Source organism: Ictidomys tridecemlineatus, chromosome 4 (genome assembly GCF_052094955.1).
Source record: "Ictidomys tridecemlineatus isolate mIctTri1 chromosome 4, mIctTri1.hap1, whole genome shotgun sequence".
In the NCBI taxonomy this organism is placed as follows: Eukaryota; Metazoa; Chordata; class Mammalia; order Rodentia; family Sciuridae; genus Ictidomys; species Ictidomys tridecemlineatus.
The window spans coordinates 32,440,847-32,585,025 of NC_135480.1; the positions used below are offsets into that span (position 1 = coordinate 32,440,847).

The following is a 144,179-nucleotide window of genomic DNA, read 5'->3' on the forward strand; positions in this document are numbered from 1 at the left end:
CGACTAACACACACAAGGCTAGACAGACTTGGAGTCAAAAACTTTTCCCAAGCTCTAATACTGTTCTCTCTTCCATATTTCCACCTAGTTCATTCCCTCCCACCCTTCAGGTATTTGCTCGGATGTCACCTTTGCTGTGATACCTCCTGTCCACCCCATTGAAAGTAGAAATCTACCCCTGTTCCCATAGCTCCTTCTCTCTTTCCTCATTTGCTTTTCTCCATGATACTTCTCACCTAACAAATTATGCATATGTTGTATTTATTTCTTATTGTCTGTCTTTTCCATTCCCCGCTCAAAGTCAACCTTCCTGAGAGCAGGCTTTTTTGTCTGTTTTGTTCACTATTGTAATCTTGACTATTAGGTCAGTGCCTACGCACTTAGTATTATTGAATGAAAGAATGATTGACAAGCTACATACTTTAAGAAAGTTACTTAATTTCTCTAAACCTCAGTTCTTTCATCTGTAAAAAGGGCACAACAGTCTCATCACAGGGTAAGTAAGAGGCTTAAATAAGATAATGTCTGTAAATCACTTAGCACAGTGCCTGGCACACAGTTAATCAATAGTTAACTACATGACTGCTTTGGTAAAGTGACAGGAACACCTCTGAGGCTTAATCTATCTCCTGGTATAAGGTTTAGGTTATGGGAGCAGAGTTCTGCAGTGTTCATTTGGTGGTGATGCCATTTTTAAGCCAAATGTTTAATAACTCAATTTCAGGGTCACAGAAGAAATCTGAATGTCAGAATGGTCATGTCAAATGTTATCTATATTGTAATTATCACAAGACTGGACTCAAATGAGAAGCTGTCCCATAATGTGTTTATTAAATTGAGGGAAAATATTGGTTTGCACAGAATTACCATGGACCTTTGGTCTCAGGAAAGGAGGGCTCCCGTGTTCTCTGACTTTGTATCAGTCTTCACCATTATGGCTGCTCATGGGATCCATTTAGGGAAAATGAGGTACACACTTTGAGGAGCCCAATTTTGGAGCCATGGAAGTTTGACACCTTTGACATTCCTCCCGCTGGGGGATGGGGTTTAGTGGCTGCCTCTTAAGTCAAGGCAGGCTTGTGACTGTGTGTCCAGCAGAGTTTGGCTGATGTGATGCTGTGACCTCTGAAGCTATGTGTGGGTTCTGGTGGCAAGTCCCAGGGAACCAGGTCTGGAAGCCATCTTTGTGAAGGCATGGACATGTGGGTGAAGCCTTAGGAATCTCACTTAGACCCCCCGAGACCAGCCCATCCACGGCTGAGTACCACCAAGTGACCACGCCCATGCCACCCGAAACACCGCCCTGCCCGGGTTCTGACCCGCCCTCCCAGGAGTGCAGGGGAATGGCTGCTGTCTCCAGGCCTCCCACGCTGGGGTGGTTTCCCATGCAGCAGTCGACAGCAGGCACCTGGGAAAGCCAGGCCACCCGGGTACTCGGGTACTCGCAGAAGGCCTCATCGGAATCACCCCGGGACACAAGGCACACACAGAGAGAACCTAATCCTTTTCTTCTTTGTCCTCAAGAATATCTTGGTTGGAGCTGATTTTCTGAGTTGTTTGAACTTGTATCCTCCAAGTTCTGCCGTCAGAAAGAGCTCAATTCCCTGACACAGGTCTCTGGGGAGAGTCTTCTTCTCTCTTCTTCCTCCATCAGTTGCTTCCCTTCTTGGTCATCCCTCTCCCCCCCAAACTGAGTCCTACTTGCAAAGCTCCCTAAAATATAGGAAGAGGGTTTATTTAAAAGCCTGTCAAAATTCATCAACGACACCAACAAAACGACGAGAAGAAACACAGCATCCAGAGACGTGAGTTCAAGACCAGGGCTGAACCCCATGTCCTCTCTGTGCCTCGATGTCTCCAACCATAAACTGAGAGGGTTGACCTCTGACCCGGAAGGAATCTCCCAGCATTAGTGCCTCGAATTTTCAAAGGCATGGAGGATCTATGGGAAGGCAACATGCTCATTGGCTGGATCCCAGCTCCACGGGGGAGGGGAACTGTGTTTAACTTTTTATAGGTATGTTCCAGTATCTGAAAAAAATAGCATTACTTTAAAAATAATAACAATCAGGATAAGGCAGTTCTGGGAGAAGAGTATAACCGAGAGCGAGAAAAATAACAACAGTAATTGATGGTATAGGAACCACGATCCTGTGTACTATGGAGTGTCCTGTGTCGGTAGTCACAGGAAACTTTCATAGTGTACTTTTCTAGACTCTGCTGTATGTGCAGTCTCTTATCAATTCACACAACAGTCCTGAGTAGGTACTTTGTGCTTTTTAGAAGAGTACTGAGGCTTAAAGAGTTTGTGTAAGAGACCCAAAGATACAGAGATAGCAAGCATTAGACCTGGAATTGGAAGCCAGCTAGTTTAAATAGAAAGTTCCTGCTCTAGATCATAACTATCCTTCCAACCTAAAACCTGTAGCTCCTGGTTACGATTGTGGATCAAAGAGAGCAGAAGAAGCTCAAGCTAAGGCCTCGCTCTGTCTCCTGAGCAGCTAGTCTCCTGAAATTCAGCACTGCCCCTTAATTAGCCATGCTCCTAGGCCTCAGGTGACTTCTCCTCAACACCTCTGGCCCCATGGACGGGCCCTTAGTTCCCTCCTATTCCCCACACAGGGCCAACTGTACTGGCCCCTCCCAAGGCAGCAGGAGGCTCAGTTCAGCCCGTGGGTTTGTGTCAGGGGAGCCATCATTTGAGATGGCACCTGGAAAGGCCCTCCAGAAGGAGCCACTCCCACTCCCTGACAGTCTTGTCATTAGGAAAAGTATTTAAGTAGCTCAGGGGTAGAGCGCCTGCCTTGCACATGTGAGGCACAGGGTTCCATCCTCAGCACCACACCAAAAAGAGAAATAAATAAAGATATTATGTCTATCTACAACTAAAAAAAAATTAAAAGTATTTGAGTTATGCTTGGAAAAAGAATTTTCAGGACTAATGAAAGGAGACTGCTATGATACAGGGCTCTGTGACCTAGAAGCCAGGACACCTTGGTCCCTTCCTAGCTCTGACACAGATTTCCCATGTGGATCTGAGCACGCCACTTCACCCACTGGGCTCAGGGACCTCAAGTGTCTCTCCTTGCTCTGAGATGTTCCTTCATGGCTCATGATTCGATTCCAAATATCCCCATAACCAACTTGAAGCACTGACTCAATTTGTATCACAGAGAGCATGCAGAAAGCTCTGGCCCTTTGACTAGACTTTTTTTCAATTAACAATTCAGTTAAGAAAAACCAGGCAAAGCCTGTGTTTTTATGGCAGCCAAGATCTTTTCCCTAAATATTCTTTTCTGTCAAAAAGTTGTTCAGCCAAAAGAGCACCAAGGTATCATTTTGTTCATCTTGTCAACCCTGGAGGGCTCCTGGGAGGAAGGAGAGTTTGGGGTTTGGTGAGTCATTAGCTACTGATGCACACAGCTCTCTCACTCTACTTCACCCCACCCCATTTGCTTCCTGTGTTAAAGCTTTGCTGTTGTTGTTGTTGCTGTGATCAAAGCACCTGACACAACAGCTTATAAGAGGAAAAATTTACCTTGGCTCATGGTTTCAGAGCCAGTCCATGGTGGGTGGACACCATTGCTCTAGGCCTGAGATGAAGTAAAACATCATGAAGGAAGGACATGGTAGAGGAAAGCATCTCAGCTCATCACAGCCAGGAAGAAGAGAGAGAGAGAAGAGGGCCCCCTGGACATGACAGAGTCCCCAAGGGCATGCTCCTAGTGACCAACTTCCTCCAACCATGCTGTACCTGCCTATAGCTTTCACCACCTCCCAATAGTCATTTCAGATTATGAATCCACCAAATGGATTAATCCACTGAGCTGCCAGAGCCCTCATGATCCAATCTCTTGCCAAAACCCCATCTCTAGCATTGCCACATTGGGGACTAAGTGTTTAATACATGGGCTTTTGGAGGATATTCCAGATCCAAACCATAATACTCCCCGTGCCTTCTTTTTCTTCATTCATATCTTTACAGGAACTTATTGTTGCTTCCAAATGAGACAAATGGGATGCTACTTGACTGGATCAAAACCATGCTTTAAACTGTTGTTTATAAACAAGCTATTGTTTTAGTATCACGCCTAAAACAATACTAGCCAAGGTTCCGGCAATCCCCCACCAGCCAGAACCTGGCAGCCAAGCTCCTTCCCTTCCTCAGCAATTAGTCCTCACCCAAATTAAGGCGGCCCTTGAGCCTTTGTCTCTGTATGCCAATGGCTTGTTTCTAAGGAACTTTCAAACTGGTTTTTCCTTCCTTTATTCTCTATCTGGGTACTTACCTGTTTGTTTCCTAAAAATGATCTTGGTGTTTTGAGGGGGGAGTTCAGGGCACACTTTGCCCCGCTAAGACTTTCAACAGTTTCCTCTAGAGCCTAATCCCAAGGTCTTGTTCTTTTTTATTTCCTTCTCCTGCCTGGGCTAGACACAGGGAGGGAAGTAAGGCCTTCTGTTCCCTAATAACCTCAGATAGAGCTGTGGCCCCACAACCAGCATGGTGATCCACCAGGCAAGACTTGGAGTGATCTCAGGGGTGCATTCAGTTCTGATGAAGAAAGACCCCCACCGAGAGTGAACTTCCTGTCTGTAGGAGATTCCATTCTTGTTCCCAAATTGTGGCTGCCCTTCTCTATGGTACTTCCCCACCCAGCTGACATGAGGTGTGGCTTTACGGCTTGATTTGGTCAAAGGTATGCAAATGGTGGTGACATAGGTCACATCCAAATGGAAGTCGAAAGAGTCATTGTGCAGTTCTGTTATTAATCTCTTCCCTGCCAGGAAGGCTGCATGACCCTTGTAGCAGCCTGGATCCCAGAGAGAAGATTCATGGAGCAGAGATGCTACTTGCCTGCTGTTGAAATGTGATGTCAGCAAGGAAGAGGTCTTTTTTGTCATGAACTACGAGATGGTAGGGCTGTCAGTTACTGCAGACAGACCTAGGAAAAGTGGACACGCCATTCTAAAGGGTGAAAACAATGCTGTTCTGGAAAGTCTGGAACCCTCCTCCATGTATGGTACAGACATGTGACTCTTCACAGCTTCCCAAAGTCTTCCTAGTTGACAACTACCTCATTTGACCCTAATCACAACCTGGTAAGGTATACTGGACAGATATTCTTTTTTAGGGGGTGAGGGGATACTGGGATTTAATTCAGGGGCACTCAACCACCAAGCCACATCTCCAGCCCTATTCTGTATTTTATTTAGAGTCAGGGTCTCACTGAGTTGCTTAGCTCCTCACTTTTGCTGAGGCTGGCTTTGAACTCATGATCCTCCTGCCTCAGCCTCCCAAATTGCTGGGATTATAAGCGTGCACCACCATGCCTGGCTGGACAGGTATTCTTAACCCCATTTATACAGTAGGGATGTGAGAACTAAATGATTAAGGCACTTTCCCAAGGTGAGACAGCTCTTCAGTAGGACAACCAAACTGGTAGCCAGGCCTTACGCTTCTCAGACCATTTTTGCTCCACTGAGTGACCAATGCTGATGCTATATGAGGGGAAATTGGAGTACGGCCTGGGGCCTCCCATGTTCAAGTGTTCCCGAAGTCATAGGATGCATCTTCTCTGTCCAACAAGATCAGGCAGAACTTTCTGCTTGGTTGTTCCCATTCCACTGAGTCAGGTACATTTTGTATACCACACGCAAAGTAAATGTGTGAAGGTTTTAAGTCAGCTCTTTTTTTTTTTTTTAAAGAGAGAGAGAGAAAGAGAGTTTTTTAATATTTATTTTTTAGTTTTCGGCAGACACAACATCTTTGTTTGTATGTGGTGCTGAGGATCGAACCCGGGCTGCACGCATGCCAGGCGAGTGCGCTACCGCTTGAGCCACATCCCCAGCCCTAAGTTAGCTCTTAAGGAAGGGCAATTTCATTTTGAAACATCTTATCTGAAAAATAAATTGATCAGGAACTATTCAGATATTTACTTAGAATAAATAAGCATGCATTTTGTAAAATTTAGACACACACAAATGAGACTTGTGCTAGGAGGTCTCTGACAAAACTTTTGACCAATCTGTTCTTGTCCTAGTGCAACCAGTCAGAAATCAGCAATGCCCTAAATGGTTCTTCAGATGATGCTACTCAATATTTGAAAACATGAATGATCCATGGTTAGTGACTAAAGATAACATGATAAGTAACATGTTTGTTTAATTCATACGTTTATGTTAATAGAATTATTCTTGTTTTTATAATTACTATAAAATAATTAATGGTTAATTAACTTTCAAATCCTACACTCGGTAAAGAAGCTTCAAACCAGGTTATGTGAAAAGACAAAGGCAGGTGATATAAAAAGGCATATATGATATGCCTCATGGAGACTTGGGCTTCCCAAGGGACTTGCCAAGTTCTGAGCCTTAGACTCCACAGTCCTCCAAAAGGAATGAGTCCACTTAAAACTTGGGCATCTCCAATCCAGTATTGCTCTCTGTAGCAATTGACTGTCAGTTTAAATGTCCAGGCTAGAGCTATTTCTGGACCAGTCTGATTAATGTGCATATTTACCAGGTGGTTATTATAGACTCAGTGGTAAACTAGATGCTTGGAGATTTATAAATGAGAAGTAGTGCGGTAATTTTATCAGTAGCCTCCATCACTTAGAATTCAGGCTTGGTTCCTTACATTTGTGCTTTTGTCTCTCTTTGGTTTGTTTTGTGGTGCTAGGGATTGAACCCAGGGCCTTACGCCTGCTAGCCAAGTGCTCAGTGCAGCTACCTCTCCAGCCCCTCCCTTTAAAGGTCTGACTCAAAATGAGTTCAATTTAGATGGAACAAGATAAGAATGAAAGAGAGAGCAGTCAACAACAGCAATAAAAAAGTTGTTGAGACATAAATCTTTGGATTTGTGCCATCACTCAATAAAATAATCAAGGAAGTCTTGCAAAGAAATCCATTTCTCTTTTCTTAACTGACTTGGGTAATATTTGCAATAGGGTCTGCTCAGAACCCATACTGGGATATTTCTTCAGAGCAACTTTAACACATGTACCTGCAAATAAAGCCATATTCCCATTTTCATCAATACATTTAAAATAAGTCATAATTTCATATGCCATTAAGTAGACTAACTCATATCTTATTCAGACCAAAGAGAAGAAAAGGAGGAGGAGGAGGAAGAAGAAGAGTGTTTTCAAGCAATATATATGATGACATAATACTTTGTAAAATTAATTGCTTAATTTTCCCTAGTATTTTCTGTTCTGTTCCTTCCCTACATAAGCAGACAGATCATGTGACATTTATTTTTTTTCCTTAACATAATAGTGTTCCATACAGTAAGAAAAAAGAGCCTAATGTCTTGGCTTTGCTGTTTCAAAAGTCAAAGCTTTTAATTGTCAAAAGTCTATGGATTTGACCATACATCCCTAGTGGGCTATAACCCAAAGGCAAAAAGAACTAAAGGTAAAAAAGTAAGAAAGAAACACTTTAAAATGTTTCCTATCATAATATCATTGGCAGAAAAGCTGATACTCTAACACTGGTATTCTAATAGGTATTATGAAATAAAACAAATGAGTAATTATATTGGGGTCCTTAGGGACTAGGTTGTTTTTTTTTTTTTTTTGGCACAAAGGAGAAAAAGATATAAGATTGACACAATTAAGTATAAGCCATATAGTCTTGAATTTGAAATGATGTTTCTATATGTGCACATGTGGTATTTTATCTTTATCTCCACCTTTGTCCACCAAAACAAAATCAACCCAATACCAACTCTCACCCCTGGAACCAAGGTTGTGGTTTGGAATCACCACTTCCTAATGAAAAGAACCTGTAAAGAAATGATGCATCCAGGTTTCCAGGTGCAAGAGAGGCCTAGAAACACTTTATCCAGCCCAACCAGGAAGAAGCTATTGCAGATTACGCAGGTTCCATCTGAAAGACTCAAGAGACTGATTTAAAAGCAAAGATGGACCAATATGAAGTTCCAAAAAACAACAGCAATGTAGTTCAGCACTTCAGGTATATTTAAATGCATGAGTTTATAATGATATTTTTTTTAAAAAAAAGAAAGAAAACTATCTTTTGAGAATGTTAGATAATTATTTTGAAAATCGTTTTAAAGAAAAAGGTAGAATCAAATATTTCTGCATTTTTTTTATTCAAACTGCACCTCTGCATAAAGGAATAGGTGAGGAGGAGGAGTTTCCTTGTATTGAATTATTTTAGCTAGTAATCAAAAAGGAATCATAGAATTAGAAAACTGCCACTTTACATGCTCCAACAGAGACATGGATATAGGCAGTCATCACCAGTGGCTGCTGCCTTCCCAGAAACATGGACTTCTGGGAACAGTACCCCCCCCTCAGGAGCCCAGCCACCACCGCTGTGAAGCAGGCCTGCCAATCTAGTCCCACCTCTGTATCCAACTGCCCATGTATGAGTGGAATAGAGGAGCACGTTAAACCCACACCACAGAGCTGCAAGTAGCAAAATCCAGACTGGAAAACTCCAAATGATCTTCAATTTTCTTAAAAATAGTAATAATAATAATGAAAGAGAGAGCAAGACATTTCCAAGTGCTGGAGGTGTAGCTACGTAGAAAACACATTTTTATCATATATGAGGCCCTGCACCCCAGCCCCCAAAGGATATTTTCAATGGACTGAATGATGTGTCCTCAAAACTCACACATGGAAATCCTAATTGGCAGTGCCAATGTATTTGGAGACAAGAGTTTTAGGGGGTAATTAAGGTTAAATGGGGTCATATGGGTGGGGCCCCAACCAATAGAATTGGTGGCTTTGTAAGATGAGGAAGAGAGAGCTCTCTCTCTCCATGTGCACTTACCTAGAAAAGGCCATGTGAGGACCTAGAGAGAAGGTGGCCATCTGGGAGCCCAGAAAAGAGCCCTCAGCAGAAATTAAATTATGAGGCCCTTACCTTGAACTTTTCGGCCTCTATGACTGGGAGAAAGTAAATTTTTGTAGTTTAAGTCACCCAGTCTGTGATATTATTTCACATAGTATCTGAAATTTGATTCAAAAACATTAGATGGGCCAGGAGCAGCAGTGCACACCTGTAATCCCAGTAATTTGGGAGGCTGAGGAAGGAGGATCAGGAGTTCAAAGCTAGCCGCAGCAATTTAGCAAGGCCCTAAGCAACTCACTGAGACCCTGTCTCTAAACAGAATACAAAAAAAGGTTGGGGATGTGGCTAAGTGGTAAGTGCCCCTGAGTTCAATCCCCTGGTACCAAAAAAGAAAATGAAATGTAGGCTAGGAGTAATGATGCAGGCCTGTAAACCCAACTTCTCAGGGTCTAGGTCAGCAAGAATTCCCACAGGTCACTGAGCTGCAGAGGGTGAGGGAGAGCCCAGGAGCTGCATGGAGATCATACAGAACCTCAAACAGCTCCCCAAGCTTCCCACAGCCCCAGTGTGGAGCAGAGATGCCTGAGAGTCAAGCCAGCAGGGCCCTTGAGGTCAAATGAGAAGTATACAGAAGTGATAAATGCACCCAGGGCCATCGCTGAAAGCCTGGAGGAGACGGAAACCTCGTAGCAGATGCTAGAGGTGCTGCACGGTGATGACTGAGGACAGAGGCCCCCACCTCCAACCCTGGGTCACCTCCTGCATCCCTGTCCAAATAAAAAACCAACTCCTGCCTTGAAGGGAAAGCTCGGAATTGACTGTGATTCTGATTCTGCTGAGTGGAGCCACAGCTCAAAGTATCAAAAAGGAAAGAGAGAAAATAAGTTCACTTACGGCTTTGTTTGATATGCATCTGCATGCACCTGAGTTTAACTTTGTGCTCTTTCTCTCCTTCTTTTCTAAGAGGACATGTGCGGACCCATCCTAGCATTCTATGACACATGATTTTCATGACAATGAAGAGTCTTCTGAGGAATAAAGGAGACCCAGTATGAAAATGAGGGAGAGGGCTGTTTTATCCTTTGCCAAGTTATGAGGGCTAGGTGGCATATGTTTAAAGTGCTAGCTATGAAAAAAGATACAAAGGTCATAGGTGATACAATTTTTAGGTCAAAATAGTAATGGTGGCCAACCTGAGTGACTTATACATGCCATGGACCACATATGAATTTCTCATGTCAATTAATTATTACTGTATCCGCCCCACAGACAGGTGCAGTGGCATTCAGGAATGGAAGTAGCTATTTGAGAACCACATGCTTTGTACTGAGTGGACACTGGGTGGGGATACAAGCAGCCTGGCTACAGGACGTAGGTTCCTGGCCACTTTATTTGAGGACCTCTGACACCCAAGTGTGGCAAACATGCCCGGCTGTCTCTAGTTCACTCCGGGCCTCCCCTCTGCGAGGGTAGATCCACAAGAACTTGCTCCCATTCACTGACTGTAGCGAGGAAGACCCCTGGCTTCAGAAACCTGCCCTGGATAAGTTCCAGATGAATCCTGAGTTTTGCTTTTACAAAAAAAAAAAAAAATGTTTGTGTCACAAGTACAAGTGCCGGTGACTATTGCAGAAAGCAGAAGGAGGCTCCCTAGGATGTGAGGGGCCAACCAGGGTCACTCTACCTTCCTGGCTTTACTCAGGGTTGAGAGTGAAAAAGCAAATTATGCTCGGCTAATGGACTATTTCAGTCCCCGAAGAGTCTCTGCATGAGAAAGTGGGTCAAAGTTAATTCCTTTTAGATCAAGTGGGAGAAGGAAGCACAGAACACCTGGTTGGGGTCGGGGGAGTCTTTGCTCTATAATTTAACATTCCCAGTGAGTATGAATAATGTGATAACAGGAGTGAATAAAATTAATTAATGGCCCCATTTTCGTTACTAATAAAAGAATATTACATATATAAAGTCTGATGATGGATCTTCCCCTGGGGGAGTCCAGGCTACTGGGCCTGAGGCCCAAGTATAAATTTGTACTGTTTGTCTTGCTGCTACCAAGCACAACTGTTCTTACCTGCTGCTGGGCACCGGGGATGGGACCTGACCGGCTTTTGGGTTATTGTTGGACATAAAGTGGTCTGGCTCTGCGTCAAAACAAATTTGGCCCTTTAAAGCCTCTGAGGGTTGGGGCGAGTCCTAGAAACAGTGGCAAGACCATAATAGGTCCTTTATCCACGTTTCTGTACTCAAATGACATTGAGCTTGGCGTTGAGCAGGCTGACCTCAGGAGTGCCGGCTCAGAGGCAGCCACGCAGCAGAGAGCCTGAGCTATAAATGGCTGCTGTGCAGCTGTGAGGGGAGCTATTTTGGGATCCCAGGGGGTCTCATTGGCACTTCAGGTTCGGAGGCTTCCGAGTGGAGGAGGAACTTTTAGGGAGAGAGAGACCAGACACAAGCCTCCTTCCTACCCAACCCCATCCCCCTCCGGCTTCAAAGACTTCACTCCCACAGGATCCTTGAGTCTTGGGGGAATGGAGGAGAAAAACAAAGAGAGAAAAGGGAGCAAGTTGTTTCCCAGCCCAGAGTGTTGAGGGAAGTTACTTCCTCAGCTACATTCTAGATAAGACTGTGCTGACCTTTTGCAGGCCGGCCAGGAAGTGCCAAAGCCTGGGGCTCTTGTTGGCTTTTACATCCACTTCAGTGGCTTTCAAACCGGAAGAAACCTGGGAGCTGAGGTGAGGTGAGAGGGTGTGGGATGTGTCCTCCCAGCTGAGCTTAGCTCACGCTGAGGAACACAGGGGCTGAGTCCTGCCTTGGGTCAGGTACCAAGTGCATGAGGTGGTACGACCTAAGAGTCCCTGAAGAGCAGTTCTTCTTTCCCTCGCCTTCTACCTAACCTGAAATTCCCTCATTGCTCATGTTAGGCTGTGCAGATTTATGTTCTCCTCTCTCATTAGCCCATGCTGAATGGATAAGATTAATGTCCGCCATCGAAAGGAGCAGCTGACGTGACTTAAGCCTGTATGCTTCAGAGTTACAGAGTTAGCTAGGAAGGAGTGCTGCATTGTTACCTCCCAGCGGTGTGGCCTTTGGTAAGTCTCTTCAACTCCATGAGACTCAGGCCCTCACTCATAAAACAGGAATAACTATCATATTTGCTTCATGGAATTATTGTAAGAGTTAAATGTGGCTAAATTCTTGGCCCAATGCATGTCACATGGTCAGTGTTCCACAAAAGTAATCTATTTTTTTTTTTTTTGCTGGGGGAGGGGTGTTACTGGGGATTGAACTCAGGGGCACTCAACCATTCAGCCACACCCCCAGCCCTATTTTGTATTTCATTTAGAGACAGGGTCTCACTGAGTCAGCCTCCCAAGCTGCTGGGATTACAGGTGTGTGCCACTGTACCCCGCAAGGTAATCTATTTTCGTAATGAATATATGACATCCATTCTTACTAATGAATGAGGAAAGAGAAGTGATGACGGGAAATCTTGAGTTTGGGGTCTGCAAAAGGTCCCGAGTTCCAACCGACTTTGTCACTGTACAGACTGACTATGTAAAACCTAACCCCAAGGTGACGGTATTTGGAGGCAGGGCCTTTGAGGTGATTAGGTCATAAGGATTGGAGCCCTCATGAACAGGATTAGTGTCCTTCCTTGTACCTTCTGCCATCTGAGGACTCAGAGAAGATGGCCATCTATGAACCAGGAAGCAGGCTTCTGCAGAACTAGGAGAAATATTTCTCTGTTATTATAAGCTGCCCCGTCTCTGGTAGTTTGTTACACCACCCCCAAAGGGACTAAAATACTCCACAAGCCAAGAAAAAGAGAAGGAGAGAGAAGACAGACAGAAGGGTCCAAGGATATAGCCAAGCTCTCCTTTCTAAGTAAGCATCAGGCTGACCCTGTTGGTTGAGCTATGAGAAACTCCTGGCACCGATGGCCCAGAAAGGCAGGCATTTAAGAAATAAAGACACCTCCCACCTGTGCCCAAGCTATCACTTCTGAACAAACATGTTGGCTGCACAGAAGAATAGCAATGAGGCTACAAGGGGCTACAGAAACAGAGGCCATATCCTCTCTTTCCTCCTATGAGGAAATGAAGTCTCCCTGTATGATCTTACCCAAGGTCATACTGTCAGGAACATTAGAGCCAAAACAAAGAGCCAAGTCTCTTGGTCCACTCAGTCCAAAACTATAAACTATTGCTATAAACCCACACAATAGACTGTATTTTTACAAAATGTCTTAAGTTTAGCCAGGTAGCATTTTGTTGTTGTTCTTTGATACTCCCCAATTGAAAGATATGAAATGAAGGATTTGACTTCTCATGGGGAAGTCCATAGTTTGTACATGTAGCACATGATTGCTTAGGTTTTATTACTTCCTAAAAAAAAGAATATCTTGTAGGTGGGAAGAGAACATGTGCTCAGGATAACTAAATATATACAAGAAGCAGCAGATGCAGAAATTCCCTCACAGAAATTCCACATTTTTCCCCTCAAAAATGAATTCTCTCATTAAGTAAACACTTTGAATTATTACCATGCACTAGGAAAGCAATAGGGATATTATCAGTGAATAAAAAACAAAAATTCTTCCTTTTTGGAGCATATGTTCTAAAAAAGGAGATGCACAGAAAATGATAAGCCCCACAACAAGCAAATTTTATAACTGATTAGAGGGTGTTCTATGCAAGAGAGAAATATAGAATGAGGTAAGGGCAATTGGAGTGTCAAAAGTTGGGGATGCAACTTGAGTGAGGTGATGAAGGTAGGACTCAGGGAAAAGGAGACAATGGAATAGAATGAACATGCAATTTATTATCCAAGTTGAAAAATATTTGAGAATACCAGGGAGAAGCTATTTGTAATGACACTGAGATACGGGTCAAGCTGGAACTGCCCTGAGAAAACAAGGACATATGGTCACCCTACATATAAGTAAAGACTTGAAACAAGTAAAGAATCAATCCAGAAGATACCTAAGAGAGGAGTGGTTCAAGCAGAGGAATAACAAGTTCCAAGGCCTTGTGGTCAGAGCATACCTAGCAAGGCAGAGAGGAATGGTAAGGGCTTCCAGTGGCTTCAGGAGAGTAAGCCAGGGGGGAATGGTAGAAAGGGAGGTCAGAGAGGCACTGGGAACCCCGGATTATGTAGGCCAGGTAAGGGATGCAGCTTTTCTCTGGGAGAAATAAGGAGCCATTGTTGGGTCTTGAGCCAAGAAGTAATATGATTTGGCTTATGTTTTACCAAGAGTCACCTTGACTGCTGTGTTGGAAATAGACAGCGGGGTTGGTGAGCAGGAAATCAAGGACACCAGTTAGGAGGGAGCAATGGAAGTGGCGCAAAGACAGATTCTGGATATATTCTCAAAATGGAACCAATAGGATTTGTTGTTGCTGTTGTTGAACTGCACGTGGAGTGTGTTTGATGAGCATCAGAAGGCAGGTTGGGTTTGATGTCAAGGCCATATGGAGTGGTTAGGTCACAGGAGTGGATTGAAAGAAGCAGGTGGGCAAAAAAGTAAGAGTGCCGCCGTCTGGCTGGGCACAAAATAATGACTCTGGAGTTAGGCCTGAGTAAGTAGGAGGGTAGAGGTATCCTCCTACTTGAGGGGAGACTGCAGTGGGGCAGGGAGAGAGGGCAGTGGTTGTCAGCACCTGGGGAATTTGAAGTTCCTTATGATCTAGAACTGCCAAGCAGGCCGCTGGACAGGCAGGTCGGGAGTTCAGAGGAGAGACTCAGGCTGAAGATTCCCAGCTGGGAATCAGTAGCCAGGAGAAAGATGAGACTCCCCAGTTCATCCCAAAGCAACAACAAAAACCCTTGTGCTGATCGAATTTGTGTTTCTGGCCAAAATAAATAAAATAAACCAGAACGCTCATCCTCCAAGTCCCACACCTTAATTTTTCATGGAGTCTTTTCTAATTACTAGAGTCCCTAGGGAACCCTCTTAATTCATATAATTGTCTGCCTCACTGATTCATTAATAACTCTCTATTGAGTAAATTCTGTGTACATGGCTCAGTGCTATGGGTTCTGGGGGATATGAAAGGAGAACATTTGATTCCTACCCTCAAAAAGTCAGTGCCTGGGCTGGGGATGTGGCTCAAGCGGTAGCGCGCTCTCCTGGCATGCATGCGGCCCGGGTTCGATCCTCAGCACCACATACCAACAAAGATGTTGTGTCTGCCAACCAAAAAAAAAATAAATATTAAGAAAAATTCTCTCTCTCTCCCCTCTGTCTCCTCTCTCACTCTCTCTTAAAAAAAAAAAAAAAAAAAAAAAAAAAAAAAAAAAACAGAACAAAAAAACCTCTGCATGGCCTCTTTCTCTTTATAAAAAAAAAAAAAAAAAAAAAAAGTCAGTGCCCACCTGAGCAAACAACAAACGTGCCCAATGGCAGGTCCTCCCAGGTGTTGGCGTCAGCGGCAGGGAGGAGCCCTGCCTCTGAAGTTGGGTCTTCAATAAGAAAGGCAATTTCTGGGAACATGTTTTTGGAATATCGGAGTGGATGCTCTCCTAAAAGTCACCTGGTTCTAAAAATATGGGTTTTTATGGATCTAGAGAAACTGAGTTTTTCTTCAGAAGAGGAACAGTGGGGTGGGGCGGGATTGGAAATGGCAGCACAGGTAGAAAAATGTCACATGAGGGCAAAGTCTGCAGGGGAGAAGCGGAGTGGGAGAAGACTGGCCACAGATAAGGTCAAGGGCAGATATTTCAAGTGAGTTGAATGCAAAGGAGCATCAGAAGGCAGGTTGGGTTTGATGTCAAGGTGATATGGAGTGGTTAGGTCACAGGAGTGGATTGAAAGAAGCAGGTGGGCAAAAAAGTAAGAGTGCCGCCGTCTGGCTGGGCACAAAATCACGAGCCACTCACACCTTGTAGATTCAAACAGCAATTCTTTATTCCCGAACTGTCACCGGCACTCTACATGCATGTTCTGGGGCAAATCCACACTTCCACTGGGCTCTGCATCCCAAAATACTCTCTGAATCCCGGGAGAACTCAACGGGAACTCAAGGAGCGGGCGGGCGCCTGAGGCAGCAGGATACACCCTATTCCCAGCAGGGTCCACCTTAAACCTGGAACCGCCCTAAACCCAAGGATCGGGATACTCCCTATTCCCAGCAGGATACACCCTAAACCTGGACCCACCTTAATCCAGCAGGATCCTCCCTAAACCCGGATCCACCCTGGTCCTTGAGCAGGGTCACCTTTCTCAAACATACATGCAATGTCACTGCAAATGACCTGGGTCCAAGGCAAGCCCATTTCCACAATGGAGAGTCCTTCCTCTAAGCAACATGGGGTAGGCTGACAAGGAAATTGCCATGCGTCATTCCTCCTTAGCTATGGCTCTCAGCATAAGAGTGAAGCCCTCATCAGTTAGCTGGGCACAAGGTCATGAAGGTGTGACCCAAAGAAGTGGTTAGAAATGAAGAATAATTATAGAATGAAGAGACTTTTCAAAGAAAGGACAGTGGTGACATGAGAGGCCAGGAATCAAGAAAGGGACGCCAAAATGTCATGTCTTGGCAGGGGGGAGCAGTGGAACCACTCACTGAAGTGGGCATGGAGTGGCTAGAGTCAGCCAGTTGCAATACTGGAATGTCTAAGGGTAGGAGAAGGTCAAGGTCCAATATGGAGAAGCAGAGTTGGCTATGGGAGCCATGTTGAAGCCCAAGACAATGGGCTTTGTGTTTTAGTGACCTTCGAATATCTGCATATCTCCCCAGCTAGATGCTTGGCAAACTTCTTTCTTACGTTCTGTCAGTTTATTGGGAAGCAGAAGCATGTGGTGGTTACATACATAGGGCCTGGTATCAGACTACCACCATGAGAGTCCTGGTTCTGCCCAGCACCAGCTGTAATTCTGTGACACTTGGTGGCTCTAAGCCTCAGTTTCTTCAACTGTAAAATGGGGAGTACTTGCATCATAGGAGTCATGAGGATTGAAACAGATAATAATTTGGCACTTGAAAATAATTCGGTCATGTTGCCATTACTTCACATGGTCAAATATCTCAATAAATATTTGTGGACAGCAGTGAAACAGGAGCCCATGGAGCCACTATTTAAAACCATACCATCTCCTAAATTAACTTGCCAGAAGGAAGATCAGTAGAAAGAATGAACGCTTATTTAGCACATGCCATACACAGACAGTCTGCTAAGTGCTCAGTTTATTCTCAACAGAAACCCTTACAAGGTCATTATGACCTGTATTTTATCGACCTGGAAACAGGGGCTAAGAAAAGTTACTGAGCTTGCATAAAGTCAACTGGTTAATGAGTATGTGTTTTTTTTTTTTAATTCCAAAAGAATATATTTCATATGTCCTTTTATATCTCCTTATATTATTTTAAAATTTCAACAAACACCTGTTATTCCTAAAATGAAAAAAAGAAAGTTTTTGGTTTTTTTTTTCCATTTGCATCCCCGAGGGGAGGTGGGGAAGGCAGGCAATCCTGGGTGGGTTACAGAGAAATGCAGAGCCATGGGGCCTCCTTGTAGAACAGCCAGTCCCTGCTGCAATGTTGCCCTGAGCCACTAGGAGAAGGATGAACCATGCACAGGACTGAGAACTTGAGAAGCCAACAGGCAAAAGGCAAGAAAGGAAGATGGGTAAGCGTGTAATGTATTTGAAAGAGATTTTCCATCTAAGATTGTTAAAATAATAGAAAACTTTTCATGCTTAAAGGGATAAACTTCCTTAATCTGACACATACTCTTAATCCCTAAATGAAATGTCTCTGTTCTTGGAAAATGGACACCACTTCCTTATATATTGACCCCTAAGGCCCTGGACAAGGCACAACGGTGATTAATTCTGTAACATCGCTGTATTTTTTTTAAAAAAACACAGAGGATTCCAGAATCCAGATTAGCTCCAAGGTTAAAATTTTCTTCTTATCATATCAGATAATAACCCTCTGGGGATGGGGGGATGGGGGGAAGTACTAAGGAAAATCCATTGTTGGGGGGGGGCGGAAATCATCCCTGCAAAGAGTGGCTTCAATTTTGGAATCCAGAGCTTGAAAGACATGATTCCATAGCCTCCTGAACTTTAGAGTTTCTTCTCAGAAATCTGCTGTTTTTCTGATAGGTTTGCCTCTATACGTGATGTAGTACTTCTTTTTTTTTTTTTTTTTTTTTGCAGCTTTTAAAATTCTTTATTTTATTTTGTTTTATTTTGGTACCAGGGATTGAACCCAGGTGTTTTACCACTGAGCCACATCCCCATCCTTTTTTTATTTTTTACTTTGAGACAAGGTCTCACTAAATGCTTATGGCCTTGATAAGTTGCTGAGGCTGGCCTTCAACTTTCAATCTTTCTGCCTCAGCCTCCTGAGTTGCTGGGATTACAGGCATATGCCACCATGCCTGGCTAAAATTCTTTTTATTCTGATTTTTTGTCATTTTAACTGTAGTATGTTGTGGAGAATTTATTTTCTAGTCCTGTTTGGAAAATGTTCCAAATATCTCCAGTATACCTGTATGTTTATCTCCTTCCTAAGAGTAGAGAAATTTTCTACTATTCTTCCACTGAATAAGTTTTCTTTTCTTTCCTTTTTTTTTTTTTTTTTTTTTTTTTTTGGTAATGGGGATTGAACCCAGGGGTGCTTAACCACAGAGCTACATCCCCAGACCTTTTTAGTTTTTATTTTAAGGTAGGTTCTCAGTTAGTTAGGGCCTCTCTAAATTGCTGAATCTGGCTTTGAATTTGAAGTCCTCCTGCCTCAGCCTTCTGAGTCTCTGGGATTACAGGCATGCACCACTGAGCCTGGCCTAAATATGTTTTCTATTCCATTAGTATGTATCTCCTCTCCTTCCTGAAGGCCTAATATTGAATACTTTATCTCTAAAGCGTTTCATCAGTCTATATCATGTTCTTTATATATTTTGAGCCTGATATAATCTCAGATATATGAGACATGTTTAAGGAAGTTACTTCTTTTTTAAAATAATTTTCAAATGACTGTGTTATACTTCTAAGAATGCCATTGAAGGGAATTCTTTGGCAGGCATATGGTTTGCCCAGGTACCAGGGGAAAGCAGGGTGGTCTTTAGAAAGCAAGAGAAATTGGTTTAAAGAAAAACATAACAAACAAAAATAAATAAATAAGGGAAAAGTGTCTCTATGAAAGTTTATGCTTTGTATATTCTAAAGAATTTATGCTTTCTAAAGAATTTTGCTTCTGGCAGGTGCATAAAAATATAATTCAAGACAGCTTACAATTAATTACTAAACAGTCATTGCTATGGGCATAGGAAAATAGTCACTCTTGTTAAAAAGGTTATGATTGATTGTAATACAATGGGATAATTCTATTTACACACATAAACACATTTACGCACAAAGTACAAAAAGATGAAAGAACTAGCTCAATCATTCTTCAACGGGCCTGAAGGATGTAGAAGGCCAAAGAAAATACCAAGCTATGTCTTTGAAGATTTCCAGCATATCCATGATCAATTTAGCATTCATCTGCATCTTGCTGCCCATTGTCCTCTTGAGAGTCAAGAAATTAGTTCTGCTATTCCTATCTTTGCTTTAAGAATCATGCTTGCTATTCTTAGCTTCCAAACAAAGTCTGGTGGGAAAACAGTGGAAATTCTGAACCTTAAGAACAGATTGAGCAATTAATAATAATAATCAAAAAAAACAGATTGAAGCCATTTTTCTCAAAAGTTGGACAAATTTTTAAATTTTCAACATATGACAAGAGACAGGTTAAGAAACAGCTTCTTCCCTCCAAGAGGAAGTTGGTATTGCTTGGTGGAGATGGAATGGAAAGGTCTCACAAATTCCACACCCCACCCCACATTAACCTTTACTCCTTCCAAAAGAACACTGTCATACTATGGAGAGTAGGATCCCCTTAAAAATAGGAGATGGAGAAGATAAGGGTCATCTCGGCAGTATTAGGGGTTGAATGTAAGTCCTCACATGTGCTCTATCCCTGAGCTGAATCCCCAGCCCTCCTCATCTCTGCATGATTAATCCCTCCATCTACCTTCTTCCCTGGAGGTCTACCACATTCAAAGGTGGTTGGCAAAGTCAAGAAACCTGATGTTATAACCGACTAACAATTTCCAAGCTCACCTATAATCCAACCTGAGTCCACATGCCCGGACACTGAAAATTTGCTTACTCATAAGTTCACAGTGTTAGTCAAAAAGACCCAGCCCACATTATCTGAGGTGACTGACCAAGCTTACCAACCCAATGGCAATGATCCAAAGGATGAGGGTTAGAGTTTACTGTCCTTGAAGATTCTGGCAAGTTCATCAACCTCTCATGGTCTGCAAATATGACCAATGGGTTTTTGTTTGCCCCTTTTTGCATACTTTAAACGATAGATTCTCAAGGTGGGAATACTTCCAGTCTTTCCCAGGGAACAGACCACTGATTGACGGCCTGCTTTCTTCCTCCGGGTCTCTCCACCTCACTTGCTGCTTCTCAGGCATTTAGATAATAGCTCTTCTTATTTGACCAGAGAGAGATTAAAGCACAGAAAAAACAAAACCTTAGGAAGCTGACCTGTTTTGGCTACCAACTTCTCCTCTGCCTTTAATAAAGGGAAGATGTGTTTCGTTATCAGCTCCTCATGTGTGGCTTAACTAAAGGACAGTCGTCTATTGTCTGCAGGTGTTTGATAAATTGGGGCTCTGTCTTGGGCTGTGGCACAAAACCAACTGCTTCAAGGGCAGATTCTACCAAAATTGGTGGACACACAACATCATTGCATAACTGCAACCTCTCTAGCTGGTGTCTTGGAAACAGCCCCCTCAGAGCTTATCTTGCACTCATGAATGTCTTTTTATCCCATTCCTGTCAGATTATCAATTTTCAAGTTACCACCCACATTTTTACTTCCCCAAGACACCTTTTCTATACATGGAGCTCAAAAACATCAAACTAATAACCTGGCAGCTTCCAAGAAAACCTGCTATTCCTCAAACACACATAGGCATGAATCCAGGGTGAGAGTAATTTGGGAGTCAGATGGCAACCAGTTGTCAACCAGAAAAATCTCTTCACAAGACCAGGCTGTCATCCTGGGGCTCAGAGAAAGAGCCCAATGCTTGAGAAGGTGAGTGGTAAGAACAAAGCAGGTAGTTAGAACTTCATCTGCAGCCCACACATTTCTGGGTGATTTATTTAAAGACTTGGTAGTAAAGACTTTTACAAGTTCATACTAGAAACTAGGAGCCATGGGAATTATAGAGCTATAATTTATGGAGTAACTAGAGCCTGGAGAACATCAAGGACACAGTCTCTGGCTTCAGGAAGCATAAATGATGACCCAAAGAATGATATAGAAGTTCAGAGACCAGCCACAGTGACAGAGAGTGGATTCTGGTTACAGATCCTGACACCTTCCCTTATGGGCTTACTTAGATCTTAGCCACAACTTCCCTAGCCATAAACCGAGACAAGTATACAATCTACCTCCCTGGTTGTTGTGCATATTCATGAGATAATGGGTAAAAGCTACTTTTCTTCATGTACAGAGCAAGTACTCAATCAATGTGAACTATTGCTGTTTTTATAGCTCATAGCACTGTACTTGGCTGATACTTTGTGCTCAGTGGCTCTTCGTGGCTGGACACACAGATCCTGGATCTGGAAACAAACAATGAGGAAAGCAAGGGATGGCAGTGGCTATGGCAAAGACAAAGGAAACGGGGCAGGAGAACAGTTCTAACAAAACCCACTGGTTTCTAGGTTGCCAGAAAGATGGTTTTGGATTTTAGAATGTGACAAAGGGGTTTGGGGAGTGGGAAGGCAGGAGGAGAGACAGAGTAACTTGGCATCAGATAAAGGAAACACTACACGAATGAAAGGAGAGACAAGGGAGTTTGTCCAACTGATTTTTTATAATCAAAAATATAGATTGTCATCCGGCTCAGAGTCTGATCATCTAAAACCAGGATTCTTCATCTGCAGCCCACACATTTCTGGGTGATTTATTTAAAGACTTGGTAGTAAAGACCATTCAACTGTATGCAAAATTTTGTATGCTCATTTGCATGATCTTTCTACGTAGAGAAAGATTGTGGATTCAGAGCAATTATCAGACTCTCAGTAATCTGTGATTCCCCCAGATTTTAAGGACCCCTGAGTCTCCAAGTACCCATGGACTTTATAAAGTCAATAAAAGTGTCATTGGGAAAATCCACGTTGTGAAATGAGACTTAGGTACTACTTACCATATTGTGAGCTTCAGCATAAATGTGCAGCGACAATACATAACTAGAGCTTAATAGTTAAAATGGAAGTTGCTAGAATATTAGTTTTGCTTCAAAAATGTGGCCACCCAAATTACTAGTTGTGGGACCAGGGGCAAGTTGATTAAACATAATCAGTTAGCCATTGCTACAGAACAAATCATTCCAAACCCAAAATGACTTAAAATAACAGTCCTTTTTTATTTCTCACAAGTCTGCAAGTCGACTGGATGCTGGTAGCTCTGCTTCAAGTGTGTCACATCCTCTTCTTGGAGGATGAATAGCCCACATACATTCTTCTCTTGGTGGTCACAAGTGAGCAAGAAGAAACTTGTGAAGTCTCCTTGACCTGAAGTCTCCTCATTCTATTGGTTTAAAGAAGTCATGTAGCCAAATGCAGTCTATAAAGGTAAAGAAATAAACTGCTGAGGTTCTAGATAGGGTCCCCAACACGTGGCATCTGTGCATTTCAAGTAATTGCAAAAGCAGGAGAGCTACTCTCACCTTCTCCCTGCCCTTCTCCCTTGAAGCACATCAGAAAACCTGGCAAGACTTTCCTCTCAAACAGGTGATAAGACCCTCATTGGAAAGCGCCCTCTCTACAACTGGAGGAAAGAAATATGCTCATCTCCAAAGACACAGGACCACAGACAGAATCTGACCCAAGAGCCCTTGCTTAGTTCTCCCCTCGTTTTTTATACCATTAGATCATGCACCCTTTGTCCAATGATTTTTCCTCATTACTGCCCACTCTTCATCAAAATTAGCATAAAATATACAAATCTGTTTCAGGAACTTGTCCATTCCTTATGAAGCTTACCTTTCCTTTAAAACTTGTGTTCAAGGGCTGGGGTTGTGGCTCAGTGGTAGAGCGCTTGCCTAGCATGTGTGAGGAACTGGGTTTGATTCTCAGCACCACATATCAATAAATAAAGATCCATCAACAACTTAAAAAAATTAAATAAATAAATAAATAAAACTTGTGTTCAATAAATAATACCTCATTATTGTTACTGATAGTTATTCCTATCGATACATTTTGTGCTCTAGCCAGGCTCGGATGCTGCTTCTCCTCGCCCAGTTCACTCTGCTCCTGTCGATGGAGTTACTTCTTACTGTGTTTGAAACTGCTCAAATCCCTCATTTTAAATAGTATCTGGTTCAACATCAATAATGGGACCAAGCCGCACCCTGTGCCTCCTACTGTGATGTGCTGATAGGGCCCAACATCACTTCTGGGATATTCCTGCCAAAATTATATAACTTAAATTTAATCGTGAAGAAATGCTAGTGAAAACCAATTGAAGGACTTTCCACAAAATAACTGTAGTCTTCGAGACTGTCAATCATAACAGAACAAAAACACGGATTGAAATTTCAATCAAAGGCATGGCCCTCGGGCCCAATCTGGACTGCCTTTTGTAAAAAAAGTTACGTTGGAACACAGCCATGTCCACTCATTTATGTACTGCCTGTAGCTGCTTTTGATATGAAAAAGGAAGAGATGAATAATTCTGATGGAGACTGCCTACCTACTGAAAATAGTTACAATCTGACCCTTGGCAAAAAAACATTGCCTGCAATGTTTTCACAATTGGATAAAATTGTGCTAAAATGTCTAATTTTAATAATTGTCTAATTTAATAATATGGACTCTAGGAAGCATCCTATGTGTCACAACAAATCATTGACCCTGGCCACTGTAATTCACAGGCGTTTCTGTTCTAATAGTTGCACTCCTTCTGTCCTGGAGGCCATGAACCAACCAAGTCAGGAAAGCATGCAAGGCCCAGCCCTGCCACCCACTTCATATCCCACACATCAGTCTCCCTGCAGCCTGGGAAGTCTCTGCTTCAGGTGAAAGGAGCCGGAGCAACAGTGGTTGATAGCTGTTATTATCTTCTCTGCAGGGTCTCAATGGGCCAGAATTTCATGCTAAGATGTCGGCTTTTTTTCTTCTTCTTCCTTTTTTACTCCTCTGCCTTGAGATGTGCTTGTACAGAGCATAAAATTCGGATTTGTGGGCTGGGGATATAGCTCAGTTGGTAGAGTGTTTATCTCCCGTATACAAGGCCCTGGGTTCAATCCCCAGCCCTGCAAAAAGAAAAAAAAAAAACGGATTTGTTACTCCAGAATCGCACCTTATCCAAAGTATTCTCTCCCCACACACAGAATCATTCTTCCCTTGACTGAATTGGGTAAGACTGGCCTGAAACCCTAAAGAGAGGATAGGAAAGGCATCTCCCTGGCTCATGATTATCTTATTTTTTGTCCATACAGCAACCCAGGGAGGGCAGTGGGACAATATTGTTATTTCTATGGAATAGGTTGGATACTGAGGTTTGGAGAAATTAAATAAGGAAGTGAGTAGTTACCACTAACTTAGGTCACATGAATAGGATAGTAGCAACAGAGGAGGCAGAACACAGAGTGAGAAGCTGAACATCCTGGTATTATCCCAGCATTTCCAGTGAACTCCAGTTCTGAGGCTATGGAAGCTTGGACATTCACTGGCTGAAAACCTCAGTCTCCTCATCTGCAAAACCAGGGTAATAAAATCTACTTCCTGGATCGGTGGGGAGGTGTAAGTGGAAGAACACGGGAGCCTCCCCTCCAGAGCCTGCTAGGTAAACACATCGTTACTTCCCTCCCCCTGCCTTCCTGAGTCTTCTGTGCTGTCCTCACACTCAGGATAGGAATTAAAATCAGCACCTGGGGAGGGCTGTCCTGCACCAGCTGGTGCAAGCTCACGCTGTCCTTGTCCTTCCCATGCTAAGTACTGAGTTTACAAATGGAATCACAGGAGGTTTTACTGCCAAATAAAAGGCAGCACTCATGAGAATTGTATTTGCTAAGCACAGCTTGTGAAATAGGTGCTAGTAAACCTGGGGCAGCCTGCTTAGATCTTTATGAATTTTTTAGGAAGCCTTGGGTATTATTCACACTCTCTTCCACACTCTAAATGTTACTTAAGCTAAAGATCTGATAACTTGGTTCACAATAGAGACATAAAGCCCTAACGAAGAGGATAAATCAGACTTCATTATTTAAGAATAACCAGAGGTAGACCTTGAATTTTTATTTTTATTGTGAGACTCATAAACCACGAACTGTAAAGACTTCATAAACGTGGCCCTTTGCTCATTTATGGAATTACAATGCCCACCAGATGTGTGCTTTTACTCCAGGGGAGCTGAGGAAGAATCCTGCAGACAGAGCCCTCATTCCTCAGTCACATGTAAGAGGCGACCCAGTTCACAGAGCCCTAAACTGAGACACCTGTAGGAAGTACTTGCTGGTGGAGGTGGCTGGACAAGTACTGCAGATGGTACCAGAGCTCAGGCTGAGACGAGCCACTGGATTCAACTTACCCAGACCCAGGCAAACATGCCCCCCAGTGTTCTGGAATGTTCTGTTAGCCATAGTCCAACAGAGAACTCTGTCCACCCAGGAGACCAGCAGGCTGGACTCCTTGGCCAGTTGGTCTGTTGCTCCGAGATGTGGCCCCATGGTCACCGAGGAGAACACTTTTGGTTGTCAAGCAGAGACTTTCTTCAGAAGTCTGCTGCCCTCACACCAAAAGGACAAAGTCTCAGCCTGCTGAATCCCACAGGCCATTTTTAAAGTTTTGGGGGAACAGAACTGATATTAGTGGGATGAAAGTGACCTAGTCGGTGTGTCTCTCAAGCTGACAGGGAAGTGCTTTATCCCTGCTTTGGTTTCCCTTCCGGTCATTTCTCTCTCTTCCCTGCAGCTCCCTGGCAATTTTCTAAGGAACAAGAGCTGGAGCTGGGGGACCCTGGGGCAGGGCTATGACTCATCTGTTGTGTGTGGAGCACACAGAGAGACAGGGAAAAGCCTCCTGCTTCACTGCAGATCCCCCTACTAGAGCTCGGGGGCAAAGCGAGCCCCTGAGGGGTCCCACGCTTATTACTCCCCTCCTCCTGAGTGAGGAGACAGGCCAGGAGGTGGATGGGATGCTGCCATTACACCACTGCTTTTTTAAAATTTTAATTGTACAAATGTACGGGGTCCAGTGTCCTAATTCATCACGTCTACACAGCATGTGATCAAATTGGAGTAGTTAACATTTCCCTCTGCTTAAACATTTTTTTGAAAAAACTAACACATAACTGTTTATGTGATACAATGTGACATTTCAATACTTATATATCATATTTACCCAGCCAAATCAGGGTAATTACCATTTCTATCACCTTAGCAATATGCTTTTGAGCTCCTCTCTTCTAGCTATTCATAAAATACATAACAGGTTATTAGGAAGGAACCTCACCACTCCATACTGCAGGAAGGAACCAAACTTAATATTCTTACCTGTGACTTGGTACCTATTTTCCTGACTCCTCCTACCCACCTACCCCACTAAAGTCAGATGATTGTAAAGCAGAAAAGATGGGCTTCACACCTTCCTGAGGCTGGGCCCTTCCTAAGGCTCTGTGATTCTGGATTGGTCTTCAAATTCCAGAATGACTTCCAATCTTCTATTGGGGATAGGAGAAATTTCAAAACATTTTTTTTAAATGAAGTATATTGATTTTTCTCTTCCTATGGGACCAAATTTGAGTTAGAATAAAAAGTCTTATATCCTAATAGGCAAGGTGCCTCAGAAACACACTTGGTCCTGCTCACTCCATGCTCTCCAGCAGGTTAAGAGTTGCCCAACCTATTTCAGAAAACTCGGAGAGGTTAAGGAACTTGCTGCAGATGGCACAGCTACCGTACCAGGGGGCTGAGAGAGAAAGAATGAGGTGGGGCTTACCTTCTCCAACTCAAAGCTTTTCTTAGTCTCTGTGTGAGGTGGGCAGGCAGCTTCAGAAAGGAAGATTCACTGAGTCCAAGTTCTTCCTGATCACAGACAAAATGAGATAAAGAAAAAGTGGGAGAGTACCCATGCAGTCTCCATAGTCCTCCTGAGAGAGCTTCAGCTGCAGAGGTGCAGAGGAAAAGCCTGCCCCCCACATGTCACCAGGACAAAGCCCTGGATCTGCCCCAGACGCAGTTTCCTACTTGTCCCTGACCTGGGCAGGCGTGGAGGGCACTGCTCTCCTTGGGCCTAATAAAGGGTCTGGGAGATGCCTCTCTCCATCACTCTGGGGACAGCCATGAATGTTGCTGTCTCTCCAGAGGATATGCAGCTCCATGTAATTACACCTTTTTCAAGCCATGTAGAAAGGAATTGTTGGAAAGGCCCCATTGATTGTGGGCTTGCAGAATCGCTGGGCTCCAACTGGGACAGCTGATAATGATAATGATCTTGCATTTATACAGACCTTTCCATCCAGATGGATCCATAGAGCTCAGCAGAATTTACAACCGATTGTACAAGCGCAGAGCCAAACTCTGCCCTCTGCGAGGTGCTGCCAGCTCCCACAGAGGTCGCACTACTGCTGGGGGTCTCATTCAACACTGGCCCTCCAGCAGGAGCATGTTCCGGGTCCATGCACTTGAGCTAGAGGAAGAATTTGCAAATCACAATCGCCCCAGCACAAAACAGGCTGTGGGACAGCTGGAGAGCTGGGGGGGGGGGGGGGAGAGCTGCACCCGCCTGCAGGACACAGGACTCCTCAGTCCCTTGCTGAGTGCAGAACCCCATCCCCCGCCCCCCCATACCCCAGCATAAGAGGTAGGGGGTTCCCCCCAAATACACTGCCTCAAGATCAGCATTTCCCAAAGTGTATTCCACAAGATATTCATCCTCCTTGTATGATGCTCATCAAACAAATAATTTAGGGGTGGTTTAGGAAAGGCAGGACTGGGTCCCCCAAGGGAAGAGTCACCATGCACATTAGCATGTTAAAGACTCAAAGGAGTCCTGAAATGAAGACACCTTAATCTAGTGTGTGCCAAGCTGACTGGTCCCTGTTTGCCTTTGCAATTTACTGCTTCCACGCTCGGAGCTAATCTGCTGCAGATTCAGGCCAGCCTGTAGGAAGGTCTTCCATTTTCACTTTTTTTTTTTTTTTAATTTTTAAATTTTTTTTTTAGTTGAACATGGACACAATACCTTTGTTTTACTTATTTATTTATTTTATGCGGTGCTGATGATCGAACCCAGTGCCTCACATGTTCAAGGCAAGCGCTCTACCACTGAGCCACAACCTCAGCCCCCCCCCCCCCGTTTTCACTTTTTCAATCAAGCCCCTATCTCTCACCATGCACAAAACTCAACTCAAAGTGGAGCAAGGACCTAGGAATTAGACCAGAGACCCTGCGCCTAATAGAAGAAAAAGTAGGCCCAAATCTTCATCATGGTGGATTAGGCCCCAGTTCCTTAATAAGACTCCTAAAGCACAGGAAATAAAATCAAGAATCAATAAATGGAATGGATTCAAACTAAAAAGCTTCTTCTCAGCAAAAGAAACAATGAGGTGAAGAGAGGGCCTACAGTATGGGAGCAAATTTTTAGCACATGCACATCAGATAGAACATTATCTTCAGGATATATAAAGAACTCAAAAAACAGCACCAGAAAAACAAACAACTCAATCAAAAAATGGGCTAAGGTGCTGAACAGACACTTCTCAGAAGAAGATATACAATCGATCAACAAATATATGAAAAAAAATGCTCAACATCTCTAGTAATTAGAGAAATGTAAATTAAAACTATTCTAAGATTTCATTTCACTCCAGTCAGAATGGCAGTTACCAAGAATACAAACAACAATAAGTGTTGGCGAGGATGTGGGGGAAAAGGCACACTCAGACATTGCTGGTAGGAATGCAAATTGGTGCCACCAATCTGGAAAGTATTATGGAGATTCCTTTAAAGACTTGGAATGGAACCACCTTTTGACCCAGCTATTCCACTCCTTGGTCTATACCCAAAGGACTTAAAAACAGCATACTACAGGGACACAGTCACATCAATGTTTATAGTAGCATAATTCACAATAGCCAAATTGTGGATGCAACCTAGATGCCCTTCAATAGATGAATAGAAATGAAACTGTGGTATATATACACAGTGGAATATTACTCAGCAATAAAAGAGAATAAAATTATGGCATTTGCATGTAATGGATGGAGTTGGAGAATATCATGCTAAGTGAAGTAAGCCAATCCCTAAAAACCAAGGCCAAATGTTTTCTCTGATAAGTGGATGCTAATCTATAATGGTGGGGAGGCATGGGATGAATGAAAGAACTTTGGATTGGTCAAAGGGAAGGGCGGGGAGGGGGCATGGGGATAGAAAGACAGCGGAATGAGATGGACATCATTACCCTAGGTACATGTATGGTTGCACAGATGGTGTGACCCTACTTGGTGTGTAACCAAAGAAGTGAAAAATTTTTGCTCTATTTGTATACAAGGAATTGAAAACCATTCTGCTGTCAGATATAACTGATTAGCACAAATATATATTTAGAAAATGGATATACCCTACTTAGACCTAAGACAATGACAAAGAGCTGCACACCTATTACATATCTTTTGATTTACTAACCAAGGGAAAATGAGAGACAGAGAGGAATGTCACATGTCAGACTGGCACAGCAACTTGGTGGCAAATCCAGGACCAGCCTTATCCTGTGACCCAACATAAACAATACAGCTCTACATGTAATAACCTACTTTTTAAAAACAAAAACATACACAAGATGTACAAAGAAATTCTGCATGATCTCTGCCTTATTTCCAGGGTTCCACTGTGTCTTCTGCTTTTTTTTTTTTTTTACAAATAACTGTTTCTCTGCCGGTTGTGGTGGCACATGCCTATAATACCAGCAACTCAGGAGGCTGCAACAGGAGGAACACAAGTTTGAGGCCAGTCTTGGCAATTTCGCAAGACCCTATCTCAAAATAAAAAAATAAAAATAAAAAGGGCTGGGGTTGTAGCTCAGTGGTAAAGTGCCCATGGGTTCAATCCCTAGTACTTCAAAATAAATAAATAAATATAACAAAAGGTTTCCTGCATATGATAAGATGTTTCATCATTTGGGGCCTTAGGTGTTTGTGGAATAAGTCTTAAATCCAAGGGAAATTCTGCACATCATTTTATTTATGCATTAATGCATGCACACTGACCCATCCCATGCACACAGAGGCTCTAAGGTAAATAGGAAAGAATTACTGAACAATATGACCCTAGACCCATGCTGTCCAATAGAGTGGCCACTAGCCACATGCAGATATTTAAATTTGTCCATTCAGGGACTGAGGTTGTGGCTCAGTGGTAAAGTGCTTGCCTGGTGCATGTGAGGTACTGGGTTCAATCCTCAGCACCACATAAAATATAAATAAATAAATAAAATAAAACAACATCTACAACTAAAAAATATATTTTTAAAATTTGTCCATTAGATTTATTAAAATAAAATGCAGTTTTTCAACTGGGCGTGGTGGAACATGCCTATAATCCCAGCGGCGTGAGAGGCTGAGACAGGAGGATAAAAAGTTCAAAACCAGCCTCAGCAACTTAATGAGGCCCTAAGCAACTCAGTGAGACCTTGTTTCCAAATAAAATATTAAAAAGGGCTGGGGATGTGGTTCAGTGGTTAAGTGCCCCTAAGTTCAATCCCTAGTACCAAAAACAACAACAACAAAAAAAAAAATACAGTTTTTCAACTGCTCTAGTCACGTCAGGTTCTCAATAGCCACACATGGCTGCCATGTTGGAGAGTACAAATCTAATATGGATCATCATCACAGTCAGTTCTGCTGGGCTGCGTTGCTATGGACTCACACAGACATTTTATCCATAGCAACCCTGGGTATAGGTCTCCTTGCTGCATTGTCTTCAGGGCAATAGATAATCCTGATTTTCACCAAAGAGCAGGAAACTTTGCTGAATGAGAGCACAAGCCGATCATCAAAATGTAACTGTACCTCCCAGATTCTGAAAGACAGAGATCATGGAATAACCTAAAAGTATACCAGTAAGAGGCAGACAAAGCAACGGCAATATGTCTTATTTATTGCCTGCCTCCAAGTTCTAACTTAAACTACCATCCCCATCCCATGGACCACGCAACCTCAAGATGTGAGCATTTCTGCTAGCTGGTTGTTTTGGGGGTAACCTCTTTTACTATATTTACCTTGATAAATAGCCACTATTTACCTAGAATCAGATTACTTTGTCTTTATAACCCTGTAGTTAGCTTTTGGATCATCTGATCAATAAGCATGCTTGATTTCTTTTCAACAGCTATTCAGTAACTGTTTCCTCAGCCCCAAGTTGGCAATATTACTCCCAAAGTCAATATCTTTGCCTCCTCCCTCCCTTCCTTCCTTCCTTCCATAGACTTTATTTTTTAATTTGAAGTTCACAACAAAATCAAGGCAGAAATACATCCACCATCAATACCCCCCACCAGAATGGTACCTCTGCCACCCCTGAAGAACCCGTGCTGACACATCAGTGTCAACCCAATGATTGTATTAGGGTTCACCCAATGATCATATTAGTGTGGCACTTTCTAGGGATTTGGACAATATGTGGCGACATGTATCCACCATTACTGTACACCAAATAGTGTTCCCGCCCTAAAAATCCTGTATTCCACCCATTCTTCCCTCCCTCCTCCCAAACCCCCAGCAACTTTTTTCTTTAAGAACTCCATTCCCTTCCCACACATTCCTAAACCCAGCTGCTGCTGCTGTGGTTTCCATCTTCCAACTGCAAGGACTGAAGTCCAAATCCATCCAGGCTCCTCCTCTGCCATTGCAGAGCAGCTCGGTGGCAGATGCGGCTCTGGGCGCTGAATGCTGGCTTTGCTCTGGCTCAGGGCTCTGGCTCGTGGGCAGACTCCAGAGTCCTCCCCCACCATGACCTCATCCTCCCCACTGCGCGGCCTCCCAGCCAGACCCCGGCTGCAGGAGCATCACCACTGCCGATTCTGTTCTGGGATTCGGATGTTTATTCTTTTCTCAGGATCCCCCAGGTTGCTCAGACAGAGTGGCTGCCAGTCAGCCCCAAGAGTCTTGGAATTTGGCCTCAAACCAAGTTTGCCTGGGGCCAGTGCTCTGCCTCTCCCCAGGCCTGGCTGGCAGTCAGAGAAGAAAGACTGAGCTAAGCTCCTTGGCTCAGGGAAGAGAGCTTCAGACTAGGGTTTTAACTTCTAGCTTTCTTAAAAATTCTGGAGTTGATTTTAAATTCCTCAGGTGGCAAAAGACACAAGATATTTCCCTTGAAGCAAACGCATGGTTTTCTCTGAGCTCCATCATCCAGGGTGAGCCTAGCTACTAGGGTCCTTTCCCACAGCCCTGCTATCGCAGAGCCTACCCTTCCTCCACAGGAACAGAACTTTTAGCTGGGCACCATGGCCACCCAGAATAACACCACATTTTTTCATTTCCCTCAGAGTTAGGTGCGATTTAAATTCTGGCAATCAGAGTTATGTAGGACCAGGATATGCACCTTCCAGAGAAAAAAGGAACATGAACTTCTCCCCTTTCCTGCTTCCTTCTAGCTTGCATGGGACATGATAGCTGGACATGGGCCATGAAGTGAACTTGATAAAGGAGCTGTGCGTCGTAGATAATAAAATAGATAGAGCCTGGATCCCTGATACTAGGTAATATCATACCAGCCCTGGATCTCCTTTCTAGATTTTTGCATAAGAGAGAAATAAACTTCTATTGTATTTACACTACTTTGGGGAGAGGGGTCTGTTATTTCTGTCATTAGTTAGCCTAATGCTAACTAATTTACTCACTTCAAGTATTATAATAATATAATAATATAGTAATATAATAATTATAATAATAAGACAAGGAAAAGCCCAGCTACAACTGGTGGCTCAGCACATTAAATACAGGATCTCATTTAATCCTCACAATAACCCTATAAGGTAGGTGTTATCATCTCCATTTACCAATGAGGACACCCAGGTTTAGAAAGCATAAATAGATTGTGAAAGCTGAGGATAGAGTTCAAATCACTACTCTACAAACAAGAAAAAGAAGGGAGAGAAGCTGCTGGTCAGGCAAGGGGAGAAGATAACCCCACCACCCTCTCTCCCCACCTGTATGATGGTGCGCCCTGGGGTGCCACAGAGGGTATTTTAAAATTTCAAGGGAAACACAGCTGTGTTTTTGACATCTGTCAGACACAGCACAAACCTATAGCTTGAGCTAGCTCATGGTTTCAACATCATTTTATTGTGCTACTTTTCTTTAGATGTACTCTCTTTTAATAAAGATGCTCAGAAGTAAATCTGGAGCCACTGACAACCATCCCTGACAGGGGAAAGAAGAGCAAAAAGAGAGGTGAGACATTTTGAATACCATCATTTGAGCACCTGTAGACAGCCATACCTGAAGCCTTACCCTTTTAGTTTCATGTTCCATTTTTGCAATAAAACCACTTCCAATTGAGTTTTTGCTGCTTGCAACAGAAAGGGTTCTGATCGTTAGACACTGAGTGGGCTTTGACAATTGGCCAGTGGGAGACAGATGAAACAAAAATTTCTTGCATTTGAAGTGATTCCTTAGAAACTGAAAGAATCCAGTCTTATGAGTTTCCATTTGCAGGTGAGAACTTCTAATCAGGAGGATGAATTGGGAGATGAAGCGGTGATGCTGTCCACAATAGTCTTGAGTCATTCCAATCTACTAGGACCTGGTGGTTTCTCTGACAGAGACAGAAGGTATCTTCCTGCCTTGCCAATATAACATCACCCAAGATGTCCTTCCCACCAGTGATCTCTCCTTTATACGTTTTAATTCATCTGTTCCATAAACCAGCTTAAGGCTAGAACTGAAGGCTGTTGCTGCTATATCAATCTGATACTAGTGATTTTGGATTATTTCTTTATAAAACCTTGGCTTCCTTATCTCTAAAATGGGAATACTAATTCTTCCAGGGTTGTCTGGGGAGTTTTTCTGCAAAATGTATGCAAATGTACCTGCCATGAGTACCCAGTACATAGAAGACAGGGTGCAATTATGAGTTCCCTCCCTGCTTCATAGATGTATATAGGATGATGTTTGGTCCCTATGGAGATCAAACCTAAATTGTATTTAATTTACTTAGTGCATCTACTCTTATCAAAGCAAATGAAGACTGCATTTTATTAATTTTTGTGCTTGTATTGCTGAGGATTGAACTCAGGACCTTCTTTTTTCTTAAAAAAAATATATTTATTTTTAGAAGTAGTTGGACACAATACCTTTATTTTATTTATTTATTTTTATGTGGTGCTGAGGATCGAACCCAGGGCCTCACACATGCTAGATGAGCGTTCTACCGCTAAGCCACAACCCCAGCCCCAAAGGACCTTCTTTATGCTAGGCAAGCACTCTACCACTGAGCCACAGCCCCAGTCCCTTTTTTATTTTTATTTAGAGACAGGGTCTCACTGAGTTGCTTAGGGCCTAGCTAAATTGCTGAGGTTGGCTTTGAACCCTCCATCCTCCTGACTCAGCCTCCTGAGCCGCTGGGATTACAGGCAGGTGCCACTGTGTCCTGCTCCTAGATTACATTTTGATTTAGGTGATATCATCAAATCCTAAATGATCTCTCAATTGCAACAAATAGCATCTATCCAACGCCTCCCATATGCCATGCATTATGCTTAATGACATGGGGAGGGGGTGGCGAATGGGACACAGCCTTGACCTCAGGAAGTCCCCAGTCCAACCCTGACTAGGAGGTATGAGCGGAGAAGGATTTTTACAGGACAAAATGTGCCTGTCTTACAAAGACTTTGACTTTGGGAATTAGAAATCACATCGAGGGTCATTTATTACAAGGATGTCTCCTCTCGCCTCTGACATCTGCAACCTTGATACAACATACCGTGATTGTTCAGCCTGGGCTTGAACACTTCTCCTGATGGGAGACTCACCTCCCTCCCCAGGCTGCCTGGTGTGTCTTTGCACAGCTCCAACCATTAAAAAGTACAGATAGGAAGTTTTCTCTGACCTGAAAGTGTCAGCTATTCTATCAGCTCTCTGCCTGAATCTGACAGAGAACAAAATGGGAATTAGATACGTGTGGTGGTTTCAGCATGAGACAGTTACTCGGTTTAAGGCCAAATACAAAACAGAGAAGAAGGGAGAATGCGTTTGCCAAAGGGAGCCCTCCCCGTGGGCTTTGGCTTGGCCCCAGACTATTTGACAAAGAGCCACAAAGATGGCATGGTCAGAGCACATCAACCGAATGTATGCGTGGCTCCGAGGGTGGAAAAATATTTGGCCTCCATGAAACCCTTTTTTATTATCATTAGCAGATCCTTTCAAATTAGAGTCTGCTTTTCTTTTCACTTTTTATTTTTTAAAATTCTCGCACTTTCCTAGACGTTGAAAACTTGTATCTTCAACACGATCCCTTCTCTTCAAATTAGTTTCCTCTGCCTAAACTTATACTGTCTAAAATTTAAGACTCAGTTTCTCACAATTGCCACATTTCAAGGAGGCACATGTAGCTAATGGCCATCATGTTGGACAACACAAATAGAGAACTAATCTGTTATTGAAGCAAATTCTTTCCCCTCTCTCCCCAGTACTGGGGAGAGGAGCAAGCGGTACTCTACTACTAAGCCACATCTCCAGTCCTTTTACTTTTATTCTGAGACAAGTTCTCACTAAGTCGTGGAGGATGACCTTGGACTTAGGATCCTTCTACCTCAAGCTCCTATGTCACTAGGACTATAGGCTCAAAGCAAGTTCTATTAGACCTTGGTAGAGTGAGTTTGGCCTCATATCTGGAGGGGGGAAATGCATTTTTAAAATCAGATAGTCCTAGAGTCTGATCCCAACTCCCTACCTTAACAACTGTGTGACTTTGGACAGGCCACTGGACTTCCCTGAGTTCCACTTCCAGTCCTCTTTCCATCAGATATGGCTTGAGATGCAGGCACTGTTTGCACCTCACATCACACAGCCGGGAACCCGCTATTTTAGATATAAGTCACGGATGCACATTTCCACCTTTCCTGTTAGCCAATACACTCATGGGAGCACCGGTGTCTCTGCTTCCTCTATAGTTTTTTTGCATAACACAGTGCAAAACTTGTGGCAGGACCTTGATCGACATTTGATTAAATAAAATCATCTTTCCTATGATGTAGGCAGGTTTAAATAGGAGGCAATTGGTGATTTCTCTTGAAGCCTCTAAGAAAAGCCTAAGCCCTAAACAACTGCAAAGTTGATTCATAGCACATTGGTGACCAACATGAGAATAGTACAGTAGCAAATGTTTCCTGAATATATACCCTGTATATAAGTATTTTATTTATGTTTAATCTTCACTGCAATAGGTAGATAGTTTGCAGGTGATGAAACAGATTCAGAGAGGTTGGGTGATTTCCTTTAGGGCACACAGCCAGATTCAGAGCTGATGTTGAATCTGGGTTGACTCCAGAAACCACAGGCTAGGCACTCAATTGCTTTCTGTGGGGCACTATTGAGGTCAGCTGTTTCCTGAGTTAAGTCCCTAAAACTGCGAGTGCAGAGCAATGATTTACCAACAAGAGCACCAGAAAGCTGGTGCCAAACTGGGGTTGTACAATCAAACCAACCTCAAGTATCAGGCTTAGATGATGGAGGATGAGAATATTCACATGGGGTAGCAATGGGGTGTGGGGTTGAAAAACACAGCTTTCCAAAGTAATTTTTGAAGGTCATCAAGAATACTCAGGATTTCTTCCTTCAAAATGTGCAAGTGTATTCACTTTGGCTTAGCAATTTCTCTTAGAGAATTTATTCTAATAGAACAGTTGGAAATGGGTGTGCAGTATAATTTAATACAAAGAAATTCATCATAGCATTATTTGGGAAGAGAGGGAAGAAGCAACCCAAATGCTCACCAGTTGGGGATTGATTAAATACTATTAAATACTATGTTTCAACCATAATTGCAAAACTTCACCTTCAAGGTATTATGTTGGAGAAATACATAAAACACCATTGAAATATTTTTGAGCCATGTTAAAGAAAGAATAAAAGCAAGTTACTGCTGAGCTCTGTGGCACATGCCTGTAATCCCAGTGGCTCAGGAAGCTGAGACAGGAAGATGGCAAGTTCAAAGCCAGCCTCAGCAAAAGCGAGGCACTACGCAACTCAGTGAGACCCTGTCTCTAAATAAAATACAAAATAGGGCTGGGGATGTGGCTCAATGGTAGAGTTCCCCTGAGTTCAATCCCCAGTATCCTCCACTCCCCCCCAAAAAAGCAAGTTGCAATGCAGTTTGCATCTAATGCCCCTATTTTTGCTAATTAGTGGTGTGGAGCCCCTAAGTGTTGACTCCAGGGGGAGGGGTTCAGAAGATGTTTCTCTTTCTTGACTTACTTGTATTTCTAGTTCTTCCAATTCGATTTATTCTAGAATTGAGCATTCACACCAGGCACAGTGGCCTGTATCTGTAAATCCTAGCAACTGGGTAGGTTAAGGCAGGAGGATGGCAAGTTCGAAGCCAGCCTCAGCAATTTAAAAGAGCTGGGGCTGTAACTCTACTGTAGGACAATTGCCTAGAGTATGTGACGCCCTGGGTTCAAATCCCTAGTATTGCCCCCCCCCAAAATTTTTTTTTGGACATTTGCTATTTTGAAATCTTTGCAAGGAGCCATTTCCACCGGTGGCCTCCCCCTTCCCAGGGCATCTCCTGGAGAGAGGCCGCCTCCCTGGAGGAGTCAGGCTCGGGGGCTCGCTCACACTGGTGTACACAACATTTTCCCATTCCCGGGCTAACAATCGGCCTGTGGTTTTTATGAGCAAGGCTATTTATTTTCCAATCAGAGGCATTGAGTCGGGACTTCTGGGGGTAAACTGGTAGCTCTGGGCAGCTTTGAAGCGTCACAAGTGGGAGGTTTTGTCTCCTGAAGATTTAGGAGGGCAGGCTCTCCGGACTGTTTTATTGGCTTCTTTTACATATGTATAGCCCAGAACAGGGGTGGGGGCAATGCTAGATGGGGACAGACCTCCCGAAAGGCAAAGAACATCCGAAACCAAGGGGAGCGTCCTAAACGCCTCAAACACTGGCCCCTTGCCCTCGACCTAAACCAAAGCGCAGAGAGCCCTTCCTTTCTTCCCAATGTTCTTCTGATGGAAGTGGATCTTAGAGATGGGAAACGTGGACTTGGGAGTCAGACGCGGGCTGCGGAGCCACCAAATAAATTCCTCATCTAAAAAGGCACCCAAAATCGTTACTCTCTCGTGTTACAGACTGTTGTAGAGGAAGCCCAGGAGGTGCTTGGCGCATAGTAAGCACTCATTCAATGGTAACTTGCTAGCCTCCCTCCCTTTCCTTTCTTCCTCCCTCCTTCCTTCCCTTCCTTCACCCTTCCTGGCTGTCCTTCTTCCTCCTGTAGGCTAAGTCTGATCTAACAAATCCTGCAGCGAGAAGAGAGATCCTATGGCCATCCTTGGCCTAACCCCCTCCCCTGCCGCAGAAATTTTGCAGCCCCCCCCCCACACACCAGCTCCAAACACCACCACCCCCAGCTCAGAATGCAGTTCTCAGTGTGGCCTTCCCATTTCCCGTTGACGCAGGCCCTGGTGCAGGGACAAATTGGGCGAGCAGAGTGTAAATGTTACCACTTTGGCTCCTCCTCAAGAGGGGCTGAGCACAGATGTTTGCAGGGGCAAGCGCGGCCCGCGAAGAATGGGGGCATTGTGTGCGGGCTCACACAAAGGCCCAGTGGCCCCACTCGGCTGCCAGCCTCCCGAGCATCCCCTCTTTACGCATTGATTTATTAGGCCAGGGATGAATGAAAACGTAATTAATATTACTGAAGCATTAGAGTCTATTTAATTTAAATGCCACTGAATATTTCACTTTCAGCTGGGAGTGACAATGTGCTCAGGCCCGGCTGGTGAAAGCCAGGGCCATCTGTTACCCCGGCGAAGGAGAGAGACAGGGGAGGCCGAGAGTGCGGGGGCTTTGTGGACATTCCAAAGGTCCACGATCATCATTCAACTCAAGGGCAGCCAAACTGCATTCCTCCGCACGAGTCCCTAAGCCCCCCGCCCCTTGGCCCGGAGGGGGCTTAGACAACGTGCAGGGGAAGGATGCAGAAGTCCAAGAGTCCAGCGCTGTACCAAGAAAGCCAACCAGGAAGCCAGGAGGCTGCAGAAAAGATGCTCACGCAGGCTGACCAGAGGATGAAGAGCTGACCAGCTAGAACCACGTTGTTCAACGAGGTAGCCACTAGCTCTTCCAATGAAAACGAAGATGAAATGAAAAGTTCATGGCCTCAGTCCCACTTGCCACATTCGATATGTTCAATAGTCACACGTGGCTAGTGGCTACTGCATGGTACAGGGTGGTAGATCATTTCCATCATTGCAGAAAGTTCTGGACAGCCCTGTTCTAGAAGGCAGCTGGACCTGTGTAGTGAGAGGGAGAGTGGCCCAGAAATTTGCCTGAAGAATCCCGATTGGTCTTGGGGGATGGGAGGCTCTCTGAATCTCCAAGAAGCATCTGGGGGTCCAGAGCAGGAGCTGTAGTACTAGATCGTAGGCATTCAAGTCCAGTTCTGCTTGACCTTGAACAAGTTATTTAAGCTCTGCACCACTCCGTTTCTCCATCTGTAAAATAGAGATAATAACTGGCCCTGACTGTGTTACTGGGGAAAATAATTATAAAGTGGTTCTAACAGGGCCTGGCACATAAGAAAAGTACTCTAAATAGGCCATTTTTCAAGAACTAAAGGGGAGAGGGGTCTTGAATTAAGGGGAGATGTCACCCTGGTGTGTGTGAGCTGAGTGGTCATATGGGTTTTAAATTCAAGAGAATAAGTCTTGGGGCAGTCAGCTGGGGGCCCAGATTCCAGGTTTCCGGGTTTCCGGGGCTGGGGAGAGGAGTGGGGATCCCAGGGCACTCCTTACAGCCATGCAGCCGCAGCAGGAGCAGCAGGAGGGGGGAGGTTCTGTCCTTAGTGGGACGATAATTAGCCCGGTGGGTTCTCTCATAATTGGGATCATTTGTTCTCCTGGCTTTTTCTCTGACAAACTGATTCCATGCCAGGGGAAAGCTGTGTGACTCACACCTTGCCATGCCAATTAGCTGATAAACATCAAACGTAAACAAAGATGGCCTAATTAAAACTAGTCACTGAACCTCTGTGAGCATCTTGTCAAAATTGCACCAACATTCCGCACCCAGGCTTGTGCTGGGTCTCGGGAGCTAAATGAGGGACTCCGTGGAGAATCCACAGATGTCCCCGCAGGAGGGGCCCCAAGGTGACGGAGGAAGCAGGCAGAAGGCAGAGGAAGGGATTAGCTCAGCCACTTGGACTGGCCCCTCCGGCTACTCCAGCTGCAAACCTCCAGACGCACGCACGCAAAGGGTCTCCTGCGTAGAGGAGGCAGGCCCAGGCTGCCCCTGTGCGCCCAGAAACCATCTCGGGGCTTATTTTTGTTTCTATGTGTGGTTTTCACGTAGGCTACCTTTTCGATGCTTTTGAATGTATCTAATCCTGAACTTCTCAAATCTGACAATGGGCCTCTCTGAGATTCCCTGTTCCTCATGAAACTGGGGGATGATGACCACCACTCAGCATCATGATGGGAATCAAATGAGACTTGGTACAGGAAAGCACTTTGCAAAGATAAAAGCATGAGTCCATGTTGAATCATTCTGTCTGGCCTACTCTAGATAGAGCCATTTTTCAAGAACTAAAGGGGAGAGGGGTCTTGAATTAAAGGGGGATGTCCCCCTGGTGTGTCTGAGCTGAGTGGTCATATGGGTTTTAAATTGAAGAGAATAAGTCTTGGGGCAGACAGCGTGTAGGGGATAGGGGTGTCGTTCAGTGGTAGAGAGCCTGCTTAGTCTCCGTGAGGCCCTGAATTCAATTCCTAGCACCATAAAAAGGGAGGGGGGGGGCGAGTGACACTTTTGGACTTGAATGCACTTCAGTCCAAACCTCACTTCTGTCACTTACAATGTGGGTGATACTTAACTACTCTGAGCCTCAGTTTCCTCATCTGGAAGGATTAAAGGCAGCCAAGAACTTAGCTTAGGACATGGTACACAGTCCGTGCCTACTCTACCCCAAAAGAGAAGCGCAGGGCTCATTAAACAGGAAAGGGAGGACAGAGAGAAAGATAGAATGTCTTCTCATGCCCTGGTCCTATCCCCCCTTTGAATCCTTGTAACTTGTCTACACTGGAGTCCTGTCTTACTGAACTGTTGGCAGTCTCTCAGACACACTAGGCTACGTCAGACTGCCATTGTTTTTCATAAGCTGTTCCCTTTACTGTTCCCTCGACCTTCACCTGGTGGAAACTTTCCCAACTCTGAAGACTTTGCTCAAGAATCTATGAAGGACTGGGGCGGTGGCTCAGTAGTAGAACGCTTGCCTCGAATGCGTGAGGCCCTGGGTTGGATCCTCAGCACCACATAAAAATAAACAAATAAAAATGAAGATATTGTGTCCACATACAACTAAAAAATTTTTGAGAAAAGAGTCTATGGAGACTTTTACAACCATCCTCTCCTTAGCCTCCCATAACCTGGAGACATAACCACTTGGGCTCTTCTGCTGCTGCACACCCTATAAATGTTCAGCCACCATGTGGTAATGCATAAGTGCATGAGTGATAAACGGTTGAGGTATGTGACAGGTATTTATACCAGACCCTGCCCTCCAGGGTTCACAACTGGGTGGAGGAGCCAGGCTTGCAAATTCTTCCATGCCTTAGCAAGTTACTGGGTGCTTAGTTGAAAACATGACTTTCTCCAACCCTGCTTCCAGACTACAATCCCTGGAGGCTAGGGACCGTGTCCTAGGGATGAATGTATCCCCACTGCCTACCACAATGCCTAGACAGAACAGGAATTCCATGCTTCTTTAAAGGAATGAATGGATAGTTGAATAATTGAAGAAATACAAAAGTAAGTTCAAAAGCATGTCTTTCTCCCCACCCCCAACCCCAGTACTGGGGATTGAACCCAGGGCTTGGCACATGCTAGGCAGGCCCCTCATTTTCCATCAGTGGTTTTCTCTGTCATCTGTCCATCTGAGCCACGGTAGTCTTTCCAAACTGATTTTCTGTGAACACGCCCAATGACCCTGCTCATTGTCCCATACACCTGCCAAGGACTTTTCCTTTTATTCTGGTATAAATCTTCTTGTTTTGCTGCCTGAGTACATGTATTACAGAAAATTGGGAAGGACAGATGAATGGAAAAGAAAAAAGAAATCACCTATAAACATCCCCTTTTGGTCTGTGTCCCTCCAGATCTCTCCCACGTCGCTTATCTGCAAACACCATAACGATGACATGCACCAACTCTGGAGTCACACTGCCTGTGTTTAGCTCCCAGCTCTGCCACTTCATGGCAGTGTGACCTGAACTGTTTCAACTACTTCCTCAAATTCCTTCAGCTGGAAACATTCAGTATATCAAGGTGCCCTGTTTTGGGGTCTTGAACCCCATCATTCACGTGATTCTTAAACTGTGCTTTGGGTTCTTCATCTATCAAGTGGCGATGATGTGCCTAGTCACTGCTGTCTAGCTCAAGGATTAACAGGCTCATGCATGGGAAGGGCTTGGTGCGTGGTGAGAGCTCAGTACCTGTTAGCTGTTCTCACTCAGACTCTTTAGTTGTGGTGCCCATCGAGCCACCCAAAGTCACTCCGAGAAACATGTGGGTGTCTCATCAGTGACTCTTGAGATGAGTCACCCCAGATTGTGGCCCTGGATGGGCAGGTGATCCCCAGCGCTGGTTTCTGTGTGAGCCCTGAGTGGACGTGTGGCTGAACCAAGGCAGTTTCACTGAACCCTCCTACTGTCAATAAAAGGATTAAAGCTGCTCCATAGCCCCAGTGAACTCCCGGATAAATAGAGGGGCAGGTCGCTATCAGTGTCCTTCAGCTGTGTCACCTGAATGAGGAAGTGACTTCTCCCAGACAGGATGCAGCCCTCGCCACAGCCCTCCTGCCTGCCAGGCAGAGAGCCTTCTTCCGCCTTCAGGCTTTAGAAAGGGGCTTTGTCACCAGCCTGGTCCTCTGGACCAGGACATCACCGGGCGCTCCCAGCACCCAGCACCCGAGGCTGATTTGGGCAGTGGCCCTGTTTCCAGAAGAATCATTGTGACAGGATTTGGCATAGTGGGAGGATCGGGCTGTGGAGCCAGCCAGGTTGAGGTTGAGACCTCTCTCGGGCATTTACCAGCTGGGTCACTCAAAGCCTCTGCTTCCCCACCACAGAAAGTGACACGTGACTCTCCCGCTGCAAGCCTGCGAGGTTTTGGATAGTGCCAGACACAACGCAGTGGGTGTCCATGATGTGGAGCTCTGAGTCCTGGTCACCCGCTTTGCTCTGAGCAGTGGACAGTTCTCCCCGGTAGGAAAGCAAGAAGACTCCAGGTGGTGCTGGAGGGGGCCTGGCTGGAAGGCAGTCACTTTCCTGTCCCCAGGAGTAGGGGCACTTGCAGAAGATGAGTAAGCTGAATAAGCAGGAGAAGGGCGCCTGCTGTCTGTGTTATCTCACGTGGAGAATAAGCCTTCGGACAAGGCGCAGAAGAGAGCTGCCTTCCCGGTGGCATGCAGAAAACCACAGGAATGTGCTCAGCCCCAGTGCGCCCCACTCCCACCACGAGCCTCATTGTTTGACTGTGGGCTCAGGTCCCTATTCAAATGCAAACACCAGGAGGCGCCTTTGCATTGTGGCCAAGCTCCCAGTTGATGAGATTGACAAGCAGCAACTGCCTGGAGAGCCAGAGTGGGTAGGCAGGGGTGGGGGTGGGGTGGAGAAGCGGGAGTGGAGGGCCCTTGCCCAAAACAGGAGGAAACCCGGAGTGAAGGAGTTGGACAGCAAGGGCTCCATTTTGGCCAGAGTTAACTATGCCCACAGGCAAGGAGGTCCCTGCTCTAGGACCCCTTCTCCCAACAGGGCCACACGTGGAGGACTGGCTCTGGGGTGAGGGCCAGGGCAGTACAACCTCTGGGAATGGCAGCTCAGCATGAAACGGACAGCTGCTGAGTCATCTTGATCAAGCTCCTCAACTTCTCTGAATCTCAGTTTCACCATCTGTAAAATGAGGTCAAGAATACCTACTCCACAGGGTTGTGAGGATGGATGGTGTATCATCAACACTCACAGAATGTTAGCTCTGAATGTTTTCTTTCCAGCAAAAGCGTGTTCAGCTCATCCCTCCAAGGAAATGGCTTCAAGTCTGTTAAAACCCAGCAAGGTCCACAGCCCCATTATAGTGATGCACACCTGTAATCCCAAGGGCTTGGAGGCTGAGGCAGGAGGATCAAAATTTTGAGGCCAGCCTCAGCAACTTCGTGAGACACTCAGCAACTTAGTGAGACCCTGTCTCAAGATAAAATAAATAAATAAATAAATAAATAAATAAAAGGATTGGGGATGTGACTCAGTGGTAGAGTTCGCCTAGGTTCAATGGAGGGTGGGGTGGAGGAGGACAGCCAAGTCTAATATAAAATGGTACTCTTGTTTATTTCCCCAAATAGAAAAGGAAAATTATAGAAAAACTGGTTAAATCCAAAAGTCTAGTTTAGTTATTATTATTACTTATTATTATTACCTATGCTAAGTTGTTGCTTTTAGTAAGTAGAGTGTGGCTATGAAAAATAGCAGCATTAGAGAAATCTAGGTAGTGGGTATACAAGAGCTCTAGTGTAGTACACAACAAGCATTGACTGAAATTTGAATTAGTCAAAGTTCGGATATTCCATCTATGTTGTTTATTATGGAAAAAATAGAAACTAGCCTAAATGTCAAACAGGAATTTTGCAGGGTTAGTGATGGTGTGCACATACAAGAAAGAGAGGCAGTCTTTAAAAGCAATTCTGTAGAATTTGACTTGTGGACATGTATGGGTTAGAATACTTTTGACTATAAGTGACAGAAAATGAAGTTCAATCCATTTAAGTTTAAAAGAAAGTAATTTATTACCTAAAAATTCCCCCCCCAACCCCATACTGCCTCAAGCTGATGGGGTTCTAGCTTCCCGTGCAGGAGAGACTATGCATGGTAGGAGAGACTGTTCCAGACCATCTCCTATCATCAAGGAAATTTCTTCCCCCAACCCACCATCAATCTTGCCATCACTTCAGCCAGAATTATATCCCATCCTGTCATAACCCTGTCACTGGCCACAGGAAGGGATTGCTATTTTACCTAAGGCAGATTCTATTTTACCCTAGAGATTGGAGGTAGAATTTCCTTCTGGAAACCAGTAGCCACTCAAGGGAAGGTGCAGGCCTGGCTTAAAACTGGGAAGGAAGAAGGGAACAAGAGCTGATAGGTAAGAAACCAACAGTTTGTTGCAACATGGAAAAATGGCTGTGCCATTATCAAAGAGTACATTTCAAAAGCACTCAATACTGTGATCTCCTTTATGTAAAACTATTCACACATTTATATGTGTATATGCAAGGGAAAACATCTGAAAGGATATTCTTCAAAAGTAAATAGTGGCTGGTGCAGTGGCACATGCCTGTAATCCTAGCAACTCCGGAGGCTGAGGCAGGAGGATCATGAGTTCAAAGCCAGTCTCAACACAAAATAGGACTAGAGATGTGGTTCAGTTGTTGAGTGTCCTTGAGATCAATCCCCAGTACAAAAAACAACAACAAAAAAAAAAGGTAATAGTGGTTGTCTGTAAAGAATGAGATTTCAGACATTTTATTGTTTGTACTGTGCTTAATTATTTGTGTTTAGTTGTTAAATCACTTGTTATGTATGTGTTGCTCTTAAACAGACTATAATCATTTTCTTTGGAGCATTTCTGTTGTAAGTGGGCAAGCTGTTTGTGTGGAAAAGGTTTAGGAACTGCAATTTCAGACTTTGGAGACTTTTCTGAGAAGTTAAAAATTATTAGGGTGTTTCGTTTCATAACTTTTCATTCAATTCCAGGCTTAAAACATGTGCACAAATTCTTGGACACTCCTTCTATTGAAATGTAGAGTCTACGTGTCACTTCTACTTAAACTTGGATGACTGTTTTGAACAATAGAGTATGTCAGAAATGACACTGTGTCTGAGGGTAGGTCACAAAAGGTCATTAGCTTCCATCATTTTCCCTGAAATGGGTGCTTTTGGGAGCCTTAAGTCTACAAGTCAGAAGTCTGGCTATCTGAGACCATGTTGTGAGGAAGTCCAAGCCACATGGAGAGGCTGTGTGTAAGTCACTCCACTCAACAGTCTGAGCTGATCCCAGCCTGGGTGCCAAACATGTGAATGAAGAAAATCTCAGGTGATATTATGGTTTGGATATGAAGTGGCACCCAAAAGCTCCTGTGTTCATGCAGAATAGTCAGAGGTGAGATGATCGGATTATAAGAGCTATCACCTAATCAGTTCATCCAAATTAGAAGGGACTAACTGGGTGGTAATTGTAGCTAGTTGGGGCATGGCTAGAGGTGGGTCACTGGGAGACACAGAGGGAAGTTCATCATCGCTCATCACCGCCAGGACCCCTTCCCCTTTCTCTCTCTGTTTCCTGGCTGCCATGAGCAGAGCAGAATTCCTCTGCCAAACCTTTCCACCATCATGTTCTGCTTCACCTCAGGCCCAGAGGAATGGGATCAACTGACCACAGACTAAACCTCTGAAGCTGTAAGCCAAATTAAACTTTTCCTGGGTAGGAACGATAGTAGAATGAATCAGCCATTATGACCCTGCGTGCATGTATGATTACGTGACCTGTGTAACTCTACATCATGTACAAGAAGATGAATGAGAAGTTATACTCCATTTATGTACGATATGTCAAAATACATTCTGCTGTCATGTACAACTAATTAGAACAAATGAAAAATATATTTTAAAAAATTAGAAATTAAAAAAAAAGAATCCTTTCCCTCCTCCAAGGTGGTCTTGTCAGGTATTTTGTCTCATCAATGAAAAAAAATCTAACCAACACAGATGATTTTCATTCCTAGTCATCCCAGTTACCTCCAGTCATTCAAGTCTTTCCAGATGAGGAGAACACAGATAAATACAGAGAAAAGTCTTCCACACTGTGCTTTGTCCATATTCTTGCCCAACGAAACCCATGAGCATCATAAAATGACTGTCATTCAATGCTGCAGCTCCATCTGAAATGGTTTGTCTGCATGTTAGTTTTTAATGCTACAGACCTGTTCTCACAGGGACAGGATACAACCCAAGGGTTTGTCCTTGAACATGTCAGTAAAGCTGAAGGCCAGAAGATGCAGCAGGTAGGAAGGCATTGGGAGCCACAAACATTTCCCACACTCAGGCTGAAGGGACAGGAGGGACAGAGGCATGAGTCACCTAGGCATGACGCAGATGGGATTAAGTCAAGAAGGGTTAGATTTGTAGCTAGTGTTTCAGGCAACAAGAAGGAAGAAGAACATCTTGTCAAATGGCCCAGAGCAGCTCAGAGGCTGAAAGAACCAGACTCGTTGAAGTGGGTCTCAGAATACTTTCTACCCGTTAGCTTGAAACATTGGATAAGCCACTCAGCTGCCTTCTGGAACGAAAAGCCCTCCTAGTGTTGTGAGAATTCATGAGCTCATGGGTTTTGTTTGAAACCCAGGGGCTGTGGGCAACACCTGTCCCCTCCCTGAAGAACAGATATGTCCCAAGGACAAACACTTTATTTATATATTTTTTTCAGGATTGGACTTAAAAGTGAAGACTGCAGTCACATTTAAAATTTTGCTAGTGACTGTTGGCTGGGAAGATGGTGAGGAGGAGGGAGGGGTGTGTGGAAAGGGAAGGAAGTGTTGGGACAACACCAGCAGGCGGGAATACAGTGGACCAGGGTGGAGACTGTGCTACACTGGCTGGAAAGTCCTGCTGTGGAGGCCAAAAGATCTGGGTTTCACCTCGACTTGCACCCTCACTGGCCTGGCTGCCTTGGGAAGTGTCCCCAGACTTTGGTTCTCTGTGAAGAGAGAGCCCACCTGGGAAACTGTGTGCACCTTAGGGAGCCCTGGTCCTGCACTGCACACAGAGGCCGATGCCCATTTCAAGCATCTTCTTAGCATGCCATTCCAGTGCGCACCTCCTGTGTCCTGCCAACCCACAGGGCTTTGTTCTCAGGCAAGAGTGGCCCTGTGAACTCCACTGACCACGTTCCCATGGATGTCTCTGAGCATCAGCCCCTCACACTAGACTCACATTAGGCTAAGAGGACACTGCCCATCTTCCCTCCTTGTCTCCCCTCCCCAGGCCCGGCCACAGCTGTTGGACTGGTGGCCTCAGTTTCCCCACATGCCAGATGGGCTCCTGAGCTTGACGTTCTTGCTCTAGGTCTCACCTGGTACGATCCCCTGAGCCTAGTCCAGGTTTACCTTACAGGTCCTGTGTAACAGAGAAGCCAGCAAAATACCTCCTCCCTGCTCTCTACCTCCAGGCTTTCACCCCAGTATCCACCCTTCATGGCATCCAGAGTGGCTTCTGGTGCTTTGTTTTTGTTTTTTTTAATGTTTTATTCTGATTTGTTTTATACATGACAGCAAAATGCATTACAATTTATATCACACATATAGAACACAATTTTCCATATCTCTGGTGGTACACAAAGTATATTCATGCAATTAGTGTCTCCATATGTGTACGTAGGGTAATGATGTCCATCTCATTCCATTCGTTTTGTTTTAAACACTCAAATTATGTCACATCACTCCTCTCCCAACACTCTCTAGAGGTAGAGAGTCTTCCTTATTATAATTACCCTAAAGTTGGGGCTGAGGAGGTAGCTCAGTGGTAGAGCACTTACCTAGCATGTGGGAGGCACCGGGTTCCATCCTCAGCAACACATAAAAATAAATAAATAAATAAATGAAAGTATTATGTCCATCTACAACTTCAAATAAATAAATAAAAGTTTTAAAGAAAAAAAAAACTAATAATCCTAAATTCTTCCTCCTGACCTCAAAGCCTGATCCCCTCTGCACCATTGTCCCCTCCCTCGCCAGTTCCCACCACACTGGTTATTTACTCTCCATCCTTCAAACAAACCCTCTCTCTCCACCTCAGGGCATGTGGGCTTGCGTCTGCTCTTGCCAGCCCCCTGCATGCTGCACCTTTTCTCCTTGCCACCTGACTCAGACATCCACCCTTCAGAGACCACAGTGGACCACTGTCATGGACCACCATCAGCTGCCACCTGCCCTCACCCAGCTGCACTCACTTCCCCCACTGTATCTTATCAGAGTTTCTCCATAGCTCTTATTGGTATCAGAAAACATGTAATTTATTGGTTGATTATAAATGGTTAACAAAACACATCAACAATTCTATATGATTAATATCATTGGTTGTCAAATCCAGTATTTCCAGGCAAATACAGGTATTTCTTAACTTACAATAGGGTTGAGTCCTAATAAAATCCATCACATTAGTTGAAATTGAGTTGAACATGCATCCCATACACCTAACCCACCAAGCACCACGGCTCCGTGTCGTGGCACACTGCAGAGTATGGTTGTGTCCTCGTCACCATCATGTGACTGACTGGGATCTGTCTCATTACCACTGCCAGCATCACAGGCGGGTTGTTGTACCCCATACCAGGTGTTGTACCCTATATCACTGGCCCAGGAAGAGAACAAAATGCAAAACTGAAGTAAGTTTCTACTGAATGTATATCGCTTTGGCACCACCAGAAAGTAAAGATATCAAAAGTCAAACCATCATTGAATCAGGGATTGTTGCAATTTTACTTATTCTTAATAACGCTTACAATCTGCTGCCCTCCACCAGAATGGGAGCCCCTTACAGAAACGCACTCTTTCTGAGTTACCTGTGTATCCCCAACACCAAGGCAGGTCCTGTTTGTTGACTGACATTGGATGACTGTCTACCTGAAAAAGCTCCTCCTAAGGTCCCACTTTCTCCAACTTCTGCATCCTCAGAGCTCCTAAAGGCCTGATTTGGCACCAAGACCACACTGCCTATGGGAGCACTTTCTGATGTGTCAAATGTCTCTCTGACCCATGCTCTGTCCCCATCCCCATAAAGTCCTTAGCACAGGATTCTTGCACAAACAGATGTTCCTAAAAAAAAAAAAAAAAATTTAGCTGTTTATGTGATGGGTTGTTAATTGGCTGGAGCTTTTGGATTTTATTTTTTATTTTTTATGTTGGAGAATGAATCCAGGTCCTCAGACATGCTAACCAACTGCTCTGCCAATGAGTTACATCTCCATCCACTGGTTGGCACTTTTATCCCTTCCCCAGTCTCTATCTCACCCCTTTGGGCTGGAAATTCATCCCTAATTGTCCCCCGCCCCCCGTGGTTACCATCATGATTATACCGGCTTGTTGCCTGGTTGTGATATGAACTTCATTCCCAGAGGCCCTTCTGTGAAAAGGACATCCATGAGGGTTCACTTATGAAGTGAGTACCCCGATTTCACGTCCAAAGTCAACACAGGCAAATATGTAATTATCCAGCATTATTGCCTCTTATAATTACCCCGACTCCTCAGTCAACATGGTGAACTAAAGAAATGAGCGTGAAAAGTGGAGTGCTTAAAATTTGCCCTCTTGTCCCTTAAAATGTTTATTTTTCAATCATGATGCCAAATAGTTTATGTCTTGCTACCCAATTAGCGCATGTATGTGGAATTTACAGGCCATCTAGAGTAAAGCTTCGTAACTTTCCAAATGTCTGTGTCTCATGGAGTGTCCCATCAAATATTTCCAAGTATTCATTTCCCAGGCGCTATTTCTAGATTGCTAAACACCACAATCAACAGCATTTCTGTAGCGATTAAAAAGCATTCTAAGTTAATTCACTGCAGAATTCCCAAGGAGTCCAGAGTTGTAGAGGACTTCCCTCCCAGACCAAGGGTTCTCAAAGTATGGCCCCAGGACGGACCACTTCAGACTGACTTGGAATATTCAAATGCTGATTTTCTGATTCCTGCCTCCTGGAGGGTGGAGCTAAGGGATCTGCATTTTTAACAAGCTCCCCAGGTCCTTCTCCTTCACTGTGGAACATCACTTTTCATCCTGTCCTTGACCAGCACCTTGCCCCTGCTGCTACTCTGAAACAAGCAAGAGGAAAGTCAGTGGCAAATAAAAACATGGCTTCCTACAGAGCACCCTTCAGGTCTGAATTATTGAACCTATCTTCCAGAGAATTAATAGTGATACCTGTGCTAGTTAGAATGCCAGTTAGGCTGGAGCAGTGGTTTACAAAGATAGATCATTGTTCTCTCACTTAGCAATCTGGGGGTAAGCAGGCAAGGCTGGTGTGATGTTGAGGGTACTATATTTTGTTCTCCCCTACCTAATGTATAGCCTCTATCTTACATCCTAGCCTGGCTGCCTCAGATCCACTCACCATGTTTGGGTTGCGGTCAGTGAAGAGCATGCGCTTCCCTTTAAGGACATGACCCTGAAGTTGCAAACATCACTTTCACTCATAGCCATCTGGTCAACTTCTAGCTGCAAGGGATTCGGAGAAACGTGCACCTCTTCCTCCCCCTCCCCCATTTCTACGTTCCAAACAAATTTGAACTTTCTTTTACTATCAGAAAGAGGAAAATTATTATTGGACGATGACTAACAATCATTGCCCTAATGCCTTCAATAAAATAATCAGGATTCATAAAGAGTGAAAGGGTGTATGTGTATGTGTTTGTGTGTGTGCATATGTAACACAACCTTCCTTCCAAGTGTTCTGACTGCTTGAAAGTTTTAAGTACTTTCCTTCAGTCCTAGGGTTGCCAGATAAAGTACAAAACATCCAGTTATATTTTAATTTCAGGTAAAAAACCATTATTTGCAATGTAAATGTGTCACAAATATTCAGATTTAACGGGTTATTATGTATTATCATTTGCTAAATCTGACAACTCCATGTAGTCAGGGACCAGAAATTGAGATACCAGGAAATAAACATGTGTTTTTCATCCCAAAAAGCAGGAAGCAGCTCTTTTTTAATAGCTTCATGCCAGGAAGCCAGTTCATTCCTCTCCTCAATGATGGACTTTTTGTAGTGAAATAAATAATCCCTCCCATGGAGAAGAGAGTTGGGAATGAACCACGCAGTGGCAGAAGTGTTAATGGTGTGCAAACAGGGTGGGAGCTGCTGCTGTGCCCGTGGGTGAGCAGGGACACAGCAGCAACATCTTCAACGAGGGAGCACCTGTGGCCTGGAGAAGATGCGTGTGCAGGGGGAAGCGTGGTGACAGTAGTGAGGTTCTGTAGCAAAGACCAGCTCCTGTGACTTCCTGGTGGTGAACCCCTGGTGAACACAATTTTGCCAGTTTAAGGAGTTTACAAACTCCCAGAAGCACATGGGCTTCTACATGAATGGTCTAGAGCAAACTCAAAGTAGTATAGGGAATCTGCAGGAACAAGACCTGTGCTGACTGCAGCAGTAACCAAGCCATCCTGGGCCAGCCGTTCATAATCGGTGTGAACACTGGCCTTACGACCTTCTCCTCCATCTTCATCTTCCCTAGGTGGGTCTGACCTCAAGCCCTCCCATGTTCCCAGTCATTTCTGACAAGGTGGATATTGATGACCCTTTCCCCATGTGTTCCCCTCAAATTCTAGAATACTCTTCAGTCTAACTGTAGGACCCCAGCTACAGTAGCCAAAGTGGTTAGTCTCTTGTGGGATTAACCACATCCCATGGATGAGGAACAAGCTGAGCAGACTTGGGTCCCAGGTTTCCTACCCTACTTTGGATTTCTCCTGGAGACCAAGAGCCTCAATATGAATCCAAGCAGGCACCAAGGCTCAGCAAACTTCCCAATGGTTAAACTGTTTTCTCTGGAATCTACCTGCTCTTAGGGATCTTGCCACCTACAGACTAACATCGTAATGCAACTGCTTCCTCTGAATTGCATGGTCAACAGAGCTCCTCTGCATAGCTTGGTCCATAATGATGTTCCTCCCCAAGTGGATAGTGATCAAAATTCGATCTGAGATCAGTATATCCATCAATGGTCCTCAGTCAACAGGGACACATCAAAAATATTCATGAGGTTTTTTTCCCCCCCCCCACAAGACTCCATCCCAAACCTACTGGATTCCTTTGTGAGTGATCCAGGGGCATATGAATTTTTTGAGTGTTTTACAGATGATTCTGTTACGCTTTATAGATGGAAAACCTCTGGTCAAGGCACCCAGCCTTAAATTAGGGAAGACTTCCATAGCCAGCTGAGTTCTCCAACTCCTAATTACCTTTTCTTCTTTGCCCTCCCCATCAGAATACAAACAGACCTTCTGAGACTTCCAGAGTTGTGACAGACGACTCCTGGAGATGGTAGATTAGGGAGGGGGATGTAGATCAAAATTGAATTTATATCTGTTTACCATGCTATGTGTAAGTTAGCTTTTTATTAAGACCAAATTTTTTTTTTCTCCATGGGGAGAGTAACTTGTTCTCAAAAAAAAAAAAAAAAAAAAAAAAAACCCTAATAAATTGAAGACTTAACTCAAGGGTTTTAGATTAAATTGTTGACTGTGACCACAGTGATCTGAACCATCCATTGACCACTGGAGCTCAGGGACTCTCCACTGATTCTCTGCTTGACCTACCTGTCCTGAGGCCCCTCTGAACATTGGGGGCAAAATTAAATGACTGGTGTCATAGAGTAGGCATGACACTAACACTCTATGTGGGCACACATTCACATAAATTACTTATAATGCACAGTCATGAATATCAATCTACTTGGCATAGAAAATAAAAAGGAAAACAACAACCAAATGGGAAAGCCACTTTGCTTTTATTTCCTCCCATCACGCCAAGCCTCAGCATCCCTATCCTAGTAGTGACTCAGACCCAATCTCATCTCCAATTCACACCCTTCTACATGGCTCAGTTTCTGGGAGTGCATACCCATGTGCCACGAACCCAGCCATTCAATACGATTCTGTCAGTTCACTGCACGTTTAGTCAGCACTACACCAAGCATCAAGTTGACCTATTTTCTTTGAAATTAACCAGATATTTTTCTGCTGGAGATATTGAATCAACACAGTGCATGTGGGCACAGCATGACCCTACACTGTAGTAAAAGCAGCACGATGCTCTGTCTAGTGGTTGTGAAGGTTACTTTGCCTCTGTGTCTATTGGGTTCACCCGTGTGCTTCTCGTTCAGCCCCTGGCTCGCCAAACTCAATTCCTGTTACTGTCATCAGGAGTTTTCCCATGCCTGCCTTGAAGCCTAGAGAATTAGAGACTTCCCTTTGAGACTCATCCAATTATCCACTTATTCATCCATTTATTGAGCACTTACCATATCCAGAGCACTCAAACCCCAAAGCTTATTGAGATCTAGAACCTGGCGGGGTGCAGTATAGTTGGTCTTCCATATCTATGGATTCTTCATCTGCAAGTTCTGCAACGATGGATTCTGTGGGAGGCCATCCTCGCACGTGATTTGAGTTACCTCCCTGGCTGGGTGAGGTAAAGCTGTGTCAAAGCTTTCCCCACCCTTATCCAGGTCCCAGGGCTTGTCTGTGCAGAGGCGTGTCTGGCCACTGCCCTGAAGATCCAATTGTCGCCCCTGACCTTGGGATGCTGCCCCCCTTAATCTTCATTGGATGGGATTTTTCCCAGAATTTTTTGTTCCCCAATAAAAGTCCACTCCCTGGCGTGTTCTCTCTCTCGCTAGCCTCTTCAGTAAACCTTCAGTATTAGGTGGCTGGAGGCTGGAGCTAGGAGGAGCCGTCCTGGAGCTGGTTTTAAAGGTAACTAGAGTCTCGTCTCTTTAATTTAAAACTCCCTAGCGGTTTCTCAGGATTCAAAACTTCTTTTATGAAGCCAGCACGGATTGCAGGCTAAAGATGGATTCAACCAACTGATGATAAAAAAAAAAAAATTCACAAAAAATTGCAACTTGTCATGATTCCCTAAACAACTAGTACAATAACTATTTACATCATATTGGTGTTCTAAGTAATCTAGAGATGACTTAAAGTATACAAGAAGACACACATAGGTCATCTGCAAATACTCCATCATTTTCTATAAGGGATTTAAGTATCCTCAGATTTTGATGTCTGCAGGAGCTCCTGGAACCAGTTCCCTATGGATACCAAGGAATGACTGCTTTCATAAGGAGTTTTAGTTGCAGACAACAGAATCCTCTGTAGTTAAAGTACTAGATTTGCTAGAGGATTTTAGGCAGCTTATAGAATTTTCAGAAGAGTCAAACTGGGATTCTCTACACTCAGGCAAAAAAAAAAAAAAAAGTCTTATCACCCACAGTGCAGGAGTCCCAGAAGTATCCACACTTCTACACCTTCTGTCACTGTGATTCCAGAGACTACACTGGCAAAGTCATAATCTATCCCAGAACAACCGAATGGCTTTACCATCATGCTTGCCAGGACGTCTCCTAAGTGACCTCTTTCTTTGTCTCTCACATCTACTTCAATACATCAGATGAACAGAGCATTTGATGGCACCTTGGTCACAAAAGCATACTGCAAGCACTTCTGAGAATGTAGCTTTGTCCTTCCATCCTCTATAGCAGGAAAAAGATGAAAGGGGGTTATGGAGGTGAGGGTGTAGAGAGAAGGTCAGGGGAGAAATTTTGAGTAACCAAGTATCAAACTTTGAAGGGAAAGCAGGTTTTTGCCCAAAGGATTAAAAAGAAGGAAAGAAAGAAAGAGAGAGAGAGAGAGAGAGAGAGAAACCCAGGCAAAGAGAAAAGCTTGAGATGAGGCACTGGCATGTGAAAGAATAGGCATGTTTGGGGAAAGTTGTGACATTTTTGTGGCTGAAGCATTGGTGAATGTGCCGAAGATGGGAGTGTAGAAGGGAGATGGACAAGGGCGTACGAGCCAAGAAAGTAGGAAATAGCCAAACTGGGAAGGGTCTTGTATGCTCTCAGAAGCTTGGCCTGTCTCCAACTAAGCATAAAGCCAGGTGGCTTCTCCAAATCTGACCAAAACGTACAAACTGTCAATCAAAAGTTTCAGCCCCAAATACTGACCCTGATATATACACATATCACAGTTTCTTTGTCCATTCATCTACTGAAGGGCATCTAGGTTGGTTCCACAGTTTAGCTACTGTGAATTGAGCTGCTCTTGTTAAGGAAGTCATCGATGTGACTGCATCACTGTAGAATGCTGATTTTAAGTCCTTTGGGTATAAAACAAGGAGGGGGATAGCTGGGTCAAATGGTGGTTCCATTCTAAGTTTTCTAAGGAATCCCCATATTGTTTTCCAGAGCGGTTACATCAATTTGCAGTCCTGCCAGCAATGAATGAGTGTACCTTTCCCCCCACATCCTCGCCAGCACTTATTGTTGTTTGTATTCTTGATAATTGCCCATTCTGACTGAAGTGAGATAAAATCTTAGTTTTGATTTGCATTTCTCTAATTGTATTTCTCTAATTGAAAACTTTTTTCATATATTTGTTGAGCAATTGTATATCATCTTCTGAGAAATGTCTAGTTCCTTAGCCCATTTATTGATTGGGTTTTTTTGCTGTTAAGTTTTTGAGTCCTTTATATATCCTGGAGATTAGTGCTCTATCTGAGGTGTATGTGGTAAAGATTTTCTCCCATTCTGTAGGCTCTCTCTTCACATTATTGAGTGTTTGCTGAGAAGAAGCTTTTCAGTTTGAATCCATCCCATTTATTGATTCTTGATTTTATTTCTTGCACTTTAGAACTCTTGTTAAGGAAGTCAGGTCCGAAGCTGACATAATGAAGACTTGGGCCTACTTTTTCTTCTATTAGGCTCAGAGTCTCTGGTCTAATTCCTAGGTCCTTGGTCCACTTTGTGTTGAGTTTTGTGCAGGTGAGAGAGAAGAATTTAATTTCATTTTGCTCCATATGGATTTCCAGTTTTCCCAACACAATTTGTTGAAGAGGGTATCTCCAATGTTTGTTTTTGGTGCCTTTGTCTAGTATGAGAAAACCATATTTATGTGCATTTGTCTCTGTGTCTTCTATTCTGTACCATTGGCCTACACATCTATTTTGGTGCCAATACCATGCTGTTTTTGTTACCATAGCTTTGTAGTATATTTTAAGCTCTGGTATTGTGATGCCTCCTTCTTTACTCTTCTTGCTAAGGATTGCTTTGGCTCTTCTGGGTCTCTTATTTTTCTAAATAAATTTCATGATTGCTTTTTCTATGAGGAATGTCATTGGGATTTTAATTGAAATTGCATTAAATCTGTATAAAGCTTTTGGAGTATGGCCATTTTGACCATATTAATTCTGCCTATCCGAGAACAAGGGAGATCTTTACAGCTCCTAAGGTCTTCTTTAATTTCTTGCTTTAGTTTTGTAGTTTTCATTGTAGAGACCTTTTACCTCTTTTGTTAGATTAATTCCCAAGTATTTTAGTTTTTTGAGGCTATTATGAATGGAGTAGTCTTTCTTGTGGTACTAGGGATTGAATCCAGAGATGCTTTACCACTGAACTATATCCCAAGCCCCTTTTTAAAAAATTTTGAAACAGGGTGTCACTAAGTTACACGGGCTAGCCTTGAACTTTCAATCCTCCTGCCTTGGCCTGAGTAGCTGGGATTATAGATGTGTGCCACCACATGGAACTCACTTTTTATATTAATTACATGATGGTCTTCCATCCTTTACACACACACACACACACACACACACACACACAGAGAGAGAGAGAGAGAGAGAGAGAGAGAGAGAGAGAAATGCTTCTAATAAATATCTCCTGTAAGAAAGCAAGATAGGCAGAAAATTTGAGTAGAAAAGCACAAGACTTTCAAGGTAGATTTGAGTTTAAATACCCTCTATTTTGATGATCTTAGGAAATTAAAAAAAAAAAGACTACTATTTCACAAGATTATTTTGAGAATTAAAGTAAATGAGGATGTATGTTAAGACAGTATCACACAAATGGTAGGAGCTAAACAGGTAGACACTGTCCATTATTAGAAACTTTACTCATGAGCTCCAGTGGGTAAGTACACCAATCTAGTATATGTAATGCATGAATATACACCTGTTTGTAACAATCTCACTGCTTCTCTTGTCTCAGGAGAAATTGAAATTGTAGTTTAGGTCAAGAAATTATTCAGACCCATGTGTATAGTAATTATAGTTCTTAAAAATAAATGGTAATAAAATCCAGTGGTGTAACCAGAAGTGTAAATTTCTGCCGACTCAGTGTCCATTGTTACCCTCAACAAGCCCTCCCCATTCTAAATGTGTCTAGAGCTATACATGTTTGCTGGGAACTGAAGGGATGGTATCTTAATTCAGGAGAGCTACTTATAATAGCTCTTATATACCATAGGTTTAGAAGCTTATCATCAACAGAAATTTATTCCGTATAGTGTTGGAGATTGGGAAGACCGAGAACAAGGCACTGGGAGATTCCATCTGGTGAAGGTCTTTACCTGGATCGTGGATGGCCAGTTCTCTCTGTGTCCTCACAGGGTGGAAGAGGCGATGCACCTCTCTGTGCCTCTTTTCTGAGGGCGCTAATCCTGTTCGCAAGGATCCAACATGCATGATCTAATAGCCTCCCAAGGATTCCCCCTGTTAACATTACATTAAAAACTGGCTCTCAACACATAAATGTTGGCAGGACACAAATATTCAGGCCACAGAGGTGGGGAGGAAAGTGAGGTGGTGATTTGATTCTCTAGAACCCAAATGCTGAGCTGTTTCAAAAAGAACTGCTGAGCTCTTCTGTATCCCCATAGTCTTCAAAAATGACTGTTTAGGAAGACAGCTTTGGTACTGTGCATGATCATGGCAGGTGCCCCAGTCTGGGCAAGCATCCACCGGAGTTATTATGGGCTGCCAAGGGTCAGGTTGACTGGTTCATTGTGCTGACTCTGGAGTTTGACTTCCAGGGTCCAGATTTTTCACTTTGCTACTTGTGACTTTGGTCCAGTTTCTTGTCTGTCCTTAAACATGGTTTCCCCTGATTAGGTTTCTCCTTGTGTAAATGGCTATAAAGATAATATTAATAAATGTTGTAGTCATTTTCCTATCATCACTGCTTTAAAAAAATTCAATCCTGGTGGCTTAAAATGATAGAAATTTATTCTCTCACAATTCTGCAGTTTAGAATTCCAAAGTCAATTTCATGGGGCTGAAATCAAGATGGAAACAAGACCTGAGTCCCTCCAGAGTCTCTGGGGAGAAACCACTACTTGCTTATTCCAATTTCTGGTCACTATACATTCCTTAGCCCATGGTCTCATTATTCCAATTTCTGCCTCCTTGGTCACATCACCTTCTCTTTTGTATACTGAATGTATTCTACTTCCTTCTTATAGAAATTCATAATGATTGTATTTAAGTCCCACCTGTGTAACACAGATTAATTTCCCCATCTTCAAAGACTATTTTTTTTTCTGTCTATAAGGGAAGATTTATAAGGTGGCAGTATATATTTTGACTGTGGAGGTGGGGGGTGTCTATTTTTAGCCTGCCACCTCTGTTTAGTGGTCATGTGTGAGGGTTGGATGAGATATAGGGTAATGCACAGTGGTTAGAACATGGGAAGCATTCAAAAAGCATGGTCTACTGTTACCAGGGACATCTTGCCAACTGCAAAATGACCTTAAAGGAAACTATCCCAAAGGGAGATAAAGGAAGAGAGAAGAGTTTTAGTGGTGGTTGACCTTTACCAATTGCCTATGAATGTTTGTGTTGGTGGTCTTAGCATGTGCTTTTCAAAAACACCTCTGTAGGTCATAACTCCTTGTGAAAAGGAAAAGTTGGGAAATATTGGAAAGAATCCAGAAATAGGTGCCAAAGAGTTTACTCTCTGTTCTTATTAACCCATATTTGAAATTAAAGTATTTATAGAATTTGTACTTTTACATCAATTCTGAATTATATAATCATCTAATTCTGAATGAAAAAAAAATGTTCCATATGCAGGAATTTTTAAATTTTTCCTTGTGGTTTATAATATCTTTCTCTAACATTCAACATAAGTGGGACATATTGGTTTTCTCAATATTGGCATAAAACTGCTCTTTGTTGTGTCACTGTTAGTTTTAAAAGCACAGAATAAAAATCAAGATTGACTATTTTAACAGCTTCCCACTTTTCCCACAGGCCTGGCAGGTCTGTCATCAAGACTGGGGAATAGACTTAGACTTACAAAGAAGTCCTTTCACAGCCATTATTTCACTTAATTCTCCTAATAAACCTATAAGAGGTACAGGTATCATGGATGCCACTTTTTTTTTTTAGCTCTGGAAAATGACATGAGAAACTTAAGGCTCAGCGAGTGAAAGAGAACTGTTGGAGTGCAACGGGAATATCCTGACTCTAGTGACCACTGATAAAGGAGAGAGAATAAGGATGGAGGAAGAGAATGCAGAGAAGGGTAAAACATTATGGAACTCTAAGCCTACAAAGTCCTGGGAGGGGGAAAAAACAGTGAGAGACATGGGTTGAAGTACATCAAAACCCCAAGTCAACCTCCTGTTTCTCATAATTAAAAAAATGGGAATATTGGGGTTGGGATTGGGGCTCAGTGGTAGAGTGCTCACCTACCATGCATGAGGTACTGGGTTCTATCCTCAGCACCATAAATGTAAAATAAAGATATTGTGTCCACCTAAAACTAAAAAAAATAAATATTGAAAAAAACAAATAAATAAAGTGAGAATATTAATGCCAACAAGCCAGCAATCTGATGCATGTATACATGTCTGACTGGCTGCTTCCTTGGGTTGCCTTCATAGGGTACAATAAAGGCAATACATGACCTTATTCACCACTTTTTTGTTTTGTTTTGTTTCATTTTGTTTTTTAACCTGTAAACCACATCCTTTCACCTGGGCAGGCATCTGAGCAGGTGAGAGATTTCTCCTATGATGTGGGCAATTGAATGCCCCTTATTTCCCAAAAAAATATTTCTTTAAGTTGAAAGCAGAGCACATGCAGGTGAATAGGGAGCTGAGGACCACATTGACCACACTGTTTTAAAATACTTATATTAATAAAACTGGCAGTTTATAGAATAAGTATATCCCTGTGTGTGTGTGTGTGTGTGTGTGTGTGTGTGTGTGTGTGTGTGACTGAGCTTCCTTTTCAGACTGTAATTCCCTCCTCTTCTAGGAGGGTGTCATTTTCCATACTAACTGCATTTCCTGTTTTTCAACTTTTATGGCATTACTTGAAGGTTTCTCTGGTGCAGGAGATATTACAGTGACCAGTCTTTGTGACGAGAGAGACATCAGCATTGCAGGGAGAAAGGGATGGGCTCCTTGAAATGACCTGATGCAAAAGGAGAAAATGGGTGTAAAACTACACATTTGGGATAGCAAAATATTCTCTAATGGGGCCGGGGTTGTGGTACAGCACTTGCCTACCATATGTGAGGCACTGGGTTCAATTCTCAGCACTGCATATAAATAAATAAAAATAAAGGTCCATTGATGACTAAAAAAAATTATGTGTGTGTGTGTGTGTGTGTGTTCTCTAAAGCAGTGGTTCTCAATACAGTATTCATCATGATTATCTTTGGGGCTTAAAAACAAACAAATAAACAAAAACAACAACTAGCCACTAGGCCCCAACCTAGATACCCATTGTTATTTCTGTGAGTGGGATCCATGAAAGAGATGATCTGTGTATAGCTGGGTTTGAAAGCCCAGTGCTCTGAAGAAAGGACGAAAGAAAGAAAGAAAGAAAGAGAGAGAGAGAGAGAGAGAGAGGGAGGGAGGGAGGGAGGGAGGGAGGGAGGGAGGGAAAGAAAGAAAGAAAGAAAGAAAGAAAGAAAGAAAGAAAGAAAGAAAGAAAGAAAGAAAGAAAGAAAGAAAGAAAGAAAGAAAATGATACCAGAACTTCACTCCATATTCTTTTCAGACAGTATAAAATATATAAACTGAGTTTCCCAACAAATTCTTGTGAAGTCTTCATCCTACCTTTTTTATTATAGAAAATTGATTGGAGCACTTAAGTTCAAGTTCAAGAAGGTTGACCACACCTCTAAGTCCACTTTTCCTCCCTCCCCAAACACTCTGATTTCACTTATTCACGCCAAGGCTTTGCCTGAGTCTTGTTTGGCCAAAAGGAATCATAGTACCAAACCTAAAGACATGCAGTAGAGCCATATACTCTGCCCACTGTGTGACTGTAGCAAGCTACAGTTGTTGAAATTTTTATTGGTAATGAAGAAATGAGAACAAAATATTCAGATCCTACGATTTTAAGCTCTATATGATATCATCACCCAAATCTACTGATTTTAGGCAGATTCTGCTTTAATTCCTAGATCTGTGAGATTTAAAAAAGTATTTACTTTGCATAGTGAATGTAAGTGCTGACTCTCGTCAGAATTAGAAAACTTATGTCCTGTGTCTACTCATTTTCCTTACTTGCCTCCCCTAACTTCTGGCATATTCCCCACCCTAGGCATCTCATGACATCTGGACATTTCCTGTTTGGAAATTACCTGATAGATTAATTCATTTTAAGGTGTGAATATTTAGCCACAGTTTTATACTTTAGTACTTTACAGGAGTCAATCTATATTTTAAAATACCTACAGGAAGTAGTATTTATTTAAAAAAAAACATTAAAAAGTGGAATTTGCGAGATAACAAATCCCACCATTATATATGATACATATGTAAAAATGGTAGAATTTACCCACTGTGAATTTCAATAGCACTGTTTCTGAACTTTTACATTACTGCTGTTGTTTTTATTGCTAAAGATCTTATTGTACAGAATCTACTTTCCTCAGAGAATTTCATTTTTTTCTGCCCACGCTTCTTTGAGCTAGGTTCTGTTCACATCTTTTTAAATGAGGAAATTGGCTAAGAAGTGATTTGCTCAAGGTTTGACAGCTTAGAAGCAGTGGCCCCAGGCCCCCAAATACCTTGTTGTATCTCAGAGAGTGTGTACCTCTTGGCACAGATCCAATTAGAAGACACAGGCACACTAGTCATTTGAACAGTGACCATATAATGTAAAATGTATGTATAGATTATTTAGTAACAGTGGATTATGTACTTAGGGGTTCTAATTGCATATGATTGTTCTTCTTCTTCTTGGTACTGGAGATTGAAGCTAGGGGTGCTTTATCACTGAGCCACGTCTTATTTTTTATTTTGAGACAGGATCTTGCTAAGTTGCTTAGGATCTCACTAAGTTGCTGAGGCTACAATCCTCCTACTTCAGCCTCCTGAGTTGCTGGGATTACAGGCATGCACCACTGCCCTTGTGTGTCCATTGCTTTTTAAAAGTTCCTGAACTCTTACCTATCCCAAACCAGACTATTAACTCAAGGGCAAGAAAATGTTTGTGCTTCTCTCATACTCCCCCACAATGTCAAGCACAATCAGGCATTCACACTCAAGTTCAAATCCTTGCTGTGCTGCTTACTAGTTGGATAAACTTGAACAAACCACTTAACCTCTCTATAAAACAAGCATAGTGATGCCTGGATTAGGATAATGGAAAGAATAAAATGAGCTGATAAATGAAAACAACTCAACTACATAGTTGGTGGCCACTACCACTACTACTATTACAAACGTTGTTATTATTAAAATTCTTTGGTTTCTCATCTTCTGAAATGCTGGCTAGTATAATTGGGACAATATTTTAAAATCAACAAGTCAGTTGTGGGCTTATGCCTGTAATCCCAGATTGCAAGTTCAAGGCCAGCTTTAGCAACTTAGAGAGGCCCTAAGCAGCTTAGTAAGACCCTGTCTCAAAATAAAAAATAAAAGGGATAAAGATGTGGCTCAGTTGGAAAGCCCCCCCCCCTCAATTCCCCAGTATCCAAAAATAAATAAAATAAACAAGACATCCTTTGACCTCATTACAGGCAAATCTGTCCATTGGTCTGCCGTAAGGAACTACCATATGTTACTCAGCCCTATTTGAGCATGTATTTTTTTTTTTTTTACAACAGTACTAAATGTTAATGTCAGGTCAACATTCACTCTACCCCATCAAAAATCTCTTAAGCACAAGCCTACAGAAAGTTGGCCTTCTTGAAACCAAGGGTGATATTTCTATGCCTGGTTAACTTTCCTCTAGCTTTCAACATGAGCCAATTGGCTTTAATCACAGGATGTTATTGAAAAAGATTGGGCAGATTATGGGTAGTAATAGAGATAATTGCCAAGGAGAAACAAGGAAAAAATAAATGAATCTTCCATCTCAGAGAGAAATAAATGGCTTTATTATGGGGTCAGGCGGGATGATCCTAAAATTCCCTGTCCAAGAGAAAATGCATAATGGTAGTTTGGGAGTTGGAGAATTTGGCAGCAAAACATCCACAGATCAAAACAGCTTTTAAGGGACAACCTTAGGGGATTGCACTTCTATAAAAGGAATGAGTTGTTTTGCTTTATGCTTCTGAAAATGCAAAATCAGAGCCGATTGGAAACACAGCTAGCTTGCTGGTCATTATTTGCAAAGGACAAGAAGAAACATGCTTCTCTACTATCATGTGAGAGATGGACAAAAATCTCTCCAAGTTTCTTTCCTTCCTTCCTTCCTTCCTTCCTTCCTTCCTGCCTTCCTTCCTTCCTTCCTTCCTTCCTTATTTCCTTCTTTCCTTCCTTCCTTTTTTCCTTCCTTCCTTCCTTTCTTTCTTCCTTCCTTCCTTTCTTCCTTTTTTCCTCTCTTCCTAGCAACGCCAGGGGTGAAACCCAGGACACCTTGCATGCTGGGCCTTTGCTCTTCCACTGAGCTACTCCCCCAGCCTGTCTATGAGGTTTCTGAAACCCATTTGAGCAAGTCTCAGGAAGCAGAGAGAAAATTTTTTTTAAGGTAAAACTTGTTAAAAAATGATTTTTCGGGCTGGGGATGTGGCTCAAGCGGTAGCGCGCTCGCCTGGCATGTGTGCGACCCGGGTTCGATCCTCAGCACCACATACCAACAAAGATGTTGTGTCCGCCAAGAACTAAAAAATAAATATTAAAAATTCTCTCTCTCTCTCTCTCTTTAAAAAAAATGATTTTTCTTGGATACTTTCATAAAATTGAATTTAATAGGGATCTTTACATTTGAACCCCACTTCCATGGCTTCCAAATGTATCATGGCCAGAAATATGGAGTCATGCTTGCCCTGAATGGCTTCTCAGAATAAACTGGTGACATGAGTAGTCTCACACTACAGGGCAGTGTGTGATTCTGCAGAGCATCCAAGGACTGCTGGCTAACAAGGGCTTCCCAGATCTGCTCTGAGTACAGGGTCCAAGGCTTACCCTGTTTCTCTTAGGGCTGAAGTACCCAATAAATCCTGATGATAGAGACTCAAAATAGGGCTCAAATACAATAATGTGAATATTACAGGATACATTTTCCATTTGTATTGAAATCCTCATGTTCTCATTATTGACTTCTTTTAAAACTACCCAAATCACTCAGCAATGTTCACTGTTGTGTTTTCCTCCAATATCTTCTTCTTTTTTTTTTTTTTTTTTTTTTTTGGTAATTGAATGCCCACCTTGTGCAAGAGGAGAAAAGCAAGGACTCAGAGAGAATGTACTGGTTCAAAGTTCTCCCACTCCTGGGGGAAAGAGGACCTGAGCACCCTAAGAATCCTAACAGAGGGCTTAGCCCATTGGCTTTTCCCTTCCCAGGGAATTCCAGTCAGAGGGTCAGATGCTCTGCAACGGACTCACAGGGATTTCCTTAGCAATCTCCTAGGGAATGGTGATTGTCTAAAGGGAAGAATCTAAAACAAGGTGCGATGAGCAAATGTTACTAAGACACATAGGATAAAGTGAGATAGTGACTTTCAGGTCTCAAAAGCCTTGTCCAGGTCTCTGGAACTTGCTTACCTGGTCCCTAATATCAAATTGATTTATTACTTCAGGATATTAAATGTTCACATTTTTAAAACAAGTCATGTACTTTGTCAGTATCTCAGCTTCATCTCCAACAAAGGCCTTCAATAAATAAAGCTACTTTGCACAGTGGGAAACACTTGGGAGGCCAACATCATAAATATTGAATGTTTGGATATAAAAAAAACCACAGGCATTTTATTACATCACTTAATCTGTCCACCAATTCCAATTCATAATAAGAACTGCATCTGATTGGAATTGTACAAATATTTTCATTATCTGTACTTACAAGCAAATTCAGATTTCGAGCTTAATTAAAATGAAATAGTGTCTTGTATACTAGTTCTATGTAACATTAATTTATTTGTACAAGAGACCATTGGCTTATATTTTATATGACATATATTTTATAAATCCTACTATTAGGGAGATATATATACATACATATATATATATATATATATATATATATATATATATATACACACATATGTATATCTCCCTAATAGTAGGATTTTTAAAAATTGCAGCCCAAGTCATAACTATTGGATTTTAAAATCCACTTCAAGGATGAGAAAATTCATTTATTGTACTGAACTCTTTGAAAGCAAATGCCTTTTTAGTAACCAAAGAGTGGGCTCCAATTCCCTTGGAGAATGGGAATTGCAGCCCACTTCCTACTCAGGTAATTATATTCTCTGATGGTTTAAATCTCCTCCCAAGCTTCTATACCCCATACAAAACTCTCCCTGATCTGGCTTTGAACCTCTGGGCTCTGGAGTCCACTGGAGAATCGTCCCAATTTTCTCTGAGCAGCTCCTTCCCAGATTCTAGGCAGAATGATTCTTATGATGGGATTTTGACTATTTCTCCATGTGTCTGCCTCCCAGAGCTGAGAGCTTCTTCCTGGGGGGGCTCTACCTAAGAGTGATCACGGTTTATTACCTGTCCATCCAAGATTCAAGCCTGGATGACTTTTAATTTTTTGATGCTTAATGTAGAGAAAATAGAATTGCTTTTGATTGATCCTGACAACTTCCATGGTGCACGTGCCTCCGTTATTGTGCAACGGGTCAGAGGAGGCTAGCAGCACAAAACTTTATCCAGTGGGGCCAGTGCAGTGGAAAGACTGGGTGAGGAGCCAGGTTCAATATATAGCTACTAGTTATGTGACAACCTAAGCTTACCCAAGTTCTTTTTCTTTTTCTTTCTTTTTTTTTTCTTGGTACCAGGGATTGAACTCAGGGGCACTTGACCACTGAGCCACATCCCCAGCCCTTTTTTATATTTCATGTAGAGACAGGGTCTCAAGGAGTTGCTTAGTGCCTTACTTTTGCTGAAGCTGGCTTTGAACTTGGCGATCCTACTGCCTCAGCCTCCTGAGCCACTGAGATTACAGGCATGTGCCACCATGCCTGGCTTACCCAAGTTCTTTAAAGTCTGAGTCTCAGTTTCTTCATCTTTCAAAATGAAAATGTGCTGAATACACTATTGTTATAAAGAACAAATAAAACTGTGTGATCATTTAGAAAAGTGTACCAACAGAGCTATAGTAAAACCTTTAACAAAAAGTTCAAGGTTTTAATAACATGCCAGGCGGGTGTTCCTTTCCCCCAGTGTGGGTCTATGTTAAATTGTCAGTAAAGGCCAATCTTTTTTTTTCTGACAGTTGTCTGAGCCTGGAAGCAGCACAGTTCTATTTTCATTGACAAATAATTCCACTCCTCTATAAATCAACATCATTTCCTCCTGGCCCCTCCAAGATCCAGCAGCTGTCAGAAGGTTGCCAGGTAGAATAATGATTCAGGACCCATAGACCACACTGTCTTATTGAACTGCTCCCAAGCTCACTGGCTCCCGGACCAATAAATCATTGCTTTACAAGTCATCTGGAACACGAGGTACAGCAGAGAGTCAAGAGTCAAGGTTCCATGGTATTGTCACTGGGGAGAGAAGTATTTTAATTTTTAAAAAAATATTTTTTAAGTCACAGAAGAACCTTTCTCTTGATCCTTGAATGTGCTCCCTATCTGTATATTTTTATCCTCCAAGTATTGAATCCTCCTATCTTAGTGTTTAGAAATCACCATTTTTTTTCCTATTATTTTGAAGCTCTTCCAGAGCCCCTGCCATTTATTAAAATGTAGAACTTGGGATACTTTCTGGTGTGGCTTCTACCTCTTTCTATTCCACTTCCAACGGAGATTACACACTCAGCAAAGAGTCGGTCTGTTTTTAGTGTCCCTAACAGATGGAGACAAAGTTATTTTCCACTTTTGCTCCAAGAAACAAGATAATGCTGTGTTGCCAAGTTTTGGGGGTTTTTTTTGGTTTTTTATTTTTATTTTTTTATTTTTTATTTTTTTGCATCCAGCAATTAGAAAAACAATGATACCAACCTCCCTCTGTGTAGGAGCTTCACCATTCATGGAAGTTCCTGTCCTCTGGTCTTCTAATTGTCCTAGTCCCTCTCAGGAGAGCTGTTGATGAAATGTGCTTCAGGATGTCAGAGATGACATGCAATACAGACAGTGATTTTGTATTTTAAGCAACAGATAAGCCTCCAGAACTTATGAGATACGTTGATGAAGCTGTAAACACAACAAAGTTCTCTATGTCTTATTAACTTCTACCCTGTAGTTCAGTCACCTCACTTTGTTGATGGCATCTCTTTTGTTATTTTTAACTCTAATGTCTTAATTTTCATAACAAATATCTGAGCTGAAAAGTTAGAAATGCATTATAATATAAAGATCATGGTTTGACTTCAAAGTTAGGTTTCGAAAAGGTCTGAAATAAATCCTTCATCTTTATTCCTCTGAGATGGATATTCTTTGCCATGGGGGGAAAAATGTTTTTATTGCAAGGAAAATCAAACTTTAAATTTTAAAAGAGATTGTGAGCAAGAATTTATATTCTTTTTCCAAATAAAAATCCATTAATATTCTGATAGTCATCGATGCAGAGTAGACCAGACCCACTGATGAATGTTAAGCTAAGTGGGTGAAGTTTTGAAATAGGATAGTTGCAGATCCCCAAAGTGTTTCCCTCCAAAGCTGTGGTGGTTCTAACATGTGCCCACAAATTGTTTGATTCTCCTTTCTTTGGGAGATGGAACTTAAACTTCTTTCTCCTTAGTGTAAGCTGAACATAGTTGCTTCTACCAACTAGAGTACAGAAAGGGAAAAGTTGTGACTTCACATGGCCAAACCTGTTTGACATCACCTTGACCAAGTGACCAATGCTAATATCCCTATAATCAGATACATCAACATTATGTATCCTCTACGTGGATGGGAAGAAAAGGGCACATTGCTTCTGTGGTATTCTTTCCCTAGATCCATAAATCCAGGAATCATGAGAAAACACAGATAAACCCCATATAAGTGCATTCCACAAAATAGCGGACCACTACAATACTTCACAAAATTATCAAGTTCAAAGAGATGGTGGGAGGGACATGTGGGAATCAAAAAAGACCAAGAAAGCACCACAATCCAGTGTGACATGGTAAACATGACTGTGGGTTGGACCCAGATGTAGAAAAAAGACATTCGTGAGAAAATAGTAAAATTTGAATAAAGACTGCAGTGAATTTATTAGTAATGTGCCAATGTTAATTTCTTAGATTTGATCAACGTGCTATGATTTTGACGATGTTATCTTTAGAGAAAACAGGATGAAAGTTTCATAAGAACTCTACTATCTTTGCAACTCTTCTGTAGATCCAAAAATAACTTGGAAAGCACTTTTAAAAGAATAACCTGCATGCTTATGGTCATGTTTAATGTAAGCACTTAACGTTTTGTCATTCTTCCTTTCCACTAATTCCACATATATTTATTAAGTGCTCATGCTTGGCCAGGCACTGTTGTAGGCACTGGGCATGACTGAGGATCCCACACCCACAGGTGTAATGAGTGACATAAAAGACAGATCACTATGGGGGTATATAAATAAATCTGTTCTGGGGGTCAGAGAAGGTTCCTCTAAAGTGGTAGATATTTTAGCTGAGATCAGAAATGCACCCTTAGATGGGTGTGGTGTTGCGGTGGGGGGGGGGGGGCAGGTAGAGACTGTAGGGTAAAGAGGGGATCATTCCAGGCAGAAGGAGCAACAAGGAAAGAGGGATCTAGAAGAAAGCCAAGAGCTGGGGCTGGAGGGTAGAGAATAGGACCTGAGTGAGAAGGTGGAGTCTGGGATCAAGCAGGGTCTTAAAGGTCAGGGAAAGGATTGGGGATTTCAGGCTAAAGTAATGGGAACCCGCTGGGGAGTTTTAAGTAAATTATATAATTATGCTGCAATCTATTTTTGTTGATTTGTTTTTCCTAGCTTCTTAAGTCAGTATTGTTCATGTTTGGGTTTGGGTTAAAATTCCTAATTATTAGCCAACTTTCATAAGAAACATAGCATTGATTTTTTGACCCTGACCCCATCTCTACCTGGAATTCCTACTTGAGGGGTGGAGAAGGAAAGAGGCATTTAGCTAATTGCACCAGGACCTGATAACCAAGGAAACAAAGTAACCCCATTATCCATATGAGTCATAGTCTCCATTTGAGTCTTTGTTGTCCAAAGGCTCTTTCAGGGGGTGGGGGGGAATGGAAACAGAAGATTTCCCAAGGGCACTTATGCTAATAGGGGAACCTGCTGTTTGTCCTAAAGCCACCAGTCCAGTTGAAATCTTCTTTATTGCCTGAGCCCCGTGGGGTGAGAAGCAGTCTGAGCAAATGAAGACATTTACCAACGGCCCTTGAACAGCCTTCTCATCTGGGAGTGCTCTCCCCACTATCAGAATCTTGGTGGGAGACAGGCCTCTGTCTCCCTCTACCCATGCATATGACTTGGGACTGATGATTTAAGCTCAACCATCTTGATCTTCCCACCCAGATATTTGAATCTTTAAGTAGACATGTGAAGACACAGGATCTTTCTAGAATTCTTCCTAGTGGAGATGCAGTCATGACAACCAGATCCAGGGACACGAGTGTCAGCAGAGATGTCCAGAAACCAGACAAGTCCTGTATCATAATGTCGGCTACAGTTTTCCTGCCGTCCTCCAAGAGTTGCTCCCCATTTGTTGATCCCAATTCTCTATGGGTGATCCAATATGTTTCCTATAAGTTCTTCATTTGCAGATCTTTTTCTGGTGTTGGTGCAAAAGAACCCTGATGAGTAATAATAATAGCTCACATTGATACAGAAGTCATTATTTGCCAATCACTGGCGTCAATGTTTTGCCATAAATATTGTTTCCTTTAATTTTAGTTGAGAGAGAGAGAGAGAGAGAGAGAGAGAGAGAGAGAGAGAGAGAGAGAGAGAGGAGAGATTTCTCTGCTGACAGAGAGAAGCCATGTGCCAGAGTAATTTACTTTAGTAAGAAAGTCTGCCCTTCTTTCAGGCCCAGAAATTGAAAAAAAAAAAAAAAAAAAGCCTGTCTCCAATAGCAATTAGAGTTAACCTACTGGGTGGAGTGGCATATGCCTGTAAATTTCAGAAGTTTGGGAAGCCAAGGCTAGAGGATTGAAAGTTTGAGCCTCTGTCTCCAAAAATAGAAAGAACCAGGGTATAGCTCAGAGATAAAGCACCCCTGGGTTCAACCCCAGTGTCAAAAACAAAAACACCTGGAAGCAACCGAAAATTTCTGAGAATGGGAGAACAATAGGCAAATTATAGTAAAACCACTTAAGAGGCTGGCTGTATGCAGCCACTTCAAATGAAAATTGGCAAGATGGAGACATAAAGTTGAAAAGCTTGAGACTACAATATGGTAAAAATGTGAAAGCAAATTGGCAAGGAATGGAAGAGTTATGTAAACCTTCAGAGCAGTGTGTGTTCAGGTAATGATTATAGGCAGGGTTCCCCCTCTCTGAACTCCCTAATGTGGCTATATTGTATCTATAATTTTACAAGAAAACACACTTCCCTTCACTGTATGCTTATCCCAGTGTTCCAAGATAAATTATCTCCAAGTGTGGCGAAATCCCTAGAATCTTCCCCTCAGCAAATAGGAGAGTAATGAACACCAGGGCCACTTTTCAGTCTATGCAATCGAGGCAGATTTTGCCTCCAAATGGTCAACTGAACTTTTCAGTACCAAGTCCCATAAGGGACCAAAATTTGAGCCCCAACAGCTTCTGTTTTGAGGCTAAAACCCTAATCCAGATCATACACTTGGGAATGTGAGCCACCACTTCCCTGTCTCGACCACTGGCTGAACTCCCATTTTCTGTTTCATACAAGGAGCCACGAGATTTGCTTGAGTCCATGAAATTTTGCAGAAATAAGACTACTCCTTTGATTCAGACTTTTTATCTTTGACTCTGACCCTTTTCCAGTGTCTCCCCTACCTGTGACATGTGTCCACCTTCCCAGCCTTCACTCCAGTCTCTGATCCCCAGATCTTAAATGTTCCTTCTTTCTGAAATCTTCCCCAGTTCCCTCTGGAGTTTCCCTCTACAATGCCATAAAATAGACTTAACATTAGTTGAACTATTAAATTTGCCATTTTGTCAGTAAAAATTATTTAATAGGTGGTGCATGCCTGAGGCTGAGGCAGAAGGATCACAAGTGCAAAGCCAGCCTCAGCAACTTAGTGAGGCCCTAAGCAATTTAGCATGACCCTGTCTCAAAATAAAAAATAAAAAGGGTTGAGGATGTTGCTCAATGGTTAAGCATCCCTGGGTTCAATCTCCAGTACAAAAAAAAAAAAATCTAATATCTATAATTCCATATTATTCAGCCTAATTAACAATAAGTTGTATCACTTACAGTGTACAATGTTGAAATTTCTTCATACTTCAAAGCATCCAAGTTTGCCTACAGCTGCCCATCTAAAATCTTCAAGGTCCTGTGGGTTTACGTTAACATTGCTTTTGACAGGTGAACCCCACATGTCTAAGTCTGATATCTTTTTCATATATTCCAGAGATTTTTAATTTGTACGTAGTTGAGACATTGCCAGGAAGAAACTTCAAAGACCTTTCCAATCTAGATACTTCTGATTTATTTAACAGATTGATCTTATTAAGTAAGAGCTAATGAATAGTTCTGCCTACTCACACAGCCTGATTATTTTTCAGGATTAAAAGTACATGAGCCCTATGACCCAGCAATTCCACTCTTGATAATTGGTTCAATGACTACATCCACACTCATGCAAAATGATGTATGTTTAAGAATAATCCTTGCCCCTCTGGTTTGTAATGGCAAAAGACTATTTTTTAGTGGACTAAATAAATGTGGCATATCAGAACAGTGAAATAGAATAATGCATAAATTTCCAAGATACAATATTAAGTGAAAACAGTACTCCAAGATATAGTATTAAGTGTTATGTTTCCATTTCCATGAGAAGATAATGGTGTATGTGAGGGCGGGGTGGAAGGAGAGAAAGAGAGGGAGGGAGAGAACACAATTGTTTGAATATTTGACGTACTTCTAGGTAAATAAACAAAACAATGATCATTGCCTCTGAGGAGGGAGACTAGGTGGTACAGAAAAGGCAAGGAGACTATTTTCTTTGGGTGTATGCTTTAACGTGCATCCCTTACATATTTAAAATAACAATAATAACTTTTTTTTAAACCTGGTTGTTTTTCTTTAAATGCATAATATTGAGATTTAAGAGCATAATCCTTTGATCTTGACTGGAGGGTGAGTCCCTGTCATTGACTTCACGTATAGCTCCGATGAACCACACCTTATATTCACCCAGTTCATTTCAACTCTCCTAAGAAGAGGCTGAAGTATTTATACAAAGGACCACACCTCTCCTGACAGGGAACTCCGGCATCATGCTAAGGCATCCTCAGCTTGTTCTTTCAAGGCTTGGAAAGGGGACACTTCAAGCAAATCAGGTGTGTCTGTGTGTGTGTGTGTGTGTGTGTGTGTGTGTGTGTACACACATATATATGTGTGTGTGTGTATATATATATATATATATATATATATATATATACACATATATATGTTTATATTCACTTTTAAAACCCAAATCCAAGAATACGGTTAAGTTTAATTAAAACAAAAACTAAATTTGAATGTAAATTACTACCAGTGTCTGGCCCATAGTAAATATTCACCAAATTTATACTATATTTATTTGCCTCTACAAAACAAAATTCCTAAGATACTTGAAAGTAGAGCATTCTTTTGGGTTGGCAACATATCTCCTTATAATCTTGAAAGCAGTTTGAACCCAAATGAATAAGTATTTTCTATTCAACTACCAACATTTGTTAAGTACTATAAAGTAAGCACATCAAAATCTGGAATAACATTTTTTAAAGTTGTGTTATTTTTAGTTCAGTTTCCTGCCTTTAACCTATAAAGGAAGCTAAATCTAGGTCAATCCCTTATGCAAAGTATTGCATGTTTGATCTTTAGGCAGATTTTAGGCAAGAAGCCTTCAGGGGGACAGGAAGAAGAAACCAAATCATAGTCAAAAAAAATGTGACCAATTATATTTTTGTTTTAGCAATCATAATGATGTACCCACCCATGCCCACTCTTGAAATAACCCCAGCACTCAGTAGCCTCAGCAATTCACAAAGCTTAAGGAGAAGCAATGGGAAAATAAATGTGTTATATTTTTATGTTTCCTATTGGGATTTTCCCCCCTTCTTCTTTCCCTTGACTTTGGAAAATGCATAAGCAAACATATTAGAAAATCTGCAAAGCCTCTGGCTGAGTAACTGCCACCCAGAGCCTTCTATGTCCTTGACCAAGAATGCCATCTGTCTCCCTTCACCACCTACCCCCAAGTTTTCTTTAGTCCTTCTTAGTATCATCATGGTATGTGTATCATTTCCCCTTTCAGAGTATATTTTTTTTACTTTTTATACAAATCCAAGAATATGATTGGTTAATTTTAACTAAAATCATTTTTAAAAAAAACTCTCTTCAAGCTATCTTGAAATATACATAATTGTTACTACAGTCATCCTTCTGTGCAGTAGAACACCAGAACTTATTCTTTCTACATACTTATAACTTTGTAGCCATTGACCAGCATTTTCCCTTCCTCCCCTCCTTTTCCTCAGTCTTTGGATTTCCCATTTGAGTGATATCATGTGGTATTTGTCTTTCTGTGCCTAGTTTTTTTCATTTAACAGTCTCCTGTTGGTTTCTCTATGTTGTTGCACATGACAGGGTTTTATCCTTTTATGGCTGAATAGTACTCCATTGTGTGGGTGCCCCATATTTTCTTTATCCACCCATCAGTTGATGGACACTTAGGTTGACTCCAAGGCTTAGCTATTGTGAAATAGTGAGGCAATTAACTTGGCCATATAGGTGCTTCTTCAGCCTACCTATTTCATTTCCTTTGAGTATATACCCAGTAGTGGGATTGCAGGATCATATTGTAATTCTACTTTTTTTTTTTTTTTGGTTTGTTTTTTTTAGCAACTTCCATCTTATTTTCCACAATAGCTGTACTGATTCACAATGTGAGGGAACTCCTGTTCCCTTTTCTCCACAGCTTCACTAGCACTTGTTACTTCCTGTTTTATTAACAACAGTCATTCTAACTAAAGTGAGATAATGTCTTATTTTGATTTGCATTTCCCTGTTGGTCAGTAAAGTTAACCATCTTTTTATATAGCTGTTGGCCATTTATATGTCTTCTTTTGAAAGATGTCTATTCAAATATATGGCCAAGTACTTGTCAGCCACCCTAACTCCACCCCAGTGCTGAGGATTGAACCCAGGGCCTTGCAAATGCTAGGCAAGCACTCTACCAGCCCTGGTAGTTACTTTTAATAAATAAATATTCCACTTTTTAAAAGTGAGCAAAGGTTATAATCCAGCTGTTAAATATGAGAAAAGGGGTCAAACTTCACTAACAAAGAAATGTATGTTAAAGTCTGTATTATTTCACCTATCAAACAGGTAGAGGTGAACATTGATGTTAGTACTCAGTATCTGCTCTGCTCCTACATGAGAAGATAGGCACTCTCATAATTTACTTTAAAAGCTAGGAGCTAGGTGCATGCTTATCATCCCATCTACTTGAGAGACTGAGGCTGGAGAATCACTTGAGTCCAGGAGTTCAAGACCAGCCTGGGCAATACACCAAGACCTCATCTCAAGAAAATAAAATATTGAAAAAAGTGGAAAGTCTCTCAATACATTAATTTTATTTTCTGGAATGTACTGCATGGAAGTTCTAAGGATGGGCATAATGATATTATTTGCAATCATATATATGAAAAAATTAGAAAAATTCTAACTGTCCCTCAGTAAGAGAACTGGTTAAGTAAATTGTGATGCATACATAGAATGAAATGTTTATAAATGCTACAGTAATGTAGGATCAGGGTGTAGCTCAGTGGCAAAGTCTTGCCTGTTATGCACAGGTCCTGGGTTTGATCCTTAGCACCACCAAAAAAGAAAATAAACTATACACACACACACACACACACACACACACACACACAAGAGTAATGTAGATGAGAAGATGGTAGATATCTTTGATTGAAAAAGAACTATTCCAAAGATTATATTTATATATATATGCATATGCATATAATGTGCATATATATATAATTATGGAGTACTTATAGAAATATGTTCCACCAAAATATCAATGATATTTTTCTTGTTTGCAGAATTTCACATATTAAGATTTTTTTTAACTTTCTTCATTTTTCTGTATTATTTGATTTTTTTAACTATATGTGTCAATGTTACAAAAAACAAAAAAAATCTCTCTTTTTTTTTTTAAGAAAAAGAAAAATGAGTCTTTGGAAACATCTACTCTATGCATGGAAAGATTCATTTTTCCTGGGGGTTTTACTACCCATAAAAATGAACTGCACATTATTTTTATTGCCCAAGTCCTTGGAATGAATTTGTGGCTGTTCTCTTCCAAAGACTCAGTCTGGAAAGATTAATCAGTGGTTTGGGTTTAAGAAATGAAGTCTATTAAGTGGTCTTAAAAACAAAAGTGGGCATCATCATTCATGCAAATTACTGTTGCTTTCAAGGGTCCTGAGCTTCAGTGAGCACTGTCTTTCTCTTTCTTTGCACTCTGTTTTAAATCAGGGTAAAGGCAGTGGGAAGGGAGTTCTGTAAAAGAAGCACCCACCTGTCCCACACACTTGGAATGAAGGTCAAGAGATTTTCTAAAGTTTAGAGTCTAAGTGAGCCTTTGAGACGACAGTGGGGCTTTGATTTTGTGATTGCAATTAAAGATCAAGGTAAGCACCCAGTGCCTGAAGAATTTCCCTGATGGAAATGAATAACACTTGGCTCTAATACCTATATCCAGCTAGAATACAAATAGAGCGTATTATCAGCCATCAGAGCATGTCATCCCTGAGTAGCAGTGGACTGAGAAGCAGACTTTAAATCAAAGTGAAGGAGAGTGCCCTGGTGCCCCTCATCAACTGTTCCTCTGCTGGGATCCCCATGGAGCCCGGAGAGAGGGGGGACCCCCCCTTAGGCAGCTAGATCAGCAGAACAAGCCCTGGGATTCAACAAGGTGTCAAGTGTATTCAATGTACACAGATTCTCATTTGCCTCTTCCACCTTGTGACAGATTGCTTCTTTGCAGACTTCCAGAAGGAGGCAAATTACTGGATAGGGTGTAGGAAAAGAGGCACACTCATATACTGCTGGTGGGAGTATAAATTGGTACATGATTTGAGGAGAAGGACAATTTGGCAGCACCTATCAAATTTTAAAATGGACATTCAGTGTGGCACATAACTTCATTTCAAGTCTAGCTTCCAAAATTCTACCTCAAGGATATATGTATAGGGAAGCATATTGTAGCATTGTTTATAATAGAAAAAGTCCCAAACAACCTAAAAGACTACCACCATGAGATCATTTAAATAAAATGTGTTGTACCTGTTCAGTGGAACACTGTGTAACCATGAAAACTGAGATGCTTTGGTGATGTGATGACTTAGTGATTACTGTTAAGTGACACTCCCTAAAAAAAGATCTTAATTTCCATAAAGGGGGATGTACGTGTGTGTGTGTGTGTGTGTGTGTGTGTGTTAAATGTCTAGCTATCCCTGAAACTAATTTGAAAGGTTAAATGTTAAACAAATAATAAGAATTCTTTTAAAGATGTGGTCGAGATTGAAATGAAAGAAGGGGACACTCGCTTCCTACCTTACAAATTTGTATACTATTTTAATTTGAATTTTTTTTTCCTTATTTTGTTTACTGTTATTTCTTAAATGATAAAATTTTAAGGGACCAAGTGATAAAAATTAGTTCATGCTGATCTTGTGTTGAAGGTGACACTCTGAGCTGAGTTCTGGGGACAATCAGGCTCTGATCATCAAACTGAGTTTTGAGGCAGGGCTCAGGTGGAGGGCAGTAAGAGGAGCCACTTTTTGCTCACATTAGATAGGGCAGGATGAGATCAGGGCAGGATGGCCATTATGATGCTGAGCTACGAACCCTGCGTCTTAGTAACATTGCGCTTCCTGTGTCACCAAGCCTAACTGGTTCTCAAGCCCACAGATGAGGACCCAATGGATTACACTACAGCATTGGGGATCAAAGGCAGATAAGTCCCTTAGCCAAAAAACTCTAAGTAAGCAATTATGGGTAAACTATTTTTTAAAAAAAAATAATGGTGCTTCATAATTATACGTAACTGTTGGATTCATTATGCCATACTCATATATGCATATAACCTAATTTGATCAGTCTCATTTCCCACTCCATGGGTTACCCTTGATAACTCAGTAGCAGGTTGTAATGTACTTTTAGAGTCATAGGATGCTGTAGTAAGAATTGTGCCTTGGTTGTCAGCATCACATACCAGCAATGGCTGTTTCTGAAGGTTCTTCTTCTCTGTCTTCTTGAGAAACTGAATGTGCTTGCTGCTTTTTGGTTGGGTCTCCTGGAGCCTCTTCCTGAGCCCTGTAGGGGGAAGGTTGTCTAAAAGCGCTGAGCTTTCAAGACTGAACTTGGATGTGGATATTTGGTTACAAAGTTCTCCTCAGAGAATGTTGCTTCCCTGTCTTTTGGTTCTGTCAATGTGGGTAGAACATGAAGGTTCGGGCACATGAGGACCAAGGGAGGAGGCAGCAAAGCCACAGTCCTCTCAGGAACACCACTCCCCACCCGCTGTCTGCCAAGAGCTAACAGTTGATGGAGTCTTTGTCATTTTTCCTTTTTTTCTCTGTTATTTTATGCCCCAGGTTTCTAAGAAAGGAGAACAAAAGGAAAGGGCGAATCAGTGGAAAACGTGAAAGATAAATGAGATTGATAGCAAGGACAGAGAAAGAATATGGAATGATCAGAGAGGATGGACCTATAGGAGGAGTTAAAGGAAATAAATTAGAAGCCAGAAGGCATCAATATCTACCAGAGACAAGGACATGGGAGGTTCATCTGTAGCCATCTCCTTCCACTGTGCCCTCAGTTCTGTTAGCACCATCACCTCTAGCCTCTTCTTTGAGGGACCCCTTCACTTTCTTTTTCTGACACTTGGTTCTTCTTCTGCAGCCTCCTTTCATGGTTACTTTTTCTTTCCATGTCCCCCCCCCCCCCATGGTATAGAGCTTGTCCATGGTATAGAGCACTTTCATACCTGTATCTCCATCTTCCCCTAAATTCCCTTCATGTCACTGGTACCTACTACTCCAACCTGGGGGCTGAGGTTCTTAAACCTCAGACGTTCCCCCCTCATTCTTTGAAAACTTTAGCTCCTTTCTCAACATCCCTCTCTCTGACACTGATCCTGCCTTAATTCTTGGGCATTTCAAGATCCGTGATTCTTCCAGTGCTCTGACCTTTCCATTTCTTGGTCTCCTGTGCTCCCTGTGCCTGGTCTTACTGTAGACATTGAGCCTAATGTCACCTGCCCATCATGTCTTTCATCCCACTCTTTAACAACCCCTTCCTGTCTGGTCAGCTCACTCCATCACTTAAGCAATTTGTTGACTCATTAAGATCCCAAATCCCTTAATCCTACCACCTTTTCACTGGCCTTCATTCCCTCGGGTCTTCATTTCCTTTCCTGCCTAGTTTAGATTCCAAGGAATCATCCCCTTGCACATACAAGTCACTCCCTTGCCTTTCTCTTTCCCTTCATCATATTGTCCTTGCAAAAGCCATCTCCAGTCAAATCCAGCCCTCTGCTTATTCTGTACCACCTGAGCTGTCTAGAGAAAAGCATATGCCAATCAGGCTGATTGGGCCCCATAGATGCCTAGGAACCCTGTGTAAGTCTCCATTTATTTCATGCACCCATTTTGTAGATAACATCCACAACTTCTTTGCTTTGAATCCATAATTTCTCCTCTATTTTTCACTCTAGCTGATGCCCTTGTTTACTGTTTTGCTGAGTAAAGCAGAAGAGAACAAGCTCCATTTCCTTCACATCCCTCCTCACTGTATCTAAGCCTGTCACTTCTGCTTTCATTCATTCTTGTGGATGGATCATCCATGCACCCTTCTAGGACAATTTTTTTTTCCTTTGGATCCTATTTCTTCCTGCCTTCTCATGGACACTGAGAAAACCATTCTTTCTCTATTTTCATGATCTATTTTTCCTACTCTAGGGTAGGTTTTCCCATAAGAATGTAAGCATGTTGATTTTTTTTCCTCTCAACTTTGAAAACAAACTTTAATCTCTATCTACTGCCCCATCTTTCTCTCTCCTTTGCAACAAATAACACTGAAATCATTATATGTTCTTGTGTTGCCTATAATTTCTACCTTTGCATTATATTTTTATTTTATTCCAATAGGATCTTATCCCTACTAGTCACTTCACCCAACAATTCTTGACAAGGTCACCAATAACCTCCATATTGATGAATCCAACAATCAATTCTCAGTCCTCATCAACCTGACCTAATTACAGCAATGACACTAGAGTTGAACAGCAGTTATCACTCTTTCCTTCCTAAAACACTTCCTCCCATTGACCTCCTAGGTACTACTTTTTCTTGGTTAACCTACTGCCTTGCTGGATGCTCTATTCAATCTCCCAAATATTGACAATTCCCCAGAGCTTGATCCTTGGACCTCTCCCCTGCCTGCATCGACTTCCTTGACGATTTTATTCAGTCTCATGATTTTAAAACTTCAGACTCACATGCCCACCTTTTACATGACATTTCTCCTTAGACATTCAACAAGCATCTCAAGCCAAATATACCCAATAACACATTCTTTATTTTTCTCCATAAACCTCCTCTCTAATTTTACTCATCCCCATAAATGGCAAATCCATTCTTCCAGTTTCTCAGGCCAAAACCTTGAAATCATCCTTGACTTGTCTTTCTTTCATATACCTGACCAATCCTTAGAAAATCTCTAAAATAGAGTCAGAATCTATCCACCTGTCTTCTATCACTGCCACCATCATCAGCTCCTACATGAGTTATTGTGATGGTCCCCTAATTTAATTATGTATTGTGGATACCACTGGTGATCACTGCAATCCAATTATCTTTTCCTCTCTTTGCATATGGGTTGATCTTCAACATTTGACTAAATTCAAAACAAAGGAATGAGAGCAGAATGGATGTGTGCCAGTTCCAAAGTAGACTTAAAGGCATGGACATGACTCCTGCATTCTCTTTCTACCTCTCATAAGCCAAAACCTGGAGGAATCTGTGGTCCATGTGGAACAAAGCAATGGCCTAGGAGATAGAGGATCCTACATTTTCAAATAATTGCATAAAATAGTTTCCAATTGGGCTGGGGTTGTGGCTCAGTGGTAGAATGCCTGCCTTGCATGTGTGAGGCACTGGGTTTGATCCTCAGCACCACATAAAAATAAATAAAGATATTGTGTCCAACTACAACTAAAATTTTTTTTTAAAAAGTTTCCTATTGCCCTGAACACATACCTCAGACTGTTTTTCAGATGAGAAGTATACTTCTATCTTTAACCTGCTGAATTGTTGCTGAAGCTATTTGTTACAGAAATACCCTTACTGCAACTAAAGCAAGCCTCAGGGAGAATATCTAAAATCTACAAGCTCTTCAAGGTCTTGAAAGCTATATTTGAGGTCTTGTATACACCCCCAAAATTAGCAACTCCAAAATATGAAAAAAACAAAATGTGAAATCAGCTCTAAAAATAGTTACATTTTTACTAAAAAAAAAAAAGGTTTACATTGTGTCAATTATATAAACTTACCAGCTGCAAATCAACTTATCTGTTATATACCAATGTAATAAAGTTTAAATTATAAAAACCAATAATTCATTCTTAACAAAATTCAAAATTGTGAAAATTCTGGGGGCTGGGAATACAGTTCATCAGTAGAACACTTGCCTAACATAAACACAAAAACCTAATTTCAAAGTCCAACCCCGCAAAAAAAAATAAATAAAATAAAATATTAAAAATATAGGGCTAGGGTTTTAGCTCAGTGGTAGATCACTTGCCTAGCACATGTGAGGCACTGTGTTCAATCCTCAGCACCACATAAAGATAAATAAATAAAATAAAGGTATTGTTTCCATCTATATCTAAAAAACTATTGAAAAAAAGTATAGCAAGAAAATTATCAAAACTCAAGTTTATCCCAAACAGTTAAGTCAAGGTATGGATACATTTTCTTGTTGGATATGATATGGAATAGGGCCTCAGAATGAAAGGGTGCTAGCTTGGTTAACTGATTCTATTTACTAACTGAATTAACTTGAGCAAATTGCTTAAACTGAGATTTGGTTTTCCTCTTTGTCAAATAGGAAGGGGCATAAAAATAATATCTATTTCACAGGGTTCAAAGGAAATTACTTGTGATTCTAATTTCTTTTAGATGTAAGGAATCTGAGTTTTTCAGTGAATATTCTGTTTTCTCATTCTGTGTTTCTATTGGAATACTCACAAAACTCACAGAAATTTTAGGGTTCAAATTCTTTTAATGAGAATTTTAAAAACTGGTTTTGCAAATACTTTACATACTTTGGTAGAAGGGGTGGGATAAATATTCTTATATACATCACAGTTTTCATAGGACCTCAGTGTTTGAAGAGAGTCCATTAAGTGTCCAACCCAACAAATCTGGAAAGATTTTTTAAAACACAGATATTAAGTCCCTGTCTCCAAAAAGTCTCATTAAGTAGACTTTGAGATTCTACACTTTTAAAGTTCTTCCATACACAAGACACTGGTAATATTGGTTATTCCCTAGGTGAGAATTGAGTGACTGGATGACAGGGTAGAATAGAGAATTTTCACAACATTTTTTGAATGTTAGAATTCTGAACCACATGAATAATCATATTTGAAAAACAATCACATCAAGACAGGTGTGGTAATGCATTCTTGTAATCCCAGGTGCTCAGGAGGCTGAGGCAGGAGGATCACAATGTCAAGGTTAGTGAGACGTATCTCAAAATAAAAATAAAAAGGAAGGGCTGGGGAATATAGTTCAGTTGGTAGAGTGCTTGCCTTGCATGCACAAGGCCCTGGGTTCAATCCCCAGTACCCCTCTCCCCCCAAAAAAGATTGGGAATGTAGCTCAATGGTAAAGCGCTCCTGAGTTCAATTCCCGTCCCTCAAAATAAAAAAAGTAATCATATTAAAATTATTTAATAAATTAAGCAATAGATGAAATTAATGCTCCTGGGGGAGTGATCCTGATATAGCTGGCCCTGGTCAGGTTTTGGGGAAGTAAGGAACCCCCAGTTTTCCTAACCATTCCTTCATGTAGTGTTAACATTTTTATTGGTAACACTCCAGATTCCACTTTAACATTCCCAATGCCTCCATTCCCCTTACCTTATAAAGCAGCCCAGTCCATTGTTGGACAGGTGTAATTGTTACTTTATTGTGCAAGTCTGTGTCAGAATGAGGAATACTGTAAACATGATTGTGTAGGTGGGGAATTATTTGACCCACAGCATAACTGAATTCATTGACAACAGCAAGGCACTTGATGACAGGATTTACTGACTATGATTCCGGCGGGTCTCTGTCACCATGACAGAAAACTGACATTGATTTTATCTTCAGATTTTTGCTTGACCTACCAATGTGATTGTGGCTCTGGTTATCAGGAAGCTCTCAAAGTGGGATATGAGCCCTTATTTAATCAGCATTGTGTCTGTCTTGTCGCTGATTCTTATTATCTAATGCAAATGGGCTCCCTTATTGCCTAACATAGTAGCTTCAAGCAGAGAGAGCCAAGCAAACTGAAGCTACAAAATGCAAACAACTGGGCACAGTCTAATTCTGGGAGTGAGTAAGATTCTTGGTAAATAAATGTGTCAATTCCCTAATCCAAATGCACTACAATAACCAAAAGAGGTAAGAAATCACTTCAAAAGAATTAAGTGGGAAGTGTTTAATTTTGCACTCGGTTCCATGGTTTTAGACTAAAAAACAATCCTTTCAGCTCAAAAGACTCTACCAATTGCCCCTACTTTCCCCACCCGTACTACCAAATTCCTGTTATTTGTTCTGATCTGAGTGGTCTGAAACTGTCAAGTAACAGAAAGGTTGTTATCAAATCCGAATCTGCCCCAGATGGATTAGAGGGAGAATGATGTTTCTGGCTCTCTCTAATCCCTCCATCAACTCCAGAATTTTGAGTTTCTCCAGGGAATGTGACAAAGCCACAGGAAATTCCCAAAGGCAAGGCAAGATGTTGCAGGCTGCTCTCTGGTTTAGCTGGAAACACACACACACACACACACACACACACACACACACACACGCACGCACACGCACACACAGAAAAAGGAATGCAGGCAAGAAAAATGAAAGGAAACTCTTCTGGTTTGCAAACCAGAAGCAGCTGTGAGCATGAGTCATTTTATTCCTCCGGAGGTGTGCTGTGGCCTGTCAGTCCCTATGGAACACACACTTCCATGCATCTTCTGTTTCCAAGATGAACCCCAAAGCCACCTGCTTCAAGTAGCCTCATATGGAGTCAGGGATGTGTACTGATGTTGCCTCCAAGCGAGTTCTGTTTCCAAGTCCAAAAATAGATTTGAGGGAGGCTTTAAACAAAATCTTTATATTTTCTGTGCTTGAGTTCCTCTAAATTGAATGACACTTGCCATTCTTTCATCCTGGAATTAAGGGGAAATAGCTACAATGAGATTTACCAAAAAGATTTTGAGTGGATTATAAAGAGAGAACAATGAGACATAAAGTAAATCATTCTTTACTCTTTTAAGCAGTAATGTATATTTATTGAAATTCATAGTAAAACAATAAGCAATGGGAAGATGGGAAAGGAAGAAAACATTGGTGAGTATTCCAATAGAAACACAGAATGAGAAAACAGAATATTAACTGAAATATTCAGATTCCTTACATCTGAAAGAAATTAGGATCACAAGCAAGTTCATGGGCAGTTCTAACAATATTTTTTTTTTCTGCCATGAAGCACTTTTGTCAGCATTGTTTTGGACTGTATTAAGTTCTCTGTATTACTATTTTTTAATTTATTTGAAGTCTTGCTATAAGCAAAATGAAGAGTTCAGCCTTATTAGTCCCAAATGCAGATTATCTATTATTTTTAAAAAGGACTTAAAGATGGCCAATGTATTTTATTAAAATATTTTATTACACTCTAGAAAAACTGGGTAGAGAAATAAACACAACATAGGTGATCTTCCTAGAGCATCCAGGCCCTAAAAGTGGCCATAACCAACATTAACAGTGAGGATTTTTAAAAATCCACTAACACATTGCTACTTTACTACCAATAAAAACAAGAGTTGAAGTTCATGTTTTCATGCCATACCTGTGTTTAGGAATATTTTCAGACTATATAATCATGGGTACATCAATGCTTAGAAAATGTTTGGCTTTTTAAACACATTCAGTGATGCAGTATGAAGCAATTTTTATTTCTTTTTGGTTGAAAGATATAATTTGTGCATTAGACAGAAACTAGGGAAGCCTTATCACTATTTTCTGCCAAATTTTATCTTTCTTCTTTTTTATTTATCTTGTGTAGTGCTATAAATTGAACCCAGGGTCTCCTGCATGTAGGCAAGCCCTCTACCTCTGAGCTATATCACCACTAATTTTCTTCTGATTTTAGTTTCTTTGAATTTTGGGTAACAATTTCAACATGTATGTTGCATATTTGAAATACCAAATCAGGAAAAGGAAAAAAAATGCACTCTTCAAATACACAGAAGAGAAAAATCGGGTTTTAAGATTTTTCAAATATTATTCCTTTGACTTTTGCATACTTTAATGTACATTCCTAAAGCAGGAAGAGGTAAGAGTGCAGCACAGTGAAATTTGATCTTTCCACAATCCCATCAAAGGTTTTTAGGTTGATTTTTCTTCCCCAGCTAACAACTGCAAAATAGCAGTCCTTAAAATTTGGACAATCTCTAGGGAATACTTCACTTCATTGTACAAAGAAAGTGAAGAGGTCGCCATTAGTTCTATGGGGTCCTCAGCAAGATAGATTCTAACACCCAAGTTTTGAAAGTATGAACTACAGTATTCCACAGATAATTGTGAATGATGTTTAAAAGGCCCCTGCAGGGATCTAGTCAAAATATTTACATTCCTTTCAGAAATTGTAACGGCAAAGGCAAAAAGAAACATAGAGGACAAATCAAAAGAAAAACTTTCCCCAAGCTGCAAGAAGAGGCGTCAGGCCCTCGGGTCTCCTGCAACAACAGCCTGTTCTCTGGGTTTAGATTAGGTGCGGATTACACACTTTACCAATGAATGTTCATCTACAACAAGGTGCCAAAACTAGGGATGCATCAACTTCTGAACGCGTGTGGTTAATAGAAAGCCTCGATCATCTCGCCCTAAGTGGGTGTGTTTAATTGCCCATGCATGTTCCCTGAGGCACCGCACGGGCGCTGTAAATAGATGGGTGAGTGATGGACACGTATAGTTTTTCCATAAAGTGCAGCCAGTAGCTCAAAGTGAGTCAGACTCGCTTGGTAGCGTGTTCCGGGCTGGGCGGTAGCGGGGACTGGGTGGGAGTGGGAGGAGGAGAACTGGGGAGCGATGATTAGCGAAGGAAACGACCCAACTCCCTCCCTTCTGTTTCACAACCTGCGTCATGCCCCTGTACATTCAATGCCCGTGGCGGGCAATCCGGCGGTCGCAAACGCCTGGTCCTGCAGGGCACCTGTCCAGCAGTCGCCTTCCAGTACTGGGGTCCTTCATCCGCTCAGACCCCAAGCAAAATTCCCCCAAAGGGGCCGTAGTGAGGACTTGGCTTGGCGTCCCCCGACGTCCAGCAGCCCGGCCTGTAGCTTCACGGAGCCCGCCCTGGGTTCGCTGGCAGCTGGGTGGTGGCTGGCGGAGAGGCGCCGGGTGCTGGCTACCGAGACACTTCGTGCCCGCTGCCGCCCAACTCCTGCCATCCGCGTTCTAGATAGAAAAGCACCTTCTGACCGCGCATTAGTAATAAGACTCCATTATTCCTGTTAGAACAAGTTAAAAGTAAGGGTTGGGCCTGGAGGCCCCGGGCAGGGGGTCACGTGAGCGCCCGTCACTCAGGCTCCCCTCGCCTCTCGGGTTCGAGTTATGCCATCAAGCTAATATATTGTGACTGCTCTTCTCTCCTGTGACAAAGGCTTGCAGCTGCCTCCAAATCAATAGACGTCAAAGAAATATGAAAACAATCATGACACAAAACTTAAATCCTGGCTGGAGCCTACATAATCAGAACTGTGCTTCTGTTCTCCAAACCGCCGATTAATTTATCCCAAAGTTTAGTCAAATTTTTATTCCGGTACCTTTTTCCCAGCAGATCCCGCTACATCTGTCGGGTTTGTAATGTAATTTGTAATTACTGCCCTTCATGTGGTCCGGTGCCTTGAACCATCTTTAATTAAAAGCATAATTAAGGGAAGATCTAAAGAAAGACAATTACCAGATGGTCTTTTTTTTTTTTTAAGAGGCGGTAGAGGGGCGCGCAGAGAGGGGCGCGGGGGTCTGTCCCCGAACCCTGACTCTGGGGAGGGGGCAGCGGGCCCGAGCGGCGCCTGCGCACTCCAGAGGCCTGGGCCCTGCTCACACCCCGCTCACTACTCTTCACTCCCTCCCCACCCTCGCCTAGAGGCTCTGCGGAGGCCGCGCCCAAAGGTGAGCGCCAACTTCTGCATGGTGCAGAGACTCTGACTTTCTTGGCTCTTTCCCGTGGTCGAAGAGTGTGGGGTAGTTGCGGGGAGAGTGGGACACAGTCAAGGCCAGGCAACTTCTAAATACGCCAGGGGGCTTCTGAAGTAGGGCGGGTCCCCAGCTCTCCACCCTGCCCCCGCCTCCACCCCTGCACAAGCCAGAGAGCTCTGAGGCAGAAAGAAGGAAAGGACACAAGGGCTGGAAGGAAAGAGAAAGGTGAAGGAAGGGATGCGGTCCTACGAGAGGGCACCACTCTGGGTCCTCCCAGGACCCGGCCGGATTAGGGTGGGAACTGGAAGATCCGTTCTGTAAGAATCCTTGAGGACAACTAGACAGAGCGGTCGCCCGCAGCTACGTCGGGCAAAGTGGCCCCTTGATGGCTATTTTCTGGGCTTCCCGGTGTCCATTGGTCCCTTGGAATTTTCAGAATAAGTTGTGGGGCGGGAGTGGTTTGCAAAACACTCTGCACTCCTATCCCACCCACACGCCTCCGAAATGAATAATTCAGGCAGGAGCCAGGATTTCTGTATTAGCTCCACGTTGCCCCTGCGGCTGGCGCAAGGATCCCGAAGTCGGGTAATGGAAATTAAACTGTTGTGGTATGGCGAGGATGTCATTATGTGACTGTTCATATTCAAAGTCAGGCAGCAATGAATTGTAATCATTTCAATTATCTTCAATACACTTTCCTTAGGATACAAGTTGTCAAAGGTTTTCTTCCTCTTTTTTTTTTTTTTTTAAAGTACATTCTTGCGGCTCCGTGGGTCCATTTTCCAGACGGTTTGTTGCTCTTGCTGCCTGATTTGCTTTCGGCTTTTATTCTCCAGACTCAGATTGTTTTACAGAGACTCCGCTGGATTGAGCAAACCCTGGCGGCCCTCGCTGCTTCTCTGGCGCTGCGGGCCGGCTACACCGGTCGGGAATCGGCCTTAGTGCGCCCGGCGCGCGCGTTTTGGTAGCTTTCAGGTTTAATTAACTTTGAGCAACAACTATGCATGGAGTTCTGGATCTGGTGTCGCCTTGGGGAAGGGGACCATCGTATTATATTCTGCGTCCTTCCCAACCTAGGGCGGGGGTGGGCGTGTGGGTTGGCGGCTGCACTCTGCTCCACCCTCCCACCCCAAGCGCAAGCCAGCGCAGCGTGTCAGAAAGGCACGTGCTGGACTGTGTCGGACCTCCGAGAGTATTGAGAGACAGCAGAGTGCGATTCCAGCCCAGAGAAAGCAGGGAAGAGCCGATGTCAGCGCAAACTGCTCTCCTCTGTTGAAACCACCCTGAACCGGGTGCTCGCTCCTCCAGTCCCTGAACGTGGGACAGTGGCAAGCTGGATATGGTATCCTTGTAAGGATGGCAAAGCGCCTCCGCTCCCAACCTGGGCAAAGAGATTAGGGGTCCCTTTGAAGTCTACGCTCAATCTCACGGATTAGGATTAATCCCGATCTTTACACTAATATCGCCTCTCGGGTTTTTATTATACTCATTTGGGAGGAAATGAGCTCTTGCCAGGCAAATAGCACCCCGCACCCCACTTCTCATTGCTGTGCAGGGCCGGGGCCTGAACAACCCCGCGGGCAATCTCAGAGCTGCTGATATTATATTTGTGAAATGTCCTTTTGTTGAAGCTTTTAACACCTTCTTATAACGAATCATTTGTTCTTTTCTCTTTAATTTTGATAGACAATTAGCCATCAGAGATACACCAGTTGACTGTAACCGAGCATTAAACTCGCCTTTATGTAACGCTAATTTAGCATAGCTGCTTTGTTTAACTTTGCTATATAAGAACCAGGTTTTGTAGGGGGAAAAAAAGGTGTAATTTTATGTGGGGCTTCATTTCTTTTGGCCCTGTACGCAGGAAGCCCTTGCCTCTTTGTGAAGCGTTCTGCTGGGGCCTGACGCCATTTCCCGTGCCTAGCACCTGCAGGCTGGGGAAAGAGAGGGAATTAGCATTGATATAGATTTAGTTGAAATGTAATCTCTTAAATCTGTCCAAGATTCGGGAAGATAATTACACTTTCACTGAATTGCCAGGGGTCAGCATCTCTGAGGACCTGAGGAGTTGATTTACTAACAATAGTGTTACATAAAAAAAATGGCGTTTGAGATTATAATGTTAATGGCTGCGGTCGCTGGGGAATGCGGCTGCTTCCAACTAATTCCATGTAACTTGTTTTTACCTCCCTTTTCCTCCCTCCCTTACTAAATCCTGGGCTCCGTCTTTGCTCCTGCAAAGACGATGCTTAATTTGGTGGCAGGCGCTGGGAGGTTAAGACTAGAAGCTCTGGAACCTGGGGTTGACGTGCTTTTTCTGGGCGTGTTTGTGGTGACATGTTGTGGCCTCGACAGCAAGGGTGGCCTCTTCCTCCACGAGGACCAGAATGAGGGCGTGGACTCCAAATACCACACAGTGAGTCTGGGGATCTGCGGGAGCAGAGGCAGATGACAGCACCTGGAGGAAGCGCGCTCCCTGGTCTAACTGGCACGGGATGCGCCTATTACGTGTGTCCTACCTGCCCGGAATTGTGCCTTCCCAGCTTCCTGCGGCCTCGAGCTTCCCAGCCCCCGGGGGACCACCAGGCCTTGTTCTATATGCTACTTGCCTGCTCAGGCTGCTCTTCTGGCCCTGCAGCCCCAGACCTGGGGCCGCTCATTTCCCGTCGCAAACTTTCCATTCTAGCTGGAGTTTGGCGGGAGGCTAGGATGTGAGTTCTGAGAAGCACCGCAAAGTCCACATTCCAGTTAGGGATGAGTCTAAGCTTCAAAAATAACAAATCAACCTCTTTGAGGGTGGGAACGGTTACAGAGTTCCTTACCAACACACTAGTCAAACTTCATCCACAGATCCACCCACGTTGGTCTCGGGCCACATCCACGATGTCTAGACTCCACCAAAAATCCCAAGTCCGCCACTCATTTGTAGTCCTGCGGGTAACTCCAGCGTTTTGCTCCCCCTGAAGCCTCTTTAGCTCTATGCAAATGGCCTCAGGTTATCCAGGGACCCTCTGGAGGGCTTGCCTCCCCCACATCTACCGTGGACCATGGAAGAGCCCCTGAAACTGTCCAGAGTAAAAGACTGAACAGGGAAATGCAGCTCTTCTTGCGTAAAAAACCCGATTCCGTGGCTTCCTCCAGGGCGGCGCTGGGCCTGGGAATCAGAGGAGGCCAGAACTGAGCGGTATTCTCAGACTATACTGTTTCAGCGGCCCAGGCCTTTCCCTAGGATGTGGCCATTGCCTTTTATCCTGGGTCTGGACGCTCAGATTCTCTGGTTTGGATAAGACTTTGGAGTGCGAACGAGGGATACCTCTGCTCTCTACCTCTTCCTCCATACACGGCGACTTAGGGAACCAGAACTGGGAGTTTTGCTTCATTGAGCAAAGGCTGCTGGAGCCCCAGGTTGCGGGTATAAGCAAAAGAAGGAGCCGCCCCTCAACCTAAAGCACTCTTACCCACGTTAGTAAACTGTGAGTCCGCGGACAGGTCGTGAAGCCTTGGCCTGCGGGTGCCCTCCCGGCTTGCCAGGGTTCCTGCTTGCTGGCGAGCGCAGCCGAAGAGGCCCAACGCCCAAGCCCTGGGCGCTGGGGGCGGGCGGGGGCGGGAGGGGGAAAGGGTTCCCCGCGCCCCTCTCGTGTTTACGTCGGTGCCCCCTTATCTTATATGTAACAGCAATATATATGTTAATTGAAAACTTCTGAATTTAAAAAGGTTGTGACAAGTTATAATTTGTCCTGTCAATGCCTGGAATCCTTATTTATCTCTTTAGCTTGCCTCCCGCTCGCGCCTGTCAGCTAACAGCTTGCCTAACTCGTTGACTTCCTCACTCATGGCACGGAAATGACAAATGTGCTGTTTTATCCGTACAATTTATTTCATTATTGTTGCCAGCACGAAGCATCACAATCAATCATAAGGAAGTCCAGTTGGCAGGTGTCAATCTTGGTGTGTTTTTGTACGTCTCAGCCTATATTTAATCCAATTATAAGGGTCACAGAGTAAGTGCCAATCCTCTTGTTACAACTCACATCTTATTTAAGATTTAAAGTAAAAAAGTCAACTCCATCGCATGGACCTTTTGGGGGAAGGGAAGAGATGCTGTTGAAACCCCCCATCTCTGTCTGTCTTCTCTTCACCTCCAGTTTAAATTACACAGCAATCCCTTTTTATTAAAGGGTTGCTGGGAATCTGAGTTTTATGAGCATTTGTGTGCAAATGAAGGCTCTCCTTATTTTGCTAAAGTAGAAGCAGGCTTAATGATGAGAGATCTTTCCGCTCATTGCCCATTCAAATACAATTGTAGATCGAAGCCGGCCTTGTCACGTTGAGAAAAAGTGAATTTCTAACATCCAGGACGTGCCTGTCTACTTTCAGTGAATTGCATCCAATCACCCCCAGGGAATTCAGCTAATGTCTCCATCTCCACCCCGACAAGGGAGAGAAAAAAATCAAACATGGTGCCTCAAACTGACTTAATATGAAAATGTTTAAAAGGAAAGGACAGCAGAGTTTTCCTGAATTGATTGTAGAGATTTTCTGAGTAGGAAAGAAATCTGGAAGGATTGGAGATTTTCTCAAAGGTCCCAGAAAACTTTTTATAGTGTGGTAGAACAGACAGAAGAGAAGAAACTAAGATATTTCTTTGTATGACAGCAGGTTAACAATTGAATAGTAAAAAAAAAAAATCACAGAATTGCATGTAATTGTGCCATTATGCACAATTTAGACCAGGGTGACAAGATGGCAAATATTATCTTTGCTAAATATTCTTCTTTTTAATGCTTGAGTTCCCCCCAAAATATTCCTTTAGTTTTGATTTAAAATAAAAATCTTGATAAAGCCAACTTGCTGTTTAAAGGAGAGGAAGTGAAGGAGAGGGAAAGAAGAGCAAGAGCCACATACACTGCCCATTTAATTTTATTTCTTAGATGATATCTGCATTAGTGGCTTGTATAGTTATTTGAATTGGCCTGCAAATATGCGTAGTATGTTTTTCAATTATGTGTGGGACTTTTCCCTCTGCTATTAATTTTATATGGCAAATCTTTATTAAACCCCTTTATAAATTAGTACCCACTCAGGAATACCATTTCATTTCTTTCCTTTTCCCCCTTGCTTTCTTTTCTCTTCTTCTTCCTCCTTCTCCTTCTTCTCCTCCTCCTTTTCCTTCTCCTTCTCCTTCTTCCTCTCCCCCCCCACTCCCATGCAGGAATTATACCAGGGCCTCACATTTGCTAAGCAAGCACTCTACCACTGAGCCACATCCCCAGTCCAGAAATACTCTTTTAAAAGAAGAAGACATTTAAAAGGGCCCATTGTTGTTCAGATTTAGTAAAGTGAAATTGAAATATTTAAGTGGAAAGATCCTTTTCTACTTTTCAGTTGTTGGGAGACTCAATGCCCATTCTCAATTAAAAGACAAACACTGAATCAATTCCCACCCACCCTGTAGCCCAGATCCGGGGGAGGGGCTACAACAATCTGGAAGCCAGTTTGTTTGCATAAAGTAGTTAAGGGGATAGAGAAGAGGGGGAAACGTACCTTGGACAAGCACAACAGATATCAGCTATAACTCAAGTCAATAACCGATTTTCCCCCTCCCGCTTACAACCAAGACTGCTCTCTAATCCTTCCTTTACCCTCCAGCCCTATCCCTCACACCCCAGTTCCCCACTTCGCTTCTGCTGACTAAACGGGAAGTCAGGGGTCAGGGCTGCTCCAGAAGGCTCCCTAGACTGGGCGGTTGCCATGCTCGGGCACTGGTGCTGAGGAGAAGCAGAGCTTGGGACTGCCCTAGATGTTGGAGAATTGTAGCCTGGGACAACCCGGGATGGGGGAAGCCTGGAAGAAAATGAGGGGTTGTTTGTTTGTTTGTGTTTCCCATTTGAACCCTACCTACAACCTGACTCGGGTAGCAGTCAGTGGGCATCTTGGTCGCTAAAAGTCTTCGCTGCCCGCCGTGCCCTTCTGCCAGCGATACGAGCCCATGAGGCCTAGAGAGACTGCCTCTACCCTGAAGGGGCAAGGGTAGATCTTGAAGGCTAGGCACCATGCGCCCTGTTGCCCCCTAGGCCGGTGGCAGGAGACCAGGGGAGCCCCCAGCGCTCGGGTTCTGATAGTGTCTTCGGAGTTCTCCGAGGTCAACAGCTACCCGCAGGACCAAGTTTTGGCTGCGGCTAAAACTGCTCCCTCCCGGGTGGCGACGCCGGATCCCTCCCGCTCTGCTTTCTGTGCTGGGGGCAAATGGAGAGCGGCTCAAGCGTTGGCCCGGAGCTCGGAAAGGCAGAGGTCTGGCCTCGCCTCCACCGCGGGCGCTCCTGCGCGGCCTGAACGCGTCCTTTATTGACAGCCAGATAAGCAGGCGGCGGCCGTGGCGTTTCCAGCGTCGCTCTTGAGCACCCTGCTGGGTTGCAGGGATCCGCTCACATTTAATGGCCCGGACTCCAAACAAGCCCGGAGCAGCCCTCTCGGCGGCCTCCGGTTGGGACAGGGGGCGGGTGAGGAGTGAGCCTCGAACAGAAACTGCGGGGCTGGGGAGGCCTACCCAGGCCCAAGGCCTACCCATAGTCCACACCCCCGAGGAATATGACAAAGTGGAGGAGATCTTGGGAGGAGGTCCCGAAGGAGAGCGAGGGGCTTACCTAGAGAAACTAGGTCACGGGAGAAGACCGATGGCCAAGAACCCGAGAAAATGCTGGAGCGCCACTTCCCAGCCCAGCCAGGTTTGGGGCTACACCCCCACGGTAGGGTTCAGGCCCAGATTAGGATGGCCAATAAGGGTGGACGCTCCTTGGCCCTGACTCCTGAATCCCTGAGAGTTGGGGTGAAGAAGGGAAGTGTGGAGAATATTCCCCTCTCAGCCAAGGCTTTCTTTCTCTTCCCCACCCATCCCTCCCTCCGGGCCTCAACGGGTAGAAAAGACAAAAAATCTAGTCCCTCTGTTAGCTGGCTAAACCAAGAGAAGTAAGGGGACCTGCTTGGAGCTGTCCCCCGGGCCTGTTGTGAAGCCCTGCACCTGTCCAGGTGTGCTATGGAAGGAGCAGAAACCTCTCAACCCCTCACCTTGTGCCATCTGTGCACGGCTCTCCCTTCGCGGCCCCTACTGACCAAGGTGTTTAGGATCAGGCCCTGGGGGCCTCCTCTGACCCAAGCGCCCAGCTCCTGGCCTTAACATACATGCCTGAGTCCACCCAGGCTGCGGCTGTCTACCAGCAATACCACGCCCCTTCACTTCCCCTCCCTCCACTTCCTTAAGCGCCCCCCTGACCCTCCAGGCCTGGTGTCAGTCACTTCCAAATTCAAGATCTGGATGCAGACAGAGGGAGAAGAAATTGGAAGATGAAGAGCCCCCCTCCCCTCCATCCGGTGGAGGGGGGACGGGTTAAGACAACCCTGGTGTAGGCATTCATTCCTAGAAACAGGCTCAGCTCCTCTAAGCCGTCTCCCAGTCCACAGAAGGTGTGAAGGGAAGACTGGCACAGACCACCAGGTCAGTATCCTGCCGACCTCCTCTCAGTTTCTGTCGTTTCCTCGGTGCCAAGAGGGGAAGTCTTCACCTCAATAACTGTGATTTCCGCATTTTCCTTCTCCAGACCACCAACTCAACAAATAACCCTCAAGCAAAAGACAAATACAATCACCTACATTTTCTACGTGGCTGGAGACTTTCAGTAGCAGGGGCGAGGGAAGCCCGGCAGGCCCGGTTTGGAACTTAGGAAAACTCAGCGGACCTGCCATAACTTTGGCCTAATTTGAGGGAAGGTATCTCTCTTCCCCTGGGGCCCCAGTCTATGCCCGGCTGGTGACTTGTGTGCACGAGGACCAGGTTGGGGTCTCCTTGAGCTCCTTTGAAAACGATTTCTGCCAGAGGCCACTTCACTTTCAACCCCGGTGCGGCCTTCGGGTCCCTCTGATGATATGACTCCCTGGAGAATCCAGGAGGGGTTAGGGTGGTCTCCCAGAGAGATAGGTGACTAGCCTTAGGGTAGGGTTGTGGGATCCGCGTGATGAAAGGGCAAGAGGAGCGCACTTAGCAGGACTAGCTTACTGGAGGAGTTGACTGTACGTTCTAAAGGACCAGGCGGATCAGAGCTGGGCGTGGGCAGCAGCCTGCCCGGCCAGGAAAGGCCAGAGCTGGGGATGCGAGCGGGTCAGACCCTAGGTCGGGAGAGGGAGGCTCCCGCCGGGCGGGAAAGCTAGTCTGCGCGGAGCTAAACCCAACTCTGGCCGCCATGACGTCACGCGGGCCGGGCAGCCAATGAGGACGGCGCTGGCGTGGATATTAAGGAAAGTTAGCGCCTGCCTGAGCACCCTCTTTTCTTATCATTGACATTTAAACTCTGGGGCAGGTCCTCGCGTAGAACGCGGTTGTCAGATCTGCCACTTCCCCTGCCGAGCGGTGGTGAGAAGTGTGGGAACCCGCGCCGCCAGGCTCACCTGCCTCCCCGCCCTCCGCTCCCAGGTAACCGCCCATGCCCCCACAGCTACCCAGCTCGCGGCTCGCGGCGCCTTTCCCTTGCCGGCGAGGGTGTCCCCCCAATCAAAGCCCTCCCCAAGTGGCCCCGGGGCTCGATTTTTTTGCTTTCAAAAGGAGGCAAACAAAAATGGAAGGGAGTTATCGAGGCCGGGATAGGAGGGGGGAGGGGAGCTATTTTGGCTGAGCATGCTTTTCTGCAAAAGTAGCAAAATGTTTCAGTCCCGAGTGGACTTCCAGCCCTGAGCTGAGGGTTGAGGGCGGAGGTCTGCCGCTTCTGTCTACAGAAGTCGCTTGCGATCGTGAGAAATGCAGGATGTGAAGATGCAGTTTGCACCCAAGATCCGCCCGCAAGACATTCCCGTATGGAGAAGTCCCCAGCCATGGTGGGAGTGCATGGAAGTACCCCGCCGCGGGTCTAGCGAGGTGCAGCAAAAGTTTCCCTTGGTTGGAAAAGTGTAGATGGTTGGACCATAACAAAGTCTGAGAGATGGGGTTCGTTTCCCTGAAAGGATCGGTGGACGAAAGAATGCGGCTCTCAGAGCTGGGCAGCGAGTAAAGCCCCCAGCGTGTGATTTGAGCTTCACTTCGGAAGACCTAATAATTAGCGATTTTCATTGAGCTAGAACGCGGGCTCGGGTTACTGCGAGCTGGTTACTGCCGGCGCAGCACTCTCTGCTTATGGGAAGCTTATGGGCGCCTGGAAGCCCCGCGGCTGAGGGTCTAGTAAAGCGGAGCCCAGTCACATTCCCTCTCTGGGACAGCTGGAGCCCCGGTGCCGGAAGTTTCCCTAAGTGGGTCAGGAAAGGGACGACCCCAAACTTAGACTAACTTGTGATTCCGCGGGGCGAAAGTCCCGGGACCCTAGCCCTGAGCTGCTGGAGACACCCAGGCCGACTTAAGCGCCGCTCTGGAGCATCCTGCCCTCCCGGGTTGGGGAGGCCTCCAGGTCAGGCCCTGGTTCGCCCTCCCCCACTCCAAAGCGCGTTCCTGGCGCCCCCTCTCTGGACAGTCTGGAGGCACTTTGGGAGGACGTTGGGATCTCAGGCTCTGGTGACAGGTGCTAGGACCACCTCCCAACTCTTACAGGCTAGGTGGCCATCCTAGCCTCGAAGCAAGGCAATCAGAGAAGTGGCCGCCCCGCCGCGCACCTTACCTGGGTCGGGGTCCTTTCCTCCATAGATTCCTTTCCCCAGAGCCGGGCGGTGAGCAGGTTGCCTGCTTCGCAGTGGGAAGTGGACCTTGTCCTCCAGTCATAAATCAAACCCAGCCATCCTCGGGCCTCCTCCCTCATTAGAGATGTTTATTGGAGATTGTGTTTATTCGGCTGTCACGGCGAGAAAACGCGGTGACATAATTACCTCTGACCAGAGTCCTCGCCCTGCGCTCAGGGCAAGCCAGGGACCTCCTCTGTTGCCTTCTCACTCCGGTGCCCTCCTCGATGGGAGGATGTATGTGGTTGGTCTTTTTTCCTTCAGATCCTCTCATATAATTTGGATTATTGGAGGGGGTGCTATTCAGATTTCCTCACGGCCCGGGAGTTTATTTTTTTTTAGAATTTGAAAGGAAAACCGAAGGGAATCCAACGCCCCTCCGGGGCAGAAGGGGGCAGCGCGGGAGAGAAGGGAGGAGAGTCTCTTTCTCTGCGCAAAGTTTCCAGTCGGTGGGGCCGTGGCGCGAGGGGTCTGGACTCCACTCGCGCCTGGGGAGTAGGGCGCTGACCTGGAGGAATGGATGAGGATATTAGTGGTTGTGTCTGTTGCTTCACTTTTCATCATCTTTCCACTCTGAAGGAATTGGAGGCTTCTGGGCCCCCGACTGAGGGTTCTTAAATTCTCCCCGCCGAACTCCGAAGAGGCTACCCTCACCTCCTCCCCGCCCCTTGGTCCCCTGGCTGCCCCCTGGGCATCGAGTTTTCCCCTCTCGCCAGGTTTGTAAGTCACCATCTGTGTGGCTGGGTTAGGAAATGATGAAAAGTGCCGAATTGTTCTCTAATTGAAAATACATTTTTTTTTTCCTGGAGAGCACGCGCTGACAAAATATCTGGGATCCCAGCTTTTGATCCCTCGCTTGCCGCCTCTGTTCTTCAGTCGCTAATAAAACTCGCATTGAGCCCCTTAGTGCCTTGATTAACAGGAAGATTAACTCTTTCTGCTGTTGGGAACAGCTTGTCCCAATCAATGTCATTTTAAAAGCCTCGTCAGGATGTCCTCAGCTCTGGTTCCCGGTTGCTGGAATGAGCCAGCCATGACATTTGCTCTTTCCTGCTCCCCAGCCCCAGAGCCCTCAGTTCCTGGTCGGCAGGTTCCTAGATCCAAGACTGGACAAATTACAGGACTTGGTCTGGCCTTTGGAAGAGGGTTTGGAGAGCAAATCTCTTGGGAGAAGAGACCTTGGCTTGCTTTTCTTTTTGAAGCTGAACTCTAGCTTTTTTTGGGGGGGGGGTGGCGAAGGTAACAGGGAAAGGAGTGTTGAGGGATCCACTACTCAAGGTGAAGAAATGGAAAGCAGACTTTGCTAGGTAACCCTATTTCTAAGAATCCCAGAGTGCTGCTGTTTTCAAGGGCCCTAAATCTGATGAGCTTTAATCTGTCCCTATCTAGACAACTACATGTAGAGTCCGGGAGGCAGTGTTGGGAGTCAGATCCATGGACTTTAAGAAATCACTTTTCTGGGACACCCAGCTGGACAATGTTGTTTTAAAGGGGGGACATGGACCGGGAGAGATACTTGCCGACCAGTATAAACGGAAAGAGGACCGGTCCCAGAGAGCCCCCTAACGCACCAACCATTTGGCAGGAAGGACGAGGGCACCTAGCTTCCTTCAGCCAAGCGTGGACACAGCTTGGAGGCGCCGCAGGGAGGTCTCTGGGATCCCCTCGGCTTCCCTAAGCTGTGGACTTGGCCAGACTGCAGGGGGGGGGGGTGGAAACCCGGCAGGTTGCTGGGGAAAAGAGGAGAAAGGCCTGAAACAAGGAAGCACCCCGGACTGGGGGGGCCGGGGTGAGAGGCCTTTGCCTTTGGTGATGGTTTGACCGGTTTGTCAGTTCCGCCAACCAAGGAACCCATTTTTCCCAGGGTCTGCAGATGGAGACGTTTAGAGCTATGCAAAGTGATGCAGACGTTTGTAGAGACTTTCTATCAAAAAATTCCAGGCTTTACCATTTCCAGCGCGCCTGCACCGTGCCTGTCAGCTTGGCTAAGTGAAAGCAAGAGTTTGAAGGTTTCGACCACTGGGTGGGAGATTCTTGGTTCCGAAACTGGGAGCCGAAAATATACCCCCCAGAGTGCTGGACACTCTTTTGCCTGGACAGAGGACGCCCCGGGACCCGGAACTTTATGGGGTGGACACAGGCAAAGGGCTGGGACTAATACCGAGGAGAGGCACTCTGAGCACTCTCGCAGCTAGCCACGATCCCCCAGTGTGGGCACCGACTCCCTCGGCACGACAGTCTCCAGTTACCGGGTGGGACAACTGGAGCAGCCCCTGCTGCCGTGGACAGGCGGAAAAGAGGTCCTCCTCCGGCTCCAAGGGGCGGGGGGCGGTGAGAGCAGCGGGAGTGGAGGAGAAAGGCGACACCGAAACCTAAAGCGCAATTCCCCCACCCTAACCCACCCGGCCTTGAAAGGACTGCAAGTGGGCCTCGGTCTTGTTGGAAGCTTGAATTAAAATGGCGACCTGCAAGTTGTCTCAATTTTGTGGACATCTCTGGCACCCCCGCACCTCCACTCCACCCCTCCACGTCGCCCCCACAGCAGGTACTTGGCAGAGGGAGTGAGTATCTGCAAAGAGCAAAATAGCACCCCCATCCTCCTTGAGACCTGTCCCGAGAGAGTGAGGAAATCTCGCTTTCACCCCGCTCTCCTTAAACTTTGGAAATTCTGTCTCCTTCCGGAGCTGAGTTCCCCCACCCCCAAATATTGACACATTGGAAGCGGCCAAGTCCTTTTTTGTTTCTTGTTTGTGCCGAGGAGTTTCCAGGAGTCCTTCCCTGAGCCCCCCATCCCCACCCAATGACGTCAGTGGCATTCACTCCCGGCTCCTCGCCTCTTCTGATTTTTTGTTAAAACTTTTCTCCGAGGTGAGGTGGGGGTTGAGGGGTGGGAGAAGGAGCTGATTCAAAGGGCCTGTGCCCTGGGGGGAAATAGCAACAAGATTATGGCTGCTTCTTTCTGAGGCAAAGCTTAAGAAGGTGCTAATCCACTCGGTCGCTAATTGAGAGGTTGTAAAAATGATATTCGCCTCCAGTTCGGACAGAGTCACTGGGTCTTTTTTCCCCCCTTCTCGCTCAAGCCTAGTAGCTTTGAGTGTGAGCGTCTTTAACGTTCACTTGAGAAGTAAAAGAGAAAGAAAGAGAACGCAGACTCTTGCTGCTCTGGGACCCGAAACCGATGCCCAAATTCCAGGGATCCTCTGAAAGTCGCGGTCCTACGAAATCTCTTAGGGAGGCAGCGGTACCCAGCGCCACCTCCTTTGCCTCTGGCCTGGATTTCCCTTGGCGCTGAGAGATCTGAGCCGCACAAAGGGGCTGAGCCCAGACGGAGGAGGTGAGCGGGAGGTACGAACCCATTTCGGACTGGGGCGGGGAAGGCCCTGGCTCCGGCTGCACTCTGCATAGGCTCCTGATAGCAACTTGCTGGGTTCTGGGCAGGACGGAGAGTGCCAGGCCCACACCAGGCCCAGCGGCCCAAGGCAGCCCACTGCGGCCTGTTTCGACTCCCACGGGGCTTCCGCGGCGCCGCCTGTCAGCGGTCAGTTGGGTTTGCGCAGGCAGTTATTGATGAGCTCTCACTTGCAGAACTTTTCAGAAGTCAGGAAGAGTTAAGTGTCCCGGCGGCGGCTTCCTTTCAGCCTCCTGGCCTCCGCTTTTCCGACTCCATACCCCTTTGCCAAGTCCTGGGGTATGTCCTGCATCTCAGGCCTCCTCCTTCCCGGCTCCAAGGCACTCCCGCTCCAAGACAGCTCAGGACAGCGCAGGACAAGGCAGCCTGATGGCTCCCCTGTCACCTAAACTGCGTGCTCCGAGGGACGCCTTTGGAGTGTACTGAGGTGTATCCTAATCATCGGGCATTCAACAGACAGACTTTTGGTGTGTGGTCAGAAGAGAAAAACCGTTTACTTACTTTCCTCCCCGGTTTTCTGGCAACAGCTGAAGGAGAGCTGTCTCCGTGGACTGAGCTGACCAAGGAGAGGAGTCTGGCGGACACATACTTGCACCACACACACAATCGGTAGCACACACCGACACACGCTGACATACCAACAACGCCGGAGGGGACACACACACACACACACACACACACACACACACACACAGAATCTCTTACAGCATTGGTCATCCCCCCACCCGCCCCGAGCTTCCACCACTCCCCCTCCCCTTTTATCTCCCCCTTGCTTCCCCTCCTCTCAGGAGCCTGGAAAAGCAGCCACACTTAGTCAACAAATGGCACGTGGGAGAAGTTGGTGAGTGTTTGGTGAGGACTCTTCAGGGCTTTTCACAAGAATCCTCTGTACACAAAGTAAGTGGCGTGTTTACTCGGGCCTCTCCAGCCCGGGCTCTGCCTCCGCTCCGCTGCGCACCGCGGCTTCCGAAAGGAGAAAGAAGAGAAGAAAGGACTGGGGAAGCAGGGGTGGGGGAATGGGCAGGCCCAGGAGGCCTGGGTTGGGGAGGCTGCCGGCCTCGCCGAGTTTTCGGCCTGGCGGCCTCCTTCCGGCCTAGGCTTCGACGCGCCTCCACCGCCAGGAGTGAAACTGCCAGGACCCAGGAAGGCTCCCGCCCCTTTCCTCTTCTTCCTAGAGGCCAGGTGGGCTAGGCAGAGGCCAGCGTGGTGCTCGGCTTCCTGGGGCCCAGGCTGTGATGGGGTAGGGGCGGGAGGGGAGGGTGGACGGGGGCGGGGCGGCAGGCCACCGTTCACTGGAGTTGGCCAGAAAGGACGACGCAGAGCTGCAGAAACTTGCTCCCTCCAGGGGCTAGGAGTCCTGCACCCCGCTTAGGGTGGGGGTAAGGGAGCTCAACTTCCAACCCAAAGGCCTTCCCCCGATCGCTCAAGTTCGCGGCCGCAGCGCTGGCGGTGCTGACGGCCTGAGCGATCAGAGCCGGGAGATGTCGGCGAGCTCCAGAGCCCCAGCGCGGGGGCCCTTCGCCGGGAAGAAGAGCCGGGACCCACCGGCGGAGCCGAAAACAAGTGTATTCATATTCAAACAAACGGACCAATTGCACCAGGCGGGGAGAGGGAGCATCCAATCGGCTGGCGCGAGGCCCCGGCGCTGCTTTGCATAAAGCAATATTTTGTGTGGGAGCGAGCGGTGCATTTGCATGTTGCGGAGTGATTAGTGGGTTTGAAAAGCGAACCGTGGCTCGGCCTCATTTCCCGCTCTGGTTCAGGCGCAGGAGGAAGTGTTTTGCTGGAGGATGATGACAGAGGTCAGGCTTCGCTAATGGGCCAGTGAGGAGCGGTGGAGGCGAGGCCGGGAGCCGGCACACACACATTAACACACTTGAGCCATCACCAATCAGCATAGGTGTGCTGGCTGCAGCCACTTCCCTCACCCACACTCTTTATCTCTCACTCTCCAGCCGCTGACAGCCCATTTTATTGTCAATCTCTGTCTCCTTCCCAGGGATCTGAGAATTGCTCTCATACACCAACCCAGCAGCGTCCGTGGAGAAAACTCTCACAAGAAACTCCTTTTAAACACCGTAATTTCAAACCGTTGTGGTCTTTAAGCAACAACAGAAAAAAAAACAACCAAAAAAACAAAAAACAAAAAAACACCCAATCAAACAAAACTCTTGACAGGAGCTTTGACAACGAGAGAGGATGCCTCATAAAGGTGAGTCCGCTTCTTTCTTTTCGCTTTATTTTTATTTCAGTGTTCAGGCAGGTCTCCCTCTGCCTCCCTCTGCCTCCCTCTCTGGTTGCCGGTCCCCTCCCCCACCACTACGCCAGAAGAGTTGGGCCAGAGAAGTTTCCACGCAGGAGCACAAACTTTCTACTTCCAGCGAAAGCCCGCGTCGGAGAGCGACCGCTGGCGAGCCGGAGCGGCGCAGGGCTCGGGGCCGGCTGCCGGCTCAGCTCCAGCGCTAGCGCGGGTTAAGCTAGCAGCAAGAATCGAGGCTCCAGGCGCGGCTGCAGACGCGGTTCCCGGCCCCAGTATAGTCAAACGATCCCGGGCTGCGGGAGAAGACGAAGAGGATCTGTGGTACCCAAGGCCCGGGAAGGACCGCAAAGAACAGCCGCCGCCGCTGCTTTGTCCAGCCTGCGGCCCTGCAAGTGCGCAGAGAGCGGGCGCGCGGAGGGAGCGCCGCGGGAGCCGGTTCGCTGAGCCGCTCTGCGGGTCCTCCAGCTTTGTGCTGCGCTGGGATCCGGCGCAGAAGAGCATTTGGTACTACAGCGCCAAGGGGGCATCATGCCCGCCGCTGCGGAACGGAGTCAATCGGCGAGGCAGTCCCACGCTGGAGGCAGAAACCGCGAGCGAGCGTGAGCCGGGAAGGAAGACACCAGGCCGAGGCGATCCGATGCGCGCTCCGATGGAGCACAGAGCCTAGCTGGAGGACTGTCAGCTTCCATCAAGCCCCCCGGGCTCTCTCCTCCAGCCTAACTTGAGCGAGGAGCTCGGACTTGAAAACTCTGCTCCTCCGGCTTCCCCCAGCTCTCTCCCCCGCCCCGCGAAAGCTGGGGTGTTTCAATGCTCAGGCCCCCAACGCTCGGTGGGTATTTTTCCTCGTCTTCCTCTGACCTAGCCGCGCACCGTGTTACCATTTCAACAAGTTTCGAGCTGGAAAGGTGGTTTGCTTTTTTTGCTTTTTTTTTATATTTAAAATTCTGATGTTTTTTTCTTTGTGTGGCAGAAAAAAAAAATCTATATGAAAGCATTAGCTTTCCCCCTAGTCTGATCACATACTCTCCCCAGATAATTAGTCTAAGTAATTCGAGAGTTTTGGGATTCTAAGACCTCAGGAGAAAAGTGTCTTTTCAAAGTTCATAAAGTTGTTGCCTCTTTTCCCTGTGCAGATTTTCTCAGTCTCCCTGCGCCATAATAGCCCTGAATTTTAGCAAGTGTAATTGGGGGAAATGGAGTTGAATTTCAAGTGGAAATGCTTTCTTTTTCGAGTGCTAAACCCTGGCCCTTCAGTCATGAGTGATTTCTAGAAAGTTTAAAAACAAAGTGAAACGTGGTTTCTTTCTTTCTTTCTTTTTTTCCTCATACTCTCCCAAGCTCTCTAAGCCATTTTGGGTGTTTAACTCGAACTTGGGAAGGTTTGAAAAGGGGGTATAAGCAGAAATTAAATGAAAAGCAAAGTGCTTGTAAGCCTGGCAAGTTTACCGAGGAGAAATAATAGTTGTTACTGCTGACATTACATTTTTATAGCCGGTGACCTTTGCATACGTCGGGAAGGCAATTTGATTAGTTGTTATCTTATTTGGCCCTAGAGAGTAAAACTTTGTCATCCTAATTGCTAATTATTCTTTGGCTGGGGGCCGGGGGGGGGGGGGCGGGAGGATCCAGAGCGAGTTCTCCCCTTAAGGCCAGCTAAGGAGTTTTTGGATGGATTTTGTGAATTAAGTAATTAAAACAACAGCATCATTTGAAAGCTGAAGTTTATATTGGGGACAGGGAGGGGGGCAGTGGCCTAGTGGCCTTGTGGACCAAGGCCTGGGTGACTGAGATTTCTGGAGACTTCTTTATTCTGGATGTGGGTCTGTGGCCTCGATAAGGCTGTAGAGAGCTCCAGCCTGGGTTGGGGAGCTTGGGTTGGAGCTGGGGGGTTCTTGCTTCTGAGAACACTATTGCTTCCGGGTGTCTGTGTGCACTGTTCCCCTGGCTGCTTTTGCACAAAGTGTTAACGATTACTTAAGTAATTAGATAGCTTCTTAGCTGAGAGAAGGGTGGGAATGGAGCAGAACCGGAACTTGAAATGCTATCACCTTCCCAGCTGCTTCGAAAATTAACCAGCTAGGCCTTCAGGGATCGGCTAGGAAAAAATCTCAAAATGGTATCAAGAAGGTAACAGCTGGGATGGGAGCATTTAGTTGTGACTGTACAGTGTGGGTTACAGAGAGAAGTTCATCAAGTTTTACCAGTCCATGGGAAATTTCACTCCCTTTCTCCCACCTGCTACCTTTTGCAGCTTGAGTCCCACATTTGTGTTGGGGGGATGCAGGGGGGACTCTGATCAGAGTTGATGTTTCTGCCTGTTGGGGCATGACTATGGATGTAGGGAATGAGACAAGAGGGAGGCATTGAAGAGCTAGCCTAGCTAGGGGTAACTAAGTAGCCCTCTGCTGTGGCTAATATTTACCAGGCTGAGAAAAACTACTCGTCTTTGGTTTGTTTTTGTGGATTTAAGCTGCCTTCCAACTAGTTTTTTTTTTTAATACCACAAATGGCCTTGAAGAGAAAAATGTGCTTCTTGGAATTCTTTGTAGGCAGGCAAAATTAATAATAATCGCAGGAAAAAGAATGATTTTTTTAAATGAAGAGAAATGATGCTGTGACTATTTTGTTATTTTACTTTTTTTTTTTTTGCAAACCTCTTGAATGGGCTCTTTATTGTAACTCTCCCTTCCCAATTGAGCTCCCCACCGTGCCGTTGTATCTTTTTACAGCCCCTAACAACTCACACCAGTAACACAATTACCTCTAGATATTTATAACAAGAAATTACTTTTCTATTTTCTGTACTGCCTCCATCCCAAGAACCTTCTTCTTATGGAAAGGTAGAGAAGGGGTGGTAGAGGGCAAGTCTTGGAGACCCACATTGGGTTAAGTGAGAGAAGTGTCCCTCTGTTCCCTTTGTGAGTTGGTGAGTTGTTGGTACGTTTGGTTGGAAGCTGTGTTGCTGGTTAGGGAGTCTCAGTTTTGCTCTTTGGGTTTGGGAGAGCCAGAGAATAGAAGCCATTGTTCGCTGTCTGTAGGCTTTGTCGACCACGCTCACCCCCTCCTGTTCGTACTTTTTAAAGCAGTAAGGCGCGGTAGACAGCGTGTGTCACAGTACTGTAAAAGGGGGGAAGATCTAAACACCAAAAGGGAAGTTAATCACAATAAGTGAGGTTTGGGAGAAAAAGTTGGGCTTATCACTTGCAAAGTCCCAGGAGGACTGCAAGATAGATGAAGAATGGGACCCTGACTAACAAGCTGTTGAGGAAACTGAAGGATAAAGGGGTAACCAGAGTTGGCTATGGGAGTCTTGGGACAGCTGAGGTGGTGAAAATCCTCACAGAAGGAAGGCCTATTGCCTGCAGCCCTCCAAACTACTCCAACCTGTGGCCTCAGGCCCCAGGAAGTTCTTGGAGGTCTCCCACTTTTTTTTTTTTTTACCTTCAAACTTCAGGTAGTAGTCACCTTTCTTCCCCAGCTCTACTCTTTTCTCCACTGTTCCTCTAGTTTCCCCTCCCCCTTTTCCTGGTTCTTGATATTTTTTCAAAAGTGGGACCCCAACTCTTTAGATTCTCCAATTTTCCCAAGCCAGGCCAGAGCAGTCTTTCCCAAGGTGTAGGAATTTCTGTGGGAGAAGCCACTGGAAATATGGACGTAATGCAGAGTGATTGAGTCCTGGATGCACTGTTTTGTCCTGAGAGCCGGGCTCAGAGAGTCCATCTACCTATGCTTTTGAGCCACAGTTTCACCTGCCTTTCTCTCCCTCTGTTTTGTCTTAGGGGGAAGACTTTAACTAGGGGAGCGCAGATGTGTGAGGCCTTTCATTATAAGAGTGGACAGACATCACAGATTTCAGGCAAGTTCTGCAATGCTGCTTTGGGTTTCAAAACCTTAGAGTCAAACTATTTCAGAATGCTTCTTCACTATATAGTTCAAATGGAAGAAAAAAATTAAAATCAGGTCACTGTTTCTCCGGATTAGAGGGCGAACTAAAGAATCTGGGATGAACGGATAGGATATATTGGAGTAGTTTATTCGAAGCCCAAAGGATAGATCTTGCATGTACTGGAGGGCAAAGCTAAATGACCCTAAGATCGCCCCAAGCGGTGGAGTGGATCAATTTCTTAAGAGTATTCCCCTGTACTGGCCCCAGGTCTTCCTCGGTGGGAGTTCAGGCCTACCTGGTGCAGCGGCCTAGTATTAACTCCTGTTTTCTTGCTAACAGAGCCCCATATTCGAGCCCCGTGGGATCCCGTGGCCCCCAGCCAGCGCCAGCATGCAGAACAGTAAGTGCCTCAGGTCCTTCGCGGACTTCAGGCTGGAGGCGCGGACCCGCGGGTCAGGGGAGGGCGCAGAGGCTCGCGGCGCCAGTGCTGGCCAGGCAGCCTGCCGGAGGGAAGAGGCCTGAGACCTGCGCCGGTAGCCCGTGAGGGGAGGCTGTTCACTCTGCTGTTCTAGATCCTGGAAGAGTAGGGGCTGGGCTCTTCAGAACAGCCTGCCCGAGTTTTCGAAGCTGCGGTAGAGAAACCCCATCCCCCCCCCAAATCCTGTAACTCACACCCCCCTCCCCGCCCCTGCCCGGGCTCTGACCCCTGAGAGAGGGGCTGGGCTGAACAGGGCGGGGCGAAGGCTTCTCCCGGTGGCGCGACCAGAAGGAGGCCTCTTTAGGCTTAGCCAAGACTGAAAGTCTCCACCACAGGGCGGGGTGGGGGGCTTCCCTCCCCTAGTCACTCTTAGTGCAGCTCCTCCCTTCTCTACCCCGGCCTGGGCCTAGAAGGGAAGGGGAGCCGAGCACCCAGGCCTGAGCCGGGTGGAGGTGGTAAACCGCACCATGGAGCTGTTACAGGGTGCCCACCAGAGCAGGGTTGACTGGGTCTGCAAAGAGAGTAGAGGCTACTCCCAGTAACTGGAGAAATCCTGCCCTGGTAGCGGCAACTGCGTGGGGCTTGATCTTCCCAGGCCCGAAGTGCCTTTCAGTCCCCTGCTTTTGTGCCTGCCTTTTTTCCCTTGCCAGACCCCTGGGGCCCCCACCCACCTTCCTGCTTAGTCGGTAGGTGCTGGTATGCAGCAGGGCTATCTTAGAGCTAGGACCTAGCGGCCTCCAGGCCCAGTGAAGCTAGGCCCAGTTGAGGTTAGGATCAGTACATGGCTTCAGGATACAACTGTACTGGGAGTGTGGGAGGCCTAGGTCTTCTAGCAACCTGCTCCTCTCTAAACGCAAAGACTTAAGACGCTCCCCAGTGCCTGAACCATCTCTTCTGGAGGCGCTGGTCGCCCCCTGGTGCCGCAGGGGATGCTGGGCGCAAAGCTCAGCAAAGGGCACAAAGGTGGCGGAGATTTGCTCTTGGAGCTCAGATTCCCCAGCGTCAAGCTCTAGGGTGGGCCCGGGCGCAAAGCCGTGAGCTTTTGCCGCTGCGGCCAGGCCGGCGGGCTCCGAGGGGCGCGGGGTCGCAGGACGGCCCGCAGGGCTTTGTGCTGCTAGTTCCCGGGTGTGCGCAAGGCGCGGAGCATCCAAATTGACACCATATGTTTTCTTATTAGATGCTTCGCGGTCGAATTCTAGGCGCATAATCATCGCCACTGGGCGAGAGCGCCAGCGGTCCCTAGGGAAGGGACACAATGATTGAGGCTTAACCTCTGAAGGGGAATTTAGAGCTACGCTTCCTCGCTGCCATTTCGATGCTGGCAGAGGCGCCCGGGCCCTGGAGTCTCCTGGGCCGGCACCCGCCATCCGTGGCTGCGGAGGTGGCAGGCACATTATTTTTGCAGTGGGGGAGAAGGAGGGAGGTCTAAGATTAGGCGAACTCACACTGCATTGGCATTCGTAGACTGGGAATTGCCTGGCTAGGCAGAAAGTTGGGGAAGTCCTGGTTTCTCTAGAGGGGACAGCCTTTCTTTTTACATAAAGGCTCCTTTTGCCCAGAGGTGGGCCTCAGCAGCTGGAGCGGTAGTCAGGAGTTGGGAAGCAAAGGAAGGCAATAAAGGGAATTTAGTGGAAACCGGAAGCACAGGCTAGGCCTTGTTGGAGAAGCGGTGTCCCATCAATGTCCCGGCCTGCGCTGGCCCCGGCCGGAACCCAGATCTCCCAAACGCCTGTCACTTCTCATAGAGTTGAGGCTCCAACCCCCCCCTCAGTGACCACCCCCCCACCCAGCCCCGAGCCTTGGGCTATCCTGAAAACGCGGCTCCCCTCGAAGGGGAAATGAGTGCAGTTCAATCTCGTCTGAGTGATCTACAAATAGGGACGGAAAGGGTCGTTTTATCACGGTCCCGTTTGTCGTGACGATGCAATTTCCCGGAGCGGAGCACTGTCACAAAGTGACAAGGCTGCCACAAGCGCCCCGACTGATCTTTTCAATTAGCCTTCCATGCATGATCCGGAGCGACTTCCGCCTATTTCCAGAAATTAAGCTCAAACTTGACGTGCAGCTAGTTTTATTTTAAAGACAAATGTCAGAGAGGCTCATCATATTTTCCCCCCTCTTCTATATTTGGAGCTTATTTATTGCTAAGAAGCTCAGGCTCCTGGAGTCAATTTATCAGGAGGCTCCAAGGAGAAGAGAGAAGAGAGAAGAGAAGAGCCGAGCAGGGAGCCACATCTTCTCCTGGGAGGGCTGCACTCTAGAGTCGGGGCTGCAGGTTGGAGATTTTTAAGGAAGTGGAAATTGGGGTTTGGCTTTTATTTGCGAGTCTGTGGTTTCTGAGGAGAGGGCTACAGAAAAGGTGCTCTCTTCCTCGCCCCATTCTCTAAGATCAGACAATGGGATGAGGTTGTGAGATACAAGATAAAGGAAGGTTGGGGGACACTGATGTGGTCTTTTTCTTTTCTGTTTTTCATCTTTTTGCTAATATGTTTTCTCGGCTGAGGGGAGGGCGGAGTCCAGCAGCTGAAGGAAAGCGAGCAGTAGCGGGTGCGAAGACTGCGGGCTCTCGGCCCCACTTGCGGCAGGTGGACCACTCTGCTTGGAGCCAAGCAGAGGTTCTGACCCTCTTGCCTGCTGTGGAGGCGTGGAGACCTAGATTGGGGTTCACTAGCCACAGATTTGTCGCTCTGGTTTTTCTCCACTCCTCTCTTTTCCCATCTATTAAAACAAAACAAAACAATACAATACAAACCCCGGTGCTGTGCCGCGCCTTCGCCAGAGTTTAGATCGTGACGCAAACGTTTCTGGGAGCGCTGCAGGGCTGTAAGGATCCCTGTTCCAACACTGCAGAGACCTTGAAGGTTCAGTCTAGGCTCTGTAGAATCCACGGTTTGTGATGACACTCAGAGGGAGTCTTTGGGAGGAGATTTTTAGGGCTAGCTGTTTGCACCTTGTGGGTTCAGAGGCTGGCTGAAGTGTTTATGAAGTGGGGCAGTGGGCTGGGAGTGTTGATGGGATGGGGTCGGTAGTGGGGTACATGTGGTTCTTGTCCGTTGATATGTGTCTGGTCCTTCAGCAATCCCGTGGGAAGGAATAGATTGTGTTTTGGACTGGCCTGCCTACTGTCCTGCATGGCTGGTGGTCCTGTTGTTGGTGGTTTCTTTGATGAATATCAAGGACCTGACATCTGAGATTGGCATGGTTTGGCAGGGAACTGAGGATGCATTGTGGTTGTCGTCTTCTTTTTCTACTTTCCTTCCTTCCTTCCTTCCTTCCTTCCTTCCTTCCTTCCTTCCTTCCTTCCTTCCTTCCTTCCTTCCTTCCTTCCTTCCTCCCTTCCTCCTTCTCTCCTTCCTTCCCTTCTTCCTTCCTCTTTCCTCCTTCTTCTCTCTTCCTCTCCCCACTCCCTTTTCTTCTCCTTCCTGCCTTTCCTCCTCGTCTCCTCTTTTCTCTCCTCTCCTTTCTTTTCCTCTCCACTCCTCTCCCTTTCTTCAGGTCACAGCGGAGTGAATCAGCTCGGTGGTGTCTTTGTCAACGGGCGGCCACTGCCGGACTCCACCCGGCAGAAGATCGTAGAGCTAGCTCACAGCGGGGCCCGGCCGTGCGACATTTCCCGAATTCTGCAGGTGATCCTCCCGGCGCCGCCCCACTAGCCGCCCCCGCGGCCCTCCACTCTCAGCGCCCTTTCTTCATTTCTTACTGTAAACACTGCTAATTATGGAACCCCACCCTCACCCACCCCAGTCCCCACCCCACTCCCCTACCTTCCCTCTTTTCCCTCTCCTTCCACCATCCTTCCCTATCTCTTTCAACCTGAGTCAGTTACATAAGTTAATCCATCTGCTTAAGAAAAAAAATTGCGTGTGAAATTTTTTAAAAAACCTCTTATCATTTGGTGAGGACATTTATTGTGGTAACAGTTTATGAACTGTAATGAGCTGAGTTACATAAACTGGCATAATTTCATCCCCCTCTCCCCATCCCATGCTTACCTGGGGCTTTAAGATATTTGATTGCATTCTTCATATTTATGAAGAATATATAGATTTAAATGACAAATGCCATTTACCCCTCCTTAATTCACATTTGCTCAGTTGAGCAAATTTTCAAGGAAAAAAAAAAGTAAAAATTCTGCTCATTTTCCCTTTTGCTCTTTAAAATATTAAAAACCACTTTTAAAGCAAGATCAGAAAACACACAAAAAAAGCAAATTGACTTCCGTTTTGATGCATCTTCAGGCAGTGTTTAGGAAAACAGTTTTTTTAAAATTAAAAATGAGTTCAAAATGTTTGCAAGTATCATCATATTTGTAGTTTTTAGGGCTACAAATGTAATTTTAAGAAAAAAAAAAGCTCTCTACAGTAAGTTCTCGTACCATTGAAGGTATATTTTTGTGTTATAGACCCATGCAGATGCAAAAGTCCAAGTGCTGGACAATCAAAACGTAAGCTTGTCATTGTTTAATGCATACTTAAACAATTTTATTTTTGTCTTGAAATTATTAATAATGTGGTTTTCTGTCCACTTCCCCTATGCAGGTATCCAACGGATGTGTGAGTAAAATTCTGGGCAGGTATTACGAGACTGGCTCCATCAGACCCAGGGCAATCGGTGGTAGTAAACCGAGAGTAGCGACTCCAGAAGTTGTAAGCAAAATAGCCCAGTATAAGCGGGAGTGCCCGTCCATCTTTGCTTGGGAAATCCGAGACAGATTATTGTCCGAGGGGGTCTGTACCAACGATAACATACCAAGTGTAAGTTCAATGAGAACATTTATCTTACCTGCCCTAAGCTCCACACTCTCCTCTTTGGCATCTCGATCTTAACTTTTTCTCACTCCCTTCCCTCCCAGTGTCTCTCTTTCAATGTCTCTTCCCTGATTTACACACATCTCCTCTGTACCTGGGGATATTAAGTGGAGTGCTCTGAGTTTTTTTTTTTTTTTTTTTTGACTGTCTGGAAAATAGGAGTCAAGTGTGAGGAGTTGTTCACTTCATTTGCATGCTGTAAACCCTAGGGTAGAGGCGCTGGGGAAGGGCACTTGAATCAACAAGGAAAACAAAAAACAGATTCTAATTTCCTCCAAACACACCTGCTTGAACCCTCTTTCAGATGTTATATACATCCATTTCTGCTCCAATATAAAACCAATAAAATAAAAGAAATCTCCAACCAAGTCTAAACCTTTCACTGGGAAGTCTTTAAACAAAACAAAGTAATTGTATGAATTAGGATATCAGAGACACCTGGCTAAGGTGAAGGCTTCTACCCCCTAAGTCCCCCAACTCTCAACCAAACTCAATTTCCATAACCAAAATGATGGCTATTCATCTTTCCCAGATATAGGTGTAAATTCGCTCACTATGGTAGAGAGGCTGGGAGCTTTTTAATGTGTTGAGGGTTATTCTTTAAAACTGTGGGAGACAGATGGTACTTAAGACAGGGTGTCTGTGTCTTCAAGAGACCCTACAATTTGGTTTGATTTTGCTTTGATTTGCAGGTATCATCAATAAACAGAGTTCTTCGCAACCTGGCTAGCGAAAAGCAACAGATGGGCGCAGACGGCATGTATGATAAACTAAGGATGTTGAATGGGCAGACCGGAAGCTGGGGCACCCGCCCGGGTTGGTATCCTGGGACTTCGGTGCCAGGGCAACCTACGCAAGGTAAAACCCAAGTAGCCATTCTCCAAACTCCACAAGTGCAACCCCTTCTTGCCCATCCTCTTCTCCCCCAACCTTTTCCTCCTCTGGGCTTCTGTGTTTGAGGAATGCAGTGGGAGACTGGATTCCAAGGTCTGGGACATATCAAATTGCATTGTATGTAGGTGGTGTTTGTTGAACCATCTTGTTGGCCTGAGAATATGAGGTTATGTATGTCAAGAGTAGTATGAAGTTGGTGCGTGTGTGTATGTGCAAGCACTCGCGGGTGTCCTTGTGGGTAGGAGTATGTGTGTGCGTGTAAGCTCAAGGTACTGTGTCCTATTCAAATTTGACATTAAAATGCACAGGAAGCCCCCTTGCTGTAAAAGTGTGACAAGTTAACACACTGACTGACTGTGAGGTAAATAGTTGTATCATTTTGTTTTTTTTACTGCAATTGACAAATTATGTGACTATGAGTAAGGTGCATATAATAAGGTGAGCCGGGAGATGCTGGGCCCCCTCGAGGAACAGAGGACAGGCATAGGCAATGGTGGTCTCCCAGTTAAAACAAGCCACCCTTCTTGCTCTTCCCCTCTTCACCCATTTGGGCCCCCAGTTCTCACTCTGTGGGTGGCGATTGTTTACAAGTGGTGGGGTGAGAAGACTTCAGGGTTCCCCGAGTGCCTCCTGGAATGGGAGGAGAGGTGGGAGCTGGAACGTCCCAGGATCTGTGAGAACCGATGAAGGAAGAGGGGCGGGTGGGAAAGGGGGTCGGCTGGCTTTCCTCTTCCCCCCCACACACCGAGGTAGTTTGGTCAAGACTAGGAAACAGTTTACTCCGAAGATTAATCGGTATTTGTTGTCCTTGTGACAAGGAGATAATATGCAGGATAATGGGACGTGGCGTCTCACTCCCGGGAGCACAACGGAGCCTGGGGGCTCAGGGCCAGGGGCGGTCGGTCGCGCAGGGACCGAGACTGGGCTGCCGGGCGCGTCCGTGCACTCTCGGACGAGCTTCGGGTGCCCTGTGTCTCTCCCGAGCCGGGCTAGGGAAGGGAAAATCGGTAACAGTATGCGAAATATCTGGTACAAAGGATGCTTCTGTCACTCGCAAGAATTTGTTATGGGAACAATCCTGTCGCTCTGTAATTGCTCATTAGAGAACGTTTTGTTTCTCATTAAGGCGACATGAATAAGCGTCTAGTTGAAGGAGACAGCTGTAGAAATGTTCCACAAGAGACCTCTGGACACGATTCGGCACCAATTGCCAATTAGACATGTCAGTTTTAAGAGCAGAAAACAATATAGGACGGACACTGGGAAGATAGGGAGCAAAGCGCTCGCTTCTTGTTTCCCAGAGCGGTCGCTTGGCCGCTCGAGGCCTCCTGACGCGCGGAGCCTGGCTCCCTTGGGGGACCCCTCCCGCATGGGCCTCGAACCCATGGTCTCCGGGAGTGCAGCACGCACGCTGGTCCAGGCCCCCTCCTGCCTCCAGTGAGACTAGCCAGTGACCTGGCTGAGTGTAGACAACCCCACCCCTGCCTGACCTTTGGAACTGTAGGATTCCCACGTGCACACACTGGACACACCCAAGCAATGCTCTTAGCTCTCCCTACGGTCCACCCCTCTCTCCCCAGTAAACTGAAGTCCTTTTGGCCCCTCCCTCGCCTAGATTCTGGCACAGTTGGTCCAAGATGTCTTGGGAGGGCGCAGGGCCCAGGGGCCCAGGCCTGGAAGGGCAGAGCCTCAAACCTTCACTCTGGCCTAGCATGAGGGATCGTGTTTACTTGGGGCACATGGAATGAGCCCCTCTCCCAGACAGAAGCCAAGGGCAGCAGCTTCCATTAGAGGTGGCGCCTGATTAGGCAGATTTTTGTCCCAGTAGTAGGGCAGGAAGTGAGAACCTAACTACCAGGGCTTGGTAGCGACGCTTGGATTGGAGGTGGCCATAGTTCAGGAGTTCTGTAACTTTTAGGCATCTAGTTGCTAGAGAATTCCGGGTTGTCAGCTGCCAACCCCAACCCACTTCTAAAAAAAAAAAAAACCACACACCCCAAAAACCAACCTACTCATGCATTTTCTCCTAGGCTACCTGCCGTGGTCCCCGCTCAGTGGGGAGGACGCGTGGTGGGAACCGAGCTTAACCCTGTCGTGGGTGGGGGGGGCGTGGGCACGGGTGGCGAGCTTCTGCTCACATTCCCGGGGAAATCCTCCCGCCTTTTGGCGCTAAGAGGCCCCCCCCTCCTTCCCTGGTCCCCTTTCCCAGTCCGGGAAGCTGTTCTTGGGTTTAAAAGAGTCCATTACTCCAAAAGCATAAGGCGAGGTTAGGTCTCAGAGGGAGACAAATATGGTTTCCATCTGATCAACGCCATGCGGCTGTGAATAAAATCGTGACGACGTGGGCTGACAACAACAAGATACAACTCTATCCAGACCCAATTCTCCAGCGATTTGGTGGTTTTAGGGATCACGGAGACAGTGTCTTATCTCCTCCCCTCACCCCCCTTCCCAATACCCAAGCCCTCTATAGGATTTAGTCAGTCTCTCTTTCAACAGATGCTACAATGTTTTGATCCGCGCTCCAGAGCTGAAAAGGTGCCGCAACCGGGTTGCTATCTTTTCTTGCTTGTTTTCCGCCTCACTGATTAAGACACTAAGAAACTAAGGAATGATTTTATTTCCCAGCGTCTCCCACCCCCCTCTCCTTCTTCCAGGAAACAAATCCTATCCCCAGCGTCAGATGGTCCTGGGGCTGGGATAATGGGAGGCGCTTTCACTCGCCTTCTCACGGATTAGGCTGGAAGGTGGACGGCGCCCATTGAAGGCCCCTTCTTTGCGCGGCTCCGAGGGGGCTCCTTTTAAAGAAGATATCTTAATTGTCCGCCACTTACGTCTATCATGTGGGAAATTCAAAATCCAACTTCTAGCTTTATTTTGTTAAAAGGTTTAAGGGTAAAAGTAAATCCACTAAATGAAAAAAAAAAAAAAGGCTCCCAATCTGAGTGACCACTTGGTCACTGCTGGACTAAAAGAGTTGCTACTTTTAAAGTAGCAAAAGCTCCATCTGCGCCTTCACGGAGGAATCTTGCAGGCCTGGCGTTCCCCTGGCTGGCTTCTAATTCCACTTTTTTTTTCTTTTTCCTTTTTAAGGTTCAAAATCGAGTTCCCCTAACCCGGTTGACTTCTCCCCTTAGAGGTCAGGCTGTAGGCGCATATCAGCGAAAGAGGGGCCCTACAAGTGTAAGAGTGTGTGAGCCCCGGAAGGAGAGAGAGAGAGAGAGAGAGAGAGAGAGAGAGAGAGAGAGAGAGAGAGAGAGAGAGAGAGAGAGAGAGAAAGAGAGAGAGAGAGAAATATGAATGAGAATGAGAATGAATGAATGTGAATATCAAGTTCCATGCTTTAAAATCAGTAGGATGTCAGAAGCACGCTATCTGCAGGGGTCTTCTGAGGGAGACCCTGGCAGCTTTGTTTAATTGGCAAGATCTAATGTGCTAGAACAGGGACTAGGGTGGGGCCTCCACCGATGGGCCTGTCGAGTTGGTCAGAAAGGGCTGTTTCTAGTCTTCCTGGTTCAGCGAACCCAAAAATAATGGCGGCGGGGCGCGGGGCACTCTTCACTTCTCCTGAAAAGCGCTTAGAAAACTCTCAGACACTTGGGCGCGAGAGCCTCGCATTGTTTACTAATACAGTCTCCCTCCATTATCTTCCTTTTCCTCCTTTTCTCCCTGTCTTGTCTGTTTTCCCTCTCAGCATTCTTTTCTGACCTTTCTTCTTATACTTTTCTGGGCTCATTTCTTTGGAGCCCTTTCTCCCTCCATCTCCCTCTATTCCTCCCCACCCTCCAGTTCCCTCTCTCACCCCGCCCTCTGGTCTTCCTCCTCCGCCTTCCCGCCACCCCCCACCCGGCTGTGGTCCGCAGCCACCCTCCCTGCCTCTCTCCATTCCCTGCCCTGGCCCCCCATCCACCCTCCATCCCCCCAGCCAAGCGCCCTAAATAGCACCGAGGCGCCCGTTCTTCGGACAGTGATTAATGATACCAGAGCAGAGGGGTTAACACACTTCGCTGAAAAGTCTGTTGACTGGGCTTCTTGTAACACAATGTGGCCCGCTGCACGCCTCAAGAGAATCCTTTTGTTGTCCGTGCTCATTGTGGCCTCAAAATTCTGCCCACGAAAGTTTGCCAACGCTCCTGCCCCAGGAGTTTAATAGTTTCCCTTACTCACGGGGCATTGTGTGGCGCTGAAAAGCAGCCCCTCGCTATTCAAGTGTTGGTGGTCATCTCAATAGATCTCCAAGGGCCCATATGGTGGCCAGTGCCGATGAATCCGCCTGTTTAAATGGGGGAGAAAGTTGGGGTTTTAAAACATTTCAAAGTTCCTGAAAAGATCCCACTAGATCCTGTCACAATTCCCTGAACTCTTTGAAGGCACTGCCTATTGTCTCCAGGTTATAAATGATATTCCTGGCCAAGTCGATTCCCACCAAGGCCTCCCACCCCGCCCACCCCTGCAACTGGCCAAGTTTCTAGGATCAGGAGCTGGCAGCCCCTCTTAGTATCCCTCAGGGTCCTCAGGAATCAAGATCGAGGACCTAGCCTACAATGGCCCCAGAGGCCCAACCAGGGCCTGAGTCCCTCCCTTCACACAGGATGTGACCTCACAGGCAAGGTGCAAGGCAGAGACTTCTAGCCCAAGTGCACATCTCACCATCCAAGCAGCAAGGGAAAACAATAAAACTTTCCCCTGTTTAATGATAGAAATTACATTAAAAGTGGTGGAAATGCCCTAATTAAAAATGTACCACTTAAATGATATGCCAAGGTTTCAGCTGCAGCATAGCATATTTAGCTAGTTAGTGAACTCGCTACTATTTCTTTTTTAAAATTACACGTTAAAAATTTAAAAGAAATCTTACTTTTCTCTGGTGCAACACATTACAAAGAATGGACAGTCCTTTTATCTAAATATAAAATTCCATTTTCAGCAATTATAGCCTGTTCTTGGTGATGATATAATTACAGCTGTGCTCGTAATAGGTGTCAAGGCGAAGCGCACTCATACAATAGTTGAATAAAACTGCAGAACAATGCAAGCACTTCTAAATTCACAACCTTTAAAATGAAATTGACTGTGCAGAATTCAAATAAAAACTAGATAAATATTTTTTTAAAAAGATTACAAGCTTGGTTTGGTTTCTTAATAGCATTTTCTACAAACCTATCAACATCTAATTGATTAGATAGGAATTACTGATTATAGATCAGCTGAAATCTTGAACATCACTCTTCTATTTTCCCAACACAGCCATAGGTAAATACATTCTGTAGGAAAAGGGAGTTGGGTGAGACATTTGGGGAGTAGGGTTATTTATGAAAGATCATTTTGATTGGAAACTTTAGTACTCATTTTATCATTCAAAGAACTGCTATTTAGCTTGTATATTGTCTAGTCTCAGCTTGGTAAAAACAGAGAGAAAGGAAATAGTAGTCAGGTAATCAGTGTTGTTCAGGTAATTCATTAAAAGAAGCCTGACAGTTAGCTTGGAAATGTTTTGTGGGGTCTGTCAGAATACACTGCTCTTGGAGTTTCTGACTGTATATCGGGGCCCCTTTTGGAAGGTAGCTGTGTCCTCCACCCTGCTACCAATGCTGCAGACCCCTTTTGGAAGCTCCAAATTTTTCTTATCTTCCTATTCTTTTTGTTCCAGATGGCTGCCAGCAACAGGAAGGAGGGGGAGAGAATACCAACTCCATCAGTTCCAATGGAGAAGATTCAGATGAGGCTCAAATGCGACTTCAGCTGAAGCGGAAGCTGCAAAGAAATAGAACATCCTTTACCCAAGAGCAGATTGAAGCCCTGGAGAAAGGTGATGGGATTTTTCAAAGTAGAGAAACAGTAAATCAAAGTAAATGCCACATCTTCAGTACAAAGAGCTAAATTTAGCCAGGGCCCTTTGCATAGAGGACTGAAAAGGTTTCTTTTTTCTTTCTGTCTTTTTTTTTCTTCCTCTGGGCATCTTTTCAGTGTGTGTGTGTGTGTGTGCACGTGTGTGTTTTCTTTCTTCTTTTCATCTACAAATAATCCAAAGACTAAAAGTCTGACTTATAAAGGAAAAATGATAACTTGGCTATTTCAGGACACAGAAGGGTCATTGAATCTCTCTCTTTTTTTTTTTTCATTGAATATCTTTACAGAGAAAATGTAACTTAGTTCTGGTGGGAAAGTCCTTCCAAGTCCAGTCAACACAAATAGGCAAAAGAGGTGACAGGAGTGGGGAGGCAGGAATCAGCTTGATCCCGGGCTTGGTTCACATGTTTTGTGTAGTTCTGGCCCAACATATAAAATCAACTTACTCTTTCAGAGTTTGAGAGAACCCATTATCCAGATGTGTTTGCCCGGGAAAGACTAGCAGCCAAAATAGATCTACCTGAAGCAAGAATACAGGTACCCAGCAACTATGTGGTTTCATAGTTTGTGATTCATCCCATATACTTTTTCTGGAGACAAAGATGCTTCAAAAGAGTGCCATTAATTTATGTAAATAGTAACAGGTGCAGTCTGCTGCCATGTGGGTTGGGGAAGGGTGGTTGTGGAGGTGCCAACCATGGGGTTGCGCTGGGAGCAGGCACTGGACTAACCTGCTCCATCCCATGTCCAGGTATGGTTTTCTAATCGACGGGCCAAATGGAGAAGAGAGGAAAAACTGAGGAATCAGAGAAGACAGGCCAGCAACACCCCTAGTCATATTCCCATCAGCAGTAGTTTCAGCACCAGTGTCTACCAACCAATTCCGCAACCCACCACACCTGGTAACTTGAAATACTAATGCTCCAAAAATGTGTCTAATCCTGTTTACTGTGGGCTCTGGCTCTCACCAGGGTGATCTGCCGTTTCTCTCTCCCTGCAGTTTCCTCCTTCACATCTGGCTCTATGTTGGGCCGAACAGACACTGCCCTCACCAACACGTACAGCGCTCTGCCACCCATGCCCAGCTTCACCATGGCAAACAACCTGCCTATGCAAGTAAGTGAGGCTGGCTGCTTTCTTGAAGGGGCCCAGCAGAGGTTGGGAATGGGTTAAGGCTTGCTACCTCATCAGCTGTCTGCACCCTTGGGAGCCTTTCTCATGACAGTCATCAGCTTGACCAGTCAAGTCTGAGACAGTCAATCCAATCTCTTTTAGTTGATTGATTGATTGATTGATTCATGCCTTTAAAAAACACAAGCAAAACGCCTGACCTGTTCAGTCAAGTTCATCTGCCTTTTAACATCATGTTAGCTTGATAATGTTGGGTGGTAGTGAGGCATGTTTGGGTGCCTGTGAAACCTGCATAATACTGACAAATTATGAAATAGTAAGGGGTTCATATTCATAAAATTTGGGTTTATACTAATGTGTTCATATTAATAAACATGGAATGTGTATATGCATTTTGGACATGATGTAGGGTATATGTGATAAACTAGTTAGGAAGAAAAAAATGGATTAGAAATGGGATTCACGTTTACACAGTGAGATAGACTTCATATGGTGGAAAAGTTAGTTTTCTTTCTACATCTTACAAATAAAAAAATAATAGGAAGCATTTGCTGAAGATGGTGTGTGTCTTGGCTGTTAATTTTGTGTCAAGTTTGTGGCACTCCTAGCTTCTTGGAAAGCTTGATGCAATTCATGTGGTATAATAACCCACTCCCGTTGTTGATTCTGTCCCAAGTATTTACCAGTCCCTATATTGCTAGGCCCTCTACAAGGTTAGATCTTTCTAATGCAAGTTGTATAAGGCAAGTGAGATGTACTAGACCTTTGTTGCTGGATGGATTCTTGATGGGAGGAATAAAACAGATCTGTCTGCTGGTGGGCCTTCTACAGCGGCTTTCCGAGGTCTTGTTTGTGCAACAATTAGAGATGCCTGATGGTGTGAGATTGGCCAGCAAGAGCCCCTGCTGGAAACAGTTCTGGGGTTATACAGATTGTTTATTCTCCACTGAACATCTTTTGCCGGATTTCAAATCCAAATAACAACAACTAAATGTCTGACAGTCTTCAGACTAATAGAGGAGCAGCTAGATAAGCAACTTCAGAGGAATTATTCACATGTTTATTTTTATTGCATCTGGATATTATTGGCCATAGTGCAATTGATGTAAATTAAGGGATTAACAGCCCATTAGTTGGTGTTGCTTTAACTGCCTTGGAATTTTCCAGAAGTCAGGTTGCCTAAGGGAAGTGATTGTAGGAATTAGAAACAAATGCAAGATGAAATTCTGGCAGGGCCCTCAAGGCCTGTTTGCCTCTTTGAACTTGACGTTAGCAGTCATCATCTGACTTTAATAAGGCCACAGAGTGTCTGGTTCGGTTTTATATATTGTAGCAACATCCAGGTTTCTGTGAAGATAACAAAATGTGTATATGAGAAAGCAATTAGAGACTCTTAAATAGACAGTGCTATTACATTAGAGTTGTTCCCTCATACAGACTAACATGAGGTCAATTTATTTCAAACATTGACTTTTAAAAATCATGCATTTATGAAGCATAAAGAAAATAGAAATTATCAATAATTTTACTGTTTAGACAAGAATGTTTTTTGAATTTTGGAGCGTGTGTATGTGTGTGTGTGTGTGTGGGGGGGGCAGTCTAGTTCTGTCAGATGAATAGATGTTCATCTCATTGACCAAAATCCTCAGCCATTTTGCAGAGGGCGGGTATTTTCCTCTGAAATTTCTCTAATGTGTCACCCTCTCTGAGAATGTGGCATGGAATGTTCAGCAGCTCTTCTGTTTGCAGAGCAGAATAGTTCTATCATCTCTCTTGTTGCTGACATAATGCTTCTATTAATTCATCCCAACTTTGCTGTCCTGGAATAGCCCCCCAAAGCTCAAGAGGGGTCTTGTTCCAACTCTGCATATTTCTTAGGAGGAAGGGCTAGCTCCTCAATACTACCATTTGGGAGGGTAGCAACACACTTTTGTGGATACAACTCAATCAAGGCTCTTGGATTCATTAGGAAGTCACAGTTAATTTTTAGGATGGGGATGTGTTATACTTACCTGACACTTCTGACCGCTTTAACCTGAGGTCATCCTGAATTTGCTTCTTCAAAGACTATTGAATCCCAGGAGTCTAGCTGTGAAAGGTTCCCAACGTCCCTATGACAAACTTTGCTGGGAGTTTCTCCCTCTGCTCTCTGCCCCAAAGCTTGGGATGTGGAATTTGGGGGTTCACAGAATTCCCCAATAGATACAAACTTGCAGGAAGAAAGGACGTGCTTTAATGGAAGTCCTCATGCTGTGGGTTCTCTAAAGATGCCATCAGAGGTAAAAGACAAACATGGATAAAGTCCTACCACTGTATGGGTAATGCCAACTGCTCGGCTGGACAGGTATCTGCATTTATGGTGCTCTAGAAGTTTGATGAACAGGTGCTTTATTCTGGCTGTGGCCAGTGGAAAACCAACCTTGGATCTCTCATATGGAAGTTTACATGAAGGCATTTTCAATGACCAGACTTCTTGGCAGAGTTCCTGGGGAGGAGGGAGCCTGGGAATGTGACTGGGTTTCTCAGTAACCATGGGTTTGCCTTTCTCTTCTCAGCCCCCAGTCCCCAGCCAGACCTCCTCGTACTCCTGCATGCTGCCCACCAGCCCTTCGGTGAACGGGCGGAGTTATGACACCTACACACCCCCTCACATGCAGACACACATGAACAGTCAGCCCATGGGCACCTCGGGCACCACTTCAACAGGTGAGCCAGCCTCCGCCCTCTGCCGGCTGCAGCGGCGGCCTGTACTGATCTCCCCATGCTGCAGTCACAGGTGACCTAAAAAGAACCTCCCGGCTTGTGTCAGGGCGTGTTCAACTCTTCTCTACCCTTGTCTCCTGGGAAAGTGGACTCAAAAGGAAAATTGAGTCAGGCTAGTTAGTAACTTAACACTGTCTAGACAAAAACGTAGTCTTTCCTGAAAAACAGAAGTTGTGTACCAAGACAAGGCCTGAGAGTTTCAGCTTTCTGAGGACAGGTTTTAGCCAAAGGTGTTATGGTGAGGGCCCACTGAGCTGCACTCTGGGTGCTTTCTGGATCACTTCTGTATCTCCCAGTTCCTCTGTGCCTTCCACTGCAACTGGGAAGTACCACAGTAGTCTTCCAAAGATGCTTTTCTAGGTCAAGTTCTATACATACGTATCTGTAGAATCTTTTTCTTTTCTTTTGGGTTAGGGGGACTAGGATGCAGTATGTGTGAAGGCATGGCTTTTGTTTGTTCAAATATGTTTTTAATTTTAAATACAGTAAAAAATGTTAGAAAGTCGTAGAGATCTAAAATACCCTGTAAATTCATACTGCATGCTTATGTCTGGAGAATAGCCACAATGTCTATTTCTTTCATCCGTTTCTAGGACTCATTTCCCCTGGGGTGTCAGTTCCAGTTCAAGTTCCTGGAAGTGAACCTGATATGTCTCAATATTGGCCAAGATTACAGTAAAAAAAAAAAAAAAAGGAAATTGTGTTAATTCAGTCACTGACTATGTGGACACAACAGTCGAACGTTCAGGAAAGAAAGAAAGCTGTCTGTTAGAAGCACTTCATTCTGCAACTGTGTCCTGTTTTGGACTTCTGGGGAATGGACTTGAAACAAGGACCTTTGCATATGGAAGGCACAATATCAGTTGGAACAAATCTTCATTTTGGTATCCAAACTTTTATTCATTTTGGTGTATTATTTGTAAATGGGCATTTGTATGTTATAATGAAAAAAAGAACAACGTAGACTGGATGGATGTTTGATCTGTGTTGGTCATGAAGTTGTTTAAAGAAAAAAAAAAAAAAGAATGGTCAACAAGATTTGCCACGAATTTAAGAGTTTTATCAAGATATATCGAATACTTCTACCCATCTGTTCATAGTTTATGGACTGATGTTCCAAGTTTGTATCATTCCTTTGCATATAATTAAACCTGGAACAACATGCACTAGATTTATGTAAGAAATATCTGTTGGTTTTCCAAAGGTTGTTAACGGATAAAGTTTATGTGCAAAAAAGGGTAAGATATAAATTCAAGGAAGAAAAAAGTTGATAGCTAAAAGGTAGAGTGTGTCTTCGATATAATCCAATTTGTTTTATGTCAAAATGTAAGTATTTGTCTTCCCTAGAAATCCTCAGAATGATTTCTATAATAAAGTTAATTTCATTTATATTTGACAAGAATACTCTATAGATGTTTTATACACATTTTCATGCAATCATACGTTTCTTTTTTGGCCAGCAAAAGTTAATTGTTCTTAGATATAGTTGTATTACTGTTCACAGTCCAATCATTTTGTGCATCTAGATTTCATTCCTAATCAATTAAAAGTGCTTGCAAGAGTTTTAAACTTAAGTGTTTTGAAGTTGTTCACAACTACATATCAAAATTAACCATTGTTGATTGTAAAAACCATGCCAAAGCCTTTGTATTTCCTTTATTATACTATTTTCTTTTTAACCTTATAGTGTGGTGTTACAAATTTTGTTTCCATGTTAGATTAACATTCTAATACCAATGGTTACTTTCATACATACCCTATTTTTACATCCTGATGATCCTTGAAGAAATAATTCTCACAGATAGCATCAATCAGAAATGTGTTAGAAAAACATTCCAATTAAAACTATGTGTAGATCTGTGCCCATGTTCACCCACAACATATATATGAAATGGTTACACTTCCCAGTTAGATATTTAATTCAAAAACTTTCAAAGTCTAAAAATAACTTTAAAATGCAAGAAGCTACCAACTAGGAATTGTGTTTTGAATTAGGGCTGGCATTTTCAATCTGGGCAGATTTCTATTGTCAGCCTGTTTCAACAATGATTTCACTGAAGTATATTCAAAAGTAGATTTCTTAAACAAGACTCTCTGAAAGCTGTTGCCTTTCTCAGATAGGGCCTCTCTCTTTTCTGTCTCCCTCCCCTTTGCACAAGAGGCATCATTTCCCATTGAACCACTACAGCTGTTCCCATTTGAATCTTGCTTTCTGTGCGGTAGTGGATGGTTGGAGGGTGGAGGGGGGGATGTTGCATGTCAAGGAATAATGAGCACAGACACATCAACAGACGACAACAAAGCGGACTGTGACTGGCCGGTGGGAGTTAAAGGCCTTCAGTCATTGGCAGCTTAAGCCAAACATTCCCAAATCTATGAAGCAGGGCCCATTGTTGGTCAGTTGTTATTTGCAATGAAGCACAGATCTGATCATGTTTAAAGTGGCGGCACGCAGGGCAGGAGTGCTTGAGCCCAAGCAAAGGATGGAAAAAAAATAAGCCTTTGTTGGGTGAAAAAGGCCTGTCTGAGACTGTTATTTCTTTCTGTTCTAGGCAACATATAAATCAATATAGATAAGTTTTCTTCTGCAAGCTTCAGTAGACTGGGGGTTCTGGTAGCTTGGATTAAAATGCTCGCACATGCAAAAATCTCTGGGGGAAAAGAGCCAGGATTCCTCTGAACTGCACTCTTTTTTTTTTTTAAATCCCCAAAGGCAAATGATCAGAAATATAGAAATTATTTGGAGGATTTAAATATAACCTTCTAGTTCAACATCTACTATTTTCTAGCTAAAGAATTGTTTGTGAACAGATAATTAAGATTCATCTGTCTGGCATGCTATAGATGAATAACTTTATTCCTTCAGAGTTGCTTCACATTTAGAGACACCTTCCTAAGTTGATTGCAGTTTTTGTATGTGTGCATGTAGTTTTACTCAGTGTCAGGCTGCACTGCATGCTGGCACTTCTGCACTGTTGGTACTATAGCCAGAGCAGACATTTCTACCTCCTGACATTTTGCAGTCTCTATTCCCTGAGGGATGTATGCTAAGGGAACTGTCAGAGAAGGGTTATATGATTGTGTGTTGCAGCAGCTGTTGGTTGGCTTACATCTTCTCTGCAAGAAGGGACTGTTTCCAACTAGCCATGATTTGGGCCAGGGTCAGGCAGTTGGTGCTGGCCAATGGCTCTGTTATGTAGAGAACATCGACTTTGGAGAACTGGGTGTGGCATGCTGGGACGGGATAAGGGGAGTGATGGGAGCTGAGGGTCTGTATGTGTGCGCATGGACACGTATACATGTCCTCTGAGGGTCAGGATTGCCAGGGCACAGTGGCGCAGCCTGGTTTAGTCTGAAGAAGCGGCTGTTCAGCTGCGGAAGCCCTCTGGTCCAGCAGGATGGGAACGGCTGCCTCGCCTTCTGCCCACACCCTAGGGAGATGAGTTCTCCTTCTGAATGGAGCTCCAGGGGCTCTCAGGGACAGGGTTGAAGACACTCTCTGGTTGCAGTGCCGGGAGTTGGCCTTTTATTTGTTGTAATAATTTATTTTTGTTTATTTATTTAATGATATGTATATTTATATATTTGTCAATGGGAAACCTGCAGGGATGTCTTGATACCATTTTCCAGAATGACTGTGTATTTGTGATGTCCTCAGTAAAAATAGTACCTACACCCATAAATTTTCTCCAGATTTGATTTAGGGAAACCAGGTGAACAGAATTAGAGCTGAATATCTCCAGATGAAATGTGCTTTTTACTGTAATAAATTTCCAAGTGTATTTTTTCCTCCCAAAGTTGTGCCTCTTAACTCTTAATTAATAAGCTGCTAGCTTTTTGATATGGCTCACATAACCATTTCTTCCTACTTTTTATCATAACTAGGTTTCCTAAGATTATCTTCTCTGTATAATTTTAAGATTCAGCTTTGTTCTGTGAATGTCAATGTCATCTTAGGATGGTGTTGATATGCTCCTGCTCATTTCTTTATGCTCTGGGCCTTAAAAGAAAAGCCCCCTCCCCCCATTTTTTGTATGTTTGGTTAACCAAGCCAAAAATATATATTATTCTCATCTTTTTTTTTTTTTTTGCCTTGGTCCTGGGTGACTAAACTGCTCCGTTTTAAAGTTCAAAGTTACTTAGAGTTACTATCACTTAATTTCGATGCTACTGATGGTAACAATGTTTTGCAAAACACTAACACGATGTCTCAGAAATAACAATAATAGTGGGCTGAAACAAGTGAATGGGGTTTCCCCATTCCCTTTTTGTTTTGTGTATGTATGTGTCTCATTTGTTGAAATTAAAAGATACAGAAGGAATTGATTGCAGAGACCCTTCCTTTGTAAGTATTTTTATTTGGCTTAATGTTAGTATTTGAAGATCCTGGAGATGGAGATAAAGAATAAATGGAAGAGAAGAAGAGAAAAGTGGATTGTTTGGTGGCTACTAAAAAGAATTCAGAAGGTCTTAGAACCCCAGTACCTGAGCAGACTGCAGTAGTCAAAATATTTACCTCATGTTAAAGAAAGGCAGATCTAGCGTAAGAAATGAACACCATACAGGGTTTTGAAGTTCATATACTGGAAACATTTAAAAGATTCAAGGACATTTCAGATACTACATTTGGCATTATTCTTATGTATTTATGTCTTTGAGTCAAGTTCATATTTGAAAAACATCCCTAAGAGTATCTATTTTATAAGGTATTCAAATTTTTCAAGACCAATATTTTTATGTAGTAAGTTACTGGGGTAGTGAAGAAAAAAGTAATGTTTAAGGAAAGAAGGAAAACACATTTTTAGAGTAGGCTTTTATCTTAGAAAAACAAAAACATCACTCTCTAGTGGCTTATTTTTTAAAGCCTTTCCAGTGAATCAGAAAATCAAAGCTCTTGGACCTGTTTTTTTGGAAAGCCCATGTATTCTCATTATTCAAAATAGACTTTTATTGAGTTTGAAAAGTTTCTTGTATATTAAAAATAAGGGTTCAAATATGCACATTTAATTCTTATATACTTATTTGCAAAGCATATATTAACTAGTAATTGGCTATTAATTTTATAGATATGGTAACCAGGGAGGTAAATCAATGACCTATTAAGTATTTTGACAAGCGATTTACATATCCGATGACCTCATATTTCCTTTTCAGAGTCAAATGCTATGTAATTGTTCCGTTGTGTGTTTGTGTAAAATGAACCACAACACAGTAAGAAAAAGGTTAGCGTTATTAAAATAATAACCGGACTAAAATATTCATTTGAATTTATTCACTTTGTTCATGATGCATTCAAAGGACACAGCAAAGCTTTTGTGGAATATCTGCATAACATTATTTATTATGTATAGACTAAATTGATTTTTTGAAGTTGCTTTAAATCTTAAAAGCACTCTTGCTTAATATAAAAGCCCTTTAATTTTAACTGACAGATCAATTCTGAAACTTTATTTTGAAAAGAAAATGGGGAAGAATTTGTGTCTTTAGAATTAAAAGAGATAAAAAAAATAAACCAGACATTCTAAAAAAAATAGAAGAATAAACCCAATTTTTTAGTACTAATGAAAAAGCGGGTGACAAAATAGTTGTCTTTTTGATTTTGATCACAAAAAATAAACTGGTAGTGACAGGATATGATGGAGAGATTTGACATCCTGGCAAATCACTGTCATTGATTCAATTATTCTAATTCTGAATAAAAGCTGTATACAGTATGTGTTTATGCTACAGTGGTTTTTTTTTTTTAAGTGACTGACATTCATCATATTGGTTAGACAGTTTTAAAAACCCAGTCTTTGTTTTCTACAATGTTGTCAAGAGCAAATAAAGTATAATTTGCAGTATATTAAAAGCAAACTGTTTGAAAATGCTAGTTATAACTGCTTCAAAAAATTCTAATATAGTTGAAAATGTATTTTGGAAATCCAGTCTCTCCTAATGGAATGTTAAATGTCTTTTTAAAAATTGAGATGCTTTACTTAAATATGTAAGTTATGTTTTAACTTTTAATCTATGATATTTAGCTTTGAGAATATGCAACTATGATTCAAAAAAACCTTGTGTTTTATGTGAAAACTGGTGCAAAGTGCTATATTCCCCCAAAGACATGTTTTTATAGTTAAAAATTTACATATTCACCCAATGTTCATAATTAACAAAGGGTTGACGGGATGCAATGGAAATCTTCGTCTCATTTTCCCCTTTGTCTAAGACCTAGACTGCAAAAATCTCTCACCAAGCTTCAATACGTGTTTCCCCCACTGTCCTAGCATTACCATAGCTGTCAGTTTGAATTTCAATCCTGAATTATGTCTGTTGACACCATTTCATAGTGCTGATTTCAATTGTTTAGGATTATTAAACAGAAGACCATCAACTTCTTTTTTCTATTCTATCATTCAAGTTCTTCATATTTATTAAGTACTATGGCACACTAATTATCTTAAATAGAGTCTGAATCCCCAAATATTATTTTGTCTTCATCATTTTAATAATAGGACACATACTAATGTGAATTTATTTCATAGATTTGCAAACAAAATTTTCTTACCAAAAAAAAAAAAACCTTAGCATTTTTTGGGGCAAGTGACTTTTTCAGAAGACAAAATGTTTTTGAATACAACTTGAATTTCATGTTTCACATGCTGCCTGCTGTAACATGTGCTTTCCCATGATTCTAAGTGCCTTAGCACAAGTACCCTAATGACCACTGTATTTTGATTTTTTTGACCTTCCCCCCATTTATTAAAAATAAATGATCTATTTTCTCTGAACATAGCAAAAACAAAATTCCAAAATAGAAGTATTTGTACTGTATTATGTCTGTACAAATAGTTGGTTAAAAAAAAGGAGAATGGTGGCCCCATTTTGAAATCTTCACTGTGTTTTTTAAGGACTGGAGGGTCAAATCATTAAGAAAAATATTTACATAAGCTATTAGCAATCATAATTAGAGTGTCATATAATTCTGCATGCAATGACTAAGGAGGAATCCCTAGAAGTCCAGGTGCTTCTTGCCTCCGGCCATCATGCCACAGCCTGGGCCCAGCAGCTTGGCGGATTCTGCCAGATCCTGTTTGCTTGAGCGGCTCACTGTGTCTGACAAGTCTGGAGGCAAATGTAGTCGCTATGGCAGAAGATTTCAGGAGAAGGAAAAAAAGAACAAAAAAAAAAATTAAATTTTGCCTTTGCCAGCATACTTCAGAATATAATATTATGCTCTGTTGATCAGCATTTAGTCTTGCATATAAAATTCCTGCTAAAACAATTCTTCAGACTGAAGCCCAATATAATCACATCCTATTCTTACTAGATTTTTATAAATTATAGCCATTGCAGAAACTAGACCAAAATCCTAGTGGAACATTTTCAGATTCCAAATCTAAATGCATTAAGATTTTTCTTTACATAAATGCACACATTGAAAAATATCACCTAAATAATAGCAGGCCTCCCCCCTTCCCCTTTGGGCCTTGTTTTTATCAGACTCCAAATTGCCTTTTTTTTTTTTTTGGTGAGGGGTGGTACTGGAGATTGAACCCAGGGGCTCTTTACCATTGAGCTACATCCCCAGTCCTTCAAAATTTTCATTTTGAAAGAAGGTCTTGCTAAGTTGCTGAGGCTGGCCTCAAAGTTGTGATCCTCCTGCCTCAGCCTCTTGAATCACTGGGATTAGATATGTGCCACCATACCTGACTCTAAAATGCTTTTTAAATAAAATATAACTTCTCAAGAATTATGAGTTTCCACAAATGCTTGTTTTCTTTGTCTATAAGTTGACCTGATAATTCTATTTCAGGGCTAATACTTTTTCTAGGAACTTAAAATTTTCATACAAATGTTGACATAAGGAAAAAAATGATACCAATCAGAGGACCAATAATTTTTATATGCTCAGGTAGGTCAACTATAACATCTATTACAGGCTTTCGTTAAGTTTTTTTTAATGTACAGTGTTGGGCCATGTTTTCAAAAGTGTAATTTTGTTTTGAATTATCTCCCTATCCCAATTGTTTTTCTGTTGATACAGGTTGATTTAAGCAAGGCCTCTAATTGACCATTATGATAGAAATTCCTGAAACTAGGGAAAAATATTCATATTTTATGTTTTGAAAAGAATATAAAATTCTTTTACCTATCATCATTCCTAATCTGTAATTTGTTTAATAAAAATCCAAATTTAAAGGAAGAAATAGTGGATTCCACAATCATGGATTCAACCAACTACAGCTTGAAAATATTTTGAAATTGTGGGTCTGTACTGAACATGAACAGACATTTTTTTGTCATTATTCTCTAACTGATATAGTATAACACCTATTTACATTGCATTAGGAATTACAGGTAATCTAGAGGTGACTTAAAGTATACAGGGAGATGGGTGCAGGTTGTATGCAAATACTGTGCCACTTTGTAGAAGGGACTTAAGCATCACCAGATTTTGGTATCCACAGGAGTCCTGGAATCAATCCCCTACAGTTACAAAAGATGACTGTATCTATTGTGTGGGGCACAAAAGGGGTGTGGGAGACCAAGGTAAGGCAGGATGGGGCTCGCCGCTGATGACCAAGCAGATCCTTCTAGAGGTGAACTGACTTAGCTGAAACCCTTCATTTGGAAGACTCCCTTCAATATGGTGGGGGGGGGGGGAGGGAGGAGGGGAAGATGAAAAGGGTAGAACCATCTTTTGTGTCTAAATATTGCAATCTGCAAGCATATGTCCCAGCTAGTTTATTTCTGTTGAAAGGCTTGTTTGTTGTCATATAAACACAAGCTGTGTGCAAATGATCAAAATATTTTAAAACATTTAAAATATCTTATGAAAATTTCTTCCTTGATTTCACGTTGACTAGGCTTACCTTTTAATACAAATATATTCAGGATGAAAGACACTATTATACAGATGCACAGCCAACAGAGATGTCAGAAAGGTCAGGCAGGTCAAGAAAAGCTGCCACATTCATATAGTTAACATTCACATACAACGACTAGTCATTTGTGTCCTTAGCACTCAGCCCATTGCTTATTAAGTAATTAATGTCTTTTTTTGTGTGTGTTGCAAAAATATTTCAAATAAGACATGCTTGTTTCTTTGTTGTAGATAATTATTTCATTTCTTTATGTTCTATTTTGTTCCAGAAAAGATTTCAGGAAGAAGTAAAAACATGAATGTGTCAGGAAACTAAAAGGAACTGTAACTCTAAAACCTGAGGTTACATATATCTTTGTACTGTTAGTTCTATCAATGTCCAGGTGAGAAAGAAGGAGGGAAAAAGATCTTTAATTACATGTCTGAGTTCTAATGTTTCCTTAAGACCTTGCAGTCACTGCTAATGAATACAGCAAAAATGACTAAGACACATACATGATTTGAAGGTTATCGGTAACTTAAAAAATTACCATAAAGACATGGATAAATGCACACACTCTTGCGCCTGTGTTGACTTATGCTTGGAACCTCATAGATGATGTCAGATGGTGATTAAGCATTTTAGAAAATCAAGTGGAGTTGACAAATATTTAGAATCTGCAGGGCATTCTAAAAGGACATGTGAACAGAGCATCTTCTATATGCCTCCTTTCATTACAATCCAGCAATACAAATAAAAGAAGCACACAGGTACCCCTCATTAGTGAGCACTCCAAGTTATAGATAAGAAGAGTTGAGACAAGGAGAAATCATGGTGGGGAAAGGGGAGCAACAAAAGTCTTCAGGAGACGAAATCTCAGCTCAGTCTAGTGATCAACTGGATTCTGACATGTTGAATGGGGATTTGCCTAACAGTAGTGCTAATATAACTGTAAGATTACAGGATGCATTTGATTGGAGTGTCATCCTGCTCTGATAATCTAAGTGGGGAACCTTGTACAGATTATTGAGGACTAGAAAAATAAAATTTATTTCAGGAGCTCATCTATTTGCTGTTGACTGGCCAAACATTTCTCTTCCTCTGCTTTTCCGGGCAACAAATTTGAGCCAGTTGGCTGAAAAGCCCTTTAAAGCAAAAGTAGCTAAATGTGACATGTGACACACTTGGAAATCTTTCAGGTTGAATGGCTTTGAAGAAAAGTCACATAGAATTCGTGTGCAACTTCTGAGCCTAAGATTTTGGGGGGTGGGTATGATTAGCTGTTCCTAAGCGAACACTACATCATAAAGCTGGTTGTATGCTCATGTCCTTAGAAAAAGCCCAAGAACAGCTCTTGGAAATATGTGCATCTACGTGTGATTTTGCTTGCTTTTGTTGACTCTTACTTCAGTGTGGTCACCCTGCAGTCTAAATTCTGAAGCAGTGGGTCTTGTTTTCCTTGTTTCTGGGCCTCCCCCTGTGTACCATGTCAGTGCGATGTGAAGCAGGGAGGAAGAACGAAGGATCAGGTTCCAGGCTTGCCAGGTGTGTCAAGGATTTTTCCTTTGAGGCTTCCAAAGCCTTTACACACACACTTGACATATAAATGTTCAGATGCTGCTGTACCCCAGAACTGTTTTCTAAAAAACATGCAGCAAGATACTCTGTACAGCATGGTGGCCTTCTGAGACAACTGCAAGGCTGCAGGGTATATAGACTTTTGGACGTTGAGGTTTTAATGAATAATGGTTTAAGTAAAAATTGGAGTATAATAAAAATGACTAGGATGCATGCATGATATTATTCTCATCCTTATAAATCAAATCAAGATGTTCATCATTCTCATTTTATACCTGGGGTCCTCAGGCAAGGGGCCATGCAAAAATAAATCCCATGCTGAGCTAAATTTTTTTTTCCACTTGATTTTCCTTTTCTCAGATTCTGGGAAGAAAGGACTCTATTGATGATGCAGGAGAGATGGATAGCTGCCTGTCTGCCTTTCTACTTTTTCCATCAGTATCTTGTCAAAAATAATTTCTCTGTGGGCAAAGGGTTCTGGGTAAGGCAGGGCCACTCCCAAGATTCCTTGCAGGCCTGGATGATTGATATACAGTGATCCCACAGGATCAGTAGATTCCTTTCTCTCGAAACTGCAAGGTGGGAAAGAGCATGGATACCAAATAGTCTCACAGGTTGCAGTGGGAGGATCCTGTCAAAAGCCACCCATGGGCCATTAGAAGGCCCATAGTCATAACAAAGGAACAGCAGCAAAAGTGATTTGCTCTGCGGCTCCAAAGGGTACCAAGGAGAATGGGACTTTGAAATTCCTGCCTGTCTATCTCTCTGTCTCTGCTGAGCTTAGCCATCGTACATTTTGTTTCTTCTGAGTCAGCAACAAAACTGATCCTATAGACACACAGAATTGGATTTCCTGGCTCAATAGTTCCCTCCCTAATTCTTTTCCTCCCAGCCTGCCAGACCTGTGCTCAGCACTCACAGTTCCCAGACAGAAGGGGCAAGATAATGAATCTAGATTACACCTGGATTTGAGACAAATTGCAGGTAAATACCCATTAAAATAAGTTTAATCAATTTATATTTTTCATATTATGCCAAGACTAAACCACCAGGCACTGTTCATTTTCTGAAAACAATCTATATAGTACATTTTCACCTTTAGCAGGTGAGTAGAGATTTGTTTTAATCATTTAAATTTTTTTTGATGCTCTGTGATAAGTTGTATTGCCCAGAATCATGGAAATAGGCATTAGTAGTTCAGAATACTTATAATTTTCATTTTTCTTTAAAACATAGATAATTTAAATGAAAACTTGTACACATTTTATATAGGTTCTATGTTGGTCCTTCTGCCTCCCTATTTGGCGCTCTGGTACAGAGAAGCAGCATTATGGTGCAAGAGCACTAGAAACAGATGTAGAGAGGGACAGTTTAATATGTACCTGTGCCATTCACTGTCAGTGTTTCCTTGGGCAAGTCAATTTATTTGTCTAAGCCTCAGTGTTCCCATCTATCAAAGGGAATAATTGTCCCCTCACAAGACTAGTAGATGTACAAATATTTTGTGAACTATCAAGTACTACCCTAATTTATTTATAGTTCTTGTTGCTCCAGAGAAGATCTGGGGTGGCTCATAAAAATACATAAGACACAAGAGGATAGAAATAAGCAAATTTAATAGGGCAAGGAAATGAATCTATAAATACAATGAACTATACATAATTAAAAATGAGCAACACAATATTGGATTTAGCCACCAGGTCTGAATGAGTAAGCTGGCATCTGAGGATATAGTATACCTTATCCTCAACTAAAGCCCTGTAAAGAAATACAAAGGAAACTGGACTCACAATCCCCCCAATACTTAGTAAGGCAGGAAGGGAGAAGGGGCATATCAGATCCCAGGCTTCTGAGCCAGTGCGAATGTGCATGGCTGTATTAAGAAGGCTATTTGGGATCCCATTAAATTATTTTAATGGGACCCATCTTCTTAAAAGAATGCATCTTTTCCAAATGTTTTCATAGCTGACAAAATAACTAATAAAGGAAATGTCAAAAGATGCAGTTATTTCACCTGATATTTAAAAGCATTCCCCCTCTTGACATAATGTGGAGGAAACAAATGAACAAAAGACATGCCATCCTACTCCATTCCAGCCTTCCAGCTGCATGATGCCCTCACCTGCAGGGTGATTTACTGATTTCTGTAACCATATTCTGTGTTATGAACTACTCTGAATGCTAGGGAATGAATTAGAGTGTACACTAAGTTAATACAGAGACACTTCTGCCCCTTCCAAAAATAGCTTAAAAAAAGCAGAAGTTTATTCTCTCCCACTTTATAGCCCATAAGTAAGTAATACATTCTGATTTGGAAGGACTGGTCTGCCAATGTCAACAAGGCATTCGACTTCTGCATGATGCTCTTGCTAGCTCTCAGCTGGTAAGAAGGAGAATGGGCCAAGAAAGCAAGACCTGGAAGTTGGACACATCACTTCTACTCATGTTTGGAACTTAGTTATAACCACTCCTGGCTGCAAGGGAGGATGGGAAATATTTTGAAGAGTGTAAAAATGTTTGACAAATTAATTTTACTATGTAAGAAGGAGTAGAGGTATATTGGGAGACTATTGTAGTAGGTCATGGTTTTGAGAAAGGCCATAGCAAAATGATCAGTAACCAGAAACATCCACTCAGTAGATGAACTACAGCTGACTGCATGGGGCTCCAATTCTTGGTTTCTGACCAAGGAAATGTGCACCTGATGCTCCCATGAGCCCAGAGGGCAGAAGCCAAAGCAATGTGTTGAGAGCCTTTCTTGCTCTATGCAGAGAGAAATATTTATTTCCCTTTCCTCAATGGAAAGATAATTTCCAACCAGGAACACAGGGAGGAAGATAGAAGGAAGGAGACAGGTGAAGCAGGTTTGATAAAGCTGTCATCACAGTATTGCTATTATTTCTTCACAAGATTTCAGAGTGCGGTTTTCACCTGTAAAAATATCCATGTTATGTGCTATTACATAATTGTCATATATTTACCTTGTTACACTTATGCTACTCCATAATTATTACATTATTACAATGTAATATTATATTGCAATTATTCCACATTTGGTTAAAATTTTGCAACATGCAAGATGCTTTTGCCTAATTTTGGTGAATTTTGTGTTATTTTCACCTAAGAGTAGACCAGAGTAAACAATGCCAGATAATTTTTTTTTTAATCAGCAAGTGTTTATTTGGTAGTTGCTGAATAATTCTGGAAAAAATTCTGCTAAATATGTTCAGGAGTCTGGTTTAAGTTTTTGTTTAAGGTCCAATAATTCTCAGGGTTTAAGATTAAAATTATTTTAATGAATACCATAATAATACTATATTCTTTGAATTGAAGAAAATTCATTTGGTTTTCCTGATTGATCTGAAAATTAGACAAAATTTCAGAGTTGGAACACTTTATATTGGCTGCCCATTGAAAAATGCTCAGGTGTGCAATTATTTTGACCGTCAATTATAACTGACAGTATTGTCTTGCCTCCAAATCTGCTTTCACCCCTCTGAAAGCAGATTGTGAAGAACTCACTTGTCTAAACAAAAGTGTGATTTGTGAAAAGGCATGTGTCTGTAGCAGAGATTGCTCGTTTACTCCCATTATCTATTCTCCTTTTCAGAGAGTAAAAGAATCTTTGAATATTAGTGGGACATGGACTCCAAGAATAAAGGCCACATTTCCTAGCTTCCCTTGCCAATAGATGAGGCTGAATAATTAAGTTCTGGTCACTTCATGGAGCAAACATGCTTTGTTTAATGTTAGGTAATCTTTGTAAAGGCAGGAGGATGTCGTCTACTTACTCTTTCCTTTCTATGGCTATTAGAACTCAGCAAGAGGGCCATGATCTGCCCTTCCATTGGCCATTCCCTTCCCATGTATGAGGAATTACAGACCTAAAGGAATGTGCACCTATGGCCAGTACCCTTTCTTAATGAATGTATGCTGGGTACTCAGGGCCTGATTTCCCTGTCCAAATAAGTACAGAGCCTGCACAGTTCTCTTTCTGAGGTTCATCCCTCAAGGGTGGACTGTGTTACCTGTATGTCAACAAGAAATAGCCAAGTGATGGTTGTTACAGGAGTACGTAGAGAGAGTTTGCATATGTATCCTGGGTGTCCACAAGTATATTTGGGTGGTCTTTTGAGGGTAAGAAGGAGGCAAGAGTGGAAAGAGAAAGGAGGTAGACTATAGGTCAGTTCTCAGCATGTTTCTATGTTCCAGAGTGAAACCCTGATTCTAAGTTTAAATTGGGCTTTTCCAGAAGGCATATTTGTAAAGGAAGGGAGATAAACATATTTAATGACTTGTTAAATACTTATGTATAATTAAGTATTTTAATTCTTGCTCTGTTTTTTGCAAATGTTAGGGACAAACCTAATTTCCCTCTTCCTACTTACTGAAATATAGACTTGAAGGTAGACACTGAAGCAGCATCTTGGGCCATAAAATGGAAGGTATGTTCCAAGGAGGGCAGAGAAAAATGACAGAATGAGTGTAGGAGCTCCTGATGCTATCCTGCCACCCAAAGAGCCTTGGGTCATCCAATTGGGCCTTTATGTGAGAGGTATACATATTACTTCAGCCACACATATTTGGATCTCCATAATAACAGCCTTGCCTATATCCTCTTTATACAGAATTTAGTAACTGATATATGGGACACTCAAGTCCTGTGACTTAAATACATGGTGACTTAGTGGTTGGAAGATGGGGAGTGAGGTCAGATGGTGCAGAATGGAAAGCTGGTGATCCTTGATCTGCCTGTGAGGACTTGAAAGGCAAACCTTACACTTCCTAATCAGTGGCTGTACATGAAACATCGGAGAAATTCAGAATATTGGTGTGTCTGTTGCTTCCTGCCACTTTTATTAAAAGGTGTTTATAAAAGAGAGGTGAACTCAGGACGGAATTACAGAATTTGTAAGAAGAGACGGAAGTAATTACAGCTCTGTTAAAAGAAGTGGTCTACCTACAACTCACAATCTTTTTTTTTAAAGCTCAGTTTTAAGAGAGAGTGTGTGTGTGTGTGTGTGTGTGTGAGAGAGAGAGAGAGAGAGAGAGAGAGAGAGAGAGAGAGAGAGAGAGAGAGAGAGAGATAATTTTTTTAATATTTATTTTTCAGTTCTCGGCGGACACAACATCTTTGTTGGTATGTGGTGCTAAGGATCGAACCCGGGTCGCACGCATGCCAGGCGAGCACGCTACCGCTTGAGCCACATTCCTAGCCCACAACTCACAAGACAAAGGTTTGGTAATTTAAGGTCTTACAGGGCTGAAAACACCCAAATGTTTCTGAACCTGTTTAAGTGGGACAGGCAACTATTGCTGAAGATATCTGTACCCCTCAGTCTTTGCTTAATACCTTCCTTAACAGGCTAACCAGAAATGGGAGCAGCCCAGAGAAAAAAGTTGGGTTAAGGGTGTTTTCTTCTCACTCAAGTCTATTATTTTAGATGGCTTCAAGGTGGCTAGTCATATGATGAAAGAGAGGAGCAAGGGTAGAATAGAGAGGGCAGAAAATAAGACCCAGGCCTTACACGTAAGAGTTATAGTGGACAAGGGGAATAGATACTCGGTGTCCAACCCCAACTAACTTCTTACAGGTGAGGGTTGGAAAGGGGAATTAGGTTTATCTCATTAGATGCCTCTGTACTAGGACTAGAGGGTGAAAGAGAAGCAGAAGCAGTCTTCCTGCTGCCTTAACTACTGCAACTGGCATTGTTGAAGAGAGGATTCTTTTTTTTGGGCACTGATATTTGGTATGCCAGTGATTAGTCAACAACTTGATGGGAGTTGAGAGGCAATTGTGGAAGTTGAAGCCAGATCAGTGTTTCTGCAAGTGTTATTTGCTTCATGGGAGTCAAGAAGCAATTGCAGTGGCAGCTGTAGGACTTACGAGCTCCAGTGTCTACAGTCAGCAGCCATATCTGTGGGCTTCTGATTCCTCTGAATGAGGCAGAGGCAGCCACTTCCCTTGAGGACACTTTGGTGGCAGTATCCTCCAGTGCTTCCAATTATTTCACTAATCTACAAATTTTCTGTTTTAAATTTTCCTTCTTATAAAATAATGTGGTGGTATCTGTTTCCTGTAAATGAGTCCTAGAACTATGCCTAGACAAGCTCTTTGGCTTGTATGTGGAACTAAAGGGAAGCAAATAGCCCAGGAACCTTCTGAAGTCTTGAGGGAAACTGTATTGCCAAAGAAACCACAAGCCTGATCACAAGTCTATAATTATTCAACTCCTAAAGTAATCCTAAGTCCTCAAATCTGATCTACCAATGAATGTGCAGCCCCCAAAGAACACACAAGGAATTTTCTTCTACACAGCAGAATCAGGTGCTACAAACTGCTAACACAGATGATTTTTGCACTTTCTAGCCAGTAGGATTCTTCCTCACTCTACTTTCCCTTTTCCCTCTAGTAGAACTTTTGAATACAAGACCATTATGAATAAAGACTTCATTTCTAAACTTCCCTTGCAGGTAGCTGTGGACTACGTGACAAAATCTAAAACAATGGAAAAAGAGCAGGAGTGGTGTCACAACTTCAGTGAATCCAAATGAATTGAACCTGGGTCAACTGGCATCAATATCTATGTTCCTAATACTCTGTGCTCAAACTTTCCGAAGCTTGAGAGACAAACCAGTGAACAACAAGGTCTCTGCTTTCATAGAACTCACATAATATTTACATGACCCGAGGAGAGAGTGACAACTGTAGGAAAGCACACAAATGAAGAAGACAATCTGGATAGTGAGAGATGCTTTGAAGATATAAAACATGGTGACATGATATTGGCTGCGGGTACTATGCTAGTTGGAGGATTTCTGAGGAGTACATTTGAGCTGAGACCTAAAATTTGAGAAGAGACCTACAAGACTTGGAGAAAAAAGTTTCAGGCTATGAAAACCTGAGGCAGGATAAACTTAGAACATTTGAAGGACAGGAAAAAAAAATATAGCCAGCTTTTTTGGAGTAGTTGACAAGCAGGAAGAGACTTTAAGAAGTGTGGCTTAGTAGGCAGGTGTCAGATCTTGTAGGGTTTGTAAACTGGTGATTGACTTGGATTTAATTGTTAAGGGAAAGGGACAGCAAGGAAAGTGATAGAAACTTATTTCAGTGAACAACAGGGCCATCTTGCCCATATCCTTACCAAGTCATACATGGGCATTTTGTTTTTCTTTCTTTTTGTAGTGCTGGGGAATCAAATCCAGGGCCTGGAACATGTTAGGCAAGCAATCTATCACTAAACTCCATTCCCAGCCCTTGCATGGGCATTTTCAATTACAGAAAACAATCACCACTGATAAACATGCATAGCTGTTAAAGACAGAATTTCCCAATTCTGTATATTGACTGTTCTAGATCCTGTGTTCTTTTGATTCAGAAGAAATATCCTAGCAACTTAATGATCCAGTGTGTCCCCTACCCTCTCTCCCTCACAGCCTCCTCCTGTGGCAAGTGTTGATTCTTAATCTCAATCCTGTCCTCCATGAAGAATCCAGTGGAGGGGTTGAGCCCTGTGTGAAATGTCCATGATGGAGAAACTAACAGTTTCTGGGAGTGATTTACAGAATTTACATCTCTTAAAACATAAATTGGAATCTTTTGAACTATGTAAAAACAAGAACACACCACATTTCAGTCTCACTGTTCTTGAACTTTCAGACATTTAAGATATTGGTGAGTCAGGTTGTTTTCCTCCCTCATTTCATACATCCACAGAGAACAAACTAGAGAGTTCCTAGGGAATGTTGCTTAAAGTGGCTCTTATTTTCTATGCAAACTAAAGGTATTATTCTTTATTTTTTCTTTAAGTTTCTCCTTCATTCTTTTCTTCATTTTATTACCATTAGTGTTCCAACATGAGTAAGATATGAAAAAAATCAATTAGGTTTGTTGGATTAATTCAACTTGAATGTTATTGAATGCTATCTAAAATTGGAGAGTAAAATCACTGTGAAAGATGCCTTTCCTTTGTGCCCCCCCAACTTCCAGCTTTTCCTCTGGGATAAAGGAATGGGATGAAGAAGTCATATCTGGACACTGCTATCCCTGTGATTCTCTAATTGTATGCCATTTCCTAAACAGGGCTCCTTGGATCTCTTTAGCCAACTCCCTTCCATTCATCTTTCTTTAATTGTATAGCAGGGCTTCTCAATCTGCAGCCTTTTCTCTGGTCTCTAACTGCTGCTTAACCCAAGGCGTATATGGCTCTGGAACACACAGTGCAGACAGGAGCAGATAAATTCCAGAGTGTATAGAATTTGAATGAAGTTTCAGCAGGGCAACATGGAAAGATGCTTGAAATCTAGAGCCTGCTGCTACTATCATAGTAAAGGAAAGAAGATGGAAAGCTTTGAGGACTGTTTTTCTGATAGGATCTTCAAGCCTGCATTACCCAGGAAGTCCCTTTTCTACTTGAGATAAGTGAGGAACCATTTTAGAAGCAGCATCTTGGGGACTACTCCCCAGGTGCCTTAAGAATGCTAAGATATTTTAGGAACATACAGTGTTTTTAGATTTGAATGTTAAGCTTGAAAAAAAATTCCTTTAGAAACAAATTTAAACTACTAATTACATGAGAATTCCGTTTTATCCACTTTCCTTTTTCTTGTAAAGCATATGATATGGAAATACCCTGGAGGTAGCAAAAAGTAACAATCTTTGTTTCTATTAGAATTCAAACCAATGTTTGTTGCTAACTATTATCTGATACTTCCTACTTAGTAAACTGTTAGCAGATAAATGTGTGCATATATTTCAAGGTTGACTCAAATCCTGAAGAGTTTGAGAACTGTAATAGGCCCACTATCTCATTAGGTACTGGTAATGATTTGACTGATACTTAGTTTATGGAATAGATGATTCTAAAATGTGAAAAAGCAGGAAGCAAGAAATTTTTAAATCAAATAACTTACCACATAGCTTGAGTTATTACATTAATGTTAGTCCACTAAATAACTTCCACAAGTGGCAATTTTTGATGAGCATTTCTCTGGGAAATGTAGCAACCATATGTTTTTGAACACTGTATAACATATATATGAACACAAGTTGATTTCCTTTTGGCTGTACACGACTGAGTCCCGAGAGCATAATGGCCAATGTGTTTCTTTGCATAATGCTCTACAGTGTATGCAGAACATTACTCTACAAAGCTCTGAGATGGGGTATGAAGTGCTCAGTGGAAATGGCGATATAAAACATCCTGACAGCACTAAATCTCCCAACTACTCTCTAGTTACTTTGAGACCCCCACATTTAAGGGTCTGCTAGTTCCTGGGTATGAAGAAAGAATTTTTAATGGGTCCAAATGTAGGTGTTTACAAGGGGGAATTGTTGCTTTTTATTAGGAGCTGCCTTATGTTCAATAGTTGTATTTACTTTGTCAAGCTAGCCAGAATTAGAAAATCCCCATTGCTAGGCAGCCTAGAGCGTCTGCGAAGTATTTCTGGGCATTCAGAACTGAAGCATGTGCTGCCCAAAGGCAGGTTTCATTACAGTGTGTTATTTAGTCCTCTTTCGTCCCTCCCTACCCCCACACCCCTAGATAGGAGCACTTCTATAACAGGAAATCTTAGTTACTTTATGCTGAAACATATTTACATGACTGAAACATGACAATTAACACATTTGTAAAGCTTGAGGGATAGGCACACTTTAATGGTTTTTTGAAGCAGGCTGATTTCCTGGCGCTTTTAATCTTATTTTATTTTGTTCTGCATGCATGAACAAGTTCTTCTTTACTATAGGTATTTGACAAAGTCTACCTGGTATGAATTTGAATGAAAAGAAAATAATACAAAAATTAATTTTATGTTTTATCTTTGCCAAGCCATTCCTAATTTCTTTCATCAGTTTAATGTATGCTGAGGGTTATGCTATTATTTTTGTCAGTTCGTGTTAGCTTTTATGCAAAGACAAGAATTAAGTTTTTGGTTTGACAAAATAAAATGTGGCTTTCTCTATACTGATTGGGTTAAAACTTTCATAATGAATTGAAAAGGATCAATTACAACGACGATTTTTTTCATTCTTCATGGACAGATACTCTACTAGGTGGTATGCATTTGATATGCTCTAAACTTTTTAAAACCAAATTGATATTAAGTATGTAACTTTGTGGGTGTGTATATGTGTGTGTGCATATATATGTATATATAAAAATACATAACATGACAATGTCATCATGAATATTTTATGACCTTTTATGTCTGTATGTTAATTAATTGCTAAAATCTTGGTAAAACTTAGCAAAAAATTGGTATAAGAGCACTCTAAAATGAAATGAAAATTTCCATATTTATCCAAGATTTCTGAAAGCATGCTAACCCTGGAAACGCCTGCCCCAACTTTCTCTTAAAAGTTATGGCAGATTTACAAATTACACTGGTTTCACAGTTACCCAGTACATCCATCTCCCCCTTCACAGACTTCCCTCCTCAACAGTTTCAAAGGGAGCTCATGAACAGACTGGGCAAAGCCGGAGCCCTCTCTTCACATGCCTTAGGGCAGTGATGGGGCAGCCAAAGCTGAGCACTCTAACTGAGGGATGCAGATTAGAGGTGAGGACATAACTCCAAAGAGTAACTCTTTGCTGAAGTGACTTCACAGGTAAGAAATAAGCATCAATTCAATTCAGTCTTAGATAGAAGGCTTCTACATGATTAATGGAACATAAAGTTAAAGGAAATGAAGCAAATAAAGCAAGAAAAAAATACTGATGAAAAACAGAAAACGACAAAATATTTGTGAGTATATACAGAAATGACGGTGCCTACTTTTAGGGTATTTTTTTTAGGGGGGATATTTATTTATTTGGTTTAGTCAAAATGCAGGCTTCTATAGAAATGTTAACAA

General features: G+C 43.6%; 3 protein-coding genes and 3 long non-coding RNA genes across 13 annotated transcripts in view; 2 read left to right on the forward strand and 4 right to left on the reverse strand.

The window, feature by feature from the left end:
• Positions 1-22,242: 22,242 nt before the first annotated feature.
• Positions 22,243-99,785, reverse strand: LOC110598367 (uncharacterized). The gene is made up of 3 exons (XR_002484184.3): positions 97,361-99,785; positions 26,846-26,931; positions 22,243-24,159 (listed from the first exon to the last, which is right to left on the reverse strand). It is a non-coding gene; the product is annotated as an uncharacterized LOC110598367 (long non-coding RNA).
• Positions 38,756-48,866, reverse strand: LOC144377065 (uncharacterized). Its single transcript, XR_013437667.1, has 2 exons — positions 48,697-48,866; positions 38,756-39,557 (listed from the first exon to the last, which is right to left on the reverse strand). It is a non-coding gene; the product is annotated as an uncharacterized LOC144377065 (long non-coding RNA).
• On the reverse strand, positions 91,587-97,354 carry LOC144377063 (uncharacterized). Its single transcript, XM_078046300.1, has 2 exons — positions 94,794-97,354; positions 91,587-94,542 (listed from the first exon to the last, which is right to left on the reverse strand). Exon 2 carries the CDS (start codon positions 94,294-94,296, stop codon positions 93,799-93,801), a length of 498 nt encoding a protein of 165 aa, XP_077902426.1. The 5' UTR covers positions 94,297-94,542; positions 94,794-97,354; the 3' UTR covers positions 91,587-93,798.
• Positions 99,786-106,881: 7,096 nt separating the features above from the next.
• Pax6 (paired box 6) lies at positions 106,882-123,605 on the forward strand. 5 transcript variants are annotated; one of them, XM_078046292.1, is made up of 12 exons: positions 106,882-106,943; positions 107,313-107,373; positions 110,947-111,077; positions 111,854-111,895; positions 111,990-112,205; positions 112,952-113,117; positions 118,804-118,962; positions 119,458-119,540; positions 119,755-119,905; positions 120,004-120,119; positions 122,690-122,840; positions 123,491-123,605. In XM_078046292.1, exons 2-12 carry the CDS (start codon positions 107,364-107,366, stop codon positions 123,574-123,576), a joined length of 1,311 nt encoding a protein of 436 aa, XP_077902418.1. In that variant the 5' UTR covers positions 106,882-106,943; positions 107,313-107,363; the 3' UTR covers positions 123,577-123,605. The 5 variants fall into 5 exon arrangements, with proteins under 5 accessions (XP_077902418.1, XP_077902419.1, XP_040140497.1 ...); XM_078046293.1 differs by having other exon boundaries at positions 111,990-112,004; XM_040284563.2 differs by lacking the exon at positions 111,854-111,895.
• Positions 123,606-128,147: 4,542 nt separating this feature from the next.
• Elp4 (elongator acetyltransferase complex subunit 4) overlaps positions 128,148-144,179 on the reverse strand; it is a 231,831-nt gene continuing 215,799 nt past the window's right edge. For all 3 annotated transcript variants that reach the window (XM_078046290.1, XM_005327452.4, XM_078046289.1), the window contains one exon: positions 128,148-130,023. In XM_078046290.1, coding sequence (XP_077902416.1) covers positions 129,987-130,023 — 37 coding nt within the window. In that variant the 3' untranslated portion in view covers positions 128,148-129,986. The remainder of the gene's footprint in view (positions 130,024-144,179) is intronic.
• Positions 143,741-144,179, forward strand: part of LOC120889602 (uncharacterized) — a 50,925-nt gene continuing 50,486 nt past the window's right edge. For both annotated transcript variants that reach the window (XR_005733587.2, XR_013437665.1), the window contains exon 1: positions 143,741-143,933. This is a non-coding gene — a long non-coding RNA (uncharacterized LOC120889602). The remainder of the gene's footprint in view (positions 143,934-144,179) is intronic.

What these genes read in the sequence shown, in the direction of transcription:
- LOC144377063 (XM_078046300.1), bottom strand. Translation starts at nt 94,296, where the DNA reads ATGGGTAGGCCTTGGGCCTGGGTAGGCCTCCCCAGCCCCGCAGTTTCT.
- Pax6 (XM_078046292.1), top strand. An exon ending in TACCTGAAGCAAGAATACAG is followed by an intron (nt 119,541 to 119,754) that starts GTACCCAGCAAC and finishes TCCCATGTCCAG; the next exon opens with GTATGGTTTTCTAATCGACG. An exon ending in CTCGGGCACCACTTCAACAG is followed by an intron (nt 122,841 to 123,490) that starts GTGAGCCAGCCT and finishes ATCCGTTTCTAG; the next exon opens with GACTCATTTCCCCTGGGGTG.